We start from the raw sequence: 144,179 nt of genomic DNA, 5'->3' as shown, positions 1-144,179 counted from the left end.
GCCGACCTCAGGGAAGATCAGTTTGGATACCGTAGAAATGTGTAACACTCGAGGCATTATTGACCTTACGATTTATCTTAGAACATAGGTTAAGGAAAGGTAAACCTGCGCTTCTGGAATTTGTGGACCTAGAGAAAGCTTTCGACCATTTTGACTGAAATACTGTCTTTCAAATTCTGAAAGCGGCAGGGGTAAAATAAAGGGAGCGAAAGGCTATTTACAAATTGTGCAGAAACCAGACGGCCGTTAGAAGAGTCGAGAGGCATGAAAGGGAAGCAGTGGTTGAGAAGGGAGTGAGACAGAGTTGTACCTATCCCCGATGTTAATCTGTATATTGAGCAAACAGTAAAGGAAGCCACAGAAAAACTTGGAGTAGGAATTATAGACCAGAAAGAAAAAAAAATTAACTTTGAAGTTTGCCGATGGCATTGCAGTTCTGTCAGGGACAGCATAGGACTTGGATGAGCAATTGAATGTGATGGATAGGGTCTTGAAATGGGGGTACAAGATGAATGACAACAAAAGCAAAACAAGTATATTTGAATGAAATCAAATTAAGTCAGATGATGACTAGGGTATTAGATGCGCTTTAATATTTTAGTATCTTGAGTTTCTGCATTTTAATTGAATATGTAATAGCCACAGTTCCCACGTTTTCGTTTGCATGGGAAAGTAAACCGCTTTTGTGACATATTACACGTTCCTAATCAGGAGCGAATTATTTGGTTCAAAAATGTTTCAAATGGCTCTGAGCACTATGGGACTTAACAACTGAGGTCATCAGTCCCCTAGAACTTAGAACTACTTAAACCTAACTAACCTAAGGACATCACCCACATCCATGCCCGAGGCAGGATTCGAACCTGCGACCGTAGCGGCCCCGCGTTTCCAGTCTGAAGCGCCTAGGACCGCTCGGCCACCCCGGCCGGCGAATTATTTGATTTCACCTGAGTGCTTCAGTAGTTGGGTTTTTGAATCTCTGTGTATTAATCTAATTTATTAGACACAGTTCCTGCATTTTCATCAGCTTTTACACTAGAGTTTCACAGCATGTGCTGGTAGTCTGTTTATCTGCATAGTTTAGTTTTCCATGGTCTTTAGTATTGATAGGGGCTGTGACTGTTGTGTGTGGAAGCGAGCCGAGTTGGTGACACTTTGCTCTCAGCTCCAGGCTCTGATGGCTTCACTTACACAGCTTGAAGCAGCAGTGGATGGCCACTGCTGTTGTGTGTCGGCCGTGGGGATCCAACAGACGTCCAGCAACTCTGAGTCCTCTGATCGGTCCTCACTGATGGCCATCCTAGTTACTGCTCGCACTGAAATTGATCCTTCACCTGTGGTCGAGTGGGACGTCGCCCCAGGGCATAGCAGGCGGCGAAAGACTTCTCTGGGGGCCGCAGGTAGGGCCTGCCCAGTTAATCTGACAAACAAGTTCCAAGTGCTGTCCATGGCTGACACTGTCACTCAGCCAGATGCCGTCGCCTGTCTTGTTTCAAAGGAAACCACTCAGCCTCCAAGATCCTGGGAATCACAAAGGGTGGGATTACTGATAGTTGGGAGCTCCAACGTTTGGCGCGTTATTCCCCTTAGGCACATGGCTGCCATAAAAGGGAAGGAAGCCAATGTGCACTCCATGTGCATACCAGGTGGAGTCATTCCAGATGTGGAACGGGTCCTTCTGGGTGCCATGAAGAGCACAGGGTGCAGACAAATTCAGGTGGTGGCTCAATTTGGTACCAATGATGTGTGTCACTTAGGACTGGAGGAGATTCTCTCTGGTTTTGAGCAGCTAACAGAAATGCCAAGTGGAGGGTCTGAGTAAGAGGATCGGACTGTACTGCGACCGTGTAGGTTGCAGATTCCTCGACTTGCGCCATAGGTCAGGAGTCCACTATATGCAGGAGGCGGCTACATGGGCAGCAGAGGCTACGTGGCGTGTACTGGGCGGTTTTTCAGTTTAGGGGTTTCAGGAAAACACAAAAATGGTTCAGTCACAAAGGGTACTGGCCAAATACAGGAAGAACATAGATACGGGAACCATCGGTATAACAGTAGCAAATTGTCTTAGCTGTGTTGGCAAAGTACCAGACCTCCAAGCGCTAATAGAAAGCACTAATGCTCAAATCGTTATAGGCACTGAAAGCTGGTTAAATCCGGAGATAAGCTCAGCCGAAATTTTAGCGAAGAACCTAACGGTGTTAAGAGAAGATAGGTTAAACACAGTTGGCGGTGGCGTGTTTGTTGCTGTTAGAAGTAGATAGTTTTTCTGAGGTATTATGGGCAGGGGTCATTCTTGGCAACCGGAATAAAATGATAATAGGATCCTTTTACCGACCTGCCTGTAAAGTTCAATGTAAATTTGAGTTTGATTTCAAACACTTTTCTTACTCATGCAATTATAGTTGGTGGTGACTTTAATTTACCCTCGATATGGTGGCGAAAATACATGTTTAATTCGGGAGGTATGCATAAAACATCATCCAAAATTGTGCTAAACGCTTCTCTGAAAATTATTTCGAGCAGTTAGTTCATGAGCCCACGCGACTAGTAAATGGGTGTGAAAGCACACTTGACCTCTTAGCAACAAATAACCCTGAGTTAATAACGACCATCAAAACGGATACAGGGATTAGTGAACATAGGGTTGTCGTAGCGAGATTGAATACTGTAACACTCATATCCTAAAATAATAAACAAAAAATACGTTGTTGTTGTTGTTGTGGTCTTCAGTCCTGAGACTGGTTTGATGCAGCTCTCCATGCTACTCTATCCTGTGCAAGCTTCTTCATCTCCCAGTACCTACTGCAACCTACATCCTTCTGAATCTGCTTACTGTATTCATCTCTTGGTCTCCCTCTACGATTTTTACCCTCCACGCTGCCCTCCAATGCTAAATTTGTGATCCCTTGATGCCTCAAAACATGTCCTACCAACCGATCCCTTCTTCTAGTCAAGTTGTGCCACAAACTTCTCTTCTCCCCAATCCTATTCAATACCTCCTCATTAGTTATGTGATCTACCCACCTTATCTTCAGCATTCTTCTGTAGCACCACATTTCGAAAGCTTCTATTCTCTTCTTGTCCATACTAGTTATCGTCCATGTTTCACTTCCATACATGGCTACAATCCATACAAATACTTTCAGAAACGACTTCCTAACACTTAAATCTACACTCGATGTTAACAAATTTCTCTTCTTCAGAAACGATTTCCTTGCCATTGCCAGTCTACATTTTATATCCTCTCTACTTCGACCATCATCAGTTATTTTACTCCCTAAATAGCAAAACTCCTTTACTACTTTAAGTGTCTCATTTCCTAATCTAATTCCCTCAGCATCACCCGATTTAATTTGACTACATTCCATTATCCTCGTTTTGCTTTTGTTGATGTTCATCTTATATCCTCCTTTCAAGACACTGTCCATTCCGTTCAACTGCTCTTCCAAGTCCTTTGCTGTCTCTGACAGAATTACAATGTCATCGGCGAACCTCAAAGTTTTTACTTCTTCTCCATGAATTTTAATACCTACTCCGAATTTTTCTTTTGTTTCCTTTACTGCTTGCTCAATATACAGATTGAAAAACATCGGGGAGAGGCTACAACCCTGTCTCACTCCTTTCCCAACCACTGCTTCCCTTTCATGCCCCTCGACTCTTATAACTGCCATCTGGTTTCTGTACAAATTGTAAATAGCCTTTCGCTCCCTGTGTTTTACCCCTGCCACCTTTAGAATGTGAAAGAGAGTATTCCAGTCAACATTGTCAAAAGCTTTCTCTAAGTCTACAAATGCTAGAAACGTAGGTTTGCCTTTTCTTAATCTTTCTTCTAAGATAAGTCGTAAGGTTAGTATTGCCTCACGTGTTCCAACATTTCTACGGAATCCAAACTGATCTTCCCCGAGGTCCGCTTCTACCAGTTTTTCCATTAGTCTGTAAAGAATTCGCGTTAGTATTTTGCAGCTGTGACTTATTAAACTGATAGTTCGGTAATTTTCACATCTGTCAACACCTGCTTTCTTTGGGATTGGAATTATTATATTCTTCTTGAAGTCTGAGGGTATTTCACCTGTCTCATACATCTTGCTCACCAGATGGTAGAGTTTTGTCAGGACTGGCTCTCCCAAGGCCGTCAGTAGTTCTAATGGAATGTTGTCTACTCCCGGGGCCTTGTTTCGACTCAGGTCTTTCAGTGCTCTGTCAAACTCTTCACGCAGTATCGTATCTCCCATTTCATCTTCATCTACATCCTCTTCCATTTCCATAATATTGTCCTCAAGTACATCGCCCTTGTATAAACCCTCTATATACTCCTTCCATCTTTCTGCCTTCCCTTCTTTGCTTAGAACTGTGTTGGCATCTGAGCTCTTGATATTCATACAAGTGGTTCTCTTCTCTCCAAAGGTCTCTTTAATTTTCCTGTAGGCAGTATCTATCTTACCCCTAGTGAGACAAGCCTCTACATCCTTACATTTGTCCTCTAGCCATCCCTGCTTAGCCATTTTGCACTTCCTGTCGATCTCATTTTTGAGACGTTTGTATTCCGAGGAATACAAAAAATATACCTATTCAAAAAAGCAGGCAAAATATTGTAACACCAATATCCTCCTATAATAAACAAAAAATATACCTATTCAAAAAAGCAGACAAAAATTCACTTTACACCTTCCTGAGAGACAATCTCCACTCCTCCCAAATCACCAATATAAGTGAAGACAAGATATGGCCTGGTTTCAAAGAAATAGTGTCGGCAGCAATTCAGAGACTTATACGACGACATTAACAAACGAAATAACTGATCCTCCTTGGTACAAAAATACTATGGCAGAACAACGAAAAAGACATGCCAAAATAAACAGACGCAAAATTCCAAGATTGTCAATCTTTTACAGAAGCTCGAAATTTAGCTTGGACTTCTATGCGAGATGCTTATAATAGTTTCTACTACGAAACTTTGTCTCGAAACCTAGCCGAAAATCCGATGAGATTCTGGTTGCATGTGATGCATGCTAGCGGCAAGACACAATCAATGCTTTCTCTGCGCGATAGCAATGGACAGTGCTGCCAAAGCAGAGTCACTAAACATAGCCTTCCGAAATGCTTTCAGAAAAGAAGACGAAGTAAATATTCCAGAATTCGAATCAAGAACAGCTGCCACTTGAGTAACGTAGAAGTAAATATCCTCGGAGTAGTGAAGCAACTTAAATCACTTAGTAAAAGCAAGTCTTCTTGTCCACACTGTATACCAGATAGGTTCCTTTCAAAGTATGCTGATGTAATAGCTCCGTACTTAACAATCACATACAACCGTTCACTCGAAGCAAGATACGTACCCAAAGACTGGAAACTTGCACAGGTCACACCAGTATTCAAGAAAGATAGTAAGAGTAAACTAGTAAATTACAGGCCCATATCATTAACGTCGATATGCAGTAGGATTCTGGAACATGTATTGTGCTCGAACATTCTGAATTACCTCGAAGAAAGTGGTCTATTGACATACAGTCAACACGGATTTAGAAAATATTGTTCTTTTGAAACACAACTAGCCCTTTACTCGAGTGAAGCGTTGAGTGCTATTTACAAGGGATTTCAAATTGATTCCGTATTTCCGGAAAGCTTTTGACACTGTAACACACAAGCGGCTTGTAGTGAAATTGCGTACTTACGGAATATCGTCTCAGTTATGTGACTGGATCCGTTATTTCCTGTCAGAGAGGTCACAGTTCGTAGTAACTGATGGAAAGTCATTGAGTAAAATAGAAATGATTTCTGGCGTTCCCCAAGGTAGTGTTACAGGCTCTTTGCTGTTCCCTATGTATATAACGAATTGGGAGACCATCTGATCCGCCGATTTAAGTTGACTGCAGATGATGCCGTCGTTTATCGGCTATTTAATTCATGAGAGCATCAAAACATATTGCAAAGCGATTTAGAAACGATATCTGTATGGTGCGAGAATTGGCAATTGACCCTAAATAACGAAAAGTATGAGGTCATCCACATGACTGTTAAAAGGAATCCGTTAAGCTTTGGTTAGACGATAAATCAGTCAAATATAAGGGCCGTAGCTTCAACTAAATACCTAAGAATTACAATTACGAACAATGTAAATTGGAAGGAACACATAGAAAATGTTGTGGGGAGGCTAACCAAAGACCGCGTTTTACTGGCGGGACACTTAGAAAATGTAACAGAACTACTAAGGAGACTGCCTACACTACGCTTGTACGTCTCTTAGAATACTGCTGCACGGTGTGTGATCCTTACCAGGCAGGACTGACGGAGTACATCGAAAAAGTTCGAAGAAGAGCAGCACGTTTTGCATTATCACGAAATAGGGGAGAGAGTGTGTCACTGAAATGATACAGGATTTGGGATGGACGCCATTAAAATAAAGGCGTTTTTCGTTGCGGAGTAAAATTCTCACGAAATTCCAATCACCAGCTTTCTCATCCGAATGCGAAAATATTTTGTTGATGCCGACCTACATATGGAGAAACGATCACCATCATAAAATTAGGGGAATTCCAACTCGCACGGAAATATATAGGTGTTCGTTCTTTCCGCGTACTATATGAGATAGGAATAATAGAGAATTGTGAAGGTGGTTCGATGAACCCTCTGTCAAGCACTTAAATGTGATTTGCAGTGTATCCATGTACATGTAGATTAGGGAATAAGACGCATAAAGTAGTAGATGACTTTTGCTGTTTGTGCAGCAGAATAAATGATGATGATCGAAGTAGTGAGGATGTAAAATGTAGACTTATAATGGCAAGAGAAGAGTTTCTCAAGAAGAGAAATTTGCTAAAATCAAGTATAGATGAAAGTGTCGGTAAGTCTTTTCTGAAAGTGTTTGTATTTAGTGTAGTCATGTACGGAAGTGAAAGATGGAAGATAAACAGTTTAGACAAGAAGAGAATAGAAGTATTTGAAATGTGGTGCTACAGAAGAATGCTGAAGGTTAGATGGGTAGATCACGTAACTAAAGAGGAGGTATTGAACAGAAATGGGGAGTCGCTTGGTAGGATATTTTCTGAGACAAGAAGGGATCAAAAATTTAGAGCTAGAGGGAAGTAGCAGAGATGAAGAGACTTGCATAGGAGATAGTAGCATAGGGAGCTACATCAGTCCAGTCTTCAGACTTACGAGCACAACTACAACATACGAAAGTTTCGGAATGTAAATGGTGGATACGGAGGGGGAGGTGGTTGGAGGAAAACGAAGAGTGAATTACATGAAACCTACATTTATTACCTAGATGGAGCTTCTCTCTCGACGTGCACATTGTTTACACAGACTGATTTTATTAGTATGGTTCGTTAAGAGGTGGACCGGATTTCCCTTAAACATTCTTTACTGCCAGCAAGAGATCTTTCTTCAAAGACGACAGGAAGGATGTAGATACTATTGGTAACGCAGTATGCTCTGATTATCACAAAACAGCACGCATACGTGTCAGAAAAGAAAATACTACAGGCCAAGGCTGCACAGGATTTGCATACCAGTATGCACTATCATTACAGACGGATGACAAAGGAAACAAGGAGCTAAGTCCACCATGCTAGCTAAAACTTTCATAATTCAAATGAATCTGAAACCGTGAAAATCTTCTCTGGCTTCATTGTGATCAGGGAATTGAGTAGGATACTAATATTTGGGCTTATTTTGGGTGGACGCTAATTTCAAAGTAAACCTGTCAAAATATATTAAGACTGTTTAAATCAGGCACAGGCAAATTTGAATATAAATTCATATATTTGTCCACGCAGCAAGAAATGCCGTTATTGGTTATTAGAAAGGTAATTTGATGCACAGATCGTACACAAGGTTAAAAAAAAGGGTCTTAACTGTGCTATGAAGAGCATGATCCACTCACCATACCATCACCAGGAGCAGTGCCTTCTGTTAAACCCTATAGATTCCCTAGCTAACCTCCGTCGTCTGATGCATTTTCGTAGAGTGGGGGGCGGCGGACGCAGTCCCAAAAACCGACAAATAGGCGTCAAGCGAGTACCCAATCCGTAGGACGTTTAAAAAGACGGGAGATCGATGTTCTAGAAACACAACAATTCATGGGCCAAATCTTTCAACAGACATCTCTTGGAAAAAACAAAGGAAGACATAGAGAGTGAGTGAGTGAGAGAGAGAGAGAGAGAGAGAGAAAAAGAGAGAGGCAAAGTGGCGGGACGACCGTTATCCTTGGTCACATCAGGCCACAACCGACATTTGAACAAGATTCAACTGAAAGTTCCAAAGACTCTACAAAGAGAGAAAGAAAAGCTGCCCTAATCGCTACTGGTACATGTGTACATCCAGTGATCTATACATCCGCAAACTGCAGAGCTTATTCACAGTGGGGATTGCGGAAAAGTGTATAACAGATTCGTGATATGAAACTCAAAAATACTAATCGACAAAAATGGGTCCCTAGACAATTCTTCTCCTGCATAGAAATAAAGCAACAAAAATTTGCAGGCCCTCTTTATTACTTCATTGCTAGGGAGAAGAACTACTGCTTGAGATGTTTTTGTTATTCAGCATTATATGGAACTTGCCAATGAAGGGGAGGGAGGCTTGCGTGCTAGCCGTACTGTAGATGCAACCACAACGGAGGGGTATCTGTTCAGAGGTCAGACTAATGTGTGGTTCCTGAAGAGGGGCAGCAGCATTTTCAGTAGTTGCAGGGGCAACAGTCTGGATGATTGACTGCTCTGGCCTTGTAACACTAACCAAAACGGCCTTGCTGTGTTGGTACTGTGAACGGCTGAAAGCAAGTAGAAACTGCAGCCGTAATTTTTCCCGAGGGCATTCAGCTTTACTGTATGGTTAAATGATGATGGCGTCCTCTTGGGTAAAATATTCCGGAGGTAAAATAGTCCCCCATACGGATCTCCGGGCGGAGGCTACTCAGGAGGACGACGTTATCAGGAGAAAGAAAACTAGCGTTCTACGGATCGGAGCATGGAATGTCCGATCCCTTAATTGGGCAGGTAGGTTAGAAAATTTAAAAAGGGAAATGGATAGGTTTAAGTAGGATGTAGTGGGAATTAGTGAAGTTCGGTGACAGGAGGGACAAGACTTCAGGTCAAGTGAATACAGGGTTATAAATACAAAATCAAATAGGGGTAATGCAGGAGTACGTTTAATAATGAATGAAAAAATTGGAATGCGGGTAAGCTACTAGAAACAGAATAGTGAACGTATTATTGTAGCCAAGATAGATGCGAAGCCCACGAAAACACATTAGTACAAGTTTATATGCCAACTAGCTCCGCAGATGATGAAGAGATTGATGAAATGTATGATGAGATATTTAGATAGTGAAGCGAGACGAAAATTTAGTAGTCATGGATGAATGGAATTCGGTAGTAGGAAGAGAAGGAAACGTAGTAGGTGAATATGGAATGGGGGTAAGAAATGAAAGAGGAAGGCGCCTGGTAGAATTTTGCACAGAGCACAACTTAATCAAAGCTAGCACTTGGTTCAAGAACCATGAAAGAAGGTTGTATACGTGGAAGAGGCCTGGAGATACTAGAAGGTTTTAGATAGATTATATAATGGTAAGACAGAGATTTAGGAACCAAGTTTTAAATTGTAAGACATTTCCAGGGGCAGATGTGGACTCTGACCACAATCTAGTGGTCATGAACTGTAGATTAAAACTGAAGAAACTGCTAAAATGTGGGAATTTAAGGAGATGAGACCTGGAAAAACTGACAGAACCAGAGGTTGCAGAGAGTTCCATTAGGGAACAATTGACAAGAATGGGGGCAAGAAATACAGTAGAAGAAGAATGGGTAGGTTTGTGAGATGAAATAGTGAAGGCAGCAGAGGATCAAGTAGGTAAAAAGACGAGGGCTAGTAGAAATCCTTGGATAACAGAAGAAATATTGAATTTAACTGATGAAAGGAGAGAATATTAAACTGCAGTAAATGATGCAGATAAAAAGGAATCGTCTCAAAAATGAGATCGACAGGAAGTGCAAAATGGCTAAGCAGGGATGGCTAGAGGACAAATGTAAGGATGTAGAGGCATATATCACTAGTGGTAAAGTAGGTACTGCCTACAGGAAAAGAAGAGAAATTTGCTAACGTCAAGTATAGAGGTAAGTGTCGGTAAGTCTTTCCTGAAAGTGTTTGTATTTAGTGTAGTCATGTACGGAAGTGAAAAATGGAAGATAAACAGTTTAGACAAGAAGAGAATAGAAGTTTTTGAAATGTGGTGCTAGAGGAGATTAGATGGGTAGATCACATAACTAATGAGGAGGTATTGAATAGAATTGAGGAAAAGAGAAATTTGTGGCTCAACTTGACTAGAAGAAGGGATCGGTTGGTAGGACATGTTCTGAGGAACCAAGGGATCACCAGTTTAGTATTGGAGGGCAACGTGGAGGGTAAAAGTTGTAGAGGGAGACCAAGAGATGAATACACTAAGCAGATTCAGAAGGATGTACGTTACAGTAAGTACTGGGAGATGAAGAAGTTTGCACAGGATAGAGTAGCATGGAGAGCTGCATCAAACCAGTCTCAGGACTGAAGACCACATCAACAACAACATGGTAATGATACACTATGTGATCAAAAGTATCTGGACACCTGGCTGAAAATGACTTAGAACTTCGTGGCGTCCTCCATCGGTATTCAGTATGGTGTTAGCCCACCGTTACCCTTGATGACAGCTTCTACTCTCACAGGCACACGTTCAATCAGGGGCTGGAAGGTCTCTTGAGGAATGGCAGCCCATTCTTCACGGAGTGCTGCACTGAGGAGAGGTATCGATGTAGGTGGATGATGCCTGGCATGAAGTAAGTGTTTCAAAACATCCCAAAGGTGTTCCATAGGATTTAGGTCAGATCTCTGTGCAGGCCACTCCACTTCAGGGATGTTATTGTCGTGTAACCACTCCGCCGCTGCCAGTGCATTATGAACAGGTACTCGTCGTGTTGAAAGATGCAATCGTCATCCCCGAATTTCTCTTCAACACTGGGAAGCAATATGGTGCTTGAAACATCAATGTAGGCTTGTGCTGTGATAGTGTCACGCAAAAAGACAAGGGGTGCAAGCCGTCTCCATGAAGAACACGGCCGCATCATTGCACCACTGCCTCCAAATTTGACGGATGGCACTACATACACTGGCAGACGACGTTCACTGGGCACTCGCCATGCTCACACCCTGCTATCGGATCGCCACATTGTGTACCGTGATTCGTCACTCCATACAACGTTTTTCCATTGTTCAATCAACCATTGTTTACGCTCCTTGCACCAAGCGAGGCGTCGTTTGGCTTTTACCGGCGTGATGTGTGGCTTATGAGCAGCGTCTCGATCACTAAATCCAAGTTTTCTCACCTCACGCCTAACTGTCATAGCACTTGCAGTGGATCTTGATGCAGTTTGAAATTCCTGTGTGATTCTCTGGTTAAATGTCTGCCTCTTACACAATACGAGCCTCTTCAACTTTCGGCGGTCACTGTCAGTCAAGAGAGGAGGTCGGCCTGTACGCTTTTGTGCTGTACGGGTCCCTTCATGTTTCCACTTCACTATCACATCGGAAACAGTGGACCTAAGGATGTTTCGGATTGTGGAAATATAGCGTACAAACGTATGACACAAGTGACACTCAATCACCTGACCACGTTCGAAATCCGTGAGTTCTGCGGAGCCCCCCATTCTGCTCTCTCAGGATGTATAATGACTACTGAGGTCGCTGATATGGAGTACCTGGCAGTAGGTGGCAGCACAATATATCTGATATGAAAAACGTTTGTTTTAGGGTGGTTTCCGGATACTTTTGATCACATAGTGTATTTTTTAACCCTTTTGTGCTAATTTTTATTCGAGCTTGTTCCTCGGTTCGAAATTTCTCACTAGCTATACATATAATCGTCACAGCCCTCCTCGAGTCCCCAGTCTTTTGTTTTTGGGCGGCGGCTTCAATTAGACTTAAATGGGCTCTGCTATCTGTCAATAAACCTATATGTATTCCGTTAGTGTCATGGCTTTGTAACTGTACATGCTCAATCATTTCCGTGCAGTCCGCTGTACGTATTAACAACGATACAGCATAGTGTGACTGCTGCATTATGCTCACAGCTCGTTTCCCGACGTGGTCTTTCTGTGTATGTTAACTCCTGTTACATTCTTTTGCATGATGCTCAGTACGGTGACACGTAAAACAGGTCACTGGCTTCGCGCTTCTCTCAGGTACACAGGTAAATGTGGCCAGCCAGGTTACGCTGGTACATCTAACTGGAGGGCGAAATTCACATCTTGGGTCATTCCTTATGAATTGCCTAACATCAGTATTACTGTGAGGCAATCTGATTCGCTACGCTCGGGATGGTGATGCCTGTGCTTGGTTAAACTTACGTACGTAGGATATCCTCCTATAATCACGTGCCATACGTTCGTCCTTCCCAAAGTTAAAGCATTTTGCTCCTTTTCCATTGGTTTTTCTTCGGAGAGCAGCCGCTCAATACTTCTCCTGCTCTGTCGTGATTGCACTTCCCTTGTCTACTATTAAACATTTTATAGGTGTAATAGTCTATTGTCCTTTTGTTCTCGTATTTCTCAGGTAGTATTTCCCTCACCGCAGACTAAGTTTCTTTGTGATCCCTTACAAGTAGCTTACTACTGGCTGATCCTGTGACTTTTCCTATAACATATCTTAAAAACACATTCTTCAGTTTTGGGTCTTCAAGTTCGTATGCACTATCACAGTCATCTAGAAACTCTGAAGGCTGTTCTCTGTCTCCATCAGACTTCCTTGGTACTAGTTTTGTGACCTCACTGTAATTCAAATGCTGGTGGTCTATACTATTCATGGCACTAGATGCCGAATCAGTGGGAGTTGCCATTTTCACTGACCGTCTACTGATGTTGCACTGCTAGTTGAGCAATTCTACACACTGTCTGGCCTCTCGCTCATGTCGGCTGCAGGTTGCGACACCTCAGGTACGATGAGCGTCTCGCTCAAGTCAGCTCCAGGTGGCACTGCCTCAGTACATTGAGACTCTCGCTCAAGTTGAATGAAGGTGGCAACGCCTTTCTCGTGCTCAGAGCTCGGCCGGTTCTACTGCTCTTCCCTACACCTGTTCCTGTACTCTGTGTCTCTTCCCTATAGGCCACTCATCGATACCACCCCACACCTGGCACCAGTGATTTCTTTTGCCCCTGTCGTATCCTGAGAGGGAATTAGACTGATACATAGCTATTGCACAGGGGTCTTACCCTCGATGAGTGGAAGAACTCTGACAGCTGCTGGAGACAAGTTATAAGTGGTGTACAGTAGGCAAGATGTAGAAATTCTACGTCCCTTGTTAACGAACATGGGAGACTCCTGTGGGACTACCACTAAGCCTGAATTATCATCAGTTTCCCATCTACTGCTCTGAGTCCATCTCCGTAGTGCTGGCGCCAAGTTTAGTATATCGGCCTAAGTCTGACGTCCGGTGACATGTGGCACATAGACAGTGTCATCTGGATACCGCTGTTCCCTACTCTCCTGTGTACTGATGTGCTCTTATTTATATATCTTGTAGCCCATCACACGGAGTTTTCCAAAACAATGTGTCACGCACTAGGAGGGGCTGGTCAAGTACGCAGTACACTTTCATCACCATATTAGGCTAGGTATGGAAACTTCTCCCTGGAGCTGCCCAAATCTTTGTTAGCCTGTCTATGTAGCCCTGTCTGTAAAACGGTTTGTCACATGGTGCGCGAGATCATGTCTGGTTGTTATCGCTGTCAGATAATGAGGCAACCCTTTCTACCTGTAAACGGCTTTCGCCCTTCTACAGCGGAACAATTATAAAGTGTTCTAATCAATATGTCTGGCGGGATTGAGATTCCTAATACTCCTAAAATTAGAGCATATATAGACACTACTTGTAAAATCGTATTATTTGATTGGTTAGTTTGTGATGACATCTTAGAGAAACCCAGACATCCGCAGCCCAGAATAAATGTCCGTTGTACCCAACATAAATCAGTATAAAAATAATTTGTTCAGTATCTAATGAGAGTGTTACATCTTTTTTCAGATTTTCATAAGGAACAATCAAATCAATAGCAAGTACTGTCGCTCTGCATTTATCGGATTTACCATCAAGAATCATAACCACGTGCGTCTTTGGAATGCTAACGGACAATGGACTAAACTGTAAATAGTAATAGAAGGATGTGATCATTCATCCATGTGCTGTCAGGAGGATCGTAGCTGTTGTTAAACAGTGCACTGCGGAAATTGTTTAATGCAGGCTATGGGCATATTAGCATGAACAATAGGCTTATCGGTAAAACTTTAGCAGGGAAGCGCTAGAAACCATTTCGAGAAAATACAGACCTATGAGCGTGTTTACATCCGTGTCCCACTTTGGCATTCATGATTTTCAGTGTTCTTGAAATATGTTCTGCTTTTTGACTGGAATGCACTCCTGACATTAGGGTCCAGTAGAATGTGTCTGATAGTAAAATTGAGTGTTGTAAGGTACTACAATAATAAAAAATTCTACGGTTATAAACGAGTAAATATGTGCATATATGGGGGTACTGCCTCAGGAGGATATAGTTGAGAAGCTCTGTTTGTTATGCTGGGTTATACTGAGGGGGGGGGGGTTTAGGCTGTTCCTTTTATTTTTTTAATGTGCCTGTTAAAATATACTAGTTAAAAGAATATTGAACCAGACTGTCTTGTGGTTGCTGCTTCGAATGACTATGTGAAATTCCGTTTTAAAATGATTTTTGTTCACAGCGTGGTGACCTTAACATTTTACTATTTATTCGGGTTCACTTTTTCTTTGTAGGTAACTGTACTGGGCACTACATCGTAGGAAGCAAAATGTGGTCACGTTTCTCAGGATGAAATGTGATACAGTGATCATAGTTTACGACTGTATACACTGACAAAATGAATATACAGGGTGGTCAGAAAATGTGTGAAATTCTTGTAGGGATGTTACAAGGCAGGTTGTACTGAGACATAAATGTTAAGAACGAAATTCGATACGTTGCTCCGTTTCCGAGTTATTTAGCATTGAAGTTAGCTAATCGGAGCGTCGCGCGCTCGCATTCAAGCGGCCTGCCAGGGGCGGTGTTGCCCAACGAGTGCTTTGTCTCGGTAGCTGAAACTTGAATTTACACGCGCGACGGTCTGATTTGCTAACTTCAATGCTAAATAACTCGGAAACGCAGCAACGTATCGAATTTCTTTCTTAACATTTATGTCTCAGTGCAACCTGCCCTGTAACATCCCTATAAGCATTTCACACATTTTCTGACCACCCTGTATAATGATCCCATATTGGTGGTCATTTTGCCACAACACAACTAATGTGGGGCGAAGAGCTGCCAGTGTACACTCAGGCAGATGTGAAATATTTTAACGGTAGTGTCACGTAGGAAATACTACATAAAATTAAAGTCACCAAATGATCCTAGTTAGAAGGCAGCAGAAATTATAGGAAATTAACTAAGGAATAGTGCGGTAATGGACGATTGCTTACTTATGAAATAATGATTTTAATGACGGCTAATCATTGAAAATATTCTCGGTATTGAGACAGATATGGTATAAAATTAATTTGATCGCCTGCAGGCTGTGTCCACCGGTTGTTCTGATAAGTTGCAACCTGCTGTTGTTGACAGAGCTGCTTTCTGTCGGCGGCTCCTATCTATCATACATGGGCGTTTTAGGAGTGAATATGTATCGTTTAGTGAGCAGGACGTGGAGGGGAGGGAGCCGTAGTAAAAATTGTTGTTTTGAAGAGCGCGCCGCAGCGCATAGTGTGAAGCAGTCGCCCTCCGATTCTGGCGGTGGCGCCGCTATGGCCATCGCAGCTTTGGAGTCTCCCTCTTGTGGGAAAGGGGAAATGTTGCCTGTTCACGTGCCTTTAAGCGGCGCTATGAGCTCACCAGTCAGTCAGTCTGGGCCTGTCTCTCGTCCGTATTTGTTAGGCAGTTAGTGTCTGTCTGTCGTTCAGAGTGCTAGTATGTCTGTGGTTCGGATCAACCTTTAAAGCAAAATGACAGTCTTTCCACTCCGCCAGTAAGAGAACTCAGCGAGTGGTCGCCCGGTCTGGGCTTAGTTCCTGTATCTGGGTCTGCGCGTTACGCCGCCAGTCTGCTCGAGTTTGCTCAGGCAATGGTCATTGGCGGTTGGATTGATCGGTTGGTCGGTCTCGCACTGAGACACAAAATGACTTGTCCGTCTTGAGCGTCGGCGCATGTCAGGTCGCCACGTGAGTCCAGTGGGCCGCGCCGTATAGCGAGGGGTAGTGGCTTCGCGGTCGACACGAGAGCAACAGAAGTCAACCCACATCAGTCTGGCCGGTGTGGGCTGCGACGCCGCGAGACGGGAGATCGGCGCGCCTTCCTGCGTCCCTTGTATCGGCTGGCAGCGGACGGTTCGGGAGAGCGATTTGGGGGCGCTGCGCCAGGTCTTCTCGAGAAATCGCAGTTTATTAGAAGTTAAGTGATTGGTGATATGTTGCGTGATTTACTCTTGTTAAATGCTACTTGTTTTCTTGGTCAGTTTCTCGTCCCCAGCTTGCTTGTCTGTCTCTTATCTGCATTTGTTAGGCAGTTAGTGTCTGTCTGTCGTTCAGAGCTGCCTCTGTCATGTTTGTCGGATTTGGTGTCTTAACGAATTTATTGCTTGGAGTGTAATGGCATAATTCCTGAAATATGTTTTGATCTTGCCTATCATCTTGAGAGGTGGTATCTGCGTACTGTAGAGCACGTTAACTTGTTTGGTCAACCTTGCATAATTTTTATAAGACTGCATTTCATGGGCCTTTATTTAAATGGTCATTTTAGTATATAAAGTTGCCACCCTTCCACCGTAAGACTTTTCTTAGAAGTTAAAATCAAGTTGCACCTTCGGTGGCAAAGCTGATTTAGTGTTTTGTACCATTTCCATCCCTCCTACTGGGTGCATAGTTTGTGTGCTTGTGTGAATTGTTAAAACTTTTAGTTTAAAGTAATCTGGTGTGTTGAAGATTTGCACCAATGTAGTCTTTCAGAGGTTGCTGTGAGCGGTTGTAACTACGGCCGTGTCAAAAGGAAGCGGCAAGGTTCTCAGCTCGAAAGGTCATACAGTCAAAAATTTGTTTCTTTCTGCTTCTGGATAAATTGTAACTTGATATTTAGAGGGTGCTTTCTTTTTTAAAAAAATGCTGTTAGGCATTAGTAAAGTGAATAAAATTCCCATTTGTTAAAAGCAATTTGATTATGATTTCATCAGTTACTCCCTGGCAACTACTTCCACGCTTACATAGTGTGATTAAATGTGTTAATGTTCTTGATGAATCGGTAGTAAATAAAATAAATTTTTAAGAATATTCTTTGAAAATAAATCACGGTTCACGGAGAATTCAGCTGTTAACAGGGCGACAGTGATCCCCCGATTCTTAGGTGCAAAGTATATACCTCCTTCTTACCGTTGGAGTTTCATGTGCAGGCGTCGTCGGGTTGTGATCACTGTTGGCTGGGTTGTGTGAGCGTATCAAAACATTGCGTATGAAAGTGGCAACTCTATTGCTGGAGTGCTGTTTTGCAGCCATAGAATTGGCAGAGTTGTGTGCACCTCGGTAGACAGTTCTTACACCATCGTATTTACACGTCTTTTGGAACCTAAGGAAAAAAAGAGGTCAAAAGTAGTCAGCAAAGAGATATGAGGTTTACATCCATTAGTTTGTTTATATCATTTTTTTGTCACTATTATGACATTAATTAGTAACGAATGATTAAGTTATTTGTCAACAATAGTTATAAATACTGCAGTGTGCAGTTGCCCAACCTCATCTTTACATGATTCTGTAGTATACAATGGAGGAAAAACGAATGTCAAATTAATATAAATTTATTTCTGAGTACGTAGTGATGTCACACTAACATTTCCGGGGTGTAGACTAAGTATATATTTATTGCAGTGTGCTGCTTATTTAACGCTGGAGAGGATTGTATTTGTTGCAGTAACATGCTGTCCTGGTTGTTTAACACGGAATACTGATATAATTCGCTTAAATATTGCGCTGCACTAATTTCTCAGTGTCAACCTTAGTGCAGAAATTTTTAGAAAAAATCAGCAAATTATAATGGGAGATTGAGCTCTTACAGAATGTGCCCAGTACTTATCTGCTAATTATGTTAATTAAGATGTGAAGCTTGAAGGTGGCCATTTTGGAGCATTAACTATGGTAATAACATTTACCATATTTTGGTGGGATAGCATTCTGACACACAAAATTCCTTAGAGGTGTGAATGGGCTAAATTTTTTCCTCTATTTTACGGAATATGGCCTGACATCGAATTTACTTCTCTTATGATGGAAATGCAGGTATTTGTGGGGAAATCGGTCGGAATATGTAAATAGAGATAGAAGGTGGTGTTCTAATGTCATTGTTTTTTACATTCCGTGATGTGGTCACATCATCATTTCAGACTTGGAACTGAAGATTCTGTGGCAACTTTGCTGTTGACTGTGATTCACAGCTCAGCAACATGATACCACAACTGTTGGTGGTTGCTAGTAAATATTGTCTGTCTGAGTTGAAGGCACAGTGCGAAGCGCTGATAGTCCTAGATATATCCGTGGAAAGCGTCGTATCAAGTGCATTGCTCGCATTGTGCCACAGGAATGGAACTGCTGGGTGTTTCCTCCAGGTTCAACTTGCCAGATGATGGACACACAAACCGTGTAGAGGAGTGGACGACCCAACGTTTTCGGCCATCTCGCAGAATTTGAAACGCAAAACAACTAATAACTCTCAAGAAACAAACTGAGAAAAGATGTTCTGCTTTGTCCTGAGTATCTTGTAATCTTCTTCGTCAGTGGAAAACATTTAAAAATTTTCCGCCGTTTTCGAGATTATGATATCACATCATTACATGATAGTAATTCAGCCAGTCACTGCTCTGTCAAAGTGTCTTACGCCATAAATAATACTAACACTTACAGGGATTGTGCAGAAATGCCGTGACGTCATCAAATAGGACGATGTGCTCTTTATAACACATACTCCATGCGTCACACCCACCCACACACACACACACACACACACACACACACACACACACACACACACCAATAATGAAGGGGTAACACAGAATTGGTACATTTGTAGTAATTCAGGCACGCAATGCATTTTAAAATTACCTTACGTCATAAATGAGATACTATTAAAAGCCATTTTGCAGAAAATGTCAAGACATCATTAATTAACAAATACATTATACAGTTAAAGTGCCTTACGTCTAAATTATGGTAATATTTTCCGCCATTTTCTAAGTACGACGATTCTGCTATTGTGAATGGTCCTCTTTCTACAGAATTCAGAACACAGTTGTTACGGCCCACATATTTACCCTACAATGTGTTGAGGCTGAGATTGGAACTTGCTGATACTAGAGAAAGGTGTTGAGGCGTTGAGGCGTGCGTGGAATAGGGCTGGGGGGACGGGGTGTCCCAGGGGGTTACATTGAATATAAGTACCACAATTTCAATTTTCACCGGGTGTACCAGGAGACCACAGAAGTCTTATCATATCAGTGATCTAGAGATAAGAAACAAGTAGTAACGAGATCGTGTGTAGAACCCAAACCTTCTTGTAAGCTCTTGAAGTAACATCAGGTTCGCGTAATGTTTTCTCTGGTCTGTCAACCATTCTCACGGTTTCTAGGAACAATATTTGTCATCACGTGTTTCCTGACGTTCTGAAACTGCAAGCGAGTTGTTCCACTTTTTTAGGCGTAGTGGGCTTTGCGATCCGTGACGTCAGTGCAGTGTTACCGACCACAAATGTTTTAGCTGTCGATTTCCTTACCACCAAAGGAAGCCACAACATTTTGGGAGGCTCTGCTGACTGCTTTGTAAAAAGAACATGCCTTCACATTTTATCCAGGCTTATGACTGGCTCCACACATTGTGCATACACATGTTGAAATACTTCTCTATTTTTTGTTTTTACATACTTAATTTTTGTGTTTTTAATTTTTTATTTTTACCTTTTTTCTGTCCACATCACTATAGGAAATTATTAATTACCTTGTATTAAGAATTTTAATGCTTTCGAAGAATGCCAGAGATTTTAAACATATCCTTAAATGACAAGAGTCGTTATATATTCTCATAACTTATTAAACCTTTTGTCAATATCTATGCATTCTGTCCTTCTTCTTTGAAGAAGCTAGCCAATGTACTCTTTTTCAGTTTTAAATATGGCATATACTGATTTCTCGTTGAGCCAATTTATCAGAAAGTCTACATTTCAATCGGTATACTAGGATTGTCAATCCGTTGATTGACGGTATAGTCTGCGAATTTCATGACCTATTCATCACTGGGCATTTCCACACTGCTACACTGCTTGGTGGAATATGCACCTCTCCAGCACACATGTGGCAAGTCAGTCGGACTCCTTGTTTATCCCAGAATTCCTCCGTTAGTCCCAGTTCTTGTATTTTCTCTAACAGGCATTGGTTGAAGTTGAAAACTGCAACCGATTTCAGGGAACACTGTATTCATAGCTTCAGTTGTAGACATTTCGAAATCTGGTACTGTATTATTCTATTAGCGTCCAGACGTGTTATTTTTGAACACAGAAAATACTCTTTCGTATGTCTTTTGACTTTTGTCTGGGAGAAAAGCAAATAAAACAAAGGAAATACCTTAGTCTCTTCTTCTGTACTTCCGATATCAACCTGTATGGTGTGCAGTTGTTTGAATTCTATCGAAAACCTGTCACGTGTCCCATCCACAAGATCAGTTCTATTTTAACACAGGATTTCCTCCACCTTTCCACAGCGGAATACCAGATCTTTTGTTAGGAGCAGACCCATCGTGAATTATCAGAATACTATTAGCTTCAGTTAATGTCATTATGTCTTCACTCAGTTAAATGTCCGAAATAGCACCACTGTTTTGATTCGTTCCAATTGCTTCGCTTCCTGCATTACACAATGCAGCACTGGAGTTATCATACCTTAGCAAATTTTCGGCGAAATATAAACCATAATCTTTCAGATCTTGAAAGGCTTTGTCTTTTAATGGTCGACTCTCTTATTACAGTTGTGCATTATTTTCTTAATCTGCACATCTACTTCACCAGGAGGCCAAGAATGACGCTACTTAACCATGATTTTACCATTTACAATTTTTAAACGGTCACTTCGCTTACTTTGTTCGGAATTCACACACACCCAGTTCGTACACTCACCCCATTTTCTGTGCAATCGGTAACGGTAACCGTCACTGAGTAGATACAGCTTCCATTTCGTTGCAATAATTAATGACATTACTCATACCTGTAGTATACGTACAGAGCTTAAGCAACTTAGGCCTATGAATATTTCCGGGAACGTAGGTTTTCAGAAAGGACATTGCTTGACTGACAGTGAGAACAGGTAAACGAGTGCCGGAAATGAGCAGCGGGCGAGGCTTTGGCTGGAAAACCCACAGTACAGAACTTGTTGGCCAAAAGACACAGGTACCTGTGGCACATGCAAAAGGACCGGAAACACCACTGTCAGAAAAATCAGGTTGCATATTTTTATGTGATGTTTAACTTGCCAGACTGTTTTGTATCATGTACAATTTTACGGGCGGTGGATGGCGGCTGGCGTCAAGGTGAATTACTTCACTTGTTTCTGAGTTCCTAAGAGATTTTCGGCGGTTGTTCAATAGCTTTAGCGTAGGATCCTAGACCTTTCTGACATTTTAGACGACACCCCTGTTGAGCAGAAATATTTCGCTGCCTGTAGAAAATCGGAAATTAAATTCATAACGAGTACTTGATTTGAGTGCAGTTTCCTTTTCCTGTGGTCCTCACACTAACTTTCGAATATCGTGTGCTTGGTGGATATAGTGACTATTGACATGTGCACAAATAACAGCAGGTTAAAACTTATTATCAATAAGAGCACTTGATGAATTCGTTTCTAAACGTATCACAATTTATTTTCACTTGATAAAGAAACGAAATATTCTAAGAAATAATAAAAACTATTGTGCTTGTGTGCAGCCCATAAACAAAAATAGACAAAAGGCTGCTGCCTTCATTGTACAGTATGTGGTGGGTAAATGTTTTGGCGATAGTCCCAAATATATTTTTAATTGTTTACATTTTGTTCATTGCATTTGAATGTATGGCCATATCAATTAAAATGGAGAATAACGAGAATACTGTCTATCTCTTCAATAAAGGTTAATCTGTTAAAGAAGTAACTGAAAGCAGTTGCTATATAGGGTAAACACATACCAAGCCATTCCCAGAGCGCTCATTGAGAACACCGGATACTGGCAGTCAATGATTCAAAGCAGCCACCTAACACGATTTCATTTTACAAAGAATTAATTACTGTCAGAATCTGTACTGAAACATTAATACAAAAAAGTATACACTCTAATTTACTTCATATCTGTGTGAATAAATGAATTTTATTTATTCATAACGCAGAAGTCTGTACAAGATTGTTAATTAAGCAGACGAATTAAATTCACAAATATCCGAAGTATTTCTTGAGGGAAGTCATTGATCTGCATAGGCTGATTTTTTTTTTGAAATAAAGATTTAAATTCATGATTTTTTGTTATTAGGTAATTTTACCACCTTTGGAAACTTCTAAGCTACCTCTGTCACAGCAAAAAAAAAATGTAAACACGTATCTTATCTTCCACTCATTAGTGTAGAGGAAGTTTCATCTAATGGTATCTCTAATTAAGGTTACATATTAACATGGTAGTAATGGGCACAGCACAGATGTGAATTCCGTATGGGAAATGATAAAATGCAATCTGTATGAGGATTATTGTAGCTGCACCAGCGTGAACCACGTTAAAATCTGTTCGTTCACATTCCAAATAAAACTGCATATGACATGGTCTAAGAGTCAAATGGTACAGATTTGTATTCATTTATTTAGACCTTACAGCCATTATAAAGTGCAATTTGAACGGACAACCAATAAATTTTCAGATCATAAAGTGCAGAGCTTAATATAAGGAAGAAAAAGTTACTAAATATGAGGAAAATTACTTACTCTCAAAAAATGTCTGACAATGACTTTCTCAAGAAATGTGCAGCGTCTGTGGGCTTATATAATACAAATTATTATATTTGAAACATGGTGAATTTTTTCGATTTAGCTGTTTACAACTTTGTTAGTGGGATTATGTAATTGTTGCTGTTAACAGTGGATTTTGTATGGTCTGTGAGAGTAAATGTGACAGTTTGATTGTGTGTATTACAGTCACTGTAATAAATTCTCCAGTACATACTGGACTCAGAAAGGACCGCCAAGAGGTTAGCTGCTTGAGATAACAGGTGAGAGAAATACAATATCGCAACTATTGTTTAACAACCATGGAGCATATCGACTCTAACACGCTGACTACTGTGTATCTCAATGTACCATTTAGACATCAACTCACCTCTGGTACTCTCGTACTTAAGTGTGTACCAAAATGAAAAACCTCATCGATACAGTAATTCCAGATGTACAGGGTGACAATTATTGAACCATATGAAATAAAATCGTCATAGCCTCTTAACAGTTTGCGTTCAGACGTTCAACCATCACTGTTGGTCGTGGGCATGATGAGAAATAGTATGTGCATGCATTTCATTTTGATGGGTTCGTCAGTAAGCAAAACTGGCCAATTTCAGGGACTGAGAATCCGCATTACGCGATCGAGAAGGCGCTTCACCCTCAATGGGTGAAGGTGTGGTGTGCAATGTCCAGTCACGGAATAATAGGTGCGATATTCCTTGATGGCACAGTGACTACAGAACAGTATGTAAAGGTTTTGGAAGATGATTTCATCCCCATTATCCAAAGTGACTCTGATTTCGACAAGATACGGTTCATGCAAGACGAAGCTCGGTCCAATCGAAGCAGGAGAGTGATGCTGTGGAAGAGCACTTAGCGGACTGCATTCTGGCTATGAGGTATCCAGAGGTTACTGGCCTAGGGCATAGATTGGCTGCCATAATCTCCGGATCTGAACACATGCAACTGCCTTTTTTGTGGCTATATTAAAGACAAGGTGTACAGAAGTAACCCACAGCCGATGCTGTGCTGCAAACAGCCATTCAATAAGTCATCGACAACCACGATGTTCCGACACTTCAGCACGTCATGCAGAATTTCGCTATTCGTCTGCATCACATCATTGCCAATGAGGTCATACATATCTAACATGTCATATCCTAAATCCGAATATCTATAGTGACGTTTACATGGTGAATAAAGTGTGTGCACACTATAGTTTGTAATAAAGTTTGTTTTTTCATATACTTCAATAACTGCCACCCAGTAGCCATGTGTAACTGTCTGCATGTTCGTGAATGTCCTCAAAAGCTTTGCTGCCAACTTTAGTATTCTCTGAGACCACTTTCATCTGCATCCAGTTCTCGCTGGAATGAACCCTTTGTATCTGCTAATTGCATCTGTACCCAGGTGAACGCTACTGCACTTGCTTGTTGGATGTTCACTGATACCTGTGCAGTTCACCTGAAGTCTATTTGGAAATGCCTTATAGCATGCTGAGTAATCTTGCTTGTCAGACTAATGATACAATCATCCTTTGTGTTGACATATCTACTGGTGTCCCAATGTTCCACTTATTGTGGTTCATTCTAATGAAATATTTAACATCCTATCACCTGTTCTATGTAATTGCTGGTTGTGTGTCTACAAGTAGGATAGTCAACTCACTCTCCTCATTCATTACTTGTCAATTAAATTCCATGTGTCTGCATAATATTTTACAAATGTTAATCATTGAAGCAAATCATCACGGTCATACTGCACAGTGACTCCTATGGATCATTTAATGTCATAAGTTATTTCACAGTATTATGGACTTGTGTCCAATCATGTTGTATATCAGTAGTATGCAACTGCTGATTCTGGCTTAAAGATCACATTTGTATATGAACCACGATGTTAATTTCGCCATATGGCCCAAAAACGAATTTATTGTATACTCACAAAACGAAATATTCATTTAACTAAAAAGTAAATTATTCATTATAATTTAACATTCTAAAAACCAAATATAAAAAATAGATAAAAATTGTAAAATTTATTCAATTTCAATAACATGAACTGAAAGATCTTTATTTTGTTTTTCATCTCTATGTATAAAATTCAATGCAATTATTTTTTGTAGCTTTTCACCATCTTCTGAAAAGATTTTAGTATAACGATCTGGAAGAGTTATTTTAAATTTATCATATAAAATAAATAAAACTTTTACTTCATATTTAAATGACAAAATTTCAGCTTTTGAAACATTGTAAGATTTACGTTTTCTCAGCTCAGATTATTTAGCGAACACTTCTGCACAACCAATATTATAATCGCTAAGTTCACTTGCTAGATTTTCAATTGAATAAATTTTGTTCATTTTGGTTCCATTTTATTTATTAAGAAAGAAGTTTAAGTTTTAAAAAATCAAAACATTTGAAGAGAGGAAATATAAAATTTTCAGTTTTTGTCTTTTCTGTTTTCCTGAAAATAATTCAAAAGGAAATCGAAACATGAAGTTAAAATGACTTATTTTTTCTAGTTGTTTATACAATTATGCAATGAAAAATTTTCAGTAAGCATCCTGTGTTCTGAATTGTAAGTCAAATTCATCTTACCATACATAACATATACAATTGTATCAATAGGTATACTTTTATTACAGAATGAATATAATTTCATTGTTGCTTTTTGGGTAGTTACAACATTCATTCTTCTAGTCATATTTATTACATATACATTATTCAGTGGATCAATGTTAAATAATTCTTGAGGAAAAACTTCATATCTCCCAGTTTTCACACAGGTATTTTGTAATTTAACATGAATGAAAAAAGAAGAATCATTTAAGTGATTATTTTTCCGATTAGTTTGGAAAACAACGAAAATCAAATAGGACATTCAAATTCGGTAGTAGTATCCAGTTCAAAATTACTCTTTCCATTTCATCCACCAAATTCAACTGTTTATAGTTCGGAGACAGAAATTAGAATTTTTGAATTTTTCAGTCTTTCTTGTTTTATTCAAGCGAATATTCTGGTTGACATTTAACAACAGGAACACGTATTTACATACTTTTTACAACAATTTTAGCTTCTTTTGAAGTATACTATAATAATTATCTGTAGTTCATCGAAGAATAGAGTCTTCTTGATCATCTTAGAACTCCAAGTAAAAATTGATGTTTAATCACACTCCAACATAATATCTTTATAATCTTCAAAAAATTCACCAAATAATACTAATGGATAAATTAATAAATTTTGTTTGGGTTAATTTTACCATTGTTAAGAATATATCCTTCAATAATTAATTCATTTTGTAGGGATAAATGTAATCAAACAAGAGTAGAAGAAGACATAAATGGTTGTTCTTGCCCAGACAAAGAATTATTTCCTTTTTTATCGTAATAACATCGAATAATGCCACTTTTGTTAATAAATAAAGTATCTGAATGTATATTTATCAAGGGCTTTGAAAGAAAGCCCTTTAATATTTCAGTTGACTGTCATCTTTAAAATTAAACCAAGGATTAATTTTTCATCAATAATCAATCAAACATGTTTGGTGTTGTTATAATTATATAAGTTAGTTACTTTATAGATCTACAAGCAACACCATTTATATATGATAAAATTTAATAAATTTTTTTATTAAGTCCAAAAATTTTTTTCTTCACAAATAGAAAGCAAAAATAAAATGATTTGCCATTGTGCAATCAAGAAAAAAATTCATAAACAAATATCAACAATAATACAGATTATACCTTCAGAAATGGGTTCTATTGATGTTATAAAAAAGAAACAAAAATATTATAGGGAAAATAAATATGAGCATTTAAAAGAAGTAGTTAATAACTGGAATAAAAAAATTATTAGTGAAAATTGAGAAGAGCATATTACAAATTTTTAATTTTATTTAGTCTTCTGTATGACTATTTAATTCCCATAAGAACTAATTGCTTTTATACAGTATTTTATTTGGTCTTAATTTATAATGACTATATGGTAATGCAGTAATTCCATTTTGTAATATAACACATTTATTATAATCAGCAATTAAAACAATTATATTACAATCAGCTGTACACAATTCATATTTAAATTATCTAGTCAAATTCATTTTATGTATTATTTTATTTTATCAGTTAAACAGTTTTTAGAACCATGAAAGCTAATTTCACCTTTAACAACAGATTTTTTAACTAATTCATAATTTTCTCATCTTTATAATCAACTTTTTAAACAGACAATCTGGCTCTTATAATAACGATCACTACAAATATTTCCCACAATGTTCATCTTTCAAAGTTCCTAAAACTTTCCTATCTACTTGCGAATTCTATAAATATTATTTGCTGAATAATCACTTGCCTGATATTGGTTTATCGTTGATTTCATATTTTTATAGAAGCTTATAGTTCCTTTACCATAAATAAAGGAATTGGTATCCATATAACATAAATTAATGTTTTCACCATATTTTTCTCTTATACCATTATGGTCAAAATCGTACATTTTTATTTTAAAATATCTTGATTACCCATTGTTTTACTGAATATTATTTGTATTTTTTTCGTATGAACTGCTACTAGGCTTCCTGAAAATACTGTAGTATGCTCTTAATTTTATTTTGAAATATAATTCGTATATTTTTTTGGATCCACCATTACTTTTATTTTTAGTCTATTTTTAATATTTTCCATTGTTTTCCAAATACCGAATTATTCATTAAGTTATGGAAATCTTTTTGAAATGTGTTAACTGCGATTCTTCCTAATTCTGTATTAAAATCAATGTAAGTCTTCAGCCAATTTGTATTTTCAAATGTTAATATTCTATCCATGTTTCTGAATTTTAATCCCAGATCTAAACATTATTTAAGTTTTCTATAACGTAAAACGTATTTTTTCTTTAATATTTAGTGTTGATAATAATTTATTTCCTCCTTCTGGTGCTACCTGTAAATTTCATGTAAGTCATGTAACTTTTTCATATTCTGAATCGGCCTCTACAATATAACAATGTTCACCAAGAATTTTTTGAGAATTAAAACATTTTAGTTGTAACCAACTGAAATCTTTAAAAGGTAATATCTGAGACATTGTTGAACCATATAAATTATTCATGTGTGAATATATAAGATAATTAGATTGGGTTCCTAGGTTAAAATTTTTTGTGTATTTATTACTTTATTTAGGATATCTTCTAACACTTTGAGAATTTCTACCTCGAATTCCTTTCTCAAGATGTAAAATCATATCATAATCGTTTAATAAAGTAATTCAATTTTTGTCGTTTTTTACATAGAATCCCAAGGTAACCCTGTAGCTGTAACATACCAATTTTGGTCAAGTTTATAACATTTATTACACATACTTCTAAAATTTTCCAAAATATCTGTTGTATTAAATGTCAGATTTGTTATATAATTTTTTATAATCATCTAAATTTTTAAAATTAAACTTTTTCTAAATTGATCTTCCTCAGTTATAATCATCATCAGAAATATTATCTCTATGAAGTCTCAAACAAAACCTATCGTTTTTAGGTAATTTAGTTTCTTGTAATTTTTCTTAAGAATTCATATTCATAAAGATAAACTCCTTTAATTATTAAATCTATCTGTTCACCTCCAAAATGTTTTTCAGTTCCCCTAAATTATTACTTTTCGAGATCAAAAGATAATTCATCAATAGTTGAGGCCATAAATGTAAATGTATCCAAAAATATCAGTAACTTAAACATATTTTCCAAATGAAATATATCTATGTTAATTATTTGGAATAGCATCAGTATCTAGATTATCTGTTCCTAATTCTTTGATAAGCAAATGAACAATGTAATTTTTTAAAATTATTTGTATTAAGTGGAATAAATTTAAGATTTTGATAATTAAGATTACAATCTTCATGTGCTGCCTGTCGCCATTTTCCTGAAAAATGGCGACGATCTCTTACCATTTTTTCTCCTTTAGTAAATTTATATTCACAAATATAACAAGTTTTCGAAATTTAAAAATTATTTAATCTTCATTGTCACAATCATCAGAATATATTGTTGGTATATTCAAGCAATTTATCTAGAATCTTGTTGTATAATTTCAACGAATTTTTTGCTGAATCTTTACGAGTATACACAACAAGCTATTTATAATCACCATTAGAATATTTATCATAATAACTGACTGAAAGTCATAGAATTTTATTATATTTATTATATTTTTTAATACAAGCTTTTTCAGGATTTAGTTGACAAGTGTTAATATATTTAAAAGGACATTTGAAATCTGTATGCATTATAAGAGGTACCCTTAATGAGCGGTTATCAATTTCAAATTCAATTTTTTTAGCTTTAATCTATTTTTACTTTATGTTTTTGCAATTGCCTTCATGACTGTCAAATTTTTTTGTGAATAAAAGTACCTTAAACATCGATTGTAAATAATAAATTTGATGACCATTTTTAGTTGCTTGCGAACTATTTAATCCAGATGGATTTTTATCCAACAATAATGTAAATTATTTTCATATTTAATTAAAAGAAGATTAACATATTTCTCTTCTTCGTTTTTTGCATAGTAAATTGAACATAAAGTGATTCTATCTTTTTCTTTATTACTTTCAAATGTATAAACAGTAATTGAAATATTTGGTTTCTTTTCGAATTTTGGAATATCTGTTGATTCAATAGGAATATTAATTTTCTCTTTCTCAAAAATTTCATCTAATTTTTATCCATTTAATTTATAATTACAAACTCTTGCTGAATTTTTATCTACATTGTAAGAAGCAGATTTTATAGCCCACAGAAATTTTTTGATTTACTTTTTCATTAATTACTGTTTTCTTACCTTTAATCCTTTTGGTAAATCGGAAAACGAAGAACCATAAATTGGATTGTGTCTGTTAAGACTTAATTCTAAACTATCTAAATAAAATAAAGTCCTCCCAGTATTTTTCCTCTTCTTCCATTACATTTGAAAGTTATTCATTGTTTATTGATAACAATTTTCAGAATCAGTTGTTGTGAAGAAAACTTGATTAGTTAAATTCTTATATCTCATCTGGTCTTTTAAAATGACAATAAAATTTCATGCTAACTTTAATCACTCATCTTTGTATTAAAATATTCTTTAATTTTATCATTATTTCTTCTTTAATTTGATGAAAAAATTCTTGTGGTCCAACAAGGTTATCATTATTATAAATTCTATTACTTATTATTCTTGATTTAAGGGCATAAGCTATTCTACTAATTCATTTACGTGATTTAAGAAAATTGTCATCATCCATCAAGTGAAGTCTGGTAACTTTTACTGATAATTTTTTCTTTAATTTCTTGATATATATCTCCTGGAAGATTTTGAAAATAATTTTCATTATACTTATTATTAATATTTTTCTCAGATCTATTAAGATCTTTTTATTGTTGTTTATTAAGATTTAAATATTTTTTAAATTTTTTCGCTCACAGATTTTTATATAGATCATTTAAAGATTTTTTTGCTCAAATTGCATCCATTAGTATTAATTTTACATTCAGATCTTTCGATAAAAGCGATTGCCTTTTATCAAATTTAGAATAATTTTTACTTTTTTTGTTTTACAGATTTAATGAAGGTCTTTTAAAGACTTTTATTCTATTCAATATCGTTGTCATTGTTATTAGTATTTTCACCATGATTTACAATAAGATTTATTAAACTTTCTTTATTAAATTTAGAATAATTATTTTAATTTTTTGTTTTACAAACTGATCAAAGATCTTCTATATTTTTATTTTTTAGTTCCCTTCTCCTAATTGCTTTCTTCATTTCTTTCTTATTCAAATAATCAATAAATTACGTCAGATCTTGTCTAGTTACATTTGAATAACCATTTTCTTTGCAATTGTTTCCTAAATCTGCAGAACTCAATCCATATTTTCCTTTACCATAATATTCTGTGTTTTGCAATTGCTCAGCATTGGTATGATTTATATGGAAAAAATTAAGATTTTCAATAATGAATATGTTTACAGTTGAAATGTACCTTTTAAGTTTTTTAATTTATAATTCCATAGATGATATCGATAGGCAAAGTTTGACAAATCTTATTTGTAATAAAAAAATTTTGTAGATTTTTTAAATAAATGGAAACTTTGATGGTCCATATAGATGAGGTTTGGTGGATTATCTTTATAAATAATAATTTATTACATTTTAAAGTTTTAAATAAGAATTTTCTTTTGTGGGTATAGATAGATAAGGATTGGTGGCTCTTATTTATAAGGAAAAAAATTTATTAGGTATTTAAATTTTAAATGAGAATTTCATTTTTTGGTTACGTATACATTTTTTGGGGGATATTGTCAGATTGAAATCTTGGTTTATATCCTGGAATTTTTAAACAATATGCTCTTTGAACCAGAATCTGCATTTGGTTACTACTTATATCTTTAAGGAGGTTTGTAATTCTTGAACTTTTACCTTATACAAAAGAATAAACAACAGCAGGGTAAACAGTTACATTTCGTGAGACATGCTACAAACTTTGTAGTTATTACTGAGATGACATAACTTAAGAGCTGTAAAGAGATGGATTCTGTATTTGTTGTCCTAGAAATTGCACTACTGCTGAATGACAGGGGAGTCCAGTTACACACCATTTCAAAACATAATTTACTGTGGATAAATGGAAGCTTAGATTTTCTCATATTATAAACTAAAGTACCCCACTGCGTTTTTCTGTTGGAATGTGAAGACAAATCTCAGAAACTACTGTAGGAGTTTAGATACAGTTTTGGATAATAGACTGATTTGCCAGGAAGATTTATTGATAAAAGTTATAATTTTATCATTGATGAGTATGTAACACATGTGTTGTTATCTGTTCCACGTTTAATTGGCGTCTGGAGTGACATATCGTGGCAATGAAAGGAGCTGGTCAGCTACAAATGGCGTCAAAACAAGAAATAAATAGATGCCGCATCTTCAGAGAGTACACGTATTGCACAGCTGAAAATGTAAGACAAATAACTCACTGTCCTGGTTCATTACCTCTCAATGGATCTTAGTGTACACTCTATTAGTGCAATGTAGTTAGTGAAAGAACTGACAAGATTCGTTGTGTCTAAATAGTGACTTGCAAATGTTTATCTTTCAAGCGAATCTTTGCTGTCATCTTGCACAGTGACTCCTACAGTATATTTAAGGTCGTAAATTACTTCACAGCATTGCAGTGTGTCCAATCTTGTATTATATCTTTAATGCAGTTTGCAGTACTTCCACCTTTTATCTTATACAACAGAATAAACAACGCCAGGGAAAACATGAAGAAGATTAGTGTATGTAATTTATTACTGCTACGCCATAAAATTTTCCTGGGTTAATGCTACCTCATCCTTTTTATCATTTTTTAAAACTAATTGTCTTCACTTCATCTTTAATAATGTTATGATTTTTCGTGTTTGTAACTTAAAAGTAAGCTCTTGGCTGAAGAGCAGAGTGTTGTACTGCTGACAGCCCACACATCGCCTATACGGGACGAAGGGGATGAAATGACAATAAAGAAAAGGCAGGTCATAGATATACTGATACACGAGGAATTTTTGTGTATAAACTGAGGTGGCAAAGTAATGGGACACTTCCTGACATCGTGTCGGACCTCCTTTGGCACGATACAGTGCAGCAACTCGACGTCGTATGGATTCATCAAGTCGTTGGAAGTCCGCTGCAGAAATATTGAGCCATGCTGCCACTATATCCACACATAATTGTGAAAGTGTAGCCGGTGCGGGATTTTGTGCATGAAATGACTCTCAGTAATGTTCCATAAATGTTCGATGAGATTCATGTCAGGGGATACGGGTCACCAAACCGTTTGCTCCAACTGCTCAAAATGTTTGTTCTTCAAACCAATCGTGAACAACTGTGCCTAATGACATGGCGTATGGTCATCCATAAAATTTCCATCGTTGTTTGGGAACACAGAGCCCATGAATGGTTGCAAATAGTCTCTAAGTAGCTGAACATCGAGAGGACCCAGTCCATTCCACGTAAACACAGCCCACACCATTATGGAGCCACCACCAGTTTGCACAGTGGCTTGTGACTACTTGGGTCCATGACTTCATGAGGTCTGCGGCACGTTCGAAAACTACAATTAGCTCTTACCATCTGAACGCGGGACTCGTCCAACAAGGTCACGGTTTTCCAGTTATCTAAGGTCCAACCGATTCGGTCACGAGCCCAGGAGAGGCGCTGCAGGTGATGTCGTGGTGTTAGTAAAAGCACTCGGGTCTGTCGTCTGCTGCTATAGACCATTAAGGCCAGACTTTGCCTCAATACTCTAACGGATACGATCATCGTACGTTCCACATTGATTTCTGCGTTTATTTCACGCTTTGTTTCTTGTCTGTTGGCACTGATAACTCTACGCAAATGTCACTGCTCTCGGTCCTTAAGTGAAGGCCGTTGGTCACTGTGTTGTCCGTGGTGACAGATAATGCCTAAAATGTGGTATTCCCAGCATATTCTTGACACTGTTGATTGAATTCCTTAACGATTTCTGAAATGGAATGTCACATTGGTGTAGCTTCAACTATCATTCCGCGTTCAAAGTCTGTCATTTCCTATCATGCAGCCATAATCACGTCGTAAACCTTTTCACGTGAATCAATTGGGTACAAATGACAACTCCTTCAATGCACTACACTTTTATACCTTGTGTCCGCGACATTACCGCCAACTGCGTATGTGTATATTGTTATCTCACGACATTTTGTTACGTTAGTGTATAACTGCGGCTTTGAGAACCATAAGGGCCTAAAGTACATCATCATCGATTGTGAGACTGTAGCATTTCTTCAAACTTCTGATAGCTGTTGATCTTAGAGTGTGTGGTGATTATCTGTATTTTAGGCCAAATTGTATATATGAACGCTCACGGAAAGCTGTCTCACTGGTTTTTCTGATATTTACTTAAATGTGGGCTGAACGACGGTGTGCTTTATTTCCTTATGGTTTTCGGTGCCACGATTTATTACCACTACTCTAGAAAATTACCGGCCACTGTGGCCGAGCGGTTCTAGGCGCTTCAGTGAGGAACCGAGCTGCTGCTACGGTCGCAGGTTCGAATCCTGCCTCGGGCATGGATGTGTGTGATGTCCTTAGGTTGGTTAGGTTTAAGTAATTCTAGGGGACAATGATCACAGATGTTAAGTCCCATAGTGCTTAAAGCCATTTGAACCATTTTGAATCAGGAAATTCGGCTGGCCATAGATACTTAGAGTACCTCATTTATAATCTTTTCGTAATTCTTCTGTCAGCTCTTCACTTTTAATAACATGTTTTCTTCTCTCTAGATTTTTTCTAAAAAGAAAGAGGGAAAAGACACCACGCTGTTATATAATTGATTCGACTTGATGGGCAATGAATCCACAACCTTCAGTATGCTTACACATTTAAGTTCGACCGCAGCTGGACTCAAAAATTAGAGAGCATGGAGGACTTGCACAGGGACTGTGGGTAGGTGGCGCTAGATGGGAGTGGGGATCAGCTGGGGAGCATGCTGAGATAGTCCACACATTTGTGTAACCACTGTGTCTGGGTGGCACAATGGTTAGCGCCACTGCGAAGTAAGCAGGAGATCCAGGGTTTGAGTCCCGGTCTGAAACGCATGTTCACTGGCCGCTGTTGATTCTGCATAAATCCCTGATCCAGCTGATATCATTAGTTCCTTCCGCTTCCTTTCCTTTCTGTTTCCCCTCCCTCAATGTATTTGCATAATATCTACGACAGCTATGAATTCCGAAATTTGTGGAAAGGTCTTATGGAACCAAACTGCTGAGGTCATCAGTCTCTAAGCCTACACACTACTTAATCTAACTTAAACTAACCTACGCTATGGATAACACACACACCCATGCCCGAGGGAGGACTCGAACCTCCGATGGGGGGAGCCGCACGCACCGTGACTTGGCACTTCAGACCGCGCGGCTACCCCTCGCGGCGTGCATTCTGACGGTGTCTATCCTTTTGGACATGTCTGAAAGCACAGACACCGCGCGTTCATACATTTAATTGACTAATTAAATGTTTGCTAATGAATCCACAACCTTCGACTAGGATGCACATTTACATTCGACCTCAAGCAGGATTTTAAAATTAACGAGCGCGGAGGACATAGATGGTGCTACGTGGGAGTGTGGGTCGACTGGAGAGTGTGCCAAGATAGTCAGCCCACTTGCGATAAACTCTGTGTGCAGGCGGCGCAGTGGTTAACGCAACTGCCTAGTAACCGAGAGATTCTGGGTTCGAGTCCCAGTCTAATGTACATATTCACTCGTCGCCTCTGACTCCACATAAAGTCTTGATGCAACTGAAATGATTAGTTCCTTACCATTATTTTCCTCTCTACCCCCTCTGTCAATATATTTAGACAGTGAGATTAAGACCTAATTTGCACGACTGTGTATCGAATGGCACTGCAAAGTCACTGTGGTGAATGTGAATTCTGATTTGCCAGCCGGTATGTTGCGAGTAGTAGAACTTCTGGAAGGCAGTTGTGTGTTGAATGCTACGTGTTGTTTAGAGATACAAATTATTGTATGCATAGAGGAAAAGGGTGGAGGCAAGGTAGTAAACGCGTACAGGAAAAGATTGGAGGCAAGGTAGTACCTATCAATGTGGCTACTTTTGCGTTGAAGAGGTTGTTATAGAGAACGTTAGTGTTAACGTTAGAAATTCTGGGAGAGGGCTACTGCTGCATTTAAGATGTCAGATACGAACAGGCAAAGGATGCCGCTGAGAATGCATTAAATGAGAAGATTAAACGTTTCAGGGGAACACAAAGGGCTGAAATGGAAGAACTGTTGTTATGGTTTGATTTCTTCCTTTCTGGGAGGCCGTTGCTTCCAAGACCCGTGACACAACACAGCATTCCAATGGGGAACAAAGCGCCGGTTTACCAGAAGACATATAAAAAACTACAGTCTCTGAAACAGAATTTGGAAGAATTTATTAGTCAGCAGTTAGCCGACGGCGTAGTAGAAGAGAATAGTAGCCCATGGGAGCGTGAACTGTAATCATACCAAAAAGCTACGGACGGTTGTAGGAACTATCGATTCTGCTGCGACTACTGCCATTTGAACAATAAGACAACCATGGGTGCTCACCCACTTCGAAACATCAAATAAACTGTTGAAAATCTAGGGGCAGTAGCGGTATTTCAGGACTATATATTTCAGGAGTGGATACCATGAGCTGGAAGTGATTTCAGAGGGCAGAGCAAAGGCTGCGTTTTCAGTATCTTGGTGAGATTATCAGCAGAGCAGAATTCTGTTTGGTTTGAAAAATGCACTAGATACGTTTCCGTGTTTTGAGTCAGAAGGTCGATAAAGAAGAACAACCTATTGCTTTTGCGTTAATACTACCAAATGGTGATCATATAACACTACCGTCTGCTACTGCTATACCATAACCTTAAAGTTGGGGGCAGGTTGTGAAATAAAACTATCTTACTAAAGCAGTTATGGTATAACGCAACAGAACAGTGTTACCCTCTGAGAGGAAATTTGCTAGGTTGACCGTGTTGTACCTAATGAAGATGGCTTATCGGAAATGAAAGTCAGAATTACGTAAATATTCGAACAGTAACAAACAATATTTTTGCCTAGCTATACTTTTAAAGAATAAGGAAAACGGTCGCCAGCCTAATTGAGCAAGAGAAATATTAACGTTCTCGTTTAAGAAAGTAGGTATGAGTAACTTTAACGGACAAAAACCACCTATACTTGGCCACACGCGAGTGCAATGAACTCTGACACATACATATGTTTACGGTAAGATTGAAGCTAGCAGCTAGAGCAGCACAAACTATTTGCAAAAATATAACAGACACCGAAACACTCTATTACTTTCAGGACTTGTTCAAACTGAATGGTCTTTATAACATTAGTATTAACATTCACTGCAGGATCATAAATTGGACATAGGTTAAGTCTCTCTCAGATAAATACTTTACTATTTGAAATGGAAGTTAATTGGACTCCACTAACACGTTGCTTCTCACTATCTTTTGAATAAAGAAATTATGGTTTTTATAAATAGTGGTAAAGGATAACCTGTGGATTTTATTACAGTATTAATATGCACTTTCAATACCCAAAAGAAACAAGTGCTTAGCAATCATGGACATATAATTGCCTACTATTGCAGTTTTCCACTTTTACTACAGAGAAACACAATGTTGACAAAATTGCAAGAAACCTTGTAAAATTTACTACAGGTAGTACTATGATCATTAACTAAGCAAAACTTTATAAGCCTCAATTTTACGAACTTTAATTTATAAAAGGAACAGCAAATTTTACTTTCAAGTAAACTTCACAAAACTACATTTACTGCCCCCCACAATTTCACTAAATCCACAGTAAATCTGAATATGCCCTTCTCATCAAAGATCAAATAACATTATGTAATTAACTGTATAACTTCGAGGTTTTCATTTTTTCCACAAAATAGGACACTCGGTAATCATAATTCAAATGGAGAGGAACCTGAGAGGAGTTGTGATAGGAAAAAATCAAGGTAGGTACATAAATTCAGTTACAAGTTACCCTATATTTGTGCACACTAAATCACCCAATAAGCTGATCCTTCACTGTATATTATTACAGTACTCCTTTACAGTGATTGCGCAATGTGGTGGCAACTGCATGTTGGCAGGTGGATTTGCAGGCAGAATTGCTGGACTCTGTCCCTTCTTGGTGGCGATGATGGATACCAGTTCCAGAATCGTTCCAGCTATTTATCCATCCATCCAAGGCATTGGAAAGTGGCAGAAAAAGCCTCTCTCGGAACCAACACAAAATGCAACATCTACATGGCAGTGCACAGTTTGGTAGGTCGTCCCCGACTGACTATCAGTTCCACCTTTTCTACATAGGCCAGCCACAATTTGTGCGCGCTACACAGTTCCATTCCCGAGGGGAACCACTACACCTTTTACATACAAATTAAGAATCTTAGTGAGGATCAGCAGTTTACATAACAGTAACCAAATACATTAAATAAAACGGAACATTTGCACATATTGACATTTCTACCAAAAATTATTCACTCAGAAATTACAATTATATACAGTAAGTTTTGTTCCCTCCAAATGGGACAAAGAATTTAAATGACAGATACACTACATTGCATAGAATCAAGCCACGACATCAAAGTTTTAAACAAAGAAAAGAGTATACAATTTTGTGTTATTGATTCAAGGACCCATCTAGTAGACTAACAAGGTGGGCAGTAAAACTCAGGAATTTGAGTATGAAGTAGTCCATAGACAGGGGAAGAAACACGAAAATGCAGAGACACTAAACAGGAAGGTAGTAGTGATACAAGCAATAGGTCAGGACCTTTCTGATTGGCAAGCAGTGCAGAGCAGTGATTGAGAATGTAAGCAATACAGTAAGCAGCTGCAGTATAGCATGTATGTGCATTGTCATGTAAGCAGACAAGGGTGGGCCGCGACTGGTCGTACCGGTGATGCTGATGGAAGAGATGCTTAAAGAGATTCCATGGAGAAGGGAGTTCTAAGAACCGAAGGGTGGTGGGCAAATACTGGCAAAAAGGAAGGAAAAGTGATGTTAATACGCATGCCTAGAACTGTGTACAGTGCGCTCAGCATGGAGGTTTAAGTGGAAAACAAGTACTATTACAGAGAATCTCAAAACCTACGGAACTATTTTGGTTTGTTGGTACAATTGTGTTTGGATCTTTTAACCGAACTCCAGCAGTTAACTGATTTGTGCTGACTACATTAGACCATTTCTCTCATCATACCGAAATGTTGCCAATGCCAGACCAGCAGGCAGTCACAGTCACGCAAATGCCGATGAATACATGGGTGTTGAAATTTGGGGAGCCATAGACAATAACAACAGATAAAGGGATGGAATTCATGTCGGACCTGATAAAGAAGTTGTGTCGATTGTTGAGAGAATGAAGAAATTAAGAATTTGTCCACTTCATCCTCCGCCAAGTAGAACGACGGAGCAGATTCATCGAACGATTGGGGGGGATGCTCAGTTATTACATCAACTCCCACCATATGTACTGGGATACATATTTATCTTTTGTGGTATGTGCATATAATTCAAAAGTACACACTAACACAGGGTTGTCACCACTCAAGGTGTTGTATGGTAAAAACGTACCGTCGCCGTTCGATAAGATTAGGTAGAAAGGAGAAAGGTCAGTCACAGTTCTCAAGAACTGTGGGAGAAGTTTGGAAAAGGGTCCTAAATGGAAACACCAAAGCAGTTGTAACCTCCCCCTCACTTATCGACCTTAATGACAGTGAAAAATTAAACCGCGTGTACCTAATGGAAGTTTGGGAAAAGCAATCGTCACCGAAGTTAATCTGTTGGTAAAGAGGGAGGAAAGGGTTACATCTAAATGAAAGGAAAAATGCAAATGAAACTGGTGGAAATTAATTTTGGAAAGGGGTAAAGTTAATGAAGAAAGTAAATGTGCGGCCGTTACGTTAACAATTAGCTATTGGTAATTACATATTTGAGATTAGGGGGATGTTACGGTCGCCAGTCCTAAGGACAATTACTATAGTAACTGAAAAAGAAAGGTAATTACACATATAATTATCACTAGAAGCGTGGCAACTGAAGGTTGACACGTGTAGTGTGAAAACTGAAAGTTTGTCAGAAGTAATAACTTTCGCTGCACTCTGACTTAATTTAGCAAAAGAATTAATAAAACCAGAAAACTGAAAGTTAATTTAGTGACTGAAATTAATAAGAAGCTTTCTTTCTTAAGCACATCGAAATTCCGTAAAATACGGTTAGTCTTGGACTACCTCAACAATCATTTCAAAAGCAACTTGACTCTGCGCAATTTAGAAATAAGAGATTTAACTTTGAACTTGAATTAAATGATTCTGAACAATTAACAGTAGTAAAATTTAGTACGTACCAAGCTGAGCTGCAGTCACAGGTAAGCTAAAATATGCTAACAAAACTCGCACTCTTAATTTGTGCTCGTGTAATCTAAATATTGTAGCCAGCTATGAATACTTTAACTGAGCTTTGAAATTAAAGCAGTGAAATATAATTATATTATTTTAATGCTGGCGTTTGAATTTCAACGACACTCGGGTTCATTTCGGAAAAGGAAGGGACCCTGCTTTTTGAATTTCAACGACACTCGGGTTCATTTCGGAAAAGGAAGGGACCCTGCTTGGCAATGCAATTGGGACAATGAGCAACAAAGGTTCATGCTAAGTTGCTGTAATTTTGCGAGGCAAATGGAACAATTTGAAAAGCTGAGGTCTGCCATACAGTTCTGAAACTTTACGTGCTTTTAGTCTTCCTTGTTGGTTGATTGAAGGTTTGAAGCCGTCGATCGAGGAGGTGGCGACAGTCACTCATTGTCGGCCGTCGCTGTTGCAGAAGCTGGATGTTGGCGCGCCTTCTTCTCAACACGGTCGCCAGACGAAACGGGCTCTTGATGTGCGCCAGCTAATGCTTCCCGTCCGCGACACCATGTCAGAAACTATCATCGCAAGTCGAGCGCAATTACATGCTGCCAAACCCCGAAAGCGCGGCAACTCGCGGGAGCTACACACAACACACCTGCTCCACTCGCTACTCCAGCCAGACTCCCTCTTGCTCTCCCGCGCTCCACGCGGCAGAGTTAACACTACCAAAGATCCTACACACTTTGATTCTTCACACGACCTATCGATGTAATCGTTCGATAGCAGTTTTCCCTAGGCAAGACCCAGCGTAAAAATACAAATAATCTTTACACAACAAACCAATTATACATCGACATAAATGCATAAATATATATATACAAACAGTAAAACAATTACAATATATAAAGAGACAGAAATGTCATATCTTGAGGTAACAAAACAAGGAAAAAAAATAATAGTACAATAGATGGAAATAGGAGGATATGCATTTCCGGCGTTACACAGTGGAGAGGCAAGGGGAGTCAGTGGAGCACATAGGAAGTTTATCTCAATACAAGGTACACTCATAATGAAAAAAAAAAAGGAACTGTGACACGATACCAGTTACTGAGTTACTGAAATAAAGTTGCCTGTAAATATGAAGCTACATTTCCCAATGAGGTCAATGATCATATATGTTGAACGATTATGGTCATTCAAATATGTGTAAGAATCGGTCACAGGCAGGATATGGATAGGACCAACGAAGAAAACAAACAATAAGGAGCGAAGGAGTGAGCAACAGGAGAAGGAGGACGATATACCCTGTATACTATATTCTTTAAAGTCGATGAGTTCGTTGTTGTGGTCTTCAGTCCGAAGAGTGATTTGTTGCAACTCTCCATGCTACTCTATCCTGTGCAAGCCTCTTCATCTCCGAGTAACTGTTGCAACCTACATCCTTCTGAATCAGCGTGCTGCACTCATCTCTTGGACTCCCTCAGCGGTTCTTACCCCCACTCTCCCACGTTTCCCTTCAATTGAGTGATATCTTGATGTCGCAGAATGTGTTCCGTCAACCAATCCCTTTTTTTTGTCAAACTGTGCCACAAATTTCTTTCTCCCCAATGCTATTCAGAACCTCCTCATTAGTTACGCGATGTACCCATCTATTTTCAGCATCTTTCTGTAGCAGCACATTTCAAAAGCCTCTATGCTCTTCTTACGTAAACTGTTTACCGCCCGACTTTCATTCAAAGTTTGGTTACGGTGTGTATATGTAACCACACAGGAAGCAATGAACCTCTTAAAAAACTGATATAAACATTGCTGTACTAACACTGTGTTATTCATTATTTTATGTATCTATTACTGTAAGGATTATCTTTAATTATTGTGTGACAGATGCTGGTCAGAGACAGCATCCTTCTGGAGGGAGAGGAGAGAATGATGGTCCCTGTCCACAAGTTGCCGTTATGCAGTGGCAAGGATGGAAGGATGCCAGTATCGGCGGTGGGGTGGAGAAGGGGTGCTGCAAGGTCATCACCTGGACACTGTAGTTTTGTTTTACATGCAACAGTATGTGCTATTGTCTAGTCACAAGTGAACGTTAAGTTTGATATTTAATTTATGAGAATTATGGAAAGAAACAAGGAGATTTTTAAAAGTATTCTTGGTATTGCAACAGTCAGCGACCAGTAATGGAGTACTCAGGGAGGTGACAGAGGATCACAAGAAATTACACATAGCGTATGCGCAATCGAAAGATCAAGTGCTGGAAGTAGTAGGAGTGGTACCAAATGAATTACAGAGGGAGAAAAGAGGATGCATAGATGCGGGAGGAAGGGTACTCAATCAGCATCTGAGACAGTGTATTCAAATTACATGAATGAGCTTCAGCGCCGAGAGAGTTGGCGGAAGGGAACTGGGCGGCTGTAGAGTGGCATTCCAGATGGAATGTGAGTTTTGAGAAGAGCGTGCTGAACAGCAGACAAATACTTCGACAACCAACTGGAGAGTAAATAGTTATATCAGAGCATCTACTAACTCTCTAAACCGTTAACTAGAGACAGTTAAGGCACGAATGAAAGTACTGGATGCGAGATTAACGCTAACCAGATTTTTGCAATCAGTAGGAAATAGTACCTGGGACTCATGAGTGGGATTGAAGAGTTTTCAGGAAGCCGTTCATCAGCCTCTGCTTAGGAAACTGAGCCCACTTCTGTCGTCACCTGACCAGTGTCTAAAGGGAGCGAGGAAGATGTGGCAAGAACTACCGGCAAAATGGTTCAAATGGCTCTGAGCACTATGGGACTTAACATCTGAGGTCATCAGTCCCCTAGAACTTACAACTATTTAAACCTAACTAACCTAAGGACATGACACACATCCATACCCGAGGCAGGATTCGAACCTGCGACCGTAGCGGTCCCGCGGGTCCAGACTGAAGCGCCTGGAACGCTCGGCCGCATCTGCTGGCGAACTACCGGCAGAACTACGTTAATAGCGTAGCGTAACGGCTAAAACCTGCCTTTCTACTCGTACTATCACGGGGCGGCTGTGGAAGTGAGAACGAATAGCGCATAGTTATCTGTATCAGTAAAGATACTAGTTGTCGACAAGCACGTTTTGTGTAGGTGTTACGCAGTACAAACCTAACCTGTAAGTTTAAAAACAGTGGGGAAGTTTGTGCAGGTAAAAGAGGGTGGTGTGTTACAGAAAGCGGAAAATGAGGATCGGCGTGTGATAATGACCACAGAAGATCCACAGTAATGCCTAAGTGAGGTGGTCACCATCTCGCGAGATCCAAATGGGGGGGAAACGCATGTGCCATACAGTTGTTCAAGGTAAAGGCAGAGGGCTGGCCATGCCAAAAAGCGGTGATGGAATTGAGGCCGTACTTCCAGCGAGTGGGTCTACATTGGTTACGGGATGTAATACTAGTGCGAAGTTGTTACGAACAAGTGAAACTTGAGGAAGTGAGACGCTTCGAGCTGAGAGGCAGTGGGTCACTGGGTCAAGTAACGCAACACATGAGCAGTATTGGGATGGAGGACGATGGATAATTGTCACCTTGAGTGCCGCAATTCCTTGCGCCATAGTGTCTTTGATTTTGTTTTCCATAGATTTTATTTATTTGATGCAGCGAGCCATTCAGCAACCCAACCCTTGGATAATCCAGGTTCTGGGGAATCTATCCCCCAATCTGAGATGACAGTATTTTTCAAAAATTAATGTGCCAGAGCTTAAGGATGATTGGAAGCATGGAGAAAGCCATGTAGTAGCAACGATGTGCAATGGGTAAAGATGCAGTAGACAAATGCCTTGAAGAAATTATAAGGGAGCAGCCATAAAGTGTAATCTAACGTAACGGACGTATAGATAGTCTAGTACAGTCTTGGGAGTGTGTCACTTACATTGTAAATCGATAGTGGAAGTAATCAACGTGGGAATCTGTTCCTGAGCAAGACCTGAGAGCACAGGTCTTCCCCATGGAGTGGGGAAATATAGGGTCGCTACCTAGTTTTAAATGAAACTTGTAGGAATTTGTAAGAAAGCCGTTGTGGGAGCGCTGCATTAGCTACCATTGGCTGATAAGTGGAGTGTGGTGACATGTCGACTCTAGCAGCATGTATGAAAAAAAATTGTGGTCTGTGAAACCTGCACTGTACAGTGGTAATAGCCAGAGCTGGCAAGATGGTGTCTCCACACTGTGGCTATACTCCTGTTGTGAGCTACATGACTGGGTAAAGTATAATAGTGCAACAAATGCGCCTTGCAAAAGCATAAATAACGATAAATTTTGAGGCTGATTTATTTGGAGCCCAGCAGCACCACCACAAAGGCAGGTCTATGCTAGATGACGATACGATGGGCGCCGCCATGGATTTGAGACCGCCACAGGACAGCCGCCTCTCATATTGAATCTAGCCTGTGGGACTTCATGCCTCAGTGCAGCATACCTCCAGTCAGAGCCTGCTACCAACAGGCCCCTGCCAGGAGGCAGCAGTTCGTGTTCTGTGCAAAGCATTCTTGCCTCAGCACCACGGAAGATACGCGCCGCGCCTGAATTACCTGGGCATGGGCGTGCAACAGCACAGGTTTGATACAGCAAGAAGAAGTAACACGCCACTGAAATTGGGGCCTTGACCTAAGGACGGGCTGCCGCTTGGTGCCCGGCCTGATGTCAGCAAGGCAGGACCCGGGTTCTGTGCTGCTGGGGCAGGAGTCAGCTGTCTGCTGACTGCTGCTGGCCCTGTGTACCGGTGTGGGGTGTTTTAGGTCTGATTCACAATAACTAAACGTAAAATTGAAGAACTAAACGTATAAATGAAGACAAAGTGTTTTTTCGACCGCCAGTCTGCTTCTGGGTCTCATCAGCTTATCAATCCGCCCACTGACTCCCAACCCCTACAGTACTCTGGAGATGAGAAAAGTTTCCAAACCTTGGCTATCGCGGAGTGACGTCACTACATTTGTTTGCCTACGCTGTCACCCCGAGTGATCGCTGTAATCGTCGCCATTTTGTATGGCGTTGTTGTTTGTTGTTGCTGTCTTTGTGGTCCTCACCCTGGACCTTCGCTGCTACCACCTCTGCTGCACTGCCATCCTTACTATCTTCTTTGTTGCCATCCTTGCTATCTTCTTTGTTGTCGTTTGTGCCGCTATTCGAGTCACTGCCATCATACTCTGATTTAGTTGTCCTGTTTGTTACCTTCTTATTCATCGATGGATAATCCCACCACCACCACATCAACAGTGATCTATTTACCTTTACTCCGCTCCTACTACTAAATATTCCTTTACAACCTGTTCTGTGTCCTTGCCTATTGTTCCAAATCTTCATACACAGGTTGCTCATTTTAACTTAAGACATAGAACTGTCTCGGAAACTACCCACCAGATCAAAGAGGGTATAATCCAGTTTCTTCATCTCGGAGGGATACATTCAACAATACCACACTAGACCCGTTACCCCATCCCATGCATGGGTGGCGGGGCCAAATTGGAAATCTTCAATGGGATTCCAGTTTTTGAGTGAAGATTACGATTCTACAGAGAGGTCTACATATATTTTGTCTGAAGCATTTTCTACGTTTTGTCACAGATGTCGCTGTAATCGGAGGAATAAAAATTGGTACACGGTCATAATTTATGACATGCTACTCAATGGCCTTTGAATATCCAGTGGCATGTGGAACCTTACATCCGTGCTGCGTCGAATAGTCCTTTCTTCGATATGCCTGAGGAATACAATGTTGCGAATGGAGTTTCCAATTACAAGTTATGCAATACTGGCCTGTCCTACCATCGCAGTATGGAAATAGAGTCCCATTTGCCATTCAAGGGATACTGAGTAGCACGTCGTAAATTGCGAATGTGTACCCATTTCTATTCCTCCGATTACAGCGCCATCTATGACGAAACAAAGCCAATGCTCCAGACAAAACATACGTAGATTTTTCCGTAGAATCGTAATCTGCAACAAGAAACCATTGAAGATTTCAAAGTTGCCCGCCGCCATCCACGCACGTGACGGGGTGGGGGTCGAGTGTGGTATCACTGGATGTCCCCCTCAGAGGCAAACAAATTAGAATTATAACTATTTGATCCGATGTGTAGTTTCTGAGATATTTCAGTCTTCAGTTCATTTGATCCCTGTACATTCTGCCTCTACATCTACTCCTCCAGTCTTCCTCTATCATCAAGGTCATCACACTTACCACCCTTTATATTTTTATCTACTGCAACCCCTTCTGCTGCCATCACTCAATTTCCGGTACCGGCACTACAAGAACGCCACTAGTCAGCAGGAGCATCAACTCATCTTCACAGGCCTGAACTTCACCAGCCTCATAAAATGCAGCACCAACATCACCGGCATCTACAGCGGCTCTGCCTGCATTCTCGTCTTACCAAAAGGACACTGCTCCACCTAAATAGTTCCCCCTTACAAGTCACAACCCAGCACTCAGAAAACATCCTCCAGAAACTCATTACAATAAAACTCCTCAAAGACCAATCAGTAAAGATTTCTAACTTAACCCTGGAATCAAAGAGTCCAACAGAATCCCAAATACTAGAATTCCTCTATCGTCTCATCTGCTATCACCTCTAAAATATATCCTTCAACCCATTCTTTTGTTTTGTCACAACCAGACACTAGATTCATCAAACCCAAGTCATATTCTTGGATATCTTGGTAGTACCTTCACAATCAAAATATTTATCAAAAAATACGTCCACATGTCCTGAAATTCACTCCATCCTGTTACAGATGTTCCCCATCATAGCTCTGGTTTTTACTGCTTCCTTGTTATCAGCTGCTCTGCAACACTGCAGAAACATGGATCTCCCTGTCACCCACCTTCACTAATTACTGTAATCAGCTGATGTGGACCCGAGATCACGGCAGGAAAGGTGGAGCAAGAGCTCGTCTCCAAATCTGACACTCAGATAAGAACAATTTAACGCATCTGCAATAATTCCTGCACCACGTTTCTCGTTCACATCTTCACTGAATACCTACCAAACACTGACCACCTTATTACACATGGCGCCCTCGTATTCCATTGTTGACACCATATGAGCCGGCCGTGGTGGCCGAGCGGTTCTAGGCACTTCAATCCGGAACCGTACGACTGCTACGGTCGCAGGTTCGAATCCTGCCTCGGGCATGGATGTGTGTGATGTTCTGAGGTTAGTTAGGTTTAAGTAATTCTAAGTTCTAGGGGACTGATGACCTCAGATGTTAAGTCCCATAGTGCTCAGAGCCATTTGAACCATAGTGATGTCAACACTGACTTACCTACTCTCATAAATATAGGGCGAAATCTTCTGTGACTAAATTCTAATACCTTATCCTCATCTGCCCAAGTGAAACAGGACTCCACCCTAACAACTCCCCGTGCCTCAGCCTACCACAGAAGACATTATCCATTTCTTAATGACCGTCCTTCAGAAAATCCACTCTTTTGAATTACGCCATACTCTTCAGAAAATAATCCTAGATGTTCGTTCCATATTCATATTCTCCAAACCAGTGCATTTCCCATTCTCCCGTGTGGATAACTTTCTATAATCCCACTTTCGATCAACCTTGTGCAGCACATTCAATCTTACCGAACTCAATCTCTCTTCTACAACAAATCTTTTCGTATAATCCCAAGCCTCGCCACCTTCGCCTATCAACTAACGCCCCTGACACGTAAAACAAAACCAGCTCCTCATTCACATATCATATTGACATCCCCTCTTCACAAACTCACTCCTACCACTGCATTTACGTGGATTTCGTCATTGAAAGTCCTGCATATTGAACCTCTATCAACAGTATTGACAGTACACCAACCTTAAAAGGATCACCCCTTAAGCCGGCCGAAGTGGCCGTGCGGTTGAAGGCGCTGAAGTCTGGAACCGTAAGACCGCTACGGTCGCAGGTTCGAATCCTGCCTCGGGCATGGATGTTTGTGATGTCCTTAGGTTAGTTAGGTTTAACTAGTTCTAAGTTCTAGGGGACTAATGACCTCAGCAGTTAAGTCCCATAGTGCTCAGAGCCATTTGAACCATTTTTGATCACCCCTTAAGCCATCCGCATCACATAACTATCATTATTTTTAAATTTTATTCGCGTTCTATCATATTTTTATGTTGTAACCTCCTTTGAATGCCTTAAACGTGCATGGTTGAAGAGTGGCGAAGCATCAAGCAAGGCACATCGGCCCGAACCGTTGCAGCAGAGAAGGCTATGAGACGACGTCAGCCAACAGAACGCTCACTAGGACCACACTACGACAGGAGCGGCCTCTCTACACGCAGAGATTATAACGGCCGCTCCAGCTATTCTCGGCGGCACTAGAAGACGCACTAGAAGACGAGCTGTTATCCTAACTCTTTAGCCGTGATTTGTGATCTATATTAATTGCTTGCATGGAAATTATTTGTATCGAACGACAATGATTATTTGCATGTCGCCATTTGCTTGCGACACCGTCATTGTAAATCCTCTAAGTTAAGTATTGTCAATTCAGTTTACAACGATAAAGTCCATTAATAAGATTTGCTTGAATGTTGTCAAGCTATCCGAGAAAACAGCTTCCTAGGCACCCTGTATTAGACGAGTGGGCATGATCTCATAGGCCGCATTGCTGCCGCCAGCCCGCCTCTTCTGAAGGGAAATGAAAAGAACAACAAAGAAAAAATATCAGCACAGCAGTTTGTTATATGCTCGGTAGGAAGCAACGTGGGAATATAGTTTAATTATCTCTTGAGGGCAGGAAAAGAATTTTTTCTATATTGAAGATATTACTTAGCTCGCTCATTTCTCCCTTTTTTTTAAGCTCTGTACGTAGTACATCCAGGGTTCCAACACAAATACGTAGAGCAATTCCAACAATGAGATGCTTGTTTGAGGGGTGGAGGGTAATAATGAGTTGGGCTGCAATCGGAGAATTACATGAAATTGTTGGAATAATGGACAATATATCGTACAACCACACTGAAGGCAAAAGAAGGTGAATTTGAAAACAATTTAAATTGGAAACAATAATACATGCAGTACCCTCTACAAGACACCGAATGTGGACGTCCTCCATACAAATGTAGGTGAAACCAATTTTATCTTCCAGTAGGACAATGTAGTAATAAAACTACCACAAGTTCTATAATATGGTTTCCTTTAAACACTTCACAACAACTTTCACTTCCGTCTCTCTACTTACGCACGTTAAAAATATTTGGAATGTATTAGACTCCTGGGGCCGAAAGAAAACAAACTTTAAATGAAAGTGTTATGATGAAACCACTTCCGCAAATGTGAATGAAACATCGGGAGTGGAGGCAATGAAACTGGCAGACATTGGTAAATACTACAAAAGAAGTCTTCTGAATATGAAAGAAGGTATCTGTTTAACATAGCACTTAATATAACACTGTCTGCGCCATGTCTTTTGTGTCAAGCTTTTGCCCTTATTTCTTTCTAAATAAAAGTTACGATTTCGTGTTTCCAGGCTTCTTTACATGTTGATACTGTCACAGAAATTCATCTCCAAACAAACATCAACATCAATTTATATTCGTGCCAGGACACTTTTTTAGTTTCTGGATATGTTCAGTCGATGTCAGAATGACTTTTGAACACATGAAGTGTTAAACAAAGAAGAGAAAACCTTTTTGTCACAATTCTTGTTGTGCTTCTAAAATAGACGCTTATTTAAAGGTTCATTTTATTTTACTAAATGTTTCGTTTTCATGTGTAAAATAACTATTAAATGAGCTATAAATAAGCAGCTCTTGGCCGGCCGAAGTGGCCGTGCGGTTCTAGGCGCTGCAGTCTGGAACCGCGGGACCGCTACGGTCGCAGGTTCGAATCCTGCCTCGGGCATGGATGTGTGTGATGTCCTTAGGTTAGTTAGGTTTAACTGGTTCTAAGTTCTAGGGGACTAATGACCTCAGAAGTTGAGTCCCATAGTGCTCAGAGTCATTTGAACGATTTGAATTAGCAGCACTTGTTTTTGTGAAAACAGTGATTCGTCTCCTAAACAATTCCAGTGTCTGAACACATGTGACTAAAGATAGAGCAGTGGTAAGTGAGTAAATATACGGAGAAACATTCGAAATGTTTGGTCTGTAATGAACATATAACGAACTTTCACCTACAGAAAATGAGGTATTACTGTTGGCGTCAGCGTACGTACTATAACACTCTTTCATACTACTCTATATTGTACTAAATTTTTATTATGATCTTATTAGTAATGGGTTTTTTTGCAATCAGATTCAAAGTTGTATACTGGTCTCCGAAAGACCCTACATTTAGAATACCAAACAATGTGGATGCCTATTAAATCACTTCTATTGTGCCACACGAAACTGCAGTTACGAGTTGCAGCAAGATAAAATAACAATCACCAGTTCAGTTCGGATATAATTTTTAGTGAGTAAAGAAACTGTAATAATTAACCCCAAAAATTCAATTACTAATTAACGCCCTTAATTAAATACTTCATTAGACACGTAATGTGACAACTTTTCCTTGTAGTCTTGATTATGCACAGTACTGTGAGACACAAAGTAACCAGAAAATCACCCACTCACATTAACTATTACAAATACACGTAAGTGAGCATACAGTTTCCACAATTTACAAACAATGAAATGCTAAACACAATTTAATCATTTATAGTGATGTGTACTGAATATATCTGTCAGAATAAAGTTACTTTTAGTTAACTTTTTATGAAATTCGAATTCTGCTACAACAAGTTGCAACAGTGGAATTTGCAACCTTTTTAACTAGACTCAATAGACAAATTGTTTATCAAAGTAATACGTGTTTCTGAGAGCATTTGTTAAGAAAATGAGGTAGTTTTTCTTTATAATGCGACGCTAAGGTAAATTTCAGGGTCTGGGGCAGGAACGTATTACCGGTTGCATCAGTTGGTTCAGTAACATTTTGTTTGCACACGTTAATTAAACTTTATCGATAACAGAACATACAGTAAGTACTGACCCATGTGATTTACAATACTAAAGAAAGCAGCACCAGGCCTGCAGGGGACGCGGCGAAACGCTGCTTCGGGGTGTCGGATAATACGTGGTTTTAGTCTCTGTGTTTACATTGCTCACAAATGGCTCTTCCTATGATAAACAAATGCCATGGAATAACGTTTAAACATTCCACATCTGTACCAATAAATCTAATGGCAATGCCAGGAAAAAATTCCTTTCAGTTACGTAAATCTTAGCCTCATATCCAATATGGGATGTGTTCACAATTTGTAGAAGGTGTCTTTGAAGCTCAGATGGTGACGAGAGTGACATTTGCGACTTATCAATGACCGTATGATACGGTCAGTCACCAGCTACTACTAGTCAAGGTCTACAATCCGTCCAAAGATTTAGGTCAAACCTGACTCATCGCCTCCCTTCTGCAGATACGCAGGTTCTTCGTCGACTTTAAAGGACAGCTTAGTCGATGGAGACTACATAAGAATGACCTCCTCGAAAGAAGTGTTTTGGCTCCAATTCTGTGTAATATGTAGACGCACGACCAACCTACAGCCCCAAACACCAGGAACTTCTTATATGCTGACGACCTCGCTCTAGCCACCAAGAGCACAGATTTTCAATCAGTGGAGAACATCCTCACGAATGCCCTTGAAGATCTATCCAGATACTACAACACAAACCAACTTAAACCAAACCATTCAAAGACCCTACTGCGTATTGATTTTCATTTGAGAAACAAGGAAGTTGAAATAATGAGTGGTCGGGGGTCAAATTGGAACACTACGAGACTCCTAAATACCTAGGAGTCACACTTGACAGATCTCTCACTTTCAAAAAGCATTGCATGAAATGCAAGTCGAAAGTTTCCAACAGGAACAATCTCCTACGAAAACTGCCCGTATCACAGTGGGGTAGACAACCTGAAACAATCCGAACATTTGCAATGGCACTATGCTATTCTGAGGCAGAGTACGCCTGTCCTGTTTGGTATAATTCAACTCATGCCAAACAGGTGGATGTAGCTCTCAACAAAGCCTGTAGATTTATAACAGGTTGCTTGAAGTCCACTCCAGTCGAATGGCTTTACCACCTCGCAGGAATAGCACCACCACCTGTTCGAAGAGAGATAGCTGTGAACAAGGAAAGAAAGGAAGTGGAACAGGAAATTACCCATACTTTGCATGGGTATGAACCGCATCCGTCTGAAGTCAACGAAGAGTTTCCTTAGGACATCAAAAGAACTTATAGCCACTGCTGAGAAAGCTAGGTTACAACTGTGGAGGGCTAAGACATACCTTCCCCCTGGTTGGAAAAGAGTTGCCGATGCTTTACCTTCAGGCCATGAAGGGGAATGGACAACTTGGAAGCCCATGAATAGACTGACAGTCGGAGTTGGAGTTGGAAGCTCAAGAGTTAACTTGGCAAGATGGGAATATACTGATCCATATGATATTCGTTGTGACTATGGAGAAGAACGGACAGTTCGAAGCATGTTTCGGTGTAGATTGTGCGCAGTCTCGATCTTCAACAACCAACAGAAAATGCACTGGAAGTGGCCAATTTTTGGTGAAAAGTAATTTAACCATAACTGTGTAAAATGCATGTACATGTACCTGTATGTTTCTGACACGAGAGTAATAATACGAGGGCAGTTCAATAAGTAATGCAACACATTTTTTTCTCGGCCAATTTTGGTTGAAAAAACCGGAAATTTCTTGTGGAATATTTTCAAACATTCCCGCTTCGTCTCGTATAGTTTCATTGACTTCCGATAGGTGGCAGCGCTGTACGGAGCTGTTAAAATGGCGTCTGTAACGGATATGCGTTGCAAACAATGGGCAGTGATCGAGTTTCTTTTGGCGGAAAACCAGGGCATCTCAGATATTCATAGGCGCTTGCAGAATGTCTACGGTGATCTGGCAGTGGACAAAAGCACGGTGAGTCGTTGGGGAAAGCGTGTGTCATCATCGCCGCAAGGTCAAGCAAGACTGTCTGATCTCCCGCGTGCGGGACGGCCGTGCACAGCTGTGACTCCTGCAATGGCGGAGCGTGCGAACACACTCGTTCGAGATGATCGACGGATCACCATCAAACAACTCAGTGCTCAACTTGACATCTCTGTTGGTAGTGCTGTCACAATTGTTCACCAGTTGGGATATTCAAAGGTTTGTTCCCGCTGGGTCCCTCGTTGTCTAACCGAACACCATAAAGAGCAAAGGAGAACCATCTGTGCGGAATTGCTTGCTGAGGGTGACAATTTCTTGTCAAAGATTGTTACAGGCGATGAAACATGGGTTCATCACTTCGAACCTGAAGCAAAACGGCAATCAATGGAGTGGCGCCACACCCACTCCCCTACCAAGAAAAAGTTTAAAGCCATACACTCAGCCGGTAAAGTCATGGTTACAGTCTTCTGGGACGCTGAAGGGGTTATTCTGTTCGATGTCCTTCCCCATGGTCAAACGATCAACTCTGAAGTGTATTGTGCTACTCTTCAGAAATTGAAGAAACGACTTCAGCGTGTTCGTAGGCACAAAAATCTGAACGAACTTCTCCTTCTTCATGACAACGCAAGACCTCACACAAGTCTTCGCACCCGAGAGGAGCTATCAAAACTTCAGTGGACTGTTCTTCCTCATGCACCCTACAGCCCCGATCTCGCACCGTCGGATTTCCATATGTTTGGCCCAATGAAGGACGCAATGCGTGGGAGGCACTAAGCGGATGATGAAGAAGTTATTGATGCAGTACGACGTTGGCTCCGACATCGACCAGTGGAATGGTACCGTGCAGGCATACAGGCCCTCATTTCAAGGTGGCGTAAGGCCGTAGCATTGAATGGAGGTTACGTTGAAAAATAGTGTTGTGTAGCTAAAAGATTGGGGAATAACCTGGTGTATTTCAATGCTGAGTGAAACAACCCCTGTTTCAGAAAAAAAAGTGTTGCATTACTTATTGAACTGCCCTCGTAAATGATGGCTGAAAACTGAATGGGTTTTATTTAACTTTGACGCATTCTCTTCGCACTCTCCACCATTTCCATTGGCGCGATTCTGCCCCCATAATACAGAGAGGCTCGCCTCTTCTTTTTCCTATCATGTCATGGACAGTAGTAAACTGACCATACACATGGGCCAGTAAACCATATATTTTCAGATTACATATTCGTATAGAAATGATTCGTATTCGGTAAAAAGAAAAATCACAAATACACACAAATATTAACAGACTAAATGCGGAATACAGGTAAAAAATCAGCAAACGATTGAAAATTACGACTGACATAAAATATTAGTATTACAGTAATAACAACTGTGCTCTACAAAGGAGAGCTACTAGTTGAGGTCTCCTGTCTTGGCCGGCCGTGGTGGCCGAGGGGTTCTAGGTGTTTCAGTCCGGAACCGCACGACTGCTACGGTCGCAGGTTCGAATCCTGCCTCGGGCATGGATGTGTGTGATGTCCTTAGGTTACTTAGGTTTAAGTAGTTCTAAGTTCTAGGGGGCTGATGACCTCAGATGTTAAGTCCCATAGTGCTCAGAGCCATTTGAACCATCTTGATTCTACTGTCTTGAAATATTTCGTTATTCTTCGAATGGTGAATTACGCTCTTTGTATTTTGCCTTTAGGTACTAATGTATGGGGAACAAATACAAGAGTGTATTTTTTTCTGCGGAAAATATGAAATGTTATCAAGTTCATTATTTCGTTTTCGCTGTTGTCAATACGCACAAGTGTTGTGTCTACTACAGCTCCTTTCTACTCACGCCAAAGGAATGATACAGTTGAAATGATATACACTCCTGGAAATGGAAAAAAGAACACATTGACACCGGTGTGTCAGACCCACCATACTTGCTCCGGACACTGCGAGAGGGCTGTACAAGCAATGATCACACGCACGGCACAGCGGACACACCAGGAACCGCGGTGTTGGCCGTCGAATGGCGCTAGCTGCGCAGCATTTGTGCACCGCCGCCGTCAGTGTCAGCCAGTTTGCCGTGGCATACGGAGCTCCATCGCAGTCTTTAACACTGGTAGCATGCCGCGACAGCGTGGACGTGAACCGTATGTGCAGTTGACGGACTTTGAGCGAGGGCGTATAGTGGGCATGCGGGAGGCCGGGTGGAACGTGCCCGTCGACCTGGGACCGGACCGCAGCGACGCACGGATGCACGCCAAGACCGTAGGATCCTACGCAGTGCCGTAGGGGACCGCACCGCCACTTCCCAGCAAATTAGGGACACTGTTGCTCCTGGGGTAATGGCGAGGACCATTCGCAACCGTCTCCATGAAGCTGGGCTACGGTCCCGCACACCGTTAGGCCGTCTTCCGCTCATGCCCCAACATCGTGCAGGCCGCCTCCAGTGGTGTCGCGACAGGCCTGAATGGAGGGACGAATGGAGACGTGTCGTCTTCAGCGATGAGAGCCGCTTCTGCCTTGGTGCCAATGATGGTCGTATGCGTGTTTGGCGCCATGCAGGTGAGCGCCACAATCAGGACTGCATACGACCGAGGCACACAGGGCCAACACCCGGCATCATGGTGTGGGGAGCGATCTCCTACACTGGCCGTACACCACTGCTGATCGTCGAGGGGACACTGAATAGTGCACGGTACATCCAAAGCGTCATCGAACCCATCGTTCTACCATTCCTAGACCGGCAAGGGAACTTGCTGTTCCAACAGGACAATGCACGTCTGCATGTATCCCGTGCCACCCAAGGTGCTCTAGAAGGTGTAAGTCAACTACCCTGGCCAGCAAGATCTCCGGATCTGTCCCCCATTGAGCATGTTTGGGACTGGATGAAGCGTCGTCTCACGCGGTCTGCACGTCCAGCATGAACGCTGGTCCAACTGAGGCGCCAGGTGGAAATGGCATGGCAAGCCGTTCCACAGGACTACATCCAGCATCTCTACGATCGTCTCCATGGGAGAATAGCAGCCTGCATTGCTGCGAAAGGTGGATATACACTGTACTAGTGCCGACATTGTGCATGCTCTGTTGCCTGTGTCTATGTGCCAGTGGTTCTGTCAGTGTGATCATGTGATGTATCTGACCCCAGGAATGTGTCAATAAAGTTTCCCCTTCCTGGGACAATGAATTCACGGTGTTCTTATTTCAATTTCCAGGAGTGTAGTTTTCCTCCTCCAGGCCTACCAGGTGACACATTTGCTATTAGCTGTGAAGAGAAGACCACACCTACGATTGTGGCTCAGCCTACTCACCCAAAAGCTTCGGTCTGAATCTGGAGTCCTCAGACTTTCGTAGGGCTGTGAACTGTGACATCTTTATCTAGGTCTATACTCTGAAAGCCACCTTTCGGTATGTAGCGGAGGGTACTTCGTGTACCGCTGTCACTTTTTCCCTTTCCTGTTGCAGTCGAGAAAGGTTCGCGAGATGGACGACTGTTGACAAACCTCCACATGAATTGGAATCTCTTTCATTCTGCGTACGTGGTCTTTTTTCGAGATGTATGTATGAGGAAGCAATTCATTCGTTGACCCTTCTAGCAACGTATACTCTCGGATTTTGAACAGCAGACCCCACCGTGAAGCAGAAATCCCCTCTTGCAGCGTCTACCATTGGCATTGGCTGGGTTTTCCTGTGGCCCTTTGTCTCTTGCTAAATGAACCTGTAACTGAAGGTTCCGGTCTTTTTTTCTATCATATCTATTTTTTCTATGAGTCCTCTTTAGCATGAATCGCAGGCTGAGGAGCAATATTCAAATGTTGGTCGAACGGAGCTTTTGAAAGTTACAAACTTTGTGGGTATCACAATCCGGATTCTTCTCCAATGAATCTCACAAGTTAACCTACCAAGGGATACACTTCGAGATTGAACGATTTTGAATATTATGTAGTGTAGAGCAAAGTAAGAGAAACATACAGTTCTTTAGTGCCCTACGGCCGTTAAGCAGGTGAAACACACATCTGAAAAAAAAAGCTGAGATGAATATTTCTGAATAAATACAGTTAAAACGGTAACAGATATAAGAAAACTGTAAATGAAAGTTCAATGGTTTTTAATGTACGCTACAACGGGGTACAAAGATTTGTGGGAAAAAATCTTCTTTTCTAAATCCCCTCCCCATCACTATTTTTTCGACATTTGACTAATAGCAAAACGAATATATCGTTAGTATCAAATTTAGCCATATACGATGAAGTGGTAGTCCAAAGACATGTGCTTGTGCTCGGTGGGCAAAATGAGAGTGCATTCAGCATTTGACCCAACAACTACACGCTTCTTCTGCGCAGATTTGCAATGATGTTACAACAATAATTTACAAACAATTTCAATTAATGTAACACAATTGAATCTGGAAAGGCTACAACTTGATAACAGAAAAAGTACACCAAATGTAAAAAGAGGGCACAAATACAACACAATATATTATATATTTAATATAATAAGAATATGTGTGTGTGTGTGTGTGTGTGTGTGTGTGTGTGTGTGTGTGTGTGTGTGTGTAAGACTTACTAAACAAACAAAAAACCCGGCATTACAACTGGCACTGAGGCCGACAAATATCGTGCGCACGTACAGCGATATAGAGATATTTCTAGCTTATTTCAAACAAATACGTATTTGGACTAAGGCTGTATCATGTATGACTGAATCTGGTGTTAATGATGCTATACGTTTTGCCGTTAGTCAAATGTCTAAATGAAAAACGAAATAGTGAGGAGGAGAATACTTCGATAATAATGACTTTTCAGAAAATATGGATGCACTGTTTATTTGGAGTTTATATACATACAGGGTGTTTCAATAAATGTGTTTGCCTCTGTAAGTTACGAAGTAATAGGCGACGGAAATATTTATTGCGGTAGGTCACCATAAGAAACGTTACACTGTCTGCGGAGCTATGAACATCGTTTACTGTGTTATTGTCCAAAGAGTTACAGCAGAAAGATACAATATTTTAAATGGAACAATAGTCGTTTCTATCATGCTCTGGAATTAGTAACACCAGCTGTGTATACATCAATTTAAATTACATTCCTATCACTTTTAGTTTGGGAGCTACAACCTATAAAAGTTTCTGGGGCAGATACCACACACGCTGCGCATAACGCAATGCGCCTTCTAAATTTGGTGCGGCCGCGTTCTATCGTCGCCGGTGTCACGGAGCGAGACGCTTCCTTGATGCGCTGTTAGACCGCCGACTGTCGCTGCACGCGGCCGTATACCCACACAAACTGCCCATTGATGCTGCAGTTACTGACATCGGATGAAGAGGGCATACACGAACAACGAATACGTTGACATGCTGATGCTCGGCGAATGCCGACAGGATGCCGCTGAAGCAGCTATGGCGTACGCAGTGAGATATCCTAAGCGAAGAGCTCCAGCAGCCATTACGTTCTTACGTGCCGAACAACGACTTCGGGAAACAGGTGCTCGGTAATACGCCGCAGTAACAGACGAAGAAGTGAAAGATGTTAGGAGACGGAGGGGTTTGTTTTAGCTGCAGTACACCGCGATCCTCATGTCAGCTTATGAGCCGTTGCTGCAGTCGCTGGTGTCAGTCTCACATCTGTGTGGCGTATAGAACACGGCCACAGGTTTCACCCGTATCACCTGTCACTGACCCAGAAGCTGCTTGGGAACGATTTCCGTGTGACAGTTACATTCTATGAATGGGCCATGCGTAATTTCACGCTGGAGTCTTTACAAGGTGTTATGTTCTCTGATGAGTCCACATTCACAAATGATGGTGCAGTGATTCGCCACAACGTGCACTACTGGGCAGCTGACAATCTTCGGTGAGTACGACCTGTCGACCATCATTGTAGGTGGTCTGTTAATGTATGGTGTGGAATCCTTGGGGATGAAATCATCGGTCCACACTACTTCCCAGGTACGCTGACAGGTGAGTTGTATCGTGCGTTTATAGTCGACAGTTTGTGTGGTCTCCTTGAACATGGGTGTCTACAACGAGAGTCATATGTGGATGCAGCACTATGGTCACTCAGCCCATTCTGCGTGTGCTATTGTGGAAGAACTGGTTCAAATGGCTCTGAGCACTATGGGACTTAACTTCTAAGATCATCAGTCCCCTATAACTTAGAACTACTTAAATCTAACTAACCTAAGGACATCACACACATCCATGCCCGAGGCAGGATTCGAACCTGCGACCTTAGCGGTCACGTGGTTCCAGACTGTAGCGCCTAGAACTGCACGGCCACCCCGGCCGGCTGTGGAATAACTAAACAACAGGTTTACAGAAAGGTGATTGGGGCGCCATGGTCCTCATTCATGGCCCGCAAGGTCGCCCGATTTAACACCATTAGATTTCTTTTTGTGGGGATATCGAAAGGATTGTGTTTATGTCACTGAGCCCACATCCCCAGATGATCTAAAACGGCGCATCAAGGACTCATGTTGCTCCGTGACACCAGCAATGTTACATTTCGTCCGCAGATCCTTTAGAAGGCGCATTGCATCGTCCATTCAGGGACATGGACACATATTTGAACATTTTATTTAAAATCAACTTCCCACCGCCAGAACATCCATCACCCACCACACAGCCATGTAACATATACAACGTGTGGTATCTGCCCCTGAAACTTTGAAGGGCTGTAGCTTCCAAACTAAAAGTGATAGAAATATAATTTAAACTGATGTATACACAGGTGGTGTTACTGATTCCAGTGCATGATAGAAACAACTATTGTTCCATTTAAAAATTGTATCTTTTTGCTGTAACTCTTTGGATAATAACACAATAAACTACACTCCTGGAAATTGAAATAATAACACCGTGAATTCATTGTCCCAGGAAGGGGAAACTTTATTGACACATTCCTGGGGTCAGATACATCACATGATCACACTGACAGAACCACAGGCACATAGACACAGGCAACAGAACATGCACAATGTCGGCACTAGTACAGTGTATATCCACCTTTCGCAGCAATGCAGGCTGCTATTCTCCCATGGAGACGATCGTAGAGATGCTGGATGTAGTCCTGTGGAACGGCTTGCCATGCCATTTCCACCTGGCGCCTCAGTTGGACCAGCGTTCATGCTGGACGTGCAGACCGCGTGAGACGACGCTTCATCCAGTCCCAAACATGCTCAATGGGGGACAGATCCGGAGATCTTGCTGGCCAGGGTAGTTGACTTACACCTTCTAGAGCACGTTGGGTGGCACGGGATACATGCAGACGTGCATTGTCCTGTTGGAACAGCAAGTTCCATTGCCGGTCTAGGAATGGTAGAACGATGGGTTCGATGACGGTTTGGATGTACCGTGCACTATTCAGTGTCCCCTCGACGATCAGCAGTGGTGTACGGCCAGTGTAGGAGATCGCTCCCCACACCATGATGCTGGGTGTTGGCCCTGTGTGCCTCGGTCGTATGCAGTCCTGATTGTGGCGCTCACCTGCACGGCGCCAAACACGCATACGACCATCATTGGCACCAAGGCAGAAGCGACTCTCATCGCTGAAGACGACACGTCTCCATTCGTCCCTCCATTCACGCCTGTCGCGACACCACTGGAGGCGGGCTGCACGATGTTGGGGCGTGAGCGGAAGACGGCCTAACGGTGTGAGGGACCGTAGCCCAGCTTCATGGAGACGGTTGCGAATAGTCCTCGCCGATACCCCAGGAGCAACAGTGTCCCTAATTTGCTGGGAAGTGGCGGTGCGGTCCCCTACGGCACTGCGTAGGATCCTACGGTCTTGGCGTGCATCCGTGCGTCACTGCGGTCCGGTCCCAGGTCGACGGGCACGTGCACCTTCCGCCGACCACTGGCGACAACATCGATGTACTGTGGAGACCTCACGCCCCACGTGTTGAGCAATTCGGCGGTACGTCCACCCGGCCTCCCGCATGCCCACTATACGCCCTCGCTCAAAGTCCGTCAACTGCACATACGGTTCACGTCCACGCTGTCGCGGCATGCTACCAGTGTTAAAGACTGCGATGGAGCTCCGTATGCCACGGCAAACTGGCTGACACTGACGGCGGCGGTGCACAAATGCTGCGCAGCTAGCGCCATTCGACGGCCAACACCGCGGTTCCTGGTGTGTCCGCTTTGCCGTGCGTGTGATCATTGCTTGTACAGCCCTCTCGCAGTGTCCGGAGCAAGTATGGTGGGTCTGACACACCGGTGTCAATGTGTTCTTTTTTCCATTTCCAGGAGTGTATGTTCATAACCCCGCAGACAGTGTAACGCTTCTTATGATGACCTGCCGCAATAAATATTTCCGTCGCCTATTACTTCGTAACTTACAGAGGCACACATTTAGTGATAAGTTGTACCGTTTCTACGCTATTCATTTCGAAATATATAACTCAGTTTTTTCCATGGGGTTGTACCACCCCCCTTAAAAATAAAAAAAATACGTGTCTCTTATATTCCTTTACACTATAACATACTAAAAGCCGCTCAAAATCGAAGTGTATCGCTTGGGTAGGTTTACTTGTCAGTCTATCACCTGCCTTATTCGTGATAAGTTTTATGTGGTCGTTCCATTTTAAATCACTCTCGGTTCATTCTCCTAGAAATTTGGTGTACATCCGAAGTTTCTTTTACGTATGAAATCTTCTTCTCTTTGTGAATGATATGCTGTGTTTTGTTTGATAGACACCCTTAAATCTAATCAAACTACTGGCTTGATATTCCGTACTCTTTTATTTGGTTCAACAGGTTGCAATGCGGACCTGTATCGAATGGATAAGGAAGTCAAGGAACGCAGCATTAATCTGGGCGCCAGTATCGACTGATTTCATGGGTCTCGCGTACGGACAGAGCAAGATGGGGTTTACACGAGAGTTTTTTCAGAACGCATCTCGATTCTTGCATATTCGATCGAAAGATATGTCATAATGCAATGAAGAAGGAAGATTGAGGGCCGTCCTGTCGGCGTCGTGCCCATAAGGAACGGAGCACAAAAATGGATAGAAAAGAAATCTGCAGTGTCCTTTTCAAAGGAATTATCCCGACATTTGGCTTGTTCTATTCGGGGGAAATATGGAAGACCTAAACCTGGGCGGCTGGACAGGGCTTTGAAACTCAGGCTTCCCGAATGCGAGAACTCTGTCATGCCACTGCGCCATCTCGTTCCTTCAGAAATACGATAATTATACTAATGTGTTCATATTATATTGTCCCTACCCGCAGCGGCATTTAATAAATCGTCAATGAAAAGATTGCTTTGATCTGACACAATGACATGAATTAGACACTCATCCTACAAGTACACACATAGGTGGGTAACAGTAGGTGTTAGGGGCTTTAGGATGATCTGCTTTCAACTTGTTTACCTACGTAACACAATCTTTTTAGTAATTGTCACACTCATCCCGATTCACTTTTAATATCGAATCTGTTTATTAATAATGAATTTCAGAAGATAGGTTTTTCTCTTTCTCAGCACGTGTCGCCTCATACGGTGCCTATCGCTACAGGTACTAGATGAGAGACATTGCAATGTCTGTGTAGCCTCATTTTTCAACTCCAGCTTCTTGCTGTTTACATGAGTAAATGAAGATTAATTTTTCTGCAAGTAGTTTACAGGTCTTCGGTGTTTCTATATGTATGTATTTATTGAAGTGAATATTTACACACTGAAATGAAAAAGAAAAAAATATATCAACCAGTCGAGAATGAAGTGTTTGTGGAATGAAAGGTGACGAAATTTTGAGATTTAGAACCCTGAAAAACGCACGATTGTATCACGCTAAAGTTTCTGCTTCCATAATGACGTATGTCAATCACTAAACATGTGGTATTATAGCGCTTTTCTTGTGTTAATTCATGTTATATTATGTTACTGTGCAGACTCGAGTTTCACTTATGCATTGTACATTTTTGTCTCTGTTTGGTTTTGTGTACCTTTTATTTGAGGAATTCGTTTGCTACCGGCGGCATAGAGGCACAGTAGCGAGAATATGCCAGACTGGCTGGCTCTGAGCACTATGGGACTTAACTGCTGTGGTCATCAGTCCCCTAGAACTTAGACCTACTTAAACCTAACTAACCTAAGGACATCACACACATCCATGCCCGAGGCAGGATTCGAACCTGCGACCGTAGCGGTCACGCGGCTCCAGACTGTAGCGCCTAGAACCGCAAGGCCACACCGGCCGGCTATATGCCAGGCAGAAGATTCATTGAACCCTAATGAACAATGATGAAGAAGAGAACATCGAGCTTCGTTGTATATTTTCAGCTATCTCTTGTCTGAAGTCTCTGGAGAGAGCTCTATGATGACAGAATCGCAAGAGACATCATATGCTGTGTAACTGAGATTGAACGTCGAGTAATTTGTTAACGAGAAATCCAATCTACTGTTTCATGTGGTGTACTATGGATCGAGAACTGTACGGGAGTTCTGCGCAATCATAGTTCAATGTAGTATTACTAAGACAAATTGCAACCGCTCCCACGCACTTGGAGACCGTCATTCAAAAGAAATTCTACAAGGATAAGAAGTCCGAGTCTCGAAAAAGAATGAGAGGCACAAACGTTCCTAATGGTTCAGAAATATAAAGAATTTATGTTTCAAGATTAATACGACACTAATAGTTATTAAGAAAAAATAATATGTAGGATGAATATAAGAGAGGGTTTAAATGAAAAAGAACGGCAGTCATAACTCTGTGTTTGTATAACGATGCTAACAGCCGGAACCCAAGCGCAACAACTGTGAAACGTTAAGGCATCAAGAAACATTACATGAACGTCAAAAAACGTGACACGTACCAACTTCAAAGAGAACGATACAGTGTATTTGATATTCACCATTTACTTGGAAGCTAATTTTGCTTATCAGCAGATAAACAAATCATTGCTAATCACGGGGACTGTCATGAAACACTATAAATATACATATCGTAAATATCTACCTATTACTATGTGTCTTAATGTTAAGTAACTGCTAATGACTTTGTCGTTGTAGATGATTAACAATTTGTGTCATCCACGATTGCCTTGAAACGTTTAATTACAAAATCGCCACACTTTATTTTGTAAATTGAAATTTTGTTTGTACCCACCGGATAGTACTGCTTCTGGCTGATGGTCGCTGTGTAGTGGTGTCGTCGGTCGCAGCTGTCATCGCTGCGTGCAGGTGGAACCGCTACCGGCGGCAGCTCGGTGTATTGAATCAACCGCAGTTCTCACTACGTTTGGAAGCGTCAACTCGTAGTCATATGTTGACCTGCAGCTGTGTTATCCGTTGCCAGCTGGTGCCTGGTAGATGGTGATGAAAGTTGTGTTACACTTACGTACGTCCATTTAGTATATGCTTGTGCGTACTATTAATGACGCTGCACTACCTCTTCTGTACTGCTCTTGGTTATTTCTTCATGTATTTCTATTAGAGCTGACAAAAGTCATGGGCTACTTCCTGATATCATGTCGGACATCCTTCTGCTCGGTGCAGTGTAGCAGCTCGACCTGGCATCGACTACACAAGTCGCTGGAAGTCCCCCGCAGAAATATTGAGCAATGCTGCCTCTATAGCCGTCCATAACTGCAGAAGTGTTGCCAGTGCTGTATTTTGTGCATGAAATGACATCTGGATTATGTCCCATGTCGGTCGATCTGTGTGACCAGATCATTGTCCAGAACGTTCTTCAAACCTGCCGCGAACAATTGTGGTCCAGTGACATGGCGCATTGTCATCCATAAAAATTTCATTGTTCTTTGGGAACATGAAGCTCATGAATGGCTGCAAATGGTCTCTACATAGCCGAACATAGCCATTCCCAGTCAGTAATCTGTTCAGTTGGACCAGAAGATCCAGTACATTCCACGTAGGCGCATCCCACACCATTATGGAGCCACCACCAGCTTGCACAGTGCGTTATTGACGACTTGGGTCCATGGCTTCGTGGGATCTGCACCACACTCTACCCCTACTACCAGCTCTTATCAACTGAAACCGGGTGTCATTTGACGAGGCCAGTCGCTCAGGGTCCGAACCGCCCAGGAGAGGCGCTGCAGGCGATATTGCAGGCATTCGCGTCAGTCATCTCCTACCACAGCCCATTAACGCCAAATTTCGCTTCACTGTCCAAACGGATACGTTTCTCGTATGTCCCACATTGATTTCTGCGGTTATTTCACGCAGTATTGCTTGTCTCTGAGCACTAACACCTCCACGCAAACGTCCTGCTCTCGGTCGGTAAGTGAAGACCGTCGCCCACAGCTTTGTCAGTGGTAAGATGTAATGCCTGAAATGTGGTATTCTCAGCACACTCTTGACGTTGTGGTCACGGAATATTAGGTTTCCTAACGATTGCCAAAGTGGAATGTCCCATGCGTGTAGCTCCAACTACCATTCCGCGTTCAAGGTCTGTTAATTCCTGTCGTGCGGCCATAATCACGTAGAACACCATTTCACACGGATCACTTGAGTACAAATAACAGCTCCGCCAATGCAGTGCCCTTTTATACCTGCTGTATGCGATACTACCGCCATCTGTACATGTACAATCGCTATCCCATGACTTTTGTTAGCTCAGTGTACGTCAGAGTGGAGTGCCGATCGGCTCAGTCTGCAATCATTGCCCAAGATCACAGCATCACCTCACTACCGCCAGCAGCACGATAATTGCATTAGAAATACCGTGCAGAAAAGTTTGTAGTCAATTTTACTTTGAGAAAAGAGACTATTATCTTGTACTGTGTGAAGTGATATCTCTGTTTTCAGTGGCAGTAATAAATACACATGACACTCCTGTGGCAATTGATTGTATCAAAGTTAAGTATTTCACCATGTTCAAGTTACAATAAAGTTATCTAACATTCTGTATGTGATATAACATCAACTCGGCCTCCCCAAAAAGTAATGTAAGAATCCTCCACTGTGCCGACGGGTGTTTTTTCGTTCGACAGAAGAACGACTGTCCTCAGGTACCTATAAGGTAAACGCTGTTAAGCGAAAGCACGGCTGGCGTAGCGACCAAGGCATCTGACAATAAGAGAACTTTTGTTTGTTTGCTCACCAAATACATTGTGCAGTTTTAATTTTTTTTATCGTAATTGATGTGAATAGGAGGATTCTTATGGTAAGTAGATCGATAAGGAATAATGACAAGACAGCCAAATAAATTTATCAAACGACTTGGATTACTAAAGAATTAAAATTGCAGTGTGCATCTGGAAATCGAGTGGGATTTGCACAACGGCGCGAATGCAATAACGATTCATAGCGTCATTCACGGTCAATTTTCAGCATCGATTTTTCAGGCGATGTTACTGTACGGTAATCCTGGAAAAAAAGAAGTTTTAAAATGTAAACCAAAACTGTTTTCTGGAAGAGACGATCAGTTGAGTGAAGATTACATGCATTAAATGTTCTTAGTGTTGCGAGTATATTTGCTTCGAATGCTTATATGAGAAGCACCATCCATGGAATTCTTCGAAAGAAAGTGAGGGCATGTAACAGAATGAGTGAAAGTGCCATTATGATGTGACAAGGATTAAAACTTCAACTTCCTTGCTAATACAAATTGCTTAAGAATTTTATTTGCCTACTTTGTTTTTCTGCTTGCCTTATTAAAGATCCTATTCTTACCAATTTCAATGCGGAAAAACGGGAAAAAACAGCAGAATCCATTTTGCAATCAAATACAACTTCTGTGCTCTCAAGGCAGATGTCTTTTCTCGATTCCAAGGAAATTATGCGTTTACGGATCCCATAAGAGATATGAAACCTTCCTCTTGTGAGTGCATCTCACGCCAGTCCACCCACCAAGGAAACCTCTCTGGCAGTGTCGGAAAAAGGGAACTAGATCCTCTGATGGGATTCTATCGCGTTGACGACTTGGTTACAAAGGCGAACGTGTGTTATAAAGCATCCGCTAAGTGTTTTGTTAATAATGTTATGAATATCAATACCATTGCGTCAAACTGTGTGTATTATCTCGCAAATACACATGGTGGCGTATTTAAAAGTAGCCCACCTCCCCTTTGAATGCGAATACAATATTTCGACTTCTGATAGAGAGAAAACAGTTACAACAATGGACAGTTTTATCCAACGATCGACTGTTAGCATTCTTCTGTCAGTATTTCAGTTTATTTCATTAATAAAGTTAACATTCTTCTTTGCGGCCTGCAAAATGACTTTCTCGATAGAAGGAAGAATTGAAATTGTGGAAGAATATGTGAAAACTGGTTTGATTAAGGGAAGTCGCAAAATTTTCTCGGTCAAATATCCGAATAGAGGACTACCAGCAAAGTGAGCAATATAGAATCTGCATAAAAATTGGTGCACCTACGGATCTGTGCAAAATGTAAAAGGGCAAAGAATTCCTCAGCTCGAACACCAGAAGTTATTGCAGACTTTCGGGAAAGAATTATTCAGATCCCAGAGGAGTCAACGAGTAAATTGGCCCAACAGGAGCCTGTAAGTAGGAGGAGTTGCCAGCGGATATTGAAAAGTCTTAATCTGAAGCCACATCGTATGACGGTCGTGCAGCACTTACGAGAGGATGACCGTCAAAAATATGTAGATCCTAGCACGTGGCTTTTGAATAACTTCAACGATGGTTTGTTAGACCCTTTCCATTCCATCATGAGTGATGAAGCACAGTTTCGTCTTTCCGGTCATGTGAATTCACAGTACACGAGGTACTGGACAACGGAGAACCTTAAAACAATATTTGTGAGCAACCACTCCATGATGAAGAAATCAGCGTTTGATGCGGTGTAATAGGAGTTCGCATAATTGGATCGATATTTTTGACACTACCCTCAACATATCAATATACGGATACATTTTGTGCTCAACCCACTGCATTTGAAAGACAATACAGCTTCTTCCAGCAAGATGGGACAACATGCCACGCGTAGTAAGGCATTCCTGGAACGCGTCCATGAGGAACGAACTGTCAACCATTTTATGGCCACCACGTTCGCCGCATCTAGTAACACGTGGTTTTTCCTGTGGGGACACTTAAGGAGCAAGGTCTACGAAACAGGAACTGAAGGACAACATCAGCAGTGAAATTGCCGTCATCGAAGTCCGAACTTTACCCCGGGTGTATCTGAGTATGCTTAGACGTGCACAGCTGTGTATTGATGACGTAGGTGGTCACTTTCAGTGTCTTCTATAAATGTGTTTTCACTGTATTTTTCACTGTAAATAAATGGTAAGGCCATTTCAGCTCTTCGTGTCTGTAATTTCACTGCATTTCCTTTGTACTTACACGGGCTAGTTTTATCAGCGCCACCCGTTATATTTTCTAATTGAAAAAATAAACCCAAAGATGATGATGAAATTTCACTGATGCGTGTATGGATGTTAAACAAGAAATATTGTATTTGCTCAGGGCAGGAACCTACCTCCGTAATCATTAGCATTCTTTATCATTTTAATGTTTACTGTCATGAAACGGTATCCATTGTCAAAACTATCTTATTGGAATTTACGCGGCAGCCTCTGATCTTCCTTATTAATGTCTGTATGAGTAATACAGGCATCTTTTTCTGAATATGTCACGTACGTTGGGGGAATTATACTCTAACAGTCTAACGTCTGTATTAGGTACGGCAATGAAAAAGTTGGGACGAGAAATGTATTTCACAAGTATGTTTTCGTACTTTTAATTGCTTGTGATTTTCACATTGAATATCCGTGTCACAGAGTGTCTTCATAAGCGCCTAACAGGAATGAAGAATTTACCAAATCCCACTGCCACCAAGGCTTGTGTTGGACTCTGTTGTAAATGCGGCGACTGAAATCGCGCCGTGCCTGTGTAATTTCCCTGCTCTGCGAAATAAGCGTTTAATGTCGTACATTACCCCAGCAGCTCTGTAGTTTTAATTTAACATTAACTGCTGTATCGGTATAATCATGCTACATATCCACTGCTGTAAAATGTAATGTGTGACAGTTCATGAATTTAAGCTAGAAGCGCTTTGCAGGAAATAAGCAAGTAAACAATGTCACTGGTTGCAGTCTAAACAGTAAATGAAAATTACCTAGAACAAATTGCTCCTGGGAAAATGAGACCACACCAAGCGGCCTGAAGCAGTGTTTATCGTCCAACTTGTTGCTCGATAAACTGTTTTTTCGAATTGTTCCAGCGAAGAATACTGCAAATTTTATGTTTTAGGCTGCACATCATTCAACGATATTTAATGTACAAGACAGTCTTATCTAAGTTTTAATGAACAATGATAATTTTGTTCATAGCACGGAAAGTTTAGCTGGCGGGTAGGAGGTGGAGAGGGTGCGAAGTAGTGGGAGAAGGGAGCGGGGAAGACGCGAAGATTATCAGATGTATAAGTAAATGCAATTCCTAACTTGAGAGCCCACCCAAATTTCTCACATACTCAGTCATACGTGTGACGCCGAGCACTACACTGAACGCATTAACAACCAATACTTAAAGATATATGTATACATCTTTGAAAGAACAGACACCAGCCGTCTCACTCATTACTCATGGAAGACATTCTTACCAACTCCCGTAAGAGTTCGGGGAATATGAGTGCATCCGCACAGAAGAAGATGGTCATGCCCGGTATGGTCAGAACTATATAACTTATACAGGGTGTTACAAAAAGGTACGGCCAAACTTTCAGGAAACATTCATCACACACAAATAACGAAAAGATGTTATGTGGACATGTGTCCGAAAACGCTTAATTTCCATGTTAGAGCTCATTTTAGTTTCTTCCACCTATGCTCAATGGAGCACGTTATCATGATTTCATACGGGATACTCTACCTGTGCTGCTAGAACATGTGCCTTTACAAGTACGACACAGCATGTGGTTTATGCACGATGGAGCTCCTGCACATTTCAGTCGAAGTGTTCGTACGCTTCTCAACAACAGATTCGGTGACCGATGGATTGGTAGAGGCGGGCCAATTCCATGGCCTCCACGCTCTCCTGACCTCAACCCTCTTGACTTTCATTTATGGGGGCATTTGAAAGCTCTTGTCTACGCAACCCCGGTACCAAATGTAGAGACTCTTCGTGCTGGTATTGTGGACGGCTGTGGTACAATACGCCATTCTCCAGGGCTGCATCAGCGAATCAGGGATTCCATGCGACGGAGGTTGGATGCATGTATCCTCGCTAACGGAGGACATTTTGAACATTTCCTGTAACAAAGTGTTTGAAGTCACTCTGGTACGTTCTGTTGCTGTGTGTTTCTATTCCACGGTTAATGTGATTTGAAGAGAAGTAATAAAATGAGCTCTAACATGGAAAGTAAGCGTTTCCGGACACATGTCCACATAACATATTTTCTTTCTTTGTGTGTGAGGAATGTTTCCTGAAAGTTTGGCCGTACCTTTTTGTAACACCCTGTATAGATATGGTGTCTGTCCTTAGGGACAGGTCAGAAAGAACAGACACCATTGATGACCTGCTGCCTTACGGGACTTGGTAAGAATGTCTTCCACGAGTAATGAGTGTGTTCGGGTGGGACACTACGAATGTAGTGTGTAGACATACAAGGTGAGAATGTGGGTCTCGCGGGAGGCGTGCGCGAGATAGTCCATGCAGTCGCACTAATCGCTGTGCCCTCGGTGGCTCAGATGCATAGAGCGTTTGCCATGTAAGCAGGAGATCCCGGGTTCGAGTCCCGGTCGGGGCACACATTTTCACCCGTCCTCGTTGATATATATATAAAGCAACGCCCATGAGCAGCTTAAGGTATCAGATTAATTCTGATTTCGTTCTACACGGCTGAAGGTATAATCTAATACTGTCTTTTCCTCTCTGTGTTCTACAGACGAGAAACGCGAACTCTCAGCAACAAGGACGGAGTTCAGATAACGTCTTAACGTGAGTAAAGGCAGATGAAGTGCTCTCAATCACTGAACGATTCATACTCAACGACAAATCCCTACCCGGAGGCGAAGTCCAGAATCGTATAAGTTCGCAACAGTACAGTGCCTAACCGTTCTAACTATAGGATTTCCTGAGAGCAAAGACAGCAAGTCCGTCTGTACCAACAAAAGCTGATACTGAGCGACCATCGAAACATGGGCGCTCGAAACGGAAGACCATATTCTCTAAACCGCTGGTTTCCCAGCAAAGCTCAGCTCCCCTCCCTCGTAACTGCAGAAGGCGAATCATATTCTCGAAACCACGGAATATTCTCCCTCTCTGCAGATTCTTCTGAACGCCGACAACCCATATTTTAGTCCTTTGTCGTCCAGCGCGGAAAGTTTGCGAGGAAATATCTATCCCTATTAATTAGGAATTCATACAATGGCACGCTTCTCAGAGTAAAAATCCTCGGAAATAACCAAGCCTTCGTGATTTCCGAAGTAACGCTTCCTTGTTCCTCTCTGCTGCGTCCAAGATTTTCAGAGTTTCCGGTTATCCTTTCGGCCTCGCTACAATACCTACCAGCCACCACTCTATTGTGCTTCAGCGCTCAAGTGCCCCACCGTCTGGCTAGGGCTACTTCCTCTGTTAAGCAGGACCAACACACCTGTGCGGGCTTTTCCACCCAGGACCTGAGTTACGCCAGCCGTTTCATTTCCACCGGTGTTCCAATCTCTACCAGTATAGGCAATCATTTATTATGCTGTTTTGATAATAAAGACACTCGATCACCTTTCATCTAATAAGCGTTAACAACTATTTGCAAGGTGTATGTGACAACGTCAGTCTTCTTTAAATATTCAAATATAAAATGTAAAACCTATCAAATGATACCTAAGTCCGGCTGTAAATCATGGCAAAGTATGTAGTGAGTGCTTGTGAGGTGCGAAATTATAGCCACCTTAAAGCTGTTGAGAGGACACTGGCGGCGTTTTGCTTGTCGGTGTGTCTCTGGCCTTTCTCGTGGTAGGTGTGATGGATCCAGCGCCTACTAACGATCTCCGCACATCATCTTTGCCGACTGGTGTGCTGGCGACAGCCTACGCCAGCACATAATCGCTCAGCTAAGGTGATATTGAAAAAAAAATTGTTGCAAATTGTGGAGATGTGTGGTGGGGCTGGTTTCCACTACAGCTGTTTCTAGCCGACGAACATTATGCATTTTTTCTAACAGTAAAGGCGTGTGGACAGGACTGCAAAAGAAGAAATCACCGAAAAGTGAGTGGAACTGTTTTCTGCAGACTGAAACACAAATAACTGCGCCATTGCAAGCTTGCTCTTTATTGCCACGAAGTAATGATTGCTATCGACAGTGGATTTCAAATTGATTCCATATTTTCAGATTTCCAGAAGACTATTGATACCATTCCTCACAAGCAACTGTTAATCAAATTGCATGGCCATGGAGTATTGACTTAGTTGTGCGACTGGATTCGTGATTTCCTGTCTGGAAGGCAACAGTTCGCAGTAATCGACGGAAAGTCATCCAATGAAACAGAAATGATTTCCGAAGATTCCCAAGAAAGTATTATAGGCCCTCTGCTGTTCCTGATCTACATAAACTATTTAGGAGACAGTATGAGCAGCCCTCTTTGATTGTATGCAGATGATCTACTAAAACATCACAATATCAAAACCAGTTGCAAAATGAAATAGAAACGATATGTTTATGGTGCTAAAAGTGCCATTTGACTCTAAGTACGGAAAAACTGCAATTTAAGATTGTATGGGCTTGACGGTGTTTTGAATCAAACAAGTCACAACATATTGAAATTTTTACTCGCAAACTGCCTTTTAATTAACTGCTTGGTTAACCTGATGCTGAAAAACATTTTGATGAGACCTATAGAGATATGTGATACTTCCAGTTTCTGCTATAGCTGTTTCTAGCCGACGAACATTACGTATTTATCTGACAGGAAAAGCTTGTGGACAGGAGTGCAAAAGAAGGAAAAACGAAAGGTGAGTGGAACATTTTTCTGTTGACCTGAACACAAATAACCGCACCGTTGTAAGTGGTGCATCGCGTCTGGGAAGTAAAAGGCGTAGTAGGTCGAAATCGCGGTCGGTAACGCTTAAAAAAGAGGTCAGTGAAACGCAGTGAGAGAACGGTAACATGGAACAGTGCATGCGAAAGTGAAAAATAAGGCCAGTGGCAAGAGGACTGGAACTTTACGATGTGAAACGGGTGGTAAACGTCATCAAACCTACGAAAGGTGGATCGTAGAACTGTACTAGATAGAGACAGATGCAGTTAATAGCAGGTGGATGTGTGCAGCGCTGACAACATGCGGCGAAAGATGACCCGAAAACTGGTATAGCTAAAGATGGAGCTTAGGCCTGCAGAGACAACACGCCGTGACTACAGCAGACTCCCGGAGAAAAGTTAAGTGTATTTTATGTATTTTGTGATTGTATTAAAAAACTTGCAAGGATGGAAGAGAGTGACAGTTCTGTAAATGCGAAAGAAGGGGGGACAGTCAAGCAAGCACTTCTGAACAGAGACAGGCAGGTTATATAGTAATTAATGATGTTTCAGTTAACGATGTAACTCAAATATCTCCATTTGTTTGGATAGATATCGAACAAAGTGTTTTGACAAATACAGTTACAGGAGGTAATTTGAACTGTTACAATAATAGATTGAGTAATGTTAGTAATAATAGTTTATATGATATTAATCAATTTAATGTAAATAGGCAAGATACAGTTGATGCAGATGCCCAACTGGGTATGTTGCCTGTAAAGCAAACAGAACGGGGAACGGTGCTGGGACAAATTAGCCGAAAAGTTTGCAGGAAATGTTTGTGGCATTAATCGTTAAAATGAACAAAAATTTTACTGAAGTAAGTAAAAATTTGGAACAACAGACTGATAATATTGATAAGAAAATTTAACGACAGTCTAGTGGACTTACACAGGAGTCTAATAATATTAATAGTTTAGGTGGTGAACCTAAACAGTTTAAATCTGAAATTAATGTGAAATTGGGAAACTAGGCCGCTGCCTTAAAGATTTGCATTGTTTGATACTAAGGTTGAGGAAAGAATTTCTAAAGTTAAGAAAGATTGTAAAAAATCTTCTGAAAATGTTAAAAGTCGGTTACATAGGTTAAAAAACGTAGCTACTGGAAGCAAGCAAGGGGAGATCAAGTTAACGAGGAGTTACATAAAACTGAGCAATAAATTGCTGCTGTAAAATTTGTTAGCGAAAATAACAGCAAAGCTTTAGACATCGAAATTAAAACTTGAAGTGCAGTTACTTAAAATCAGTGAAGGATGTGTCTCATCATGCGAAGGTGATAATATCTAATACAGATCAGTTAACTGATCAATTTGAGACAATACAAACTGAGCTGCATGAGTACGACAATAGATTGTTTAAAGTAGACCATAACATTACAAGAGGTGCTAACCGTGAGGCTTGTAGATCGGTGACAGAATCGTCTTAAGTGGCGTTTATTACCAATAGACAATTTGTGCGCTTGTATCCACGTGGAAACGTGCATCCAAAAGAATTCTTGAATGACTTTAAATTGTTTTTGCGTACATGTGGATTGATAGACAAAAGATTTCTTTCATTACGTCAAAATTCTTGGGTGAAGTTAGAAATTGGAGTGTTACTGCTACTGAGCAGGATGATACGTTACAAAAGACTACTGGAGTAAGCTCAAACAAACAGAATTACAAAATGGTTCTGGGGTGGGGAAAAATTTTACCCCACAAAGGAAAAGGTAAAGAGCTTTGAACTGAAGTGGGTTACTAAATCGTCTTGTTTCAGGAATATGTTGGTATCTGAACAATTTATGATGGGCTTAGATGTGAAGCTACCTATGAATTGGCGTAATAAAATTATTGATACTCCTAAGGACGAGGTTAAAAAGTTTATTAATTACTTGCAAAGGTTTGAGGAGTATTGCAAGAGTTGGAGCAAGCAAATGAAATCTTTAGGCCGCAACGTAATGTGGAAAACCGCTATAACGTGACTGTAAGCAGACTGGGCGTGTTTCAGAATAATAATAATGGGAGACAAACTCGGAGGTGGCGCCATACTATGGCAGATAGACCAATTAATAGAGAACAAGTACCTGTTTAGAGATCACATTCTCAGAGAGGTGACTATGAAGATTATTAAAACAGACAAGGGTAGGAGTAAGAATAGGAAATGAATGAGACAAATGAAATTGGAATATGCATGTTTAACGGTATCTTGGAAGAATATATTAATACAAAAGATCGAAATAAGGACTGCACTACAGAGAATACGGTAGATGATTCAAAGAAAAATGACGTATTATGTGATATGCAGAAAAGTGTGTACAGCTAAACTGATAATGCATCTTGCCATGAAAAGGGGAGAACATACATACTGAGAAATTCCAGGAACTACAAAAAAAAAGGATGCAACAAGTATTGAAGGCAATAAATGATGATTTATGTGCAGCAATGGGGAAAGTGCGGCCAGGTGATGACTATAATGAGGGTCAGTCAGTTGATGAGAATTAGGGGAGGATGGAGATGATAATGAATGTGAAGAGGTAGTGAAAAAATTAATTGCGGTAGAAAGAGAACAGGTGGATGTGGAGGAGTGTTTTGATCTTCCACTAGTGTTCATATTAACAGATGTTGAAAGGTTGGATAGTGAGTGCAATCCTGCAAATATGTGTGTAATCTCCAGATGCAGAGGAGGTTTTTGTACAAGAGAAGTACATTATCTACTGGAGGAAGATGAAGTCAACACTACTGGGAAACGACAAGACAATCTATAATTAGTTTTATGGTACAAAGCAAAGAAATGCAATGTTTAGCTGACAGTGGCAGTGATCTTTGTTAGTCAGAAATGGTTAGGTGCCTTACCTAATTAGGGGAATTGGTTACTATGCCCGTCATGGGTAATCAAATAATTGTAGCCATTGGTAAAGTAAAGAAGCATGTTGAATATGAAGTGAGGTTAGCTCTTAACATAAGCGCCATCCAGTTGTATCACAACTTTCTGATAGCTTCCCGTCTGAGAACTGACATGTTGACTGAGGCAGATTTCCTTAGTGAATACGAAGGGAAGCTGGATTTCAATGATGATTGTGTGATTTTGGAAGTAAATGGGAGAAAATTTATTATACCACTTTATCAAAGAGAGAAACTGATGATTGAAAAAAGGGCAGTATGCCCATAAGATATTGTAGGAAAGAGGCAGAATTAGAAGGGTATAACGAATATGGTGAAGAAGTGGGAGTGGATCCGTAGGAATTAGAAATGGTGCATGATAAAATAGAGACAAAGGTAGAGAATTTACATAAATTAAGTAGAAGCTGACAAAGATCTCAGAGAGTATGGCACTCTCTGCAATGTCAGGTGACTGACGATCATCAGGTACTCGAGTTATTGGCAATATTATTTCATTTTCCTTTCATAATATCAGTATTCTTCTTCTGTCATTCTGAACTTTATCTATCATGCTTTTATCTTTTCACTATCTAGAGGAAAGTAGGTATTAGGGGGTGTTGTCATCTCGAAGTTGACCATTGAGGATGTAAAGAAATTTGAAGTAAAGAGAAATATTAATGATTTTGGAGACACATGTAAAGATAGACGTATGTGCTAAATGGGGAAAGTAGTTAATGAGGGAATAAGGTAACTTGATGTATACAGGATGTGTTGTGTTGAAAAATAGACAGTGGATATGTAATTAGTTGTGTATAGACTGCTAGAGGTGACTTGTAAACGAAATGGTTAGTACAAAGAAACTAAGGATGGAATGCGACTTGTAGTAGAAGAGGGTGTTGTTGTTATGAAAAATGATTTATAGGTCTTGGAGTAGTGACGTAAAACTACCAGACATGGCTTATAAAAGCAAGAAGATAATGTTTCGAAGTAAAGAGGCCAAGGGCAATTAATCACAAAGCGTTGCACTGCAGTGATGAAAAATGTCGGTTAGACCGTCAGTGAGAGAGCACTTCGATTTCCTGCTGCTAATAAGGCGAGTACACCGTTCGCTTGTTACACATTTTTGCGAGCTTCAAACAGGTACAACTTATTTTCAGTTATCTGGGTAGTTACTATTTTATTTTTGTAATTTCTTGCGTGTTTGAGTGCCTACTAGACACAACCGTTTATTTTAATAACAGTGTAGTGTACAGTATCGCCGTTGCTATCGACCCTCGTATCGTACAGGCTTTCGTTTGTTTGGTTAGAACAGCTCAGTGTCGGTTAGACCGTCAGTGAGAGAGCACTTCGATTTCCTGCTGCTAATAAGGCGAGTACACCGTTCGCTTGTAGGGTAAACATAGTCATGTGTAGGGACTGTGGTTGTTGTGAGCGGACGCAAGGAGAATTGGCCACTCTTCGGGGGCAGGTGGAGGCTTTGTCTGTTAGGCTCATCGAGCTCGAGGCGCAAGCGTCGGTTTGTAGTGGCGTTGGGGCAACTGTGGTGAGACCTATGCCTACTTTGGTGGCCTTGGAATCGCATGGAACCCCTGATGTCGCTGCGTCTTCCGGCAGTGAGCATCTTACCGGTCAGCCATCACTCCAGGGTGAATGGCGGACAGTGGTGGGCTCGCGCGTGCCTGGCCGAAAGGCGAAGGTGGGATCTGGCCGCGTGGCAGCTGCCTTACCCCTTTCCAACAGGTACGGGGTGCTTCCTAGTGGTGATGACATCGTTTCCGAGCCACCACAGGATGCCTCGCCTGTTGGGCCAGTGGCCGATTCTCCGGCAAGGTCCCGACAGTCACAGAGGGCGGGCCTATTAGTTATAGGGAGCTCCAACGTTAGGCGGGTTATGGAGCCCCTTAGGAAAATAGCGGGTAGGTCGGGGAAGAATGCCAGTGTGCACTCGGTGTGCTTGCCGGGGGGTCTCGTCCGTAATGTGGAGGAGGCCCTTCCGGCAGCTATTGAACACACTGGGTGTGACCGGCTGCAGATAGTAGCACATGTCGGAACGAATGACGCCTGCCGCTTGGGTTCTGAGGCCATCCTTGGTTCCTTCCGGCGGCTGGCTGATTTGGTGAAGACAACCAGCATCGCACGCGGAGTGCAAGCTGAGCTTAATATCTGCAGCATAGTGCCCAGAGTCGATCGCGGTCCTCTGGTTTGGAGCCGTGTGGAGGGTCTAAACCAGAGGCTCAGACGACTCTGCGACTATAATGGCTGCAAATTCATCGACCTCCGTTATTGGGTGGAGAACTGTAGGGCCCCCCTAGACAGGTCAGGCTTGCACTACACACCGGAAGCAGCTACTAGGGTAGCAGAGTACGTGTGGCGTGCACACGGGGGTTTTTTAGGTTAGAGGGACCCCCCTTGGGCGAAACGATAAAATACCTGACGGCTTACCAGAGAGGACATTATCATCGTTGATAAAGAACGTCCGTCCTCAGAGACCAAAAACAGGAAAAGTCAACGTAATATTGGTAAACTGCAGGAGTATCCAGGGCAAGGTTCCTGAATTAGTATCTCTTATTGAAGGAAATAGTGCACATATAGTATTAGGAACGGAAAGTTGGTTAAAACCGGAAGTGAACAGTAACGAAATCCTAGACACAGAATGGAATGTATACCGCAAGGATAGGATAAACGCCAATGGTGGAGGAGTATTTATAGCAGTAAAGAATTCAATAATATCCAGTGAAGTTATTAGCGAATGCGAATGTGAAATAATCTGGGTTAAGTTAAGTATCAAAGGTGGGTCAGATATGATAGTCGGATGCTTCTATAGACCACCTGCATCAGCAACCGTAGTAGTTGAGCGCCTCAGAGAGAACCTGCAGAACGTCGTGAAGAAGTTTCGTGATCATACTACTGTAATAGGGGGAGACTTCAATCTACCAGGTATAGAATGGGATAGTCACACAATCAGAACTGGAGCCAGGGACAGAGACTCTTGTGACATTATCCTGACTGCCTTGTCCGAGAATTACTTCGAGCAGATAGTTAGAGAACCAACTCGTGAAGCTAACGTTTTAGACCTCATAGCAACAAATAGACCGGAACTTTTCGACTCCGTGAATGTAGAAGAGGGTATCAGTGATCATAAGTCAGTGGTTGCATCAATGACTACAAGTGTAATAAGAAATGCCAAGAAAGGAAGGAAAATATATTTGCTTAACAAGAGTGATAGGGCACAAATCGCAGAATATCTGAGTGACCACCATCAAACGTTCATTTCTGAGGAAGAGGATGTGGAACAAAAATGGAAAAAATTCAGAAACATCGTCCAGTACGCCTTAGATAAGTTCGTACCGACTAAGGTCCAAAGCGAGGGGAAAGATCCACCGTGGTATAACAATCATGTACGAAAGGTACTACGGAAACAAAGAAAGCTTCATCATAGGTTTAAGAGTAGTCGAATCATAGCTGATAAGGAAAAGCTGAACGAAGCGAAAAAGAGCGTAAAGAGAGCAATGAGAGAAGCATTCAACGAATTCGAACATAAAACATTGGCAAACAATCTAAACAAGAACCCTAAAAAGTTTTGGTCATATGTAAAATCGGTAAGCGGATCTAAATCCCCTATTCAGTCACTCGTTGACCACGATGGCACCGAAACAGAGGACGACCGAAGAAAGGCAGAAATACTGAATTCAGTGTTCCGAAACTGTTTCACTACGGAAAATCGTAACACGGTCCCTGACTTCAGCCGTCGCACGGACGCCAAAATGGAAAATATTGAAATAAACGATATCGGAATTGAAAAACAACTGCTATCACTTAGTAGCGGAAAAGCATCCGGACCAGACGAGATACCCTTAAGATTCTACAGTGATTATGCTAAAGAACTTGCCCCCTTTCTATCAGCAATTTATCGTAGATCGCTGGAAGAACGTAAAGTACCTAGCGACTGGAAGAAAGCGCAGGTCGTTCCCATTTTCAAGAAGGGTCATAAATCAGATGCGAATAATTATAGGCCTATTTCGCTTACGTCAATCTGTTGTAGAATAATGGAACATGTTTTGTGTTCTCGTATTATGACGTTCTTAGATTATACAAATCTCCTTCATCATAACCAACATGGATTCCGCAAACAGAGATCATGTGAAACTCAGCTCGCCCTATTTGCCCAAGAAATTCACAGTGCCGTAGACACTGGCGAGCAGATTGATGCCGTATTCCTGGACTTCAGGAAGGCATTTGATACGGTTCCGCACTTACGTTTAGTGAAAAAAATACGAGCTTACGGAATATCGGACCAGGTTTGTGATTGGATTCAGGATTTCCTAGAAGAAAGAACACAACATGCCATTCTTAACGGTTCAAAATCTGCAGATGTAGAGGTAATTTCGGGAGTACCGCAGGGAAGCGTGATAGGACCTTTATTGTTCACAATATACATAAATGACTTAGTTGACAACATCGGTAGCTCCGTGAGGCTATTTGCAGATGACACGGTTGTCTACAAGAAAGTAGCAACATCAGAAGACTCGTACGTACTCCAGGAGGACCTGCAGAGGATTAATGCATGGTGCGACAGCTGGCAGCTTTCCCTAAACGTAGATAAATGTAATATAATGCGCATACATAGGGGCAGAAATCCATTCCAGTACGATTATGCCATAGGTGGTAAATCATTGGAAGCGGTAACGACCGTAAAATACTTAGGAGTTACTATCCGGAGCGATCTGAAGTGGAATGATCACATAAAACAAATAGTGGGAAAAGCAGGCGCCAGGTTGAGATTCATAGGAAGAATTCTAAGAAAATGTGACTCATCGACGAAAGAAGTAGCTTACAAAACGCTTGTTCGTCCGATTCTTGAGTATTGCTCATCAGTATGGGACCCTTACCAGGTTGGATTAATAGAAGAGATAGACATGATCCAGCGAAAAGCAGCGCGATTCGTCATGGGGACATTTAGTCAGCGCGAGAGCGTTACGGAGATGCTGAACAAGCTCCAGTGGCGGACACTTCAAGAAAGGCGTTACGCAATACGGAGAGGTTTATTATCGAAATTACGAGAGAGCACATTCCGGGAAGAGATGGGCAACATATTACTACCGCCCACATATATCTCGCGTAATGATCACAACGAAAAGATCCGAGAAATTAGAGCAAATACGGAGACTTACAAGCAGTCGTTCTTCCCACGCACAATTCGTGAATGGAACAGGGAAGGGGGGATCAGATAGTGGTACAATAAGTACCCTCCGCCACACACCGTAAGGTGGCTCGCGGAGTATAGATGTAGATGTAGATGGATAAGGGATTTGGTAGTAATAACGTGAAAAACACTGGACATGACTATTAATGTGAAACGAATGGTATGGTGATGTAAAAGCTTTGATAGGAATATGAAAAGGATCTACTAATACTGTCTGACTAAACGAAAGTGTGACACAATAACAGTGGACGAGAGTGATATGAAGAACATTGTCAACAGTTTCATGTTTTTGAACATGATCTCTCTCTTTGTTGGGTCATAACACTTTACTGCTTGAGAGGCAGTGGAGCCTAGCCAGAATATAGGTGACTGCTTATAAAATTTAAAGAGAAGAAACTTGTAGAAACATTGTAAACTATGTTACATTGAATAATTTGCAAAAGAATGATTTGTGCTAGTTTTAAGTTTCAAAACATTTTACCAAATAGGTGTAAAGTAAAATTTTGACAATACTTTCACTAGCAACCCATTCAGCTAATTTCGCTGTTTGAATCTCGATTCTAGAGGTAATAAATTTTAAGTAGTTTCATATATGTGCTACTTGAGTGCATCCAATGAAGAAAATTCTCTGTTGATTTACTTCTGATGAGGAGAATTGTGAATGTATTTAAAGATGTCATCAGTTATGTAAAAACAAGAAACATCTTAGGAAACTATCTCTAATGATGTTTATCTTTCAGGAAGATGTTGTGTAAACTGGTACTCTAAGGCGAAGTTCTGTTTTCAGGAAAATGACCATATAACTGCAGCCTGAACTGACCTGGAAGTGCAGATGAAGTGTTATGGAAGCCACACAAATAAGATGACGTATCAATGTAAGATGCGCGATTCATAAAGTAGCAGCACACTAGTGAAGTGCCTACTGTATAGTAGGATGAATCAAGAAACATACATGGATGCACTACAGAGCGAGAAGTGCAGGAAGAATTTAAGGAATGGTATTATTATTTAAGTAAAATGCTGTAAATAATTCGAACTGCGCTCAAAAGATAAGTTAATTTGTTCCACTGGAAAAGAATTTTTATAATTTATGATTTTATGAAGAATATGAGATAAGATGAGTTTTTGTGAAACAATGGGCTACGCGAATTTTAGAGCTTCGTAGTCTGGAGTAAGAATTATGTATTTTTGTTTAGAAAGTTTGGTGATGGAAATTGTTAAAAGTGGAAAAACAGTCGCGAAGCAGTGTAATTATTAAAAATTGTTTGCAAAAATTTTTCATAATCATAGGGGATGTGAGACGTAGCGCCTTCCATTGCGCCTGTGTAAATAAGAGACAGAAGTGAGGAGACAGATAAAATGAGTCATAGTTGTCGCTTGAGAGATGAACTCTGATCCAGTAGCTAGCTGCAAGTATTTACGACTGTGGCCGAATTGTGTCAGCATCTTACGGACTATGAAACAATACATGCTTAAAACATATTTTGGAAGCAAAATTGAGCTACTGTGACTATTACAACTTTCATTAATTATTGTTAACTTAATTTGTTTATTAGTGTTAACGGAAAGCAAGACAATAAAGGGATACTGTTATGTCTATAAACTGAGTATACGTTATGAGAACTGTGTGCAGCGAGAGTGAATCATACTTAGGGGAAACTGTACAGTGAAACTAGCCAGTTTATGGGACTGAGAAAACAAGATATATTTTGAGATAATTCTGTTACTTACAGAGGGAGTTATTCTGACATTTATGGATTTTATAAATTTGTTCTTGTGATAAGCTATTGATTGTGATTGGACAAAAGTTAAATAAGTGGGATTGTGCAGTTTACTTCAACCATTGTATTGTTTACGATCTATGTCATCCAATCAGAGGACAGTACTTTCGCAAGTACTTTGTGGGCTAAGAGAATTTCTTTTTGAAGACTAGGTGGAGTTCGGATGCCAGCTGTGATCACGTTCGAATGTGGATATAAGGAGCTCTGAACGGATGTGAAAATTCTACGGGATAACAGTTAAAACTTGACCGTGAAGTTCTGCAAAGGGGAGAAAAAAATGAACACGTTAAATTACAATTTTAATATGTAATTGTGACTTCTCAATAACCAAAATCCGCGTGACGTGTTATACAAGGCGCGACCACAAACTGAACGTTCGTAGTGGACAACTTGTGTAATATTTGAAAGATCACTCTGTCACAGACAATCTCTTTGTTAATCCTAGTGTAACCGGTTTGGTTACTACCATAATTTGGCTATTACAGGTGAGTGTGATCGTGTATGGATGACGAAACTATACTTTAGGATTAGCACTGGCTTGGCAGTGTTTTGTATCAAACAAGTTACAATATTTTTTTAAAATTTGTACTCGCAAAATACCTTTCAAATAATCGCTCAGCTGAGCGCATATTGAAAAACATTTTGATGCGACCTGTAAAGATGTGCAGTGCGGCTAGTTTCCGCTATAGCTTTTTATAGCCAACGAACGTTACGCATTTTCTAACAGAAAAGCGTCTGGACAAGACTGTAAAAGAAGAAATCACCGAAGATGAATGGAAATGTTTTATGTAGGACAAAACACAAATAACCGCGCCATTGCAGACTAGCTCTTTATTGACGTGAAGTAATGATTGCTATCGATAGGGGATGGCTACTTGGTTCTATATTTTTAAATTTACAGAAGACTTTTGATATCATTCCTCAAAAGCAACTTTTACTCAAATAGCCTGGCCATGGAGCATTTCCTCAGTTGTGCGACTGGACTTTTGATTTCCTGTCGAGGCCACAGCTCGCAGTAATCGACAGAAAGTCATCCAATAAAACAGAAGTGGTCTCTGACGATTCTCAAGGAAGTGTTATAGGCCCTCTGCGGCTCGTGATCTATATAAACTATTTAGGAGACAATTTGAGCAGCCCTATTAGATTGTCTGCAGATTTTCGCGCTTTTTACCGTCAACTAAACTCATCAGAATATCAAAACTAATTTCAAATGAATTTTACGCCATGTTTTTATGCTGCTAAAATTGGCAATTGACTCTGAATAGGGAAAAGTATGAAGTCATCTACATGAATGTTAAAAGGAGTTCCATTGATTCCGGTTACACGATAAATCATAGAAATGAAATCTGAAAGTTGGCAAGCCACTCTCTCACTTCAAATACTCTGTTGGCTGGATTAATGTTCATATTTTAGGCCTTGCTCTCCGTGTACCCAAATACTAAATTTGGTATGTGTGACTTGTGACTTCTTACACGAGGAAATTGTGAACAGAATGTTCTTTTACCTGGATGTGTAGCCTGTAGAGAACTTATACCCAAGGGGCCATAGTGGAGGCGGCTAAGACCAGGGAGAAAGATGTATTGTGGGCCATAAATGTTGTGTCCAGCGATCTGGCTATGCAAGTGATTCAGGGAAGCAGTGTTCATTGAATTGTACTTGCAGGGGAACCTTGGGCTGTGGCACTCCACTCTTACCACTTGGGGTCGGAGCAGGAGTGCGCCGGGTTGCAAAACGTTTTACCTGAGCCAGGCGACAGTCGGTCGCGAAGGCGGCAGTACAGCGGTAGGTGGGTGGAGGAAGCCATTTAAGAGAGACTGCTGTAACCTGATCTTTTGTACAAATGGTGGGATGGTCATAAAACTACAAGCATTCTCATGTGAGAAGCTGGAACGATACGACCAGAGCGGCTGGTGCATGTGTTTACTGGAGACAAGACTGTAGCTCCACTGACGTTAGGAAGTCGCCAGGTTCTTTTAGCAAGCGGAAAAAAATATATTTCACTGGCACGATTGTCTGGGAACCTTAACAGCCTTCTTTCACAAATTGGACATGGTCGACGTGGAAAAATTGGATTTCTTCGTAAATGAGGGACTGTGGTCCTGCCTAGGTAGACGTTTTTTTGGCGAAACATGGCGATGCTTACCGTAAGAATGACGCCTCCAGAGTTTAAAGTCTTCTTTTTTCAGACAATAGAGATTTCGAGTCAGTGATTGGTTTCCCTCAGGATATGCAAGGCAGAGGCTTGCTTACTCAGCGTGGGAAACCCAGTACTGTGTCCGGATTGGCTACGAGGACAGCAGAGCATTCAAGACGGGAGATTCAACTAGTGGAGGATAACTCGATTAGTTTGTACAACGTGGAGATGGTTTTTTTCTGATAATTCTGCTGCTTTACGGGGCTTGATGGAAAGTGATAGTGATTATTTCCTTCTTTGTCTTCAGGTCCTCCCCTGGTGGAGAACTTTGGGTCTTTCCCTAGTGGGTGAGACTTGTGGTATGCAACTTGTGATGGACTAAGAGCCAGTGGTAGTTTCCAACTGTACCAACAGTGGAACCGCATATCATCTCTGATATATCGTGTGTCACGAGGGTGAACTTATTCGTCCTGAGTCGGCCGTCTGACGTTTGACAATTCCAGCACGTGCCGTCGTGCCTGTGAGTCAAATTGGTTGGCCAGACCAGCGAATGGATGCACCTGACACTGAAATCTTCCGGGATTTCGGAACGCTGATAAGAAACTTCCCCTCGTTCTAAGAATCAGAACGCGAGTCCGCGTAGTTTCCAAGTTTTCGTGGGCTCGTCAGAACAGTGCAGCTGCCACCGCTCTCCACGCCTCGCAACAGTGTACCGTTTTCTGCTGCCGCCGGTATCAAGGTGAAAGGGTAAAGTACTGCTACACCAGTGTAGGACTGTTAAGTGGTATCCACAGCTCCCGGTTCTCCGTGAGCCATAGTTCGTGGTGTACCTGGTTGTAGTTGATTCTATTTGAAGAGACTTTGGCCTCACAGTCTATTCATGTAAACGAGGTCTGATTGCGTTGCAAAACGGATTAATACAGGGGAGAACTTGTATAGTTTCCTGCCCATTTAAGGTTCGTATTAGAATTACGAACAACTTAATAAGGAACGATCACATAAATAATGTGTGGGGAAAGCAAACCAAAGACTGCATGTTATTGGAAGAACGCTTAGAATACGCAACAGATCTACTAAAGTGACTGCCAACACTATGCTTGTCCGTTCTCTGCTAGAGTACCGCTGTATGGTATGGGATCTTTACGAGATAGGATTGACGGAGGACATCGAAAAGGTCCAACGAAGGTCAGCTCGTTTTATATTGTCGTGAAATACGGGAAAAAGTCCCACGGGAATTATGCACGAACTGGAGTGGTGGAAGAATCTTTTGATGAAATTTCTATCCCCAACTTTCTCCCCTGAAACCACATGGAAACAAATGATCATCATAATAAGAGAAATCAAAGCTCGCACTTAAATATTTAAGTGTTCACGTTTCAACGGGCTCGTTTAGAGGGGAAGGGCAGAGAAATAGTTTGAAGGTGGGTTTATGAATACTCGTGTCAGGCGCTTAAGTGTGACTATCAGAGAAGTCACGCAGATGTTGATTTACGTAATTTTATCAGTGAGATAAGTACTTAAGGACCTGTAGAATATAGTTGAAGTTTTCTACGCAGGATCTAGCGAGGTTTACAGAGTAATTTTCGAGTGTTTGTCACTTAAGATTTTGCAAGGGCTGTGTTACACTCTCTAGCCAGTCACATAAGACTGAGCCGGCCGTTGTGGCCGAGTGGTTCTAGGAGCTTCAGGTTCGAATCCTGCCTAGTGCATGGATGTGTGTCATGTCCTTAGGCTAATTAGGTTTAAGTAGTTCTAAGTCTAGGGGACTGATGACTTCAGATGTTAAGTCCCATAGTGCTTAGAGCGATTTGAACCAATATTTTTGTGTACAGTTTTTGGCTGTAGTGACAAGCGATTACGTTACTGCTTTACCAGCAATATAGGAGACAAATATGTAGTGATCATTAACATACTCTGTATATATAGTCAGAAATTGACAGAAGTGTTTATAATATAGAAGTAGTATCAGAATATGTAAATGAAACGAATGCTTGTAGATGTGCATTTATTTCAGGCCACTAAATATTCTTGTTAAGAAACAGCCGCGACATGAAATCCGTTAATATAATACCCAAAGCTGGAGTTTCCGTTACCTCGCACCAGACGAGGAAAGTAATCTTAAGTAGTATGTCCCTTCGGTCTCAAGGACGTTGCATGTAGCGCATCATTTTCAGTTGGAAAAAGATCAGGGAAGAAACGGCTCACTGCTTTAACCGATGTAGGGAAACAACGAAAAACTTACATCAGAGTGCGACTGGACCTCATTCTTCCCGAAAACGACTTCTGCATCTTCAAATATAACTCCATTCTCAGCAAATGAATCTCCTAAATGATACTTAGGACACGGCTTTCATAGATGTTCATAAGTTGCGTGACAGTTTTCTGTGTGTGATGGTCCCATTATCAAGAATCACAAAAAAGTCATACGTCTTCAAAAAAATATCGTACGTATTTTAGGATTTAGTTAAAGTAAATTCATGGCAAAAGGTAAGAAGTAAGTGTCTTCGTGCTAGTAACACACATAGCAGATACAAAATATTCAACAGCTTCATTTGGAGCAACGGCCGTGGTACGAATCTTTTCAAACGTTTTTGTACGTCTGTGACGAGCACAAATTGTGTGTGTACTGTTCCGATATTACGAAGTTTTCTGCACGAAGCGTCACTCTTGACGCCTGAAGCCTTGCTGCTTGGAACAGTGTTGAAGAAAGTTTGAAGCACCCTGCGAATATCTGACACCTGTTACCGTCATATTGTGGCTTTGTTTTGGTGCTGTACGCGGTATCAGATTTAATTACATTACAAAAGAGTTGTAGCTGAAATTCGTCGGCATTCGTTATGTTGTGGGATGTTACGTGCAACAGTTGGTAATAACACAGGAGCAAAAAGTTTGCCCGCAGGCAGGACGGAAGAGAGCTGCCGCGGCAATTTTGCTAATGCACGGAACCCAAGGCCGCTCACCGAGCCTTCCTCCAGTTTAATTTCATTTGAATGCCTAGCGACGACTCTCGGCAGACTTAATATTCAGCGGCCAAAGTTACAGTGCAACCGCAAATATCACATTTAATAGAGCGGAATACAGCAAACACAGCCGTTCCTGGACGCAGTTCTTACGGAAAATTATTCCGCGCTGACAGTATTTGCTATCAACCTGTCCAAGGGACGGCATAGGATTGCTCGCGTGTGCATTTCCAGCTGATTCAGTGAACTGTGTTGTGGGCCCTCTGCTGTCCTTAATCAACACAGACCATTTAGGAGGGTATCTACACAGTCCTCTTAGACTATTTGCGGATGAGTCTGTCTTTCACCGTCTATGAAGGTCATTATAAGATCAAAATCAGTCGCAAAATAATTTAGAAAAGATGTTTGTTTGTGCGAAAAGTATCACTTTGTTCTCAATAAGGAAAAGTATGAGGTCGTTCACATGAGTACTAAAAGGAATCCGTTACATTTCGCTTAAACGATAGATGACACAAATCTTAATGCTGTCAGTTAAACTAAATAGTTATGGATTACAGTTACGAATAACTTACATTGGAAGAATCATACATCAAATGCTATGCAGACGGCGAACCAAACAGGGTGTTTTATTGGCAGAGGACTTAGAAGATGCAACAGGTTTACTAACGAGACAGCCTACACTACGATTGTCCATCCTCTTCAGGAGTAGTGCTGCGTGGTAAGAGATCCTTACTAGACAGTACTGACTGACGGTGATTCAATGAAATCTCTGCCAGGCACTTACGTTTGAACTGCAGAGTAGTCATAAAGATGCAGATGTAGAAGGCTTATATTATTTCGTCGTTTCTGTTCAGAATGCAGGGAAATGTTCCTAAACGTTGTCATCCTTAATGTTTTTCGATATGTTGTAGATTCTGATAATATAGATCCATTTACATTATTCTGTTATATTTTTAATCTCGTTATAGGTATATAGATTCAGTTTTGGAAATAGTCACAACAGGTTCATCAAATAAAGGTCTGAGAGAAATACATTAAACTGGTCTTTATAATGGATTTATGCTGGTATTTGGATAATAAATAGCCAGTTCTCATTGAAACAAAATCAGTGCTATAAGTGTTCCTTGGATCTAACTGTGAAGTAGAGGTGCATAAAGGATTTATTTACTAATTTAGTTATTTTTCTTGTCGTGGATTGAATGACACCATTCGGACGATTATGCCAGTCTCAACGTAAGAGAGATATACTGGATCAGTCGTGTTCTTAGAACGATCTGCATGCAGAGCAGCGAGAGAAAAGCGTGCGTAATCCAGATTTGCTGAGAAGGATGTCGAAAGTAATTGCGTGTTGTTCGTAAGACTTGTTCATCTGACAAATATTGTGGTTCTGTTGTAATGGTGCACGAATTGCAGCCTCCTCTGCTTCGTTGTAATGGTTATTATTTCACATATAATCGCTAGCACTAAAACTTAAGCGTCTCACCTAGCCTTCATGAAATTGGGACGGATTACAGAGTACCTAACCACAAATGAAACCTGTTTCAGTACTACTCTTTTATATATTTTCCCAAAATTATCACAACCTAATACGGTGCAGGGGAACAGTAGCACAGCAGTAGACGATATTTTTATTCATTCTTCATTACTAGATGGGAAAGGATGAATGCCCTTTCAGACCATGATGCACAAATTTTAACACTAAAAGGCTTTTGTACTCAAACAAATGCCACATATAATTACAAACTATGTAGGAAAGTTAATCCAACAGCAACAGAGATTTATTCAAACTTCGTCAAGGAAGAAGAGTGGCAGGATGTTTATAGTGCCGATAACATAGATGACAAATATAATGCTTTCCTTAACACATTTCTCATGCTCTTTTAGAGCTGCATTGCATTAGAAAGTTCTAAAGTGGGTACTGGCAGTAAAAGGTAGCCTGGGCGGCAGACTAGTGGGATAAGGATATCACGTAGTAAAAAAGTGGTAATTATATCAAAATGTTAGAAGTAATCACAAGTAGCCCATTATAAACAGTAGTGTAAGGTGCTTAAAAATGTTATTAGGAAGGCAAAGAGAATGTGGTGTGCAAATAGAACAGCTAATTCACAGGATAAAATTAAAACCATATGGTCAGTTGTGAAGGAAGTGTCTGGTCAGCTGCACAAGTTCGACGATATAAAGTCAGTTAGTAGTAAAAATATTTCTGTTACTGATAAATCAGATGTATGTACCGCATTTAACAATCATTTTCTGAGCATTGCTGGTGAATTAAATAAAAATTTAGTTTCTACAAGGAATCATATAACTCTCTTGGCAAATGACTTTCCAAGATTTATGTCTGAAATACTCCTCTGTGATACTGACAAGGGGGAGATTCAGTCAAGAATTAAATCACTAAAGATTAAGGACTCTCATGGATATGATAGAGTGCCTGGCAGAATATTAAAGTACTTTGCTGCATATGTTAGCACTGTATTTAGTAATATTTGTAATTTTTCCTTTAGGAATGGCCACTTTTCTGAACGACTGAAGTACTCAGTAGTAAAGCCGCTTTATAAAAAGGCAGAAAAGAATAATGTAGACAATGTTAGACTCAATGCTATGGCATCAGTGTTTGCTAAAGTTATTGAAAAGGCTGTGTTTGTAAGGGTAATTGATCATTTTATATCACACGATTTGCTATTAAATGTAATTTTCGGCTTTAGAAGTCTTTAAACAACTGAAAATGCTATATTATCTTTTCTCTGTGAGGTACTGGATGGGTTAAACAAGAGGTTTCGAACGCTAGGTATATTTTTTGATTTAACTAAGACGTTTGGTTGCGTTGATCACAAAATATTGCCCCAGAAGTTGGACCATTATAGTATACGGGGAGTAGCTCACAATTTGTTCACATCTTACTTTAGCAACAGACAGCAAAAGGTCTTTATCCCAAGTGTTGAAAATAGCTGTGATTGGGGGTGGGGGGGTCTGTGTGGGTTACAGTCAAGTGGGGGGTGCCCCAGGTATCATTGTGGGGTCCATTCCTGTTCCTTATTTATATAAATGATATGCCCTCTAGTATTACAGGCAACTCTATTTCTATTTGCTGATGACACTAGCTCGGTAGTAAAGGATTTTGTGTGCAAGATTGGTTCGGTTTCAAATAGTGCAGTTCATGACATAAGTTCATGGCTTGTAGAAAATAAAGTAAAGCTAAATCACACTAAGACTCAGTTTTTACAGTTTCTAACACTCAGTTCAACGAAACCTGGTGTTTTAATTTCATAGAACGGGTATATGAAAACTGAAACTGAATATTTCAAATTTCTAGTTGTTCAGATAGATGGTAAGCTGTCGTGGAAAGCTCACGTTCAGGATCTTGTTCAAAGACTTATTGCTACCATTTTTACTATTCGAACGGTATCTGAAGTAATTTCGACCAAAGTTAGTCTACTTTGTTTGTTTTCATTCGCTTATGACGTATGGTATTATACACTCCTGGAAATTGAAATAAGAACACCGTGAATTCATTGTCCCAGGAAGGGGAAACTTTATTGACACATTCCTGGGGTCAGATACATCACATGATCACACTGACAGAACCACAGGCACATAGACACAGGCAACAGAGCATGCACAATGTCGGCACTAGTACAGTGTATATCCACCTTTCGCACCAATGCAGGCTGCTATTCTCCCATGGAGACGATCGTAGAGATGCTGGATGTAGTCCTGTGGAACGGCTTGCCATGCCATTTCCACCTGGCGCCTCAGTTGGACCAGCGTTCGTGCTGGACGTGCAGACCGCGTGAGACGACGCTTCATCCAGTCCCAAACATGCTCAATGGGGGACAGATCCGGAGATCTTGCTGGCCAGGGTAGTTGACTTACACCTTCTAGAGCACGTTGGGTGGCACGGGATACATGCGGACGTGCATTGTCTTGTTGGAACAGCAAGTTCCCTAGCCGGTCTAGGAATGGTAGAACGATGGGTTCGATGACGGTTTGGATGTACCGTGCACTATTCAGTGTCCCCTCGACGATCACCAGTGGTGTACGGCCAGTGTAGGAGATCGCTCCCCACACCATGATGCCGGGTGTTGGCCCTGTGTGCCTCGGTCGTATGCAGTCCTGATTGTGGCGCTCACCTGCACGGCGCCAAACACGCATATGACCATCATTGGCACCAAGGCAGAAGCGACTCTCATCGCTGAAGACGACACGTCTCCATTCGTCCCTCCATTCACGCCTGTCGCGACACCACTGGAGGCGGGCTGCACGATGTTGGGGCGTGAGCGGAAGACGGCCTAACGGTGTGCGGGACCGTAGCCCAGCTTCATGGAGACGGTTGCGAATGGTCCTCGCCGATACCCCAGGAGCAACAGTGTCCCTAATTTGCTGGGAAGTGGCGGTGCCGTCCCCTACGGCACTGCGTAGGATCCTACGGTCTTGGCGTGCATCCGTGCGTCGCTGCGGTCCGGTCCCAGGTCGACGGGCACGTGCACCTTCCGCCGACCACTGGCGACAACATCGATGTACTGTAGAGACCTCACGCCCCACGTGTTGAGCAATTCGGCGGTACGTCCACCCGGCCTCCCGCATGCCCACTATACGCCCTCGCTCAAAGTCCGTCAACTGCACATACGGTTCACGTCCACGCTGTCGCGGCATGCTACCAGTGTTAAAGACTGCGATGGAGCTCCGTATGCCACGGCAAACTGGCTGACACTGACGGCGGCGGTGCACAAATGCTGCGCAGCTAGCGCCATTCGACGGCCAACACCGCGGTTCCTGGTGTGTCCGCTGTGCCGTGTGTGTGATCATTGCTTGTACAGCCCTCTCGCAGTGTCCGGAGCAAGTATGGTGGGTCTGACACACCGGTGTCAATGTGTTCTTTTTTCTATTTCCAGGAGTGTATTTTGGGGTAGCTCTTAGCACTCTAAAAGGATATTTTTGGCTCAGAAACGGGCGGTTCGGGCAATAAGTGGTGTAAGTTCCTGAACCTCTTGTCGACCCTTGTTCACGAGTCTGGGTATTTTGACATTGGCCTCTCAATATATATATTCCTTACTGTCACTTCTTGTTAACAATATTAGCTTATTCCTAAGAATAAGCTGCTTTTACTCAGTTAATACTCGGCAGAAATCAAACCTGCATTTTGATCGCACTTCCTTAACTCCTGTGCAGAAAGGTGTGCTGTAAACTGCTGCATCCATTTTCAGTAAGCTACCACTAGAATTGAAAAATCTTAGCAATAATCCACGGGCTTTCAAATTGAAACTGAAGACTTTCCTCATGGGTCACTCCTATTCTGTCGAGGAGTTCCTTGCAAAATTGCCGGCCGAAGTGCCCGTGCGGTTAAAGGCGCTGCAGTCTGGAACCGCGAGACCGCTACGGTCGCAGGTTCGAATCCTGCCTCGGGCATGGATGTTTGTGATGTCCTTAGGTTAGTTAGGTTTAACTAGTTCTAAGTTCTAGGGGATTAATGACCTCAGCAGTTGAGTCCCATAGAGCTCAGAGCCATTTGAACCATTTGAACCTTGCAAAATTAAACTGATTCTTATTGTATTGTTGACTGCGTTTACTTGAACTTATGGCTTGAATTTTTTCGGGTTCGTAACCTTTTATATTTATCTTTTATTTCTTTTATGTTGTAATTTCTTGTACTGACACTTCCATGACCTTGGAGATTAGCTCCTCAATTTGGTCCTACGGAACTTGACGTGTAAATAAAAAATAGGAAAACAGTACAGCGCATGAGAAACGTACTTTTACCAATAATAGCGACTTCCATCACTTTCAATACGCGTATGGACGCTTTCTAACCTATCTCATTATGTTCATCTGATTCCTTCGCGTGGAAAACGATTAAAATTTTTTCGATCGTGATTCCGCGATAGCAGCGTAACATTTCCTCAGACGATTCCCGAGTAATATTGCATAAGTGTATCTGTTGCTCTTTCATGTGGACTGTCACGATCGTAACATCACTATCCTGAATTTCGTTGAAGGTTTTTATTGTTTGACAGTGACTTAAACATTTAAAATGTGCAATAAATTTGATCGTTCTTGTTTCCCGTATGCGGTTTCGTACACAGTTGCACTGCACTTTCCCAGACCCAACTAGATAAAACTAACTCATGTAGTAATTTTCACAATGAGAGAGGTGGCGCAGCTGTTAGATACTAGACCCATATTCAGAAGGACGGCGGTGTCAATCTCCTTCCGGCGATCTAGAATTAAGTTTTCCATGAATGCCGTAATTTTCTGAAGGCATATGCCAGAACAATATCTTTCAGAGTGCATGGTTCATTTCCTTCCCCAATCCGAGCTTGTGCTTTGCTTTTGATGATCCCATAGTCGACTGGATAATCTTAATACTGATTATATTATTGATACTTACTATAATTTCGCTCGTTCCTACCATTTCATATCGCTTCGAACCATAAATCCCCACATGCATAGGATATGACACGTACACCTAAATTTGGAACTGGATACTTCTTTATTCACAGGCATTATACTGGATGGTAAAGTGTAGGCTGTAAGTATCGGATGGCAGAGAAATTTGGTAGATATGCTAATGTTTTAATGCAGAACCGATTTACGCTGAAAAAAAATTAGTTCCAACTTTGGCCACCAGGTGCAAATCTGAGCTGTCTTTCAGTATCCCTGTGTATACTTACTCTAACTCGTTCTGATTTTCCTTACGATATCAGTGGATACTTGGTATAGATTCCTGTATCTAAAACTATTACAAAGAAGTTGTGTAAAATGCTGCTTGTCTATGTCTCTACAAATAATATTTGCTATTTTCCACACGTGAGGTTTTTCAACAACCTACCGTGATTTGCAGAGAGTAGCTTCTGCTCTTCCAGGAAATTTCAACTTTTTCTGACTTAAAATATCCTCTAGGATCCTCTAACACATGGACGCTGTGAGTATTAGCCAGTAAGTATTTCTCTATTTTGTAAACAAGAGTTCTGCGTGCTGTTTATCAGTCACCTGCAGCTGTTCGGTGTACCTGAGAATCTATAAACTTGACAAAGGAAAAGCGTTAATTACGCAGCATAGTCAATGAAAAACTTAATATTCATTGGATCAGAACCTTGTGCATTTTCAGTTTGGAGTAATCGTAAGAACACTGACGGAAATGAAAAAAAACCCCCAGTACTTACCAAATTTAGGGAAGACATTCATTATGTAACGAGATTAGGTGTTTTATGTATGTTCTGGAACACTTTTCAGATCGTCTACGTTTGTGTCATGAGGGCTGGGTTCATGAGTGATGTCAGAATTCTGATCAGTGACTTCATCAGTCTTATAAGTGACGTGATCATTCTTATTAGTCGCGAGCTACACGTTTTATGCCTACCGTCCCTCCTCTTCCCTTCCGCTTATCACCAACCAGTCACAGCGAAGTATTCAAAATGAAGCAGCCAATCAAAAAAATTCAAAACGGTGGGAATACTCCCTTTGTGTTAGCGGGAAATTAAAAACTCTCTCCCTCCTCCTCTACCTGCAGCCAAGCAAAAATCCAAAATGGTGGAAATAGCTCAATTGTGCTAGTGGGAAATATAAGACCCCCTTCCCCTCTTCTTACCGATCAGAGTGCAGTATTAAAATGAAGGGTGAAGATGACGTTGGAGAATTCAGTAAAGAAATGTTATTTTACCTCCACTTGAAAGCGAAATATATTCACATACCTCTAGCATAGTATTAAAATGATGCGTAATAATGGTATCAATTTACTTTTTTCTATGATCGTTACCTAAAACTGTGTAAAGACACACTGAAAATTTACCACTTCTCCCCTCTCCCCCAGTCAGAGCCAGGTATTATAACAGCCATTAAAATGAAACCTCCAGTCACAATGTAGCTCTCGAGATGACTGAGTGTTTGTGTCGTCCTCATCATTTCATCATCATTCATGAAAGTGGCGCGTTTGGACTGAGCAAAAGTTGGGAATTTGTACAGCCTCTGATAACTGCGCAGTTGAGCGCCTCACAAACCAAACATCATCATCATAATCAACAATGTAGCTCACTGCCTGGACAGCCATGCATGTTAAAGTACGATTTATGGGATGGGGAAGTGTATCAGCCTCCGATCGAGTTTGCTAGACCAGCCTGGGTGTGGTTTCAGGCAGTTTCTCCCGCCCCAGTGGTTCAAATGGTTCAAATGGCTCTGAATACTATGCGACTTAACTTCTGAGGTCATCAGTCGCCTAGAACTTAGAACTAATTAAACCTGACTAACCTAAGGACATCACATACATCCATGCCCGAGGCAGGATTCGAACCTGCGACCGGAGCGGTCGCTCGGCTCCAGACTGTAGCGCCTAGAACCGCACGGCCACTCCGGCCGGCTCCCGCCCCAATAGGTGATTTTGCACAATCCTAATAAATAGTTCCATCACTGAACTGTCCTTGTTGAAAACTACTGCTCTGGAGTATAAAAGTGACACAGTTGTATTTCTGTACGAAGTACACAAGTCATGTGTCATTTACATGATTTGCAAACATTTAAAAAACTTTCGCCTATTTTCACAAGAATAACACGGCACGCAGACAATCGGAGTATACATCTTGTGTCCTGGGGTAACGGGGTGGCAACAGGAAGGGCATCTGGTCACCCCTTTCAACTGCTTATGTCAGATCCATTAATAATCACGCCGATGCTGCTCTAAAGCAGGACAAAGGTACAGGAAAAGGAAGAAGATGAAGAATAGCAATGTTCCCCATCTTGACTGTGCTAAACATTTACAAACTAACTGAAATATTTAACACAAAAATTACATTTGCGGTATTTACGCATCTACAATAGATCTCAAACACTTAAAAATACCTGAATATTGTCAATCACGTTCCAAAAAATTTTGGTTTTGTACTGACTCAGCATTCACAGCTATGAATGGTTTTTGTAGCTATGTATCATTCGTTATGGTGTACTAAAATTAGTTTAAGACGTATAAAATGCAATTGGTGAACTATTGTTACAGTTTTTAAGAGATGAGTTTTGCTTTCAATATTTCATAAAACTTCAAAAAACGCGAAATAAAATGAACTGCTTATTTATGCCCATGTCGTGCTTGTCTATGCCAACAAATAGCAGCTCTCAAAGTTCGATCCGAGTACCATGCTTCGTCTAAGACACAACGGAGCTCCAAACTAATTATTGTCTACAAATGCTTGTCAAATGTCACAATATTCAGAAATATCTTCTAAAATCCATCAGTGATTCAGAAAAATGCAATATTTACGTTATAACGGCATCTCATGACTCAAAGTTAGTTTAATATGGTGATGTGTGCTGTCATCACATAACATCTGTCATCACTAGGATAGGAGTGAAGATAACAGATAACTTCTTCTTTTTCTTCTTCTTCTTGAACTCTCTATTATTCAAAGTTCCCATGCCGGTGTCTCACGTTGCCTCCAAATGCTTCTATCTTGTGCTACTTCCTGTTAGTTATTTATGCCCAGCCAGCTGGTTTATATTTCAGTTTCATTACCGATATACTCCTTGGTCTCTTACCAAATGACTTCCCCATGAACATTCTTCTTGGTTCCAGAATGAGATTTTCACTCTGCAGCGGAGTGTGCGCTGATATGAAACTTCCTGGCAGATTAAAACTGTGTGCCGGACCGAGACTCGAACTCGAGTTCAAGTCACGGTCCTGCACACAGTTTTAACCTGCCAGGAAGTTTCATTCTTCTTGGTTCTCTTGCATTCCATCAAATGGCCTGCACATTGAAATATTATGGAATTTATTGTGCTTATTGTTGCTGCTTGTTATGATAGGACGTATATGTGTACAGTGTGTCTTCTCTTCCAGTTTTGGGATTCGTTATCGTAGTGCGGACCAAAGATTTCCCTATACACTTCGTTTTCGAATGCTTGTAATTAGTGTATTGCTAGGTAAATAAAAAACATGGCAATTATTACAAGTAAATGTACTTATTTGAGGCTAAGTGTGAAACGGAACTGCTGCAATTGGAACTATGGCTCTCTAAAACATTAATCATATAAACCAATGCTTAGTAAAAATACCACCGCACTGACATTCACATAAATACGATTTTTGAAAGGAAGAAAGTGCCTTTATCAGTTCGATTTTAGAAAGAAAGAATACTAACAACCCGTCCCGGCTTTTCACAGGTAGCATTAAGTATCCACGGCGAGATGCACCAGGAAAGTTCTCTGGAGGCATGAATGTAAGGTGTTGTACAGAGAACTAGCCTTTGGAGTGACATCTCACGTCAATCATGGGAGCACATCGCGATGTAAGTACTATGTATACATGCAATGTAAATATCGTATACGAATCACTGGCATATGTGTGTGTGAGTGATTCAATATGTATCGAAGACTGCCTGCCATGGCACAAATAAAAGAAAAATTTCAGAGTATAGTGAAACTTGTTCGTAATTATTTTTAATTATTATAATTGGTTCTGGTGAAAGACGTACGGAAATACATGACGCTGCATCTCTGACTATAACAGAAATCTGATTGAGAAAAAAATGAAGAAAAATTGAATACTCTTCCTAGAAATCATTAAAAAAATTAGTTCTCAATTATCTCACTCTTAGTTTCAAAATATCCTCTAACAACTCTTTACAACTGTTCTGCAATGCACCTTTACACAACGGGCAATGCACCTCGTCTTGTTGCTGCAACCGTGTTATAAAGCACCATGCTAAAAATATTTGAAAAGCAATATTGTGACCCATGGAGAGTGTAATGCATAGTCATAATAATTGCAACAACTACTGTCATTTATATATATATATATATATATATATATATATATATATATATATATATATTACAAAAGTGGTAGAGTACATAAATATAAACATAAGAACACATGAGTTATGTACATAATAGGAAATTAATAAGCTATACAATGTAGTCAAGGAAAATAATATACAAGTAACATCTTCTGTATGAAAATACTCATCTCCACCTGACATTAATAGTACTCCATTTGACAGGATAACAAAATGTTATTTACAGTTCTTCTAGAGTGCCAAAAATGTCTTTCAGTTGTGTAGAGGCAAATACTACAAATAACTGCAAATAGTACAAAGAGAGAGAAAATAAATATACAAGTATCATTGTGCAGGTAAGCTCTCATATATGCATGAAATTGGTTGTAGTTCATTTAGTATGACATCTAAATTCAAAGTTCTTCAAGACAGTAAAAATCATCTGGCAGTAGAAGAGCAGGTAAAGAAACACATGTTTCAAGTGCAGCAGACTCAAGGGCAACTAACTCTGTGTCCACTGACAACCACAGAGAAATATTAATATAATCATTTGACAACACCCAAGTTTGAGGTGTAACCTGATTCAGGAACCCATTAGATACATTATGTCCACTGACAACCACACCAAAATGTTTTAGCGTGTCACTCCTTTTGATATTCAGATAAAGATACTGTATAGAATCAGTAGTAACAGTATAAGGCAGAAGTATACACCGTTGAATACAAAGAATTTATAAAGATCATAAAAGAATTGATGTATCCCTTTGAGGCAACAGGTTCTCATAATTGATATAGAAGATCAGAAGTCTCATATATGACGCAATAACAGAAATTAATCATAATGAAAAATGAAAAATACTAAATTACATATACCTCAATATAAGAGTCAACACTGCATAAGAGGCACTTAAGCTCAGTGGTCAGTGCTCAGTAAATGATTCAAAATGTGTAAGACCACAGATAATTACATAGGTGAGGAAAGTTTCTTGAAGTACAGTTATAAAAAATGTTCAAATGTGTGTGAAATCTTATGAACTTAACTGCTAACGTCATCAGTCCCTAAGCTTACACAATACTTAATCTAAATCATCCTGAGAACAAATACACACACCCATGCCCGAGGGAGGACTCGACCCTCGGCCAGAACCAACCACATAGTCCATGACTGCAGCGCCTTAGACTGCTTGACTAATCCCGTGTGGTGAAGTACAGTTATAAATACGAAGTTCGTGCCAACCACATGGTGGCAAACTTGTTCTATATAAATTCATTTACTGATGGTACAGTACACAGCATACCAGAAAATACTCATTTTGAACCAGAACAAGCAAAATGTGTGACAGATAACATCTTTGAATGCCATACAGATTTGACCAAAGAGATTAAGTGTGACATATTTAAAAATGTTAACAGTTAATCATATATCCCAGAGTTGAGATATACATAGTAATTACATGTGATTTAAATTATCATACAACAGAAAATTAGCATTTCTCGAAGATACATTCACATACTCAGTAAAATTACATGTAAACAATCCAAGTTCATATAATCCAATTTCTGTGGTAGATATTTAAGAAAAAGATATCTGAGTAAACAAGCAATTCCTTCTTATACAGTATAAGTGATGTGAAGTCCACTGAACTTAAATTAGTAAGGAATGTCATTTGTTATGACTGCATACTCAGTTTACTTCTCATAACTTATTACATACGCAATCATTGAGTAATGGGTCTATGATTATCACAAGTACTTGCTTATTATTACAACATAATTACTTGTATGCTATGTTTACATGATGAACATTGAGCAGGAAATAGTAAGTAGAGGCACAAGGTTACTATCGTCAGATGTTGAATGTCAATTTGTTTATATGTAGAATCAGAATTGTATGGAGTCAGAATCGAATAGTCTCATAATCTTAGGGAGTCAGAATTGTATAGTCACACAGTTAATCACAACAGCAAAATAAATACAACATTCAAAAGATATATGTAATATAGCAAATAATAATGACATGACTTACTCTAACATGCATCACAAAAAGATTGATCGTCTAACTCTTCAGTAGTAGCTGAAAGAAATGGTTTATTAACCGAAAATGAAGCAAATAACTTCTCTTGAGCTTAAATATTGCTTAATGATAAGAGACGAAAATGATCATCGTACAATCATTAACTTAACATGATAGAATTGGCACTGCATCACTGCTGTAGCAGAACCATAAGAGAAAGTCTGAAATAAAATTGTTTAAATAGAAAGCCACTGTATCGAAGTAACTTATTTTATGCAATTATTTACAACATGCATAAAAATGTAGTTGATCAGCTTGCATCAAGGCATAAAAATACTACAATCTGAGAAGAAAAAAATATCAAAATGTAAAACTTATTTATATAAAAGTCACAGATGAGTGTTTTAACACGACTGGTTACTTCAGGAACGTCTAGATCTCTGTAACAGACAACTTCAACATTTGTATTGTTAGAACATATCTTGTTAGCTACATATGTTACATCCTGATCAGAAAATTTTGTTAACTTCATACAAATACACTCCTGGAAATTGAAATAAGAACACCGTGAATTCATTGTCCCAGGAAGGGGAAACTTTATTGACACATTCCTGGGGTCAGATACATCACATGATCACACTGACAGAACCACAGGCACATAGACACAGGCAACAGAGCATGCACAATGTCGGCACTAGTACAGTGTATATCCACCTTTCGCAGCAATGCAGGCTGCTATTCTCCCATGGAGACGATCGTAGAGATGCTGGATGTAGTCCTGTGGAACGGCTTGCCATGCCATTTACACCTGGCGCCTCAGTTGGACCAGCGTTCGTGCTGGACGTGCAGACCGCGTGAGACGACGCTTCATCCAGTCCCAAACATGCTCGATGGGGGACAGATCCGGAGATCTTGCTGGCCAGGGTAGTTGACTTACACCTTCTAGAGCACGTTGGGTGGCACGGGATACATGCGGACGTGCATTGTCCTGTTGGAACAGCAAGTTCCCTTGCTGGTCTAGGAATGGTAGAACGATGGGTTCGATGACGGTTTGGATGTACCGTGCACTATTCAGTGTCCCCTCGGCGATCACCAGTGGTGTACGGCCAGTGTAGGAGATCGCTCCCCACACCATGATGCCGGGTGTTGGCCCTGTGTGCCTCGGTCGTATGCAGTCCTGATTGTGGCGCTCACCTGCACGGCGCCAAACACGCATATGACCATCATTGGCACCAAGGCAGAAGCGACTCTCATCGCTGAAGACGACACGTCTCCATTCGTCCCTCCATTCACGCCTGTCGCGACACCACTGGAGGCGGGCTGCACGATGTAGGGGCGTGAGCGGAAGACGGCCTAACGGTGTGCGGGACCGTAGCCCAGCTTCATGGAGACGGTTGCGAATGGTCCTCGCCGATACCCCAGGAGCAACAGTGTCCCTAATTTGCTGGGAAGTGGCGGTGCGGTCCCCTACGGCACTGCGTAGGATCCTACGGTCTTGGCGTGCATCCGTGCGTCGCTGCGGTCCGGTCCCAGGTCGACGGGCACGTGCACCTTCCGCCGACCACTGGCGACAACATCGATGTACTGTGGAGACCTCACGCCCCACGTGTTGAGCAATTCGGCGGTACGTCCACCCGGCCTCCCGCATGCCCACTAAACGCCCTCGCTCAAAGTCTGTCAACTGCACATACGGTTCACGTCCACGCTGTCGCGGCATGCTACCAGTGTTAAAGACTGCGATGGAGCTCCGTATGCCACGGCAAACTGGGTGACACTGACGGCGTCGGTGCACAAATGCTGCGCAGCTAGCGCCATTCGACGGCCAACACCGCGGTTCCTGGTGTGTCCGCTGTGCCGTGCGTGTGATCATTGCTTGTACAGCCCTCTCGCAGTGTCCGGAGCAAGTATGGTGGGTCTGACACACCGGTGTCAATGTGTTCTTTTTTCCATTTCCAGGAGTGTACATAGAGTTCTGTGATCTCTTTATTACTTCTGCAATAGAGAAAAATTCAGTTACGACCATATCAGACACAAAAAATGAAGTATAATAAGTGTAAATAGTAATAATTAGAAAAACAGAAGTTTTTACTCAGAAAACACATACACTAATCTGTCAAAATCCCTCCAGTGCTCAAGAAAGCAACAACTATGTGCAAAAACTAGTCAAGTTACCAAAAAATTCTCAGTTAATTAAATTCTGTAGCTTAAGGGGTATCTCTCTCTCTCTCTCTCTCTCTCTCTCTCTCTATATATATATATATATATATATATATACCAGAGAATATTTTCTGGTAATTTGCTTTCTGTTGCATATAGTTGTTGCTTCCTTGCGTGCTGGAGGGATTTTGTCAGATTCGTGTATATATATATATGGTTAAATTTGTATATATATAGGGAGAGATATACCGCTTAAACTGCAGAATGACATGCTTTGTTTCCACGCACTCATGTGACCAAAGAAGGTCAGAAAGTTGTGACATCACCAAAGACAATGGCTGGTTTGATATCTTGTAAAAAAAGTAATTATTAATCACTTTTACCTAGATGATTAATAACCCACATCCACATACAGATTGCATCACAATATGTGAACGCAATTACAGATCTCTATGAAAATTCAAGTAAAATAAAATAAAACTGTTCACAGGATTTTGCAGTCTTTGGAAGCACATTGAGGCTTCAGATTAAATGTTTTCATATGTAAATTATCTGTATCATTGATCAAAATGAGGGCATTGTGTTATTTTAATATGCAAGTATATTACAGAATTACAGACCTCTACAAAAATTCGAGCAAAATAATATTGTATCACTTGTAAGATATGACAGCAGTTGTAAGCACAATGAGGCTCTAAATAGACCCACACAAAAATTGACTGTATAATTTGTTGGAATGCACACAGCATGCATCTTGGCACTACTGCTAGAAACTTTTAGATTCAGGACCACTCGTTAATGACAGAAGTTCAATAAATGTACAACGCTTGCAACTTCTATAGAACTTCTAACTGAATACTTCCACTTCTAAGCTTTCTGTGTGACTTATTAAAATATATGCAGCTGATGTTTTTTTTGTCATATTCAAGGTGTAAAACCATTTTACATAAACTTTTTATGGTGCATACATGTGTAACATATAATTTAGGATGATTTATGCACTTTTGGTGTAATGTGACCCATTTTGCGGTTATTTGATACACTTTCTGGGTAATGCGATAAAAGTTTGGTGCTATTTCATATACTTTCGCGTTAATTTTATTCCGTTTGTGTGTATTTTAACAGAGTTTGAGGATAATTTGACACAGTTTTGGGATAATTTGGTACAGTCTTATGGCATTTGCATATATTTTGTATGTGCATACATCATAAAAAAATTACATACTTCCTTCATTATCATCTCTCTGGTTTATACACTACAGTTAATTTCTTCTATCTCTTTGTAATGCTAATTTTATGTAGACAACATCATAGTGTCTTGAGTTGATATCTCAACTTGCTTTGGCTTGTTGCAGCTATCAGGAAATATTCTGAAATTGCTTACTAAGCATCAAATTAGACTTTCTGATGTCAGCACGTGTAAACTGATGCAGTCTCAAAGTATTTCACATTTTGCTGACGATTAAAAAGTGAGCTTTGGGCAGTTTGCTTTATTTTGTTGTGAGTCTTTACCAAGGCAACATGATAAACTACAAAAAAAAAAAAAAAAAGACACAGGGACAACACAAAAAGAAGCATGTAGGGAAGCGTCAAAAGAAGTAATAGCTGGTTCTACACTGAGAGGAATCACTAATAAATATGGAATAAACTTATTCTGCTCGTAATAATATTATATATAAAGTAACTGAGTGAATATTTTGAGGTTAATTAAGTCTCAATCATCCACAAGAAATACAATATACCAACACATTGAATATAATATTTATAGAGTCTCCTAGAATTACTTAATGCAGGTAAACTATTCTCAATTTCAGATCCTAATACAGCTGTACCTAATGTTGGATACAAAGTTGGGAAGAAGATGTGATTCAAGAACCAATTACTTCAAGCTAACATCAGACTTAGTGAGTGAAAATGTAAAATAACAGTATTTATTTGGTCTCTTACCATTACTTAACAGTTTCAGAACCAAATCAAGCCGTACCTAAAGCTGGATACAAAAAGTTGAAACGTCCCCTTTGAAAAATTGTACATGACTGTGCTTAACCTGACACACAATATTTTTAGCGCAACGCAATCTGACTTTCAAAAATCCCTACAAAAAAATGGCCCTGACTAACATTAACCTACGCATTTCACTAATCGCTTACCTCACAAAAATCTTGGTTACTCGAACTACTGCAATACAGCGAGCGCCACTACTGCCAGCTAAATAAAAGATTCAAACTATGGAAGGCACTAACTACTGATAGGGCTAGTTAGCAAATGAAAGATATTAATAGAGAACAAACAATGTATTTACCTTAATATCATATATATATATATATATATATATATATATATATATATATATATATATATATATATATATATATATATATATATATATAGCAGTTCATGACAAATTTCAAAACTCCGCCATCTTTCTCCCCACATCCACCACCGCTGTCAGCTCACCTCCAACTGCGCAACGCTACGCGCTGTTCACATCCAGCTGCCGCTGCCCAACACTACAATGGCAGACAACAATGCAAACTAGCCACATACTGCATACAGCACAGCCAGTGATTTTCAGAGCGCTACGTGGCGTTACCAATATAAGAACCTAAACAGCCTACTTACAAAGTCTCCTTAGGGTTTGTCAGAGGAGAAGAAGCTACAGTTCATGAAAACAGCAGTTCGACTTTCCATGATAGACGTTTATCAGAGATGGGGGCAGCTGTTCCCAAAGAAGAGAAATGTAGAAGTTAAATACAATATATTTATGAAAGCATGAAAGCAGAAGGTCCAGAAGAAGAATAAAAAGGAAGGGGTGATTACTATGAGGAAGATTATGATTATGAAAGGAAGAAGAAGAAGAAGATAACATTCACGACTGGAAGACGCTCTTCATCAAGTTGCCAGCAGATATAGATCCGAATCAGTTGGTGGAGCCATTAGTATTCTTGCTGGCATGGAAAATGGTGATCAATAATTAACATGATAACGAAATACCATTTGCTAATAAGAAATTGTGATGTGTATCAGTTATTTCTGAAGTTGTGAAAAAATAAAGTGAAAGACTGGAAAGCTGCATATGAGAACATTCTCTTACCTATACCGGGTAACACGATGAGAGAAACATGAAACTCTTACCATAAAATGTTAGTATTGTTTACTTTCCTAATTCTCAGCGGTAAGTTTGCTGTGCACTAGTGCTCATATGAGTGATTTTACAACCAATCGTTCAGTAGTTACATGAATTTAATGCATGGTACTCAAAGTGAACTACAGTCACCTACCAACCTATAATTTTTCGAAGTGGTTCCAATAAACAGCCTTTGGGCGTCTTGATAAGCAATACAGACAATTTAGACATGGAAACATTTACTTTGAAGGGTCATTGTGCCTGCAGAGTGTGCAAAATTTTGTGTGTAACACACTTTGTTGCGTTGATGACGCGTTTTTCGTAACTTTTAGAGTAGCGTGACGACTGAGAGATATCACAGACATAGAAAATTATTAATCTAATACTCTGTTGCGTCTTAAACCAACTAGGGAATTCACATCGAACTTTGAACGCTGCCATGTGTTGGCACACACAAGCAACAGGTGGGCGTAAATAAGTACTCGATTTAATTTCGCGTTTTCTGACGTGTCGTAGAATACTGGAGTTAGAATTTACTTTTAACAGCTCCATAACAGTATTTCGTTAATTACACTGTACAAGCAAACGGTTTTTAACTATTCAAGGGAAGTATGTTTTACATTTGTTGTAATATTCAAAAGCGAACGACATGAAGCTTCCAACGAAATTCATGTTTATAACCGACAAGTCTGCCCGTAAATGTGTTCTTTTAATGTAGTAGCCAATATTTTTACCGTCGTTATACGCAGTTCAGGTATTTTTCAGTGTGCGTGATGTATATTAGATGTCGTAATTCTGTGAATGTATTTTTTTTATAAATATGTCAGGTAGTTCAGATAATTTTTGGCACAGCCAAGATGGTGCTGCATTGTGATTGTCTGTTCCAGCTGCTTGGATTTTTGAATGGCTCGCGTATGGTTAGGGGAAAGGGGTTCAAAATGGTTCAAATGGCTCTAAGCACTATGGGACTTAGCTTCTGAGGTCATCAGCCCCTAGACTTAGAACTACTTAAACCTAACTATCCTAAGGGCATCACACACATCCATGCCGGGGGCAGGATTCGAACCTGCGACTGTAGAGGTCGCGCGGTTCCAGGCTGATGCGCCTAGAACCGCTCGGCCACATCGGCCGGCGGGAAAGGGGTCTTCCCACGAAAAGAAATGGGCTGTTTCTGTTGGAGTCTCTTTTTTTTGCTGAATGCATATCCTCACTCAAATGTTCGTCGGCAACCTGACCCACTTGCGACATATTGACTCGCTTCCTTTTTCTGCCTCTGGCATGCCTTATTGTTGCCTGCGGAACGTGAGTGAGTGTTAACAACATTTTCCAATTTATGCCCCTTACTATTGTGTGCCATAACACATCCCTCCTCTTTACAAACGTTTGTCAGAAATTTTTCCTTGCTTTCAGTTATTGCTAATTAGTCTGTACCTGCCTTGAAAAAACAGATGCACTGTAACAGGTTTTTGGGTTGCTTCTCAACATAAGTTTTGAATATTAGTTAGCTTAATGAATCTGCTGTGTCATTCTGTCGTGGTTGCATACACTACTTACATTTTCAGCTCACGTTACATATTACTTGTTTGTATCCATTCCACAGGTAGCTGATGGGTAGTTGACTCAGTTGAATGAGATATCTTAGCTTTCTACTAAAGCAATTTACACAAACGTAAACTAGAACCAACATTTTGCTTGTCGTTGAGACACTGAAAATAATTGTATTTTGCCTGCATTCAAATGACATTGCATCACATGTTCCACTATTTGATTGACTGAAATTTGTCCTTTTTCTTAAGTTAATAACTAGACTGGAGATTGTAGCAAAGTAGAATCTAAGGTATCGAAAATAAAAGTTCAGTTTTGTTTAGGCAGTATGTGGCGTGGTTCTTCTGGCCAGTAGAACGTTGATCTGGACATATTAATCATTGCCATGCCCATGATGACAGCTGGAAGGTGAAATTGTCTTCCTGATATTTCACATCTTGTTCCGTTAATTAACAATCCATTGCCCTGCAATTCTAAAATCGTTGTTCCGGTTGGTTCATCGTTTCTATAGAAAGTAATAGTTACTGTTTCTGGTGTAAACATGGAGAAAACCCAGAGATATCTAATTTTCTGGACTTATGGCTGAGGAGATAAGACTTTTTTCTCGAACTCTTCTTTCAATTTTCCCCACGAACAACTGCATTTCACAGGACTTGTTATTCGTTTGTATCACACTTGTTGAAAAATATTATTTTCTTTAATTCAGTCTTTTAAATCTGCTACAGACGTAACGACATGAGCATCTCTCCGTCTAAAAACTAACAATACTTCGCGTGTTTGTATCTATATCTATTTCTCAATTTTATTCCATTTAATCAGATGTAGATGTACAGTATAACTGTGGTGTTGCGCGTTTATTGCTGCTACTCGAAATTGTATTTTAATGTACAATCTAGCTTGATCAGTATCCAATCTAGCATCAGATATACGATAAAATAAAGCTTAATTGTTACTTATAACAGGCACGTCATAGTGAAAATCTTCTGGAAAGTCGCTTTTGTGCTTTTTGTAATGCCATCAAAATTTGCTGTGGCTTTACTAACATTGTACCTCAACTGTCTATAAGTAGTGTGATGGACTGCTTCACACGAAGTTTCGACATCAGTCCTTGCATCATCTCATCTATCGGCTAAGGTTCGTAACAATGTATGTGTTACCATTTCATCATCTGGTTTGCTTCACCTGGTTTATATTTTCTCTAGATCACTGTTTAATAGATTCCTCGTGTTCTGCCGATATTGTTCTAATACTATTGTTAAATCTCGTTCTGTTTTCATAATATTGAATATTCCTTGCTCCTTATTTCCTGTATGCCAATCTACTTTTGCTTTTGTATCTTCCAGTAACTCTTCTACACTTGCAATAGTGCTGTTTAAACTTTTGATATCTTCGTTGTTCCAAACACAGATTTTAACAGTTCCCACCTCCAACTAACCAACATCGTTTTTTTTACATGTATTAGCTACTATTTCTGTTAACTGCTGCAACTGAGTCCTCATTTCCTCATACCGGAGTTTTAATTCCTGATACTCTTTCTGAATTTCTTCCAATAATCCTTATTTCTCTGCTTCTTTTTGTAACGCTGTGAACCTATCCTGTAGTCATCGCACGTCATTCCTTCCTTTCCAAATACTGAATTTAAAAATTAATATCCATCTATGACTCGCTAGTACAACATCTGATTGCCTAGCAAATAAAATTACATTGCACAGAGGCAGATTCCTTATCACATGTCCTCCGTAATAATATAATAGTACAACAAAAAGTAGTTTTCCCCATAATATCTTTGTACAGCACCTGAAAGAAAAGGAATACTGTCAATTCCCTCCCTCCTTTATTTAACTAACTAAACACAGAACGTGACAAGAAAAGAAAATTAAGACTAACCCAAGTAACTATCAAATACCATGTGTGCATTTAGATGAAATTTATGCTGTTCCCTAGACCTAAGGCGTAATGTACTTTTCTATGAGGTTCCTTTTTCCTCACTAATTCGTCTTTTTCCGCAGTGGTTGGAAGAATCTGCGGAAATGCATCAGTCTCACTTTTAAACGGTTTCACTATACTTACATGGCCTGTTGTTGCTGTTGCTGTGGTCTTCAGTCCTGAGACTGGTTTGATGTAGCTCTCCATGCTACCATACAGTAAAGCTGCATGCCCTAGGGAAAAATTACGGCTGTAGTTTCCCCTTGCTTTCAGCCGTTCACAGTACCAGCACAGCAAGGCCGTTTTGGTTAGTGTTACAAGGCCAGATCAGTCAATCATGCAGACTGTTGCCCCTGCAACTACTGTACTTCAGGAACCACACGTTTGTCTGGCCTCTCAACAGATACCCCTCCGTCGTGGTTGCACCTGCGGTACGGCCATCTGTATCGCTGAGGCACTCAAGCCTCCCCACCAACGGCAAGGTCCATGGTTCATGAGGGGAGGATATGGCCTATAGAAGCTCTAATTGGGAACTGTAATTTTTACGTTGACTGGCGAAGTAATTTTGATAACGTGGTTGTGTCGGTGATATTTCGTTAAAAATTTTCTGTTTTGCACTTTGGGTTTACAGATTAGCGCGTAACAGCCATTGTCCTATTCTGTATTCTGGCCGTTTGCTGGTCCATTGCGCAATACGTTCTTGCTTCTCTAAAGCTTTTGTGTAGCTACGCTTTACCCTTTGCCACGTTTCTACCAGTTACTTCGCAAAATATTTCACTGGTTTGCCTCCAATCCTGGAAACAAGCTGTGTTGGCCCCAATGATACCAAATCATTATTTCCCAATCCAAATAATATACACCGAGGAGACAAAGGTCATGGCACACCTCTTAATGTCCTGTCGGACATCCTGTTCCATTCCATAGTGCACGAATTCGGCGTGACATGGACTCAACAAGTCGTTGGGAAGTCCCATGCAGAAAAATTCAGCAATGCTGCCCCTACAGCCATCCATGCTTGCGAAAGAGTTTCCGGTGCAGGATAATGTGCACGAAGTGAACTATCGATTATACCCCACAAATGTCCAATGGGATTCATGTCAGGTGATCTGGCTGGCCAAATCGTTCGTTCGAAATGTCCAGAATGTGGCCGGGGACCTGACATTGTTATTTGGGAACATGACGTCAATGAATTGCTGCAAATGGTCTCCAATTTGTCCCACTTCCAGTCAATGATCGATTCAGTTGGACCAGAGGACGCATTCCATTCCATGTAGACATAGCTTATACCAAAATGGCACGACCACTAGCTAGCTCAGTGCCATGTTGACAATTTAGGTCCATGGATTCGTGGGGTTTTGCACCACACTCCAAACCTACCATCTGGACTCATCTGACCAGACTACGGTTTTCTAGTCGTCTTGGGCCCAACCGATATGGACACGGGCCCAGGAGAGACACTGTAGTCTATGTTGTGTTGTTAGTAAAGGCACTTTAGTCGGTCGTCTGCTGCCATATACCATTAACGCTAAATTTCACCGCACTGTCTCAGTGGATACGTTCATCGTACACCCACCATTATTTTATGCTGTGATTTCACGCAGTATTCCTTGTCTGATACCGCTGACAACTCTTCGCAAACGACACTGCTCTCGGTTGTTAAGCGTAGGCCATCAGCCACTGCGTTGCCCGTGGTGAGAAGAAATGCCTGAAATTTGGTTTTCCCGGCACCCTCTTGACACTGTGGATCTCGGAATATTGAATTCGCTAATGATTTCCGAAATGGAATGTCCAATGAGTCTACTTCCAATTAGCATTCCGCGTTCTAAATCTGTTAATTCCTGTCGTGCGGTCGTAAAACGCTGGGAACGTTTCCACATGAATCACCGGAATGCAAAAGTACAAATGACAGATCCGCCGATGTAGTGCCCTTTTATACCTACTGTACGCGATGCTACCGCCATCTGTATATTTGCATTTCGATATTCCATGACTTTTGTCACCTGAGTGTATAAGGCTAATATCATGAGGCAAACACAGCCTCATTCGATGCTCAACAACGTCTGAAATTCACGAAGAAGCTGCCAAACAACATAAATGAGTAGGGATCATTGATTTTATAGATCACTCTTTTTGTAGCCATATTCCGTCTAATGAGCAGCCGAAAAGCAGGAAGAACTTCCTTATCTCCATAACACCACTAATCAACTATCCTGAGCAACAGTCTGTGGGAGCAAAAGTTGATCAGAATCAATTTATCAATCCACTGTAAACTGTATCTCCTAATCACAAACTATCTTGGATCATCCACAAGGAATTAAGCCATCTAAATATTTAAGCATCTCGTCCAAAGATAACTTTGTGAAATGGAGACAATTTGAACCAGAAGGTGGTAACTGCATTCCTGTGGTACTGTGGAAACTATGTCTCATTTTCTTAATTTGTGTCGATTGTCTTTCCTTAGTCATATAAGAAACGCACTCTCGTGCATTTCGAAATGGAACAAAACTGTACCCACATCTCTAAGGTGTATGTAGGAATATTTTCGTCGATGCTAAAGAAGCGAAATTAGGTTGGTTGGTTGGTTGGTTGGTTGTGGGGAAGGAGACCAGACAGCGTGGTCATCGGTCTCATCGGATTAGGGAAGGATGGGGAAGGAAGTCGGCCGTGCCCTTTCAGAGGAACCATCCCGGCATTTGCCTGGAGTGATTTAGGGAAATCACGGAAAACCTAAATCAGGATGGCCGGACGCGGGGTTGAACCGTCGTCCTCCCGAATGCGAGTCCAGTGTCTAACCACTGCGCCACCTCGCTCGGTGTGAAATTAGGTTTATACGCAATGTACAGTGACACGTATCCTTGCCCGGGCCTAACAATGCCGAGGAAGCAAAGAATGTTGCACGCTATGATCAACAGAGAACGCGCAAATGACGTCGGACAAAAGTTAGTGGAGATTCGTGAGTCTGCAAAAAGATCGATGCGCGAAGCACAAAACAACTACAACCGTCATACCTTAACAAAAGGTCTTGCCGAGATCCCGAGAAAACTTTGGCCCTATGTAAAATCGCTAAACTGATCGAAGACTTCTATCCAGTCATTCGTTGACTAGTCTGGTGTGACAATAGAAAATAGCAAAACGAAAACTGAAGTTTTAAATTTTTCTCTTAAGAAATCGTTTACGCAGGAGGATAATAAAACATACTGTCGTTTGACCCTTGCATATGGAGGACCTCCATGACATTACGGGCCTAGAGACGCAACTGAAAGTGTTGACCGAAGATGATTCGCCAGGTTCAGATGGAATCCACGTTCAGTTTTACAAATAGTACTCTACGGCATTGGCTCCTTACTCAGCTTGTATTCCCCGCGAATCTCTTGCCCAGGGCAAAGACCTAAGCGACTGGAAAAAATCGCACATGACTCCCGTGCATTAATAAGGTTAAAGAATGAGCACGCAGTATTACAGACCAATATCCGCAACATCGGTTTGTTGCATATTCTCCGTTCGAATGTAATAAATTTCCCTTGAGACTGAAAATCTTCTGTCCATATGAAAGGCTTATTTCAGTAGTGGTACAAGTCCATTACCTACACTTTTCTGTCTATAATGCTTCTGAAATTAATGGTCAAAACAAACAGCAAGAAGCCATACGCTTGAATGTTCCTAATATCTTAACTGCAGATTTTTCAACACTTATTTAACTTTAGGCCTCTGTATCTCAGAAAGAACAAAAATGGACTTGTTCCATAAAAACACGGGAGGACTGCCAGATGTCAGTAGCGTCTGCCACGATATTTCGACGCAGAGTCTTCTGGCCATCTTCAGGTGAATACCACTGTAGCAGTACTGGCGAGTACGCTTTTTTTTCTTTATTGTGATTTCATTCCCCTACCCCATATAGGCAGGGGAGGGCTGCCAGCAGCACAATCCGCTGCTCTTCAGACGAGGGACATAACAACTTAAAATAAGAATAAAATGTTACATACATATGGCGAGGAAGGGGAACTTAAAACAGTAATGGGAGAAAATGGAGGTAAAAAAAATAGACTAACACGGAGACGTTCATGGAGGACAGTTAAAAGTCACCAGAAAGTTGAAAAACACAGTTGGCGAGTCTTCAAAACTCAGAGAAGACACTGAATGGACATGCACACGTTATAAGTCGGCCACAGTAGTAAAAACACTCCGGAACAACACACTTTAAACCCACTTGGAGCACACACGACGAAGAATAAGACTGACAGGCGGGACCCGCCGAGGGAAAGGGCAGAGAGGATGGAAAAGGAGGGGAGAGCATGGGGCAGTAGGGGAAGTGGAGGGATGAAGAGAGGAGGGGCATCAGTGGGTATATGAAGAGGCAGGAGACACGTGGGATGGGAGACGAAGAGGGAAGACAGGGCAGGAGGGAGTGCAGAGACACTGAAAGGAGGCACAAGAGATGGAGGGGGAGTAGGAGGGGGAAGCCGCTCAGGAGAAAGGAGGGGGAGGAGAGGGAGCCCTGAGGAGGAGGCGGTAACATGGAGTTAGAGTTGGTAGGAAGGGTGGACGTTAGGGCGAAGCTCATCATCCAGGAGGGGTAGACGGTGGAAGTTGCATTGGGAAAGGAGATGGAGGGTGTGGAGATGGGGAGTGAGTGGGACACAACGGTAAAGGCGTGGCAACTGGTTGGGGATGGAGAGGAAGGGAGACATCAGGGCGTGAGGGGGATCAAGGCAGCGGACCATATAGAGTGTGCGGATGGAGAAGATAGGGGAAGGGGACGAGCTCATAGAGGATGCGCATGGGGGACGGAAGGCGGATGCGGATGGGGAGGTGGAGCACATGGCGTTCGAGGATTTGGAGGGCTTTATAGAACTGGGGAGTGGCGGAAATCCAAGCTACGCTGGCATAGCAGAGGATGGGACAGATCAAGGATTTGTAGGTGTGAAGGATGGTGGAAGGATGCAGACCTCACGTCTGGCCGGACAGGAGTTTCAGGAGGTGGAGGCGGTTGTGAGCTTTGTTTCGAATGGTAAGGAGATGGGGAGTCTAGGTGAGGTGGCGGTCGAGTGTGAGGCCAAGGTATTTGAGGGTAGAAGTGAGGCGGATAGGGCGGCCATTAATGGTGAGGTAGAAATCATGGAGGCGGAAGGAGCAGGTGGTGCGGCCAATGATGATCGCCTGGGATTTGGAGGGATTAACATGGAGGAACCACTGGTTGCACCAAGCGGTGAATTGGTCAAGGTGGGTTTGGAGGGTACGTTGGGACCGTTGAAGTGTAGGATAAAGGGCTAGGAAGGCAGTGTCATCAGCGAACTGGATAAGATGAACAGGAGGGGGAGGTTTGGGCATATCAGTAGTGTACAGGAGATAGAGGAGAGGGGAAAGGACAGAACCTTGGGGCACGCTGGCGGAGGGATAGAAAGTACGGGAGTTTGAATTGTGGATAGTCACATAGGAGGGACGATGGGAGAGGAAGGAAGCAACGAGACAGACGAAGTTGATGGGGAGAGCATAGGTCTGGAGTTTGAAGAGGAGCCCTGGATACCAGACATGGTCATAGGCGTTCTGGAGATCAAGTGAAACAAAGATAGCTGAGCGACGGGAGTTGGAGGGAAAGAAGATTGGTAAGGTTAAGGAGCTGGTCGTTGGCGGAGAAGGAAGGCCGGAAGCCACATTGGGTAAGAGGAAGGAGGCAGTGCTGGTTAAGGTGGCGGTGAATACGGCAAGAGAGGATGGCCTCGAAGACCTTACTGAACATGGAGGTGAGGCAGATTGGATGATAGGAAGAGGTATCAGAGGGGGGTTTGTTAGGTTTAGGGAACAGCAGGACATGGGAAGTCTTCCACAGGTAGGGGTAAAATCCAGTGGAGAGGAGGACGTTGTACAGGGTAACAAGGACAGACAGGAAGGATGGAGGGGATTCCTAGAGGTGATGGTAGGTGATGCCATCATGTACAGGGCCGGTGTTGCATTTGGAGTGGAGGACGAGTATGATGTCTTGTGGGGTGATGGGAGTGTTGCTGTCTGAGGGGGGTAACCGATCCAAGTCCTGGAAGCTAGGGCAAGCGGGGGGACAGAGGTGTCAGTGCCAAGGATGGTGGGAAGAGGGAGTAATCAAAATGGGGACTGTCAGGAATGAAGAAGACCTCGGATAGGTGGGAAGCAAAATAGTTAGTCTTACTGAGGTTGTCAGGAAAGGGTCGATCATCATGGAGGATGGGGTAATGCAGGGTGGGATGGCTACCAGTAAGGCGGTGGAAGGCTGACCAGTACTTGGAGGAGTTGACACGGAGGGTGGAGTTGAGGTGTGTGCATGTCTGGCGCCAGTCCCAGCGTTTCTTTGCTGTAAGTAGGTTCTGGATATGTCGCTGTAATTGCCAGTGGCGGGTGAGAGTATCCCGGTCATGAGCACGGAGGAAGGAGCGGTAGAGCCTGCAGGATTCACCCAGAAGGAGGACAGCCTGTGGAGGAAGTGTAGGGCGGTGAGGGTGGATGAGTTTGGTAGGGACATGAGCCTCCACAGCGTCAGTGATAGTCTTCTGAAGGAAGGAAGAGGCATGGGTGATGTCATCAGGGTGGTGAAAGGTGAGGGGGTGGCTTTTGACCTGTAAGGCAATGGATTCCCGGTAGGCATCCCAGTTGGCACGGCAGTAGTCATTGGAGGGGAGCTGGGCGGGTGGCGGCAGTGGCGGGACGGGTAGAGGGGATGGTGAGGACAGGGAGATGGTCACTACTGACAGTATCGAGGACATCAATGGTGATGTGAGCAAGGAGTTTGGGGGAAGCGAGGATAACATTGGGGGCGGAGTTACCTTCAGGATGGGTGTGCTGTGGGAGAGGAACAAGATCACCATGGAGGGTGGCAAGGAACTGATGCCACTGCCAAACGGTGGTAGGGTCATGGCTGTGGATGTTGAGGTCAGTGGCGATCACATAGGTGGAGAAGGTATGGTCAACATGGAAAATGAAGTCAAAGGGGAGAGGAGCTGTGGGGCGGATATAGATAGTGGCACAGGTGAAGGTGAGGGATGGAAAAAATAGGCTGAGGAGGTGTTTGGTCGGGTCATTGAGGAGGGGTTGTGGCTGGTCAGGGAGATGCCTAAGGTGGCCTATAGTGACCCCGCCTCAGGCTAGGGGAAGGGGATTGTTAGTGCAGTGAAGGAGATAAGGGGAGGTGCGGACAACATGGTGGGGTCAGAGGAAGGTTTCATTAAGGATGAAGGAGTCAACGTGGTGCTGGGAGAGGGTATGCATGAAGAGGTATTTGTTTGCAGGGAGGGAGCGAATGTTGAGGTAGAGGAGACGATACTGTTGACGCGCCAGGAGGTTGGAGGTGGGAAGGGTGCGGGAAGGGGAGAGAGGGGCTTAAATGAGGGTGTTGAGGTGGGTGAAGGTAAAGTGGGCCTGGTTGTGGGAGTAGGTGGCGTAGGTGTTTAAGTGGAAAACAGAGCGGGTGGCAAGGGAAATCTGCTGGAGTGTGTGGGGGCGCTGGAAGGGGTTAATGTTCTGAAGGACGATGGTGAGGAACTGGATGATGTCTTCTGCTGTAGGGGGAGGGTGGAGGGAATTTTTAGGGTGGATGGGTGGGTCGATGAGGCGAATGGGAACAGTGAGTTCAGGGTTGGTGGGAGGGGGCTTGGCTTTGCATTTGGAGTTATAGGTGGGGTGAGGTTCATTGCAGGTGTTGCAGGATGGGGGGGCGAGGTAGGGACACTGTTTAAGGAAGTGGGAGGCTTTACAATGGGGACAGGTCGGTTGGTTCTTGCAGTTTTGGGTGAGGTGGTAGGATTGAGGAGGGGAACGGGATGGGTCAACAGGGTGGCGGTGGTTGAAAATCAGGGCACCCTGTATGAGGAGGTGGTCGATGGAGGAGGCAGACTCTGTAAATATACGCATATGGAAAGTAGGGCCAGAGGAGTTGTAAATACGGCGGGTAGAGCGGACTTCCAGGGCGGGTTGGGCGTTTAGTTCCGCCAACACCTCAGCCTCTGTGACCACAGGGCTGAGTTTTGTGATGACGGTGGTGAGGGTCAGCGGATGACGAGGCAGTTGGGGCTGACGAGGAGAGGAGGATGTAAGGAATGGGGTGAGGGATGCATGGGGCCCAAAGGTGATGCGGGGAAGGCGCTGGAGGAGATCGGTATGGAAGGATGGAGAGGGAGACTTGATGAGAACAGAGTCTCTGTGAGGGATAAGTTGGGTGATGGGTGCACTGGGGATGTACTTCCGGATTTCAAGGGTGAGGATGCGGGCATCTAGGAATTTTGGATCAGGGTTGGCTAGGACAAAGGTATACAGGGATGGGGCTGGAGAGGAGGGAGGTGGGGTGGTGTGTGTGTGTGTGTGTGTGTGTGTGTGTGTGTGTGTGTGTGTGTGTTTGAGGTTTACGGGCGCTAAACAGCGGGGTCATCAGCGCCCAAGGTGGGGTGGTATCCATAGCGGGGTCAGGCAGTGACTTTTGGATGAGGGAGTAGAGGAGAGGTCGCCACTGGGCCGTTTGGAAGATTTTTTGGCAGGTGTTGCCTGGGAGGAGGGATGAGGGACTGGATGTATGGGGAGGTGGTGGGAGGCAGGGCCCTCCTGTGAGGCAGTAGCACTGGATGAGAGGGTAGGGCGCTCCGTGGTGGTGACTGTGGCGCGGAGGGCGGTGACTCGGGCAGGGGAAGCAGTGGTAGTTGCAGAGAGGAGAGGGAGAAAGTCGTCTCGGTGGGCGACAGGAGCGGGAGGGGGGGGGGTGAAAGTAGGGGCAGAGGCAGGAGCAGGAGCAGCAGCAGGTGCAGTAGCAGGGGTAGGAGCAGGGTGACATACAGGTGGGGATACAGTGATGGGGAGGAGATAGATGCGGAGGAGACTGTGAGTAGGGGAGGTGGACGAGACGGGTTAATCCCTGAGGAAGCACTCCATGATGTTACAGTGGGTGCAGGTGAAGGGGAGGTGTAGATGATGGTTGTAGTTGGGGTGTCCATGATTGCAGGCAGTCCCACGGGCGACAGGAGACGCCGAAGTACAAAGGGAATGAAAACGGGGGGTGGTGACGAGCACTGGGCGGCGGTGAACACAGGGAGACGACGGCGGCGGCGGCAGCAGCAGTAGCAGCAGCGAACACCGAGAGACGGCGGCGGCGGCGGCGGCGGCGGGCAGCAGTGACGGCGTACAGACGAGCAACAACACGACAGTCACGGTTGGGGCTCTTCCACGTCGAAGATACACCCTGAGAGTAGCCCAGGCAGTACGAGACCTCGATGAGGAAGTGAGGAAATCCAACCCTCGAACCTGCGAGTACGCGCTGAGCTCTGCTATTTAAAGCCATACTGAGGTGACATTGCGCATGCGCTGCTCAGCGTGCGCGTTCATAACAACTCTCTGCGCTGCGCCTCGCGCCCTCCACGGTGAAAGCTTGGAGTATCGATATCAGGTCGATTTTCTTCTTTATGCAGGTAACTACGTCGTCTATGAAGTTTCTCTATAACAGGATTACAAGCAGAGTTTAGCTGATAACCGCTATCTCGATTGATGAGAGTCTCGTTGTCAGACAATATTATTTCCACAGATTCATTGATAATCGTGCTCCAAAAGTTTGATTTATGGGCCAAAATTTTTGTGTCGTTGTAATTCATGGAGTGGTCTGTGGAAATACAATGTTCGACGATTGCGGACTTGGTGGGTTGGAGAAGGCGAGTATGCCGTTGGTGTTCCACAATGCGTTCCTGCGCAGCTCGTGTTGTTTGACCTACATATGATTTGCCGCATTCATACGGAATCTTGTAAACACTTGATTAGCGCAGGCCCAGGTCGTCTTCAACGGATCCCACCAGTGAAGAAATTTTGGAAGGAGGGCGAAAGATGACTGTCACTTGATACTTTCTCAATATTCTGCCTATCTGTGAAGAAATATACCCAATAAATAGTAGATAAGCAGTCGACCTGAAGGCCTCTTCCTCTTCCTTGTTCCGTCGTTTGTAGGTCTGCATCACTCTGTTCATTTGCCTAGTTGAAAAGCCGTTCTTCAGAAATACTTTTTGCAGATGTTCCAGTTCCGCTTGAAGACTGTTGACGTCAGAGATGGTATGGGCACGGTGGATCACAGTTTTGAGAACGCCCATTGTTTGTGCTGGATGGTGGCAACTAGTAGCTTGTAAATACAGGTCTGTACGAGTGGGCTTTCTGTACACCGAGTGACCAAGAGTGCCATCACTCTTACGTCGCACAAAGACGTCTAAAAATGGCAAGCGACCATCTTTCTCTATCTCCATGGTAAACTTTATGTTTTCATATATGGAGTTCATGTGACGTAAAAATTCTTGGAGACGGTCCAGAACATGAGGCCACACTATAAAAGTGTCGTCAACGTTTCGCCAAAATACTGTCGGTTTAAAAGTGGCAGAGTCGAGTGCTCTCTCCTCAAAATCTTCCATAAAAAGATTGGCCACCAGGGGAGACAAAGGACTCCCCATGGCGACACCAACAGGTTGTTCGTAAAATTCGTTGTTAAATATAAAATATGTAGAGGAGAGAGTGTGCTCAAACAACGCTGTAATGTCTGCACCAAACATATTGCCAATGAGGTGTAGTGAGTCCACAAGAGGTTCCTTTGTGAAAAGAGAAACCACATCAAGACTGACCAATAAGTCGTTACTTTGCAGCTGTAGTGACTGAAGAAGGCTGATAAAATCACTAGAATTCTTTATGTGATGTGCACACTTGCCTGTCACTGGTTTGAGCAAAGATGATAAGAATTCTGCTAGGTCGTAGGTGTCTACTCCAATGTTACTCACAATTGGACGTAACAGCACATTTTCCTTGTGGATCTTAGGCACATCATTGTTCAAATGGCTCTAAGCACTATGGGACTTCTTCCAATCCATATGTGGCATACAGCGAACCAGTGCTTAACAGTATTGGTTAAAACGAAGACTGGTTTTAACCAATACTATGGGACTTAACATCTGAGGTCATCAGTCCCCTAGACTTAGAACTACTTAAACCTAACTAACCTAAGGACATCACACTCATGCATGCCCGAGGCAGGATTAGAAAATGTTTCAAATGGCTCTGAGCACTATGGGACTTAATATCTATGGTCATCAGTCCCCTAGAACTTAGAACTACTTAAACCTAACTAACCTAAGGACAGCACACAACACCCAGTCATCACGAAGCAGAGAAAATCCCTGACCCCGCCGGGAATCGAACCTGGGACAGGATTAGAACCTGCGACTGTAGCAGCAGCGCGGTTTCGGACTGAAGCGGCTAGAACCGCTCGTCCACAGCGGCCGGTGTGCCGTCGTCAGCTTGCCGTCTCGGTTGAGGATCTACGGCGCGAACAGCCCTATCCAGGTGGTCCAATAGATCCTTTATTTGGTTTAAATCTGAGTTGTTTGGTGGCCAGGGGAGTACGACAAACTCATCTTGGTGCTCTTAGAAATACCCCTGTACACTGCGAGCTATTTGACAAGTTGCATTGTCCTATGGTAGACGCCATCGAGCCAAGGAAAAAACAAACTGCATATAGGAATGAACATGGTCCCCATGAAGAGATGCATACTTGCTTCGATCGATTGAGCCTTCTAGAATAACCAGACATACCTGGGAATTCCACGGAAACATTTCCCAGATTACAGAGCTCCCTCTACCGGCCTTGCCCCTTCTGACCAAAGTTGCAGGGTTCTTTCAGACGTTTTACTCATATGGAGCACAAAATGTGATTCATCTGAAAAGGCCACTTGTCGCCACTCAACGTACGTCCAGTTGCGGTATTGGCGTGCAAATTCCAACGATCGTTGTCAATCAACAGCAGTCAGCATGGATGCTTGAACCAGGCGCCTGATGTAGAGGTCAATATCCAGCAACGTTCGTTGAACGGTCGTTGAAGTGACACATGGCTCATCTGGGTGGTCAGTTCCTCAACAGTTGCATGTGTATTCGTCCCTACACATCTCCACAAACATTGTTCACCCCTATCATTTATGGGCCGTGGTGCACCACAGTTGCCTGAGCGCCAGTTTTGGATTACATCATGTTGCCATCTACATATACAACTACACAGGTACTCCGCAAGCCACCGTACGTTGCGTGGTGGAGGGTTCCCTGTATCACTAAATGTCATTTCCTTTCCTGTTACACTCGCAAAGAGAGCTAAGGAAAAACGACTATCTATATGTCTCCGTACGAACCCTAATTTATGCTTATTTAGGTTTTCCGTGATTTCCCTGAATCGTTTCAGGCAAATGCCGGGATGGTTCCTTTGAAAGGGCACGGCCGATTTCCTTCCCCATCCTTCCCTAAGCCGAGCTTGCGCTCCGTCTCTAATGACCTCGTTGTCGACGGGACGTTAAACAACACTAACCTAACCTAACGAACCCTAATTTATCTATCTTATCTTCCTAGTGGAGGGTTCCATTTATGGGCCGTGGTGCACCACAGTTGCCTGAGCGCCAGTTTTGGATTATATCATTTTGCCATCTACATATACAACTACACAGGTACTCCGCAAGCCACCCTATCACAGTTCTCACATGCACATTCCACTTCATACCTCATTGCAGCTTCACGCCCAGATATTCAAACGACTAAACTGTGTCAAGCAGGACACAAGTAATACTGCATCCGGACATTACAGGTTTGATCTTCCTAGTCATCCGCATTAACTTACATTTTTCTACATTTAGCGTTAGCTGCCATTCGTCACACCAGCTGGAAAATTTGTCTAAGTCGTCTTGTATCTTCCTACAGTCACTCAACTTCTACACCTTACCGTACACCACGGCATCATCAGCAAACGACCTCAGATTGCTGCCCACCCTGCCCGCAAAATAATTTATGTATATGCACGATATACTTTAACTGCAGCAACACGCAGCCAGTTTACAGACTTAGTCATATCGGAAATGCTTCCACCCTTGGCCTGAAAGCCAATGATCCTGCCGATTTGAACGCCAAATAAATCACTCCGTTTCCACATTACAACAACAGCACTGTTTACCGCGTCTGCCAGACACGTTCTGTACATGGTGGTCAAGAACAGTCTGAAAAGCTTGCAATGGTGTTCCAGGGTGCTGAGAAATAATTTTTAAGAAAAAATTCGATACGTTGCGCCGTTTCCAAGATAATTAGCATAAAAATTTGCTAGTCAGGCCATCCTGCGCGCAATTTTAAGTGGCCCGCCAGAGACGGTGTCGCCAACAAGTTGTTTGTTTGGTTTCGTAAAATCAAACAAGAGACTGATACAAACATAGGACATGGGACTGTAGTAAGGGTCGAACCCGAACCATGGGATGAAGACTCTCGTACATTATCATCAGCGGTATGTCAAACTCAACACTTTTTACGATTAGCAGGAATACCACGACGATATTCAAACTAGGCTGTGATGAGAAAAAATTCGATATGTTGCGACGTTTCTCCGTTAATTTGAATTGAAGTTAGCCAATCAGAAAGCAGCGATGTTCGTATGTGTGAGATATTTTATTAAAGGCAAAGCTCCTCTCATGTAATGACTTTGGACAAAAGGTAAAATTTTTCATTACTAAATGTTGACGAGCTACGTTGTATTGAATAATACAATCCTTGTGAATTTTTGAATACCTTAAGATTTGTGGTAAGGTGTTATGGGACCGAACTGCTGAAGTCATCGGTCCCGAAGCTTACGCTCTACTTAATCTAACTTAAACTAACTTACGCTAAGGACAACACACACACCTATGCCCGAGGGAGGATTCGAACCTCCGACAGAGGGAGCCGCGCGGACCGTGACAAGGCGTCTAGATAACGCGGTTACCCCGCGCGGCATACCTTAAGAAGCAAATTTACAAAGAAAAATCTTTGACAAACATTTCTAATAATTTTTTTCCTAGTTACATATTGTGTTTTAGAACTTGAGAAGGTATGATGAGGCTCTTGACGTTTCTAATTATATTTAAATATTTGATCGTTTTCTGGCAAATTCCTTTTCAAGGGGCCCGTTTCCTCCAACTGATTGTGGGACTACAGTATATACGTTCGATATATTTTCTTGGTTTTATTAATCGAGATAAAGGTTGTCAACTTTTGTGACCGGATGCGCTACTTCTCAGTCAATTGGCCTCACAAGGGCTGAGTCCACCCCGCTTACCGACAGTGCTCGGCAGACTCGGACAGTCATCCATCCAATTGTTAGCCAAGCCCGACAGCGCTTAACTTCGGTGATCTGACGAGAACCGGATTTTAACATATTGATATTTTATAAGTGACGGGTGTGGTTTACTGAGAGCTCATGTCTGGCAGGTGTGTTGAGTGAGCGCATTGTTCACATTTGATAAAGTTTTCACAGATCAGCTGTAACTCTTTCTATAACTAACGGCTGGTCCCGGCGGAGGTTCGAGTCCTCCCTCGGGCATGGGTGTGTGTGTGTGTGTGTGTGTGTGTGTGTGTGTTTGTCCTGAGGATAATTTAGTTTAAGTAGTGTGTAAGCTCAGGGGCAAATGACCTTAGCAGTTAAGTCCCATAAGATTTCAGACATATTTGAACTTTTTTTTTCTATAACTAAACTGTTTTGATTGTGTAAGGTATTATGTAATCGTCTACACATAAAGTCATGGCCTTGATGCAGAACCCACTGACAGCGTTCCAGGCGATTGCGAAATTCGTTGCCATGGAGGTCTTGATGTAGCGCCTCGTATTGATTCCCATCTGTCTCTTCATTTCACGAATACTTGCTTGAGGGTTTATTGCAACGGAACTCAGAACAGTAGTACCTCTGTTGATTACTGTGTTACGCCTCTGCTCCGGATCCGCGTTCGTAGAGACAACCGCCCTGTTCGTTGGTCGGGTTGATCTGGTGGAAGAGACCGAACTGCGAGGTCATCAGTCATTAGGGAAGGATGGGGAAGGGATTCGGCCGCTCTTTTAAAGGAACCATCCCGGAATTTGCCTGAAGTGATTTAGGGAAGTCACGGAAAATCTTAATGAGGATGGCCCGACGCGGGATTGAACCGTTGTCCTCCAGAATGCGAGTCCAGTGTGCTAACCACTGCGCCACCTCTCTCGGTACATCCGACCTATCACACGAAGCATTCTAACAATATACATGAAGGTAGGGCGGGTCACATGAAGTCTATTAGGTTACCGCAGGGCTTCCACCTGGGCCGCACGTGTGCCATTTTGGTGACATTCTCCGTCCGGTAATATCATTTAAAACAATTTCCTTATTTTTGAATACCATGTGGAATGCCTATAACGGAAGGACAGGTAAATTAATTTCACGATTACAACAGTGAAATATTTATAGTGCACAATACACCGGTGCCATGCATCTGTACGTACTTCCACACAGAGAACGACTTGCTTCGTAGTGAGCCGTTCTCACACACAGCGCCGATTGCGGCCCGTTCCTGTACACAGCTGCAGAGGTTGACCTGGCCGGTGTAACAAGGCGGCGCAATCCGGCCGTACTGTTCCCTAGTCTGTATGTAGATAAATACATCACTCGCGTGGGACAGCGTTATGCACACGTCAGTGTTTGTGGCAGGAATCCCTATTATTACTTTCGGCTCTCGTGATAACAGTGAAAGTAAGAATACGTACGTCTATCACGTCGCGATTACGAGTAACATGCAATAGTGGCGCGTTTCGTTCGCTTCAAGCGTCGACTTCATGTTACAATTTCGGTTTAGAATGAGACCCTGCCGTACATTCGTACCCGTGAAAGCTGTTTTTCAGTGTCTATTGTGGTTCCAGAGATATCGGCGGTAAAAATTTTTAGTGGTATGCCCTGTATAAAGCAGATAGGAATCTTAAGAGGGTCATAGGAAACAACATGTTAACTTTCTGCTGCGAGGCACCAACAGGATAGAGCCAAAACACATGTTCTTCTTTAGTTGTGTGTCTCTGGGCGCGAATGAGGGAATTTCACTGAGACGTTGCAGTTTTGGAAGATTATTGACAAGTGGAAGGACGCTCCAGAAGAACTGATACTTGTCATTGAATGACTGCTTGCGAGAGGCTGGGATTAGCTCTCGAAGTAGGGGCGCACGTTACGAGGGAAGACAGGAGGAACTAAAGTGGCCCTTCGTCTGCTGCTCGTCAGAGAATATCTTAGAATGCTGCTGGCAGAATTCGATGTGAGAAGCAGTCATTTCACTTTGGATCTCGAACTAGAGCATCATGAAATATTTGCGTTAGGTAGCTTTTCGGGATTCACAAGCATCGTCTGACACAGTGCCCGTCGACAACAGTAATGGCGGACAATACAAAGACACTGTATAAAAAAAAAAAAAAAAAAAAAAAAAACGTAAGATCTGCAATCAGCATCGGCGTGTATAGGTCGTAATGTACTCAGTAAACGTTAAAGTGTTGATGAGTAGGAGGAGAATTCCCTTCTGGCATGCCTAATGTTACGAACTCAAACTGTGAAAATCACTGCCTCGAGATTGCGAAAACGGATCAGTGTGCTAATGATGTAGTAACCTACCTACAGCTCCCTTGTCTTGAATCTCCGCCATCCTTAGCTACCTGTAACTGTTTTACGTTCATGTGATAATTTGTGAATGAATAGGATGCTATTAAATATATTCGTGCAACTACTGCGCTCGTTTTGTGTGAAGATTTATAATAAACAATAGAACTTCTGGTAATTTTGGCTTTCATAACATGCGTATCTCACCTGGTCACAAAATCAAATTACAGTGCCACCATTCCACCACCCTTTTGAAGTCTATAGGGCCATAATTTAGCGTTAATAAAAATCCTTGCGTAACAGGTGACAGTTTCCAGTATTCATTGGGCATTTACATACCGATATGGGTTAAAGGCGTAGGTGGTGAGGTAGTACAAGTTGCTCACGTTGTCCAGACCCACTTTGACTGTCTGCAATCGTAATGCACACTGACGCTTGTGTTTCGACTACACGTCGACGTACCATTGCCGGCGCCTAACGGCAAGTCATGATACTAACATTGCCAACAGCACATGTTGAACATCATTCCTGTAAAGATAGGCACCCACACGCTAAATAGTTTTCCGTCTATAATGGTTCAAGTAGCGAAAGTTTAATTGTAAAGGGCGATTAAAACATTTCCGTTCCAAGGCCACAAAGTCTGGAATCGGTATGTCAATGAGACAAAATCTCCATCATTTTAGGCAATTATCCCACCTACGCAAAAGGCTGAAGTTACCTGTTTCATAAAACACCGTGTCCTGCTGTCTGAAGAAGTCTGTAACTGCCTGTTGCACAGCCTCGTGAGACAGGAAGCATGGAACCTTCAGCGCTTTCTTAAGGGACCGAAGGCGTGATAACCGCATGGACACAGGTCAAGACTATAGGGTGGTTACTCAAGTGCTTCCCACTTGAGTTGGTGTAACTTCTGCGTCACGAAATTTGCGATATGGAGGCGTGCGTTATCAGGATACAGCTCGGAATTTTGCTCACCATTCGTTTTTCAATAGGCGCGCTGCCCCATACACGTTCTTCATATTCCAACGGATGTTCACTGGTGTTTGTCCTTCGGCAGCCAAGCAAAGAATAACAGCACGTTGGCGCTGTTCGGAGGCATTTTGTAGTGACGCCGCCATAGTTCACGTTTTCGCATTTGCCGCATCGTAAGTCGGAATGGCACGAATGCCACATTAATTCCTTCCCTACATGTAGTTGGCTGTATACCCGTATCATAATCGCTCTACGCTGCATAAAGGCTGTAGCAACGCCCTCAAACGGAAAATCTGTTGATCGCCTCTTACATAGCCACCCTGTTCATATGCATCCGCCCAGCACCGAAGGTTCACCGCGACTATTAAAGTGAAATTCGGTGCTTCCAAACATCCGCCTGCCCAGACATAATTGATCGCAGCTGTAAAGATCTCCAAGAGATTGTATTGTCACCCCAAGACGCATCGGCTCAAAGATAGTCGCGCAAGGTGTACTGTCGATCGACACATGAACGCACCTTTGGTAAGCGTATAACAGCTTACGCTAAGCAATGAAACAAAGAGAAAGAGCAGCTGTTTTTCGTAAGTTGGGTCATGGTTGAGCAACGTAGTGTCAGCGCGAGTGCCATAACTGTGTCTTCCGCATATTATGCCTTCTCTGCAAAAAAATGGCTCTGAGCACTATGCGACTTAACTTCTGAGGTCATCAGTCGCCTAGAACTTAGAACTAATTAAACCTAACTAACCTAAGGACATCACACACATCCATGCCCAAGGCAGGATTCGAACCTGCGACGGTAGCGGTCGCTCGGCTCCAGACTGCCTTCTCTGCATCACTTATGTCATCGCCCATTAAGCCTTATAACTGACTAAGTTGCTAGCAGTGTTGTTGTGGACAGCTGACATAAGAATGATGATTAGTGCTCAGGCAAGAACACAACTTTGAAAGGTCTCTGTTGGATTTTAAGATAGGAGAACTCGGAGAAAGGAATGAGTAAGTTTGGAATCTTGAAAACAGAATACGATTGTTGAACCAATGGCTTCCCAATATGCGCTAATATGTTAATATTGATGATATATCTTTTTTGTTCTTTATAGCTGAGTACGTAAAGTGCTGTCTGTGGATTTCAAAATGGCTCAGAGCACTATGGGACTTAACTGCTAAGGTCATCAGTCCCCTAGAACTCAGAACTACTTAAACCCAACTAACCCAAGGACATCACACACATCCATGCCCGAGGCAGGATTCGAACCTGCGACCGTAGCGGTCGCGCGGTTCCAGACTGTAGCGCCTAGAACCGCTCGGCCACATCGGCCGGCCTGTGGATTTCGTAAGTATATTAATTCCCTTCAAGGTGAAAGAAGAATTGTGGTTTGTGTAATTTACGTCGCCCTGAAATATTATTGTGGTAGTCAAATACGAGCAGTTTTTCAGCAAATGGAGAATGGAACGGAAATGTGGATCCTTTTTGTAGTCATGATTGATGTTGAGCCAGAGCCTAAAAAAAATTATTCTGCGTTAATACTTGTCCTAGAAAAGCGACGTTTATGTGTTTTGCTGATGCTGTGAGCATTACAGCTTACTGTTTTCGCTGGTGCGGGATGCACTGCAGCTTATATGATTTATACTGAGGAAATTTCCCTCTTGAAGGTAGAGGAAGATTAAATAATTTTGGTTATGGGACTGAAGGAAAGCTTGGTTTAAGGTAATAAGGATGAAGCAAAACATTTGTCATTTAAACTACAGGAGGATTCGGATCTTTTGTGTCTGTTGTAAGTTCAATATGTTAAGATGATACTGTTTTACAGAATAGAGGTGACCACAATTTTGCCATTCATGAGAAATGAATCCAGAATGACCACCACAGGCGAAATAACTGATTTAGAAGAGATAGGTAACTTAAAGAAGGAACGAAATTGGTAAGAAAATGTAGTATAACCTGTATAATGAAAATATTTTTACCCTTCTCAGAGTCATCTGTGTGATTAATTCTTGTGATAACGTAATTTTAGACGAAATTTTCTTACTGTTTTATGTGTGAATATATGAGTATGATAAATGTATAATTGCGAGTCTCTTATCAGGTGTGTCAACTGGTATAAATGTTTTGGCGTGTAAATAACCATTGTTCATTTTACTGTGTGTGTTTAAGGAAAGTTTCTCCATATTTATCATGTGACAAGACATATGCGGCGAGCGTCAGGAAGAGGTTGAACTAGCTTGTTGCATTAACTAGTAGTGGATTGAAGTAGAATTTTGAGTAATACATGTTTATGGGTAGTTAGTTTGTAGTATAGACAACAGGTGTGCATGTGTGTGTGAAAATAACATGCGAACCCTATGCTGTCCTGACCTATACTTGCACAAGGCATAATCCTATTCATTTTAGTGAATTAATAAGTAGCATTTGATTTATTAAAACGCAAGTGAACCACATTAGTGATGTGGATTTAGATATTGCATTGTCAGTTCATTTAATTTTTATTTTTATACTGTCAAGTCATTTCACTTCTATTTTTTATATTGTGAAGTCATTTAACTTTTATTTTTATATTGTCGATTCATCTAACTTTTTTATTTAAAAAAAATTAAGTCTCACTTTTGTTCTTAAAAATTGTGAAAGACAATACTAAGTGGTATTATGTATGACATTTCGTAATCACATAACTATGATGAACAATTTCTGTGAATGCAGTTGAGAACTTGAAAGCGAACCGGCTAAACTCTTACGAGACAGCGGGAGCAGCGAGGAGGAGGACTAGTTGTAAACAGGCGGGTTTCCCAGCAGGACACACTGTCAACCGGGCCACTTCGGGAGCGCGGCCGACAACAAAGGAAGGGTACGGGACAAACACTTTCCCTTGCACCCGGAGCTAATGGCCGGCCGCACCAGTGCGACCCTTCGTGGTGGCGATGACCCCAGATGGCCGAGCGGTCCACCGCGCGGAAATCCATCTGCTGGTAACGCACCAAACGCACGCGACCGTGACGAGACGGCCGCGGTGAAACGACAGAAGACAGAGGATAAAGGGGCGTGGAGCCTTTTGACAGGTAATGTCCAGAGAAACTTGCAGGCGTCAACGACGACTATCAACATTTCCTGGCGGATGCCCACTTTCAAGCGACAGTAAATCATAGTTCGATGTTCGTTGGTAGCTAAGGGTGGCACAAAGAAGAGCCATTAAGTGTCATACTTGCCCAGGAATATCAACCTGGCGTGTCAAACGAGGATACCGCAAGAATTTGACAACACAAACATGGAACCAAATCGAGATATACGTGACACGGGCCACCAAGAGAAACTTCATGAGAGGGCAGAGACGGCGGGATGGCACGCAACAGATGGACAAAAAACCCTACTGACAGCTGAGGCGACGAACCCCCCCCCCCCCCCCCTCGCCTTGTATTGTGCCTAGGAACAGTGGAACTACTGAGTGTGTCAGTGAACAGTGATTATACGGTTCTTAGTCCAATGCATATACGTGTGTTTCTTTCAGAGAAACTTTGATCATGTATTTTGCAGGGGTTCGATTTATTGGTGTTTTTTTTTATTAGACTGACTCTTGTATTTTGCAGGCGTTTTATTTATTGGTGTTTTTTTTTTTTTAGACGTGACTATTGAACTTCCAGAGCTGTTTTATTTATCAGTGTTTGTTTTTGTGTGATGTATTAGATTTGTGATATTTTGTTTCGTAAATTCATTCCTGTGGCATTGCTTCGTTTATCAGTCAAATTTATTTATTTATTTTTTTTTTTAATGGTTCAAATTGCTCCGAGCACTATGGGACTGAACTACTGTGGTCATCAGTCCCCTAGAGCTTAGAACTACTTAAACCTAACTAACCTAAGCACATCACACACATCCATGCCCGAGGCAGGATTCGAACCCGCGACCGTAGCAGTCGCGCGGTTCCGGACTGCGCGCCTAGAACCGCTAGACCACCGCGGCCGGCGTTTATCAGTCAGATAGCTATTCATGCTCATTGGACTGTGATCGATTAGCCTTTGCATGGGGCATATTTATAGTGAGGAACCCCTTAAGAGTAACAATCACATAATTAATTGTAGTTTCAGTATAATGATACAGTGATCATTGTTTTCTAACTAACTGAAATATAGTAGAGTGATTAAATTAGTGCAACAAAGTTATTTTAATTCTACAAATTGTTAGTTTTATAAGATATAAAATTTTCTTCTGATAACCACTTTGTAAAACATGTTTTTTCTCTTATCTTTTTTTTTTTTTTTTTTTTTTTTTGCGGATTGTGCATTGTAATGTTCTGCTTTATAATACTGATGTTATTGTCATGTCTTTTTTTTTTTAAATTGCTGTGGCACCTTTGCTATTTTCATAAATTTTAGTTGTTAATAAACAGTCATAAATTTTCCTGTGATCAGTTGGCTCTTGCAATGAGCAAATACTGGTGAACTCCATAAGGGTAACAACCAGAAACTGTTGTTATATTAATGACACATGAACCACTGTTTTTACTTGCTGACCGAATTAGGTCTACACTATCTTTTAAATAGGTGTCACAGATTGTTTTTTTCTCTTTGAAATTGGTAGCTTCTAAAGATGTGCTGAGATTATTGTGTTTTAGCAAGTAGCTGGTGACCTTTTGCCTTTTCTTTACATTTTTGGTTTAAGTTGGGTGTGAGAAGCCTGCTCGGGAATGTCCTAGCATGGCCAGAAAATTCCTTGCACAGTCTTTTCCCGGAGCGTTGGGGTTATGAAAGGTCTCTGTTGGATTCCTTTCATGTTAATTTCTTAAATATGTTGTCATTTGTGCCATAAATTTCTCTTCTAAATTTACTGTGATGTTTCTGACTATCTGGGAGGAGACTGAGCAGTGGAACGTGTTACTTTTACACATAAACAAGAACGATCTGTCACACTACTACACTTTAAAACACAGTTTATATGTAATTCATGTCACACAGTCTCATACGGAACCTACATCCGCTTTCGTTTATATACTGTATATGATAAGATACTGTCACCCCCCTTCCCTTCTGTGTGAGAGGATGAATGAGCAAATATATTTCTAGTTGCATGCTTGATGGTAGCAGACAAGCCTGTCTGCTAGAGAACAGTAGGACCAACGTCGGAACAGGTAGCTACGCTTTCTAAAAGCAGAGAGGTATTTATTAATTCTGTGTGTACTACGCTAAGAAAGTAAAACGTTAAGGTATAATAAGATGCACAAGTACTTTAGAAAGAAAGTTATACATGTCGTCCCAATGCGAAGACCATTGCGCAACTAGAGTGGTGCATTGTCAATAGAGGTTACATGTTCCGAGTTTCCTGCAAACACAGCTCTGTTACGGTACAGATAACAGGTGCATCAATAGTCCATCTGAATTTGAGAGTAACAGAGAAACTCACAAGTAGAGTACTAGAACGTAAAACGATCTGCGGTACCCTTTAATGAATCTGTCTTTGACAGTGAAAGGAATAAGATATGCGGTTATAGAACTCTTTGACAATATACTCCCCGAATTAAGACGTCTGACAGGTAGCAGAACTGTTATGACATTTAGATTAAATTCTCTCTCCTTAACAACTTCTTCAACAGCATCAAGAAATTCTTGAGTAATGGTAATTAGTCATGAAACACTGTAAATGCCCAACCACTAGTAATAGAAATACAGTTTTTGTAAAAAATTGGAAACTTGTGGTAAGGTTCTATGGGTCCAAACTGCTGAAGTCATCGGTCCCTGAGCTTACACACTACTTAATCTAACTTAAACTAACTTACGCTGAGAACGACACATACACCCATGCCCGAGGGAGGGCTCGAACCGCCGGCCCGGGTGGCCGAACTGTTCTAGGCGCCAGAGTCTGGAACCGCGCGACCGCTACAGTCGCAGGTTCGAATCCTTCCTCGGGCTTGGATGTGTGTGGTGTCCTTACGTTAGTTAGGTTTAAGTAGTTCTAAGTTCTAGGGGACTGATGACCATAGCAGTTAAGTCCCATAGTGCTCAGTGCCATTTTTTTGAGGACTCGAACCTCATACGAGGGAAGCCGCACAGATAATTTTTGTATGTCTTTTTAAGTTTTATATACCTATTCTCTGCATTTTCTTTTGGCACGTTGCACACCATAGCATTTAGTGTGAATTTGATACATGGTGCAAGGAACTAACCAACAAACAGGATGCGAGTCTAATGGCTCGGCATCTGGAGACGTACCCTAAAGCTGCAGTACGTGGGACAGTACGAGTCTTGTGAGAAAAACGTCTAAATTACACAAAGATTTACAGTGAAATTCGGACGGTATATGAATCAAATGCAGTGACGCGTCGAATAGTAGTGAAATGGTGCCAATAATTTGACCAAGGCCACACAGGCTTGAGCAATACTAATCGGGAATTCCGGATATTGCACCATGCGGTTTCCATTTTTTCGGCAAACATTTGAAAGTTTGAGGACGTTTACACTGCGGTTCTGAAATGGCTCCGTGACCAAGGAGCGAATTTATATTGTCGAGGAACTGAACGATTGGCAGTACGCCGTTTACGTGGACTTGGTGACTGTGTTGAAAAACAGTGTCATGTATCTATGTCATTTTGACGTGTAGTTATGTGTTCAATAAAAGTTACTTGACCTGCCATAACAATATGTAACTTTCTTTTTGAAATCCCCTCGTGATTAAACTGGCAACTGTAAACATTAAATTACAGTAGGCTCAATTAAAAGATTTATAATGACATAAAAAGCCTTCACAGTCATTAGGACACCTCACACATTACTTATTCCAGTTTCAGAATTAAAGAGGAAGTCGATATCTTGAGATCGTGACTGTTTTTCAATATAAACTCCCGGGAGTCAGTAAATTACGAGTTCACTGCCCGTTTGAACAAAAGTTTTAGCTGTTCGCTATCTAGTGACACAAACCGTTTTCATTAACATTTATATATGACAAGTTGGGAGAGACTAGGAGTTTTTACTGCCGCCCTGAGTCATCGTAGAATACATGCAACGCTACTGGATGGAACATTTAGACTTAGAAACTTAGTTCAGTATAGAACTGCAGTAAAATACAGTTTAATTTGATAGGGTTTAGGGCTATATGGGAGACATATTTATTTTGTATCACTATTTTCCTATTTTCCTGCGGTATAAATAGAACAAATTACTCAGAAGGATTCTAGTATACAAAAGTGCTAAAGGGAACATTGGAAAACACATTTCTAAAATAAAATTAATTGCAAGTCAGATTTGATTCTCCTCCTCTTTCCTGCCCAGCAAAATTTAAGTGATATTACATGAGACACTCCGTTTCAATATAGTAATTAATAAACAAATGGAAGAATGTTGTCAGTTTTAAATCACTTAAGGTTTTTCGTGTAGTGATATAAAGCCCTGGATGTACGGAATAATAGTTAAGCTTTCTATGAAAAGCGATATCACTTTTGTCTGGCAGTTTTTTGGGTGAAACCGACAAACCTCGAGAACTTGTAGAGAATGTCTAGGGGAAAAAATATGGAAATGGGCACTCAAGTCCCGATACGTAATCCAACTACGGCGCTGTCCATCGAAGCTACGGGATCTAGGCAGCAGACTTGTGGTTTCACGCTGACGGGTGGAAAGCGGAGCTTCTCGGACTGAACCTGATTGTTTTTCACTAATCGCGATGGAGTTACACGAAGTAGATAGTTGCAGCAGAGGTCCCTGCAATCAGACGTGCTGCAGTGTGGTTGAATGACGAGTTCTGACATGGGTAACTAGTCCCTGTTTATCCCTTGTGTCCACACTCTAAAACTATATACTTTGTTCCATAACCGAGTTACCAGGATAACCCAATGACTTAATAGACGTACAGTCAAGGCTGGCAACACTCAGCTCTGGGTAAATACGAAATCGTTGCAACAAAGCACTCTAATTGTTGCTGGCTACTATTGCTATCGTTGCGCAACCTTGTGAACTGTTCATTATAGTGTAAGCTTTGCTACTGTGACCCTTAACTCCGGATTCTCATGGATGATAAACTAGAACTCTCTAAATCTGAATACAGCAGATTAAGTTACGAAGCGAAATAACAGTATATTAGAGTGTTTGTGTCTGCTGTCGATACAGAAGAAGAAGGTTCTACAGATTTCAGCGACGAAGATTCTACAGACGAATGGATACCGAATAATGAAGATGCTGTTGCTTCAGATACTGAAAATGCTATCGGTGCTTGTAGTGACATTGAAGTTGAAAGAGAGACAAGTGATAATAGTAGCGATGAAAATGATAGAGCTGACGAAAACAGTGAAGCGATTGCGTCTTCTGCAGGCATTCTACGCGATAAAAATGGAACTGAATGGCATACGGTAACTTTTGGAACAAGAAAGTTGCTGAAGCATAATATTTTGCGGTAAAGTTCTGGTCCAACACGCACAACAAACTTCTTTCAATAAACGACACCTTCATGAGTATATTTAGAGAAGAAATGTATGATATAATAGTACGTGAAACCTACAGGAATGCAAGTCAGGTATTCGCAAACAATAACATCAATTCAGAAGGAGCAGCGAAAGTGTGGAAGACATTGACAACTGAAGAATTTGATGCATATCTTGGTGCACTGAATACAGCTGAAGTAAGATTCTCTAAGACTGAACACAAAAAGGAAATGTGGGAAACAATTGGTTTCCAATAGTATCGTGCAAGCTTATAGGTCAACAGGTTTTGGCATACAAGCAGATTTATAAGAATTGACGATGTGAACACTACGGCTGAGCGTTTGAAAAGTGAAAAACCAGCTGCAATATCTGACATATTTGAAATGCTAAAATCAAGTTTTCGTAAAAGGTCTGTGCCTTCTGATTTCCTCATTGCTGATGAGCAGCTTTTTTCTCGCCAAAGAAAGACAAGATTTACTCAATACATGCAATCCAAGACAGCCAAATATCGCTTGAAGGTTTGGTGGGTTTGTGATTCGCGAAATTATTATCCAATAACTGGCCAAATTTATGCAGGTAAATGTGCTTCTGGAAGACGATCTTATCAAGGGGAGAGGGTAGTAAAAGATTTATGCTACCATTTCAACGGAACTGGCTAATATATGACCACTGACAAATTTGTCACAACTGTACCGTTGGCAAGGCTGTTGCTGACTTGGGATTTCTCCATAGGTGGTACCGTGAAAAGAAACAAGCCCCATATACCGATAGAAATGCAATCTTCCTCTTCACGCCAAGAACTACTGTCTGTATTTGGACTGAGTGAAGGTAACGTTTCTCTGTGTTCATATGTTCCAAACAAGAAGGAAGCAATTCTAATGTAACGGACAATACATCATGATGCAGCCACTTCTGGTCCTCTTTCAAAGCAAGATGTAAGCTTGTAGCTCAACAGGTTTGGTATGGTCGTTGGTAATATGGGAAAGCGGTGTTCTCATTACAGTGTAAAAAGAAGGACGAAGAGATGATCGCTAGCATTTTTTACAACATTCTGGATATTGCTTGCTTGTCGGCATACATTATTTATACAGAAAACAATCCTCAAGTAAAAAATGTGACCCATAGAAGCAGACTGTTTATAGTGCATCTGGGAAAACATTTCACAATGTGTTCCATTATCTCTGGATCATCGAATCCTAATTGCTTGAGAAAGTTTTCTGTGAAATCGGGTACTCAATTCTAATGTTGGTTCCTGAACAAGTGGAGGCTCAAGCGAAACGAGATGCTTTTGAACGGCTGAAAATCGTTAGTAACTGCTTTGTGTGCAAACCTCAACCAAACAAAAGGAACAATAAAACAAGAAAAAGTTGCAAAAAATGTAAAAAACCAGTACGTGATCAGCACTGCCTTGTAACAACAGTGTGTGGATAATAATAATAATTCCAAGTTTATCTTTCCTCTGAAATGAGGAGCAAAATTTTGTAGCTGTATAGTATTATGGATTGTATTCTGTCATATATAGCAAAACATTGATATATTTTGCGCATATTTATGACTATATCTGTTATATTATTAATCGCTTGTCTAATAAATAATAAATATACTAATATATTATAAAAACTAAAGTTTTTCATTAGTTCATTTCTCACTTGCTCTAATGGAGATATGTGATTTCCTGGGTAATCCGAATACAGAATAAAAAGTGTATAATTTTCCATCGCATTTAAATGCTCTTCTTTGAGAGTATCCACCCAAAATCTATAAAATGTGTTGGTACATAAGTTATAACAGACGGTACCAGTTGCAAAATTCTGTTTACGCAGCAGATTTCGCTATCTTCTCGACTGGAGGTATCAGTCGCGTTCAGTGAATTACAAAACAGGTTTGAAAAATTAGTTACCTCAAAATGAAAGGAAATGTAAATGCAAACAACAGAAGAAGAAACATAAGAGTATTCGCAGTGACCGAGAACCCGAAACAAAATTTATGAACTGAATCGTAATATTTATTCTGCAAGATGTTTCCAAAAGATTCATCCGATTTCACAAGAGCATCTTTTACATGAATGAAGACAACAACTTGGGGTGGATTTGATGTTACACATAAAGGTCCTGCAGACTCTACAATTTCGAGAATAAGACCTGAATAAAGGCATCTAATGATTATGTCACAAATAAGAGTTGCTTGCGCGATAGATGTTTCTGAATTTCCATAATTGCAGTTTTATCCACACAACGTATTTTCCACACTGCTTAAGAACTCCAATCAACTAATCACTGTAACATATTTGGTACATAGAACGAGTAAACGAGTGATGAGCACATGATTTAAGTTTTCCTGCCAATGTCGTGGCTAATATACGTCTCTTAAAGTTCGTTTTCGCACACTGGCGTTACTTGTGGACGTCAGACAGTTGACGCTTCGATGATTGCCCAATAAGCTGAATACCCGTTCGTAATAAGTGTGTTACTGGAAAAAAATACAGTTTTCTTGTTCTTCAAGCTGAAATATGAAACTGCTCTATCAAGGATTGACGGGAGGATCCATTAATATGAACGATAAAACCTGCACCAAACATTCCTACTGTCTACATGCACAATTTCTCGATGTACAAGTAAGATAACAAGATGCCTATGGCATCATATTTGCAATAAATTTCATTAACATCTGCAAATTGGAACATGTGTTGAGGCTCGCCCATCCAAGCATTGCCGTCCATCGCTCCTGTGCGGTCAGAGTCGTACACGGTGACCTGCGCGTTCAGCTAAAGACGCACTGTTCCACTCAAAGTCACTGTCTTAGCGGACGTCATCCCTTTGAGTGATGCGCTACGGATGATAACAGGCTCCTCATTTATGAACTGACGATCCACGTGGATTGCCTGTGACAGTTTTGCTCAGGGCCTCAACAGTAACAACAAATTCCATTTTCCTGTCAATTGCTACATGCTATCCCGAGCTACTGCTGTGATCCTGATTTTTCCATAATTTGTGGAAGCCAGAGTGATGCGTGTAGCTTAATGGGTTCAGCTTAGTTCTACGTGTTGTAATTACACACGTGGCCATAGAGGCACGTATATAAAACGAGAAACGAAAGTAATTAATGATAAAACGTACTATAATTGCTACACGGGTGGCCATAGAGCCATAGATATTAAAATATGAAAGTCATTGATATGAGCTTCGTGCAACCGACGCTGAGGAGTGGTCTTTGTGTGCTGAATTTACACGCTTCTGGGCGGTTCGACTGACTTTGCCGTTGTGGCCGTAGTTTCAGTTACCAATGGCGCCATCGCGGCTTGCATTAGTGAAAGCAGCCAGTGTGGACCGTGCTTTGCTGGTCGTCTCAAGTGACAGCTCCGTACAAACACGCGACATTACCACGTGAATCATCTTTTAGGTGGTGTAATTTGCACCTGTGTCTACATTTCACGACTTTTTGGAATATAATGTTAGCAAGAGCTTTAATTTTCTGAGTTGAGTTCATTATGTAAACAATGAGTCACCTAAGTTATTAACATATTTACTGAAACACTGAAATTAATGTAACCAACACTGAGTGTCGAAAATCCTTGCTGAACATCATGTAACCTATTGTCATGCAAGTATTAATTACAGAGGTTGTTGTGTTAACTTCGTTTTTTCAAATAGCACCCCAATGTAGAAGAAATGGATAACTACAAACTTCGAGGAATGATGGAGCGTGTCTTGAAGAACACATGACGGATCGTAAGCATCATCTTACGTCCTCACAGAGCGTCGAAGTTATAGGGAAACACGCCTGCTGCAAGGCTACCCGTTTAGCAGCAAACCTTTACGGGCAGGAAGCGGTAAACCTCGCACTGAGCCTGACAATATTCAGGATGTTACTCGTATAATTATGGTATCGATTACGTTCAAGCTTGTCAGATAAACTCCGAAGAGCGTAGAAAGTCACTTTTGCTGCCAAAGGGTTGACCTAGCGGCCGGCGTTTCCCACTGTAACCTTGACGCTCTTCAGTTTCTCAATATGATCCCGGAACTTAACGAAGAAAGTAGTTCGTGCATGATGTTTCACTGTCAATTAAAATAGCATAACGAAAATTGGGCCATGCATAGAATGAACTGCTACAGTACAATAGATAAGGAAAGTGAAGTAAATACGCCATCATATGAACAGAAGTTACACTTTCATTCATAGGCAATAATTCCATTGAAGTCATCGCGATTCATTATGGTCCTCTGGACACTGCAAACGGCTTGACACGGTCCTTAATTGCATGTGTGGTCACCATGGACGGCAATCCTTGTACTGATATGTGCTTCCACGCTGAGCCCAAGGTTTACAGAGAACTTCTTGTGGTAGGGCGTTCTGTTCCTCCAGTGCGGTTGACAACTGCTAAATGGCCGTTGGTACATGCGATGGAGAAGCAAAGCGCCTCTCCAACCCATCCCACACGTGCTGGATAGAATTTCTGTGAGGGGAACGGGCAGGCCAATCCATTTCTCCTTCCAAGAGCTTCTCCACCTGCAAAGTTCGATGTGGTCGCCCATTTTCATCCATAAAAATGAAGTGGGGAAGGAGTACAGCGCCACAATAACGTTGACAGGTGAGTATACCGAGTTCTAAGATTATGCAACATTATGCCCCCACATCACAACACGTGGTCTACCAGCATAACCATGTTGGGCGATGTACCTGGTTATATTATGTGTTCCCACCTCACGTCATATGATAGTTTCTCCAGAATTACTACTCTAGATTGAATCTGCTCTCAGCGGAACGAGAGAGGTGGCGCAGTGCTTAGCACATTGAACTCTCATTCAGGAAGACGATGGTTCAAACCCGCGTCCGGATATCCTGATTTAGATTTCCCGTGATTTATCTAGATCGCTTTAGGCAAATGCTGGGCTGGTTCCTTTGAAAGGGCACGGCCGATATCTTTCTCCATCGTTCCCTAATCCGAGTTTATGCTCCATCTCTGATGACTGTCAACGCTACGTTAAACACTAGTATCCTCCTCCTCTGTCCTCTCTCATCGGAGAAGAGCACGCGACACCGTTACTCAGTGATCCTGTCCTTTTGCTCTTGGCAACATTGCAAACGGTACCGCCGATGTGAGGGTGTCAGCGGAAGACGACATACTGATCGTCGATCAAAGAGACGATCCGCGTGCTGCTACATTACCACTGTGGAGTGTCGCATTGCGTGCCTTGCAGTCCAATTAAGTGTGATTGCAATTCCACCGGTTGTTTAACGTGGTTCCCTTGTTGCCCGCGGCACAACGTAGCTGTCGCGTGCAGCTGCAGTTGACTGGTCGACCACCTCCTCTCCTTCTGGCAGCAGTACATTTGTTCGGAATGCTCTCCATTCACGTGAAACAATAGTGTTTGCAGTACCAAACTCCTGGGCTACACTCATCACACTTCGTCCTTCTTCTAGATTCCTGATGATTCTTTCCCGTGTGAAGTTCTCGAAGTGTTGTCGCCGGCCACGTTGTAATGAAGAACACCATCACAGTGTAAAGTAACTGCCCACGGACTGACACACCCACACTCATATAACCTCACCCACCCACTCACCCACCCACCCTCCCACACACACACACACACAAAAACACACACGCACACGCACACACACGCGCACACACACACACACACACACACACATATATATATATATATATATATATATATATATATATATATATATATATATATATATATAATTTCTCGTGTTGCGGGTTCAGTCCCATTTAGTCACGTAAATCAAATGCCATGTGACGCCCATCTGTCTGAGTACGGCTCGGAGACATTTCAACAGCTTGCTCCTGCACTTACATTCATTTTCGCCGAGTTTCTAATATGTTATTGTGCTTTATTTGTCTCGTCCTTAAGTTTTGGATAACAGTGTATTTGTGCAGGCCTATGTGTATACATATGTTTGAGAATAACTCTGAAAAGCCTGGACCGACTTCAACCAAACTAATGAAATAGAACCTATAAAACGGTCAAGCCAATTGCTGGATGGGACCTTTCATTAGCAATCAATGCCCACCTCTGCTTAATTTCTGTTCTCAGATCGTGTGGGCATGGCATGACAGTTAACAAGAGCAATTGCAGAAGGTCTATAAATAACACCTAGCTTATCCCATGTTACTATTTTAGACTCATCTTGTGAGACAGGCAAATATTTTGGCAGTTGTAATGACTCAGTGTAAGAGAATAAGAATAAGAGAGTAAGGAGGAGCCCTTTGGCTTTAAGCCACAGCTGTGGCACATGCCAGTCAAGGGAGAGTGCACGTGTCGGTTAAACCTGCTCTTCGCCCTCTCGTGTGTCTTTTGTGTAGGCATGAACACAGATAGGGCTGCGGCCGCACTATGGGAAGTCCCGCAGACAATAGGAGCAAAGCTGCGTATTCTGTGTAGGTGGGCTGACTCTGTTTTAGGTATCTGGCTTCCTAGTGCTGTGACGATGCCCCAGCGGCAGTGACATCTCCACTGCTGATATGCTAATAGGCTACTCACGGACACTGCGACCGGGCGGCAGCGAGTAATGCGGAATTGAGAAAATATGTCTCCTGAATAGAGATTCGGACAAGGCTCGAGTTAACTAGTGGGAAGAGATGAGTTCTTTGTAAGCTTAACAACAGAATACTTTCTAAAAGACTCAAATACTTCGAACAACAGGGAGTTGGTTGCGTAAATCCACACTTTCTCTCTTGCTCATTATGTCTTCGTTCTCTTCAGTCCCGTGGCAATTTTCCACTCAAGTCTGGTAGGAGGGGAGGTTAGAAAGTAGCTTTATTCCCTGACCCGTTGGCTAACCACAAAAAATTAACGCAGAGGGGAGATGAACCGCAAGCAGCCTCTCTTACTGCTGGTGGAACAGTTGTTCTTACTGTCTGTAATGAAGGGAATCAGACGTGAAGAATTCTAGCGCTGATGCTGGTCGTGGAAGGAATCAGACGTGACGTATCCCAGTTCCCGATTGGGAAGGAGGCAAACACACAGTTGAGATGTGGCATCGATTCTTCAGAGGGTAAGTGCGGCTTGGCGAAGTGAAATGATAGGATCAGTCAGGCAATATTCATTCTGAGACAACAATCTTAAGACATGCGTTTTATCCGTTTTGATTTTAGGTAATTCACTAAATTCTTCATCCTGAGTTCGTGGATAGACCACAGCTTAGTCGATCGCCACCATATGCTTATTTTGAAAGCACTGCTCACGAAATGCTGTGTTGGTTTTCGTTTTTGTATGCATGATTTAACCCATAATAATAATATGACGACGATTGTAACAACTGTATTCTGGAATTACCAGGGTGTACAAGCCTTTAGGCTCTATTTACTATCTCTCCTCCATGCGGTCCCACACGCGAGAATGATGTGTTACGTCAGTAATAGCATAAGGATACTGCTTTAATAATTGTCCTTTTCCCTGATTCATGTATCAACCCACTGTAATCTTCTACAATACAATTGTTCAGTTTTTAGAGGTAATAAATAGTGAAAATTTAAACTAATAGCTTACCTTATGCAAGTAGTACAGTCCCACACCTAATAAGCTGATGACTTCAACGCTAACAGTACTAGAAATTAAAGGTATCTCATCCAATTCAGATAATACAAATCCCCCAAGCGATGTTATAGATGGCAAAAAGATTCCAGAATAGTTTCTCTCTCTCTTGCGTGTAGCTCCTCCATAAGTAGAACCGTTTTACCTTGATAAAAATACTGTGAAAATAAGACGCTCTACAGTAGAGTCATCATAAGAAAATCCCTAAATCCCTGACAGCTGGAAACGCTGTTGAGAACTTTGTATTGCGAAGCGCAGGCGGCTGCAGGCGAAAAACACCAGCCATCTACAGAGCCTCGGATATACTGAGGCGTGGCCATAGAGATGTTCATAAAATCGCGTTACTTGACTGATGGACGTAGGCGAGCGACACTGCATCGCCCTGTGCACTATAATTCTAGGGGCCTACTTACAACAGTAGACCTATATGAGAGATAAGAACATACCAAAGGAAGATATTCTTGAAAGTGGTCAAACATGTTTCTCTGTCGTTGATATGCTGAGATCAGTGATTTTCAGGTGTTGACATTCGAATGTAAAGGTGATCTTTTGTGGATAGTAGTTTGATAAAAACTATCGTTATGGGACACGAGTGGCTTCAATGGTTGGAGCAATGACATCACGGATGGAAAACATGTCCGATCAAAAATTCAAATCTCAGTGTAGCCCAAAACAAAGGTATTGTGGTATTTCCACGTGTTTCGCAGCATTATTTAGAGCTGTATGCAATTTTTGGCTACAAAATTTTCTTTGATCCACGTAAATATTTTACAACAGAACTGGTTTTCTGTCAAGTACAATGACAGTACTCTCTATAGGAGCAGAGCTACTGTTAGAAGGTGTCAGTAGTAACACTTGCAGAGTCGGCAGCTTCCTCAGAACTTCCAATTCTTCGTCGCTTCCTCAGAGCTATATAAATAGATCTTGAAATGTTGAAGGTCCATTTTCGATCGGAATCCTATTGATTCTTTTGTCCGGCATCCTTTTATTGCTTACGGTGATGCTGTAAATGTTTCAGTTAAGAGCATTTCCAGAATTATATATTGTGCAGAATTTATGTAGACGACGTGCATTCCATCGAATCCAAATCATCTATGAGAAAAGTATAAAGAGGGCCTAAGTGAGAACGTCCGGAGGGAAAATCTGCCATTGGAAATTTCGTTTGGCCCGTAAATTTCCAACAAGCTTTTATTATTCTTGAGAACGAATGTGTGGCCATGATAAAATTTTACTGCAACTTAGCCTGCCAGCACTAGTACGAGACAGACAAGATGAAATTCGCGTAAATCAAGACCAGAAAAAAGCATACCAAATTATCATGGATCAGGCAGCGAAACAACAAGGTGGCATTATTTTTCTTAATCCTCCCGGAGCCACGGAGGAAACATTTTTAAGAAATTAAATTCTGCCCGTATCAGGGCTCGACGAGAAGCTGTTCTTGCCATCGCTTCCTCGGAAATGCGGCGACGTTAATGGAAAGAGGAACGACGGTTCTTTCTTCTCTTATTTTGCCACTTGACTCTGCGAGACACG

This window comes from Schistocerca serialis, chromosome 3, assembly GCF_023864345.2.
Source record: "Schistocerca serialis cubense isolate TAMUIC-IGC-003099 chromosome 3, iqSchSeri2.2, whole genome shotgun sequence".
NCBI lineage: Eukaryota > Metazoa > Arthropoda > Insecta > Orthoptera > Acrididae > Schistocerca > Schistocerca serialis.
This window is presented reverse-complemented; position numbering follows the sequence as displayed.